Source organism: Phyllobates terribilis, unplaced genomic scaffold (genome assembly GCF_046119375.1).
Source record: "Phyllobates terribilis strain yellow unplaced genomic scaffold, ASM4611937v1 Scaffold_12__6_contigs__length_324123572, whole genome shotgun sequence".
NCBI classification, from domain to species: domain Eukaryota; kingdom Metazoa; phylum Chordata; class Amphibia; order Anura; family Dendrobatidae; genus Phyllobates; species Phyllobates terribilis.
In genome coordinates, this window is record NW_027362772.1 from 250,869,223 (window position 1) to 251,013,401 (window position 144,179).

General features: G+C 48.0%; 1 protein-coding gene and 1 pseudogene across 1 annotated transcript; both read left to right on the forward strand.

The window, feature by feature from the left end:
- The first annotated feature begins 8,339 nt into the window (after window positions 1–8,339).
- On the forward strand, window positions 8,340–75,669 carry CLDN19 (claudin 19). Its single transcript, XM_073656815.1, has 5 exons — window positions 8,340–8,871; window positions 51,413–51,577; window positions 55,879–55,963; window positions 69,778–69,927; window positions 72,980–75,669. The coding sequence occupies exons 1-5, from the start codon at window positions 8,649–8,651 to the stop codon at window positions 73,020–73,022; spliced, it is 666 nt and encodes a 221-aa protein (XP_073512916.1). The 5' UTR covers window positions 8,340–8,648; the 3' UTR covers window positions 73,023–75,669.
- Window positions 75,670–105,958: 30,289 nt separating this feature from the next.
- Window positions 105,959–115,156, forward strand: LOC141171792 (claudin-16-like; annotated as a pseudogene).
- Window positions 115,157–144,179: the final 29,023 nt, after the last annotated feature.

The following is a 144,179-nucleotide window of genomic DNA, read 5'->3' on the forward strand; positions in this document are numbered from 1 at the left end:
AACCGAGGAGTGCCTGGAGGGGCGTAACTAAGTATCAACCCGATCCGACCAAGGTCGCACGGCGGCTTAGTCGATTCCGTGAACCAAGGAGGAACCGAGCAGAGGGACCAGGTGCTACTCCAGGTCAGACCCCGGTCACAGTTGTTGACCCACACCGGGGAATGCAGGAACAGGCAGGTTAGACTGGCATACAGGCAGGTGGGTATTGGCAGGCACGGCTGGTATGCAGACAGGTGGATACTGGCAAGTACGGCTGGTATGCAGACAGGTGGGCACTGGCAAGCACGGCTGGTATGCAGACAGGTGAGCACTGGCAAGCACGGCTGGAGTGCAGACAGGGAGATACTGGCAAGCACGGCTGGAGTGCAGACAGAGAGGTACTAGCAGGTTGGAGCGCAGGCTGGATAGGGTCCAGTACTTACTGGGAGACAGGTACAGAGTCACAGATGCGGTAGACAAGCAGAGTAAAGCGAAACCGCTGGAGCGGAGGACAAGGCAGAGCAGAGAGGAACTGCTGGTGCGGTGAGCAAGCAGAGCGGAGCGAAAACTGCAGGTGCGGTGGGCAAGGCAGAGCAGAGCGGAACCGCCGGAGCGTTGGACAAAGCAGAGCAGAGAGGAACCGCCGGAGCGGTGGACAAGGCAGAGCAGAAAGGAACCGCCGGAGTGGTGGACAAGGCATAGCAGAGCGAAACCACAAGTGCGGTGGATGAGGCAGAGCAGAGCAAAACCGCAGGTGCAGTGGACAAGGCAGAGCAGAACCGCCGGAGCAGTAGACAAGGCAGAGCAGAGCGAAACCGCAGGTGCGGTGGACGAGGCAGAGCAGAGCGAAACCACAGGTGCGGTGGACAAGGCAGAGCAGAGCGAAACCGCAGGTGCGGTGGACAAGGCAGAGCAGAGCGGAACCGCCGGAGCGGTGGGCGAGGCAGAGCGAAACCGCAGGTGCGGTGGACAAGGCAGAGCAGAGCGAAACCGCAGGTGCGGTGGACAAGGCAGAGCAGAGCGAAACCGCCGGAGCGGTTGACAAGGCAGAGCAGAGAGAAGCCGCCGGAGCGGTGGGCAAGTCAGAGCAGAGAGAAACCGCTGGCGCAGTGAGCAAGGCAGAGCAGAGAGAAGCCGCCAGAGCGGTGAGGAAATCAGAGCAGAGAGAAGCCGCCGGAGCGGTGGGTAAGGCAGAGCAGAGGGAAGCCGCCGGAGCGGTGGGCAAGCAGAGTCGAACAGGGCTGAAGGTGCAGGCAAAAAGGACAGGGCTCTGTTCACATGGAACAGACTGGAAAATACAGGAAGATGGCTAGAACACAGGAGGAAGATACGGAGGAAGGGAAAAGGGACAAGCAGAACCAGATACACACAAGGTACTTTACTATGAAGTAGCGAGTGGACACAAAACTCACAAGCAGAAGTACAGAGACAACGAGTTGGAGTTAGATGCAGGTTCAGATACTACAGGAAAAGGGAAGGTACAGACATAGAGACAAACAGGTAACAGGCTAGGATACAGTTCAGACAGGAACTGCTACTGCAATGAGATACAAGAACGAGCCTAGGTATACAGCCCCCAGAATGGAGGAAACAGACTAGAAGTCACAGGTAACAGGCCTGGGTATACAGCCCCCAGAGTGGCGGAAACAGACTAGAAGTCAGAGATAACAGGCCTGGGTATGCAGCCCCCAGGGTAGCAGAAACAGACAAGATACAGGACAAGACCTGGCAATTCAGTTGCAAAGACAAACTGAGTGAAGGTGTTGCTCAGGCACATCCTTCTGGGTGGAGGGGGTTTAAATATCCAGTGACTCACAGCAATAGACTGGGGACGCATTAGGAGCGTGCCCACAGCAGCTATAAGAATCAGGAAGTAACCGGGCTGCCGCCCTAAGCAATCAGACAAGAGACATGCACTCAGCATGAACTGGAGCAAGGTTTGTAGGCTGGACTGATGGGTAAGATTGCGGTCTTGCATAGTGGGAGGTGGTGCACTATGCAAGCACACCGCCAGGGATGTTACAGTGGGGCCTATTATTCCGTATGGAGCATTATGTGGGGCCCATTATTCTGTATGGAGGAGTATGTGGGGCCCATTATTCTGTATGGAGAACTATATTGGGCCCATTATACAGTATGGAGGACTATGTGGTGCCCATTATTCTGTATGGAGGACTATGTGGGGCCTATTATACTTAATGGAGGACTATGTGGGGCCTGTTATTCTGTATGGAAGACTATGTGAGGCCCATTATACTGTATGGAGGACTATATGAGGCTCATTATACTGTATGGAGGACTATGTGAGGCGCATTATACTGTATGGAGGGCTGTGTGGGGCCTATTATACTGTATGGAGGACTGTGTGGAGCCATTATACTGTATACTGGCTGGCCCACGACTTTGTCCAAGATTTAAATTTTGTACATCTGTGTGTTTGAGTTTGACATCTCTGCTCTAAATCGCTAAAGTCATAGAGCTTCTTTCTGCCTGTAAGATAATAAACACTGCAATAATGGAGGGGAAGCTGCCCAAATCAGCAAAATCAACAAGCATTAACTAATGTGGACAGTGTGTGTAGCTTATGATATTGTACTTTATGTCTCACATGGTGACTGTGCAAACCAAGAATGGGTGCTCGGTATGCACAGTAACCGGTTAGACTGTGCCACACTCCTTTTACTTGATTGACAGCTCTAGCTTTACAGGAGCCAAAGGTGGATGGAAATACGGTAAGTGGCCCGACATCCATGTGATTGCACCATATTGGTCTGGTTCGAAACAAAAGCCGTAGACAAAGCTGATTTCAGGGTATTTATCTGCACCATCACAATATAAAAGAAGAATAGACAAATAATGCTGTCTGCATTGCGGACTGCCTGTATGCATGTCATCCCATTAGTACTAAGTGATGGACCAATTATTCCTGGGAATTCTCCGGAACAGGAGAAGCAGGTTGTCATGGCAATTCAGCTCACATGGTCATGTACCATGAAAGATTAGGACTGTCGCGCCAAGTTAAAGATTAATTTCAATTTCAAAGTGGCATCGAAAAAAAAACATGTCGTTCTCATTCCAATTTTAATGTTTAACAGCTTGCAGGAGACGTTCATGGAGATCTGGGAATCTTGTCATTAACAATTTGCACTCTGAATCTAAAAGTAGAATGAAGCTTTCTGATACAGAGCTCCAAATCCTCTACATAAGCAAAACATAAAGAACTTCACTACCGGAAGCCACCACTAGGAGGTGCTAATCACATACAGTTTATACATTGAACTGCGTAATAACACAGTATTCAGCAGACTCCTGAGCTCCCTCTAGTGGTGACACTAGAATGTATGTCTGTACAGTGATGCTATAAATAATATAAAGAAATAGCTATAAGAAAATAGATATAAAATATAGAGAAATATATAGAGAAACTAATCGACAAAAGGATTTGAGCCCCCAAAAAAATCACATAAAAATTTGCTTACAGGACTAAAAATTCTGTAAAAGGCACTACCGTATTTTTAATAGTTCTTTTTTTAGTTGTTGTCCGCTTTGTAGCTATGTTAGGGAACAGCAATGATCAGATAAAAGTTTTATGCATTCTGAAATTCAACTTTTGACTTTTGGGAGACAGTCCTCCCCCCTCTCTTTGCTACCACAGTGCTTAAAGGGGGCTGCATGTCTGGCTCTTTAGCTAAGTCAGTACCCTTCTTCATCACACCGAGAAGGGAGCTGGCTTAGGTAATGAACAGTCCACTACAATACAGAGCGTGGGAGAAAGTTCCCTGTCAGGGGAATGAATGGAATGAATGGAGCTTATTGAAGCTATGGACTGGCACTGAATATTTGGACAGTGGGTCCCGAACTTTATAATGAAATTATATTAGGATTTTATTCATTATCTTTGGAAATAAACTGAAGAACTTTTTTATGTATTTCCTGGACAATCCCTTTAAATTTTATACTGCAGCTCTTCTTTTTCTGACTGGCTCTTATGTATCAGCAGAAGCCCACCAGGGGATCAATGCACGCATAGCTTTTTCTGATGTACTAGAATGAATGTTAATGCCGTTAGTTTATTGGCACTCGCCCATTCATGTCTATGAGTCTGTGAAAAAAATCTTCAAAAAATATTTTCACTTTCATGGACTGACATAATAGCAGAAATTTCTTTTCTTTCTCTCTCCACCTCCGAGAAAATCGGATCTCACTCTGATCACACTCTGATCAAAGTGTGAATAGAGAAAACGGTTGCGTTTTTGACAGTGTTTTTGTGCCGAAAACCAAGTAAAGGGAATGTGATTTCATGAAAGCTCATGCCCATCCAAAGATGCTGTTGACTTTTTTTTTTGGGTGCGTTTTTTTTTTCTCTATAGACCTTTATAAGGATCTTTAAAAACACATGTAAAAAAAAACAGTTTTTTTTAAGTGCAGACTCAAAGCTTTTCTGTACTGAAAAATAAAAAGCATTAAAAACGTTGCTTCAAACGCCAAAATGCATATAAAAAGGAAAATGCATTAAAAAATGCTGCAGAAAATATTTTGTATTTTGGTGCAGACAACTGCAAAGAATATGGGAATGAAAGGCAGCAGAAAAATAATGCATCATTTATGCTACATGTGAACGCGGTCTTACTTACTCGGGACTCGTTGCAGTCAGACGTCAGTCCTATAATACTATTAATCAAACTGGGTTTTCCTGGTATTGAGGACATTAGCGTCACCTTTCTGCTGGCTTCATATTTATAGTTATAAACTCATTGACCATTCGAAACTTGCTTTGTCACAGAGTCAGAGTAAAATGACCCCGGGCTGTGTTAATACCTGACTAGATGCCATTATTATTAGTAAAAACATACCGGAAGGTATCGTGAGAAATAGAGTTGACTTTTCCGTAAAAAATCACTGGGACTTAGGTTTTGACAATGCCGAGATGATCTAATGTGGGGATCGGCATCTTTACAATATTATGCCAAGTTCACATGACCGGAACCTATTGTCAGTCCAACATCTGTCGGTGAAAAAACTGTCAACACTTGGGCCAATGTTATTCAATTGGGCAGTGCAGATGGACGCTTTTTTTTTTTTTTTTCATTTTTTACATTCGGTCACATGCCGACTAGATGGGCATATCCTCACTCAATGCAAGTGAATTGAGCAAGGCCAGCCAAGTCTAGTTGGCATGTGGCCGGAAGTATGCAAATTGCATAATTGCAGTCACATGACTGTTCTCTCCAGGTATCAACACTCTAGAATCCTAACAGAGCGCAGTGCATGCAATGTGAGGATTCACAAGTCTGCAGTCAAATAGAGTGACTGCAGACTTGTAGCTTAAGGACCAACAACCACTTTAACATAGGAATTTTGTTTGCAAATTTTAATAACTGCTGATGTATTAAAACAGATGACAATTGAGATGGGAAAAAACGTCGGCTTTATTCTGGATGAAAATCGGACGATTTTTCTTTTTATGCGCTCGTGTGAACTTAGCCATAAGGTTCATCGTTAGGGAGACTTGTTGAATGAATCAAGCTACATGAATGGTTGAAGGATCCTGACTGGTCAGCCATGTAGCCTCTAGGTAATTATGGTCACTTGAGTTCTTGCTTGACTGGTCCTTTCTCATAATACGGAAGGTGGAATGTAAATGTAGTCATGTTCACCAGCTGGAACCTTGCAAACTGGGATACAAAAACTAGTGAAGCACAAACTGCCCGGTCCCTGCTGGGAACATGTGAGAGTCTGAAGGTCCAACCAGGCTGGGGTTCCCCATGGTGATATTAATCCTGCTGGATGGAAAAGTCACAAGAGCGGAGTATGCAGAGAAAGAAATCCAGTAAAAAGGGATTTTTAGAAAAATAAGTATAATAACCTAAAGGGGTACAGATAAAGGCAGTAAATGAAAAATTCCCTTTGTAATATAAACTTTAGGCTCTGGTCCCATCACGTTAGCGCTCTGTTATAGGTATATATTAGGAGGGTGCTTCGATTTATGGCACACATCCATGATAATATATATATTTTTTTCACCTATATTTTTCTCTACATAAAAGTTTTACCAACATACAATGGTGTTCCCCCTATACATTAGATAAATGCTTAGTTTTGACCATAATGATTGATCGCTGGCTATTTCTCGGTGAGACAGACGATTATTCATTTTGACTGATGCCCGACCGACGAAACTGGTCGGACATGTTGAATTTTTTTTTCAACTAATAATAAGCACTTGCTGAAAAAATCATAACCAATGCTTTCTGAGATGTTTTATTCTTTTATGTCAAATGGCGAACGATCATTTGTCAGCCCATTTTTGTCTAATTTGAATGGCGGTCTTAAGACTACGATGGAGACCAAAAGGATTCGTTTAGGCATCCATTCGGTAAATAGGGGCTTATGGATACGTTTGAGCTTTCCTGGAACTTAGAAAATATATACATGTCATAATTTATATTCTTTTTTCTTTTTTACACTGTTTTCCAAGATATCTGAGTGCAGCTGGTCTTTAGACAAGACCTTCGAAATAGAAGCATCAACCGGAATCAAAATACCAAAGGGACATGTGCCAATTGTGGGGGCTTTGGATAGAGGAGGTGCTGTTTTTGGTTCCATTTATTTCTTGTTGGCACCCAGGACCCTCTGTTGTGAGTGGCAAGAAAAGAAAGGCCAAGTTTAAGCTTTTCTATGGGGTCCCAATTTATAAAAAGAGTAGTAAGCTATGACACCAGAGGCACCTTAGTACAAGTGGAACATGACTTCCAATTGTAACTTTGGAGAATGGTCCAAAAGCTACTATGACTCCTATAGTACCAGCCATGGGACTAGCAGGACAGTGCTGAAGTTGGTATTGTCCTTCAATCATGTAAGGAGGTATATGAAAACCGGCAGGTTCATGCTAACCCTCCCATGGATGGGATGGTAAGGAAAGACAATTTTTCATATACCCCCTTACATGATTGAAGACCAATACCAACTTCAGATCTGTCCTGCTAGTTCCATGGCTGGTACCATAGGAGTCATTGAAGCTTTTGGACCATTCTCCAAAGTTAAAGTTGGAAGTCATGAGGCACTGGTACTAAGGTGGCTCTGGTGTCATAGCTTACTATTCTTTTTGTAAACTGGGACCCCATAGAAAAGCTTAAACTTGACCTCTTCTTGTCACTCACAATAGAGGGTCCTGGGTGCTAGTTCCATGGTTGGTACTATAGAAGTCATAGTAGCTTTTGGTCTCTGCCCGTTTAACAATACAGTTCTCCATAAATAAAGGAATCACTTGAATAGATGGATTTTAGGAATTCATCATCTAAAAAAAATAATCAAAACAACAGATTTTCAGCGAGCGTTACATATAAAACTGAATTAATGGTTTCTCCTTCATGAGGGATCACACAATGGCTCTTATATGTCCTCACTGTCCAAACTTTGTTTCTCGGCAGCACAACTCCACGATTATATGGATGTGATTTCATTCTGCGGCACAAACTTCTTAAATCATTCTCAATGAACAGCTTTGTTGCAAAACCCTGACGTGATTGAGTTTGGACCCACACACATGTTCATTAACCCACTGAACTGAAGAGGGAAGACAATGCTTTCTGTGCTGTAGAAGCTTCAGGGGTCACACTAGCCACATAGCAGTATCAAAGCGAATCCCGTACACTTCTACACACTCACCCACCCTCAGTATCATGCGTCTTATCTAAGTCTACTAATACGCTGCTCTCAACAGCTTACACCTGCTGAGGAACCGTCCTATATACACTACCAACAAATTATCCTTGCATAGTGAAATATCTAGCCCTTAAAGGGATTGTTCCAACATCTAAAGTCATCATTTGTCCATGCGATAGTTGATAATTTTCTGATTTGTGGGGGTCCAACTGCTGGGACTACCACTGACCCGAAGAACAGGTCTCTAAAATGCCCCGGCGGTATACATTCACGGTCATGGCCATCCATGCATGCCATCAAGCCGAGAACAGCGCTTGCTTTTTTATAGCAGTCTCATAGAGAACGTTTGGAGCAGTCCGACCGGGCATCGCTGTGTTCTTTTCTTATTGTTAGGGGTCCCAGTGGTTTTCAGGGTCTCAGCCCCTACTATATACTGCTCTCAGATTAAATAGCAAAAACCTGGTGACAGATTCAGATTTTAGTTTAGAGATAATTGCGCAAATTGTCGGCACTGAGCAATGACGAGAAATGATCGTTCCTACAAACGATCGTTCGGGCGACCAATGCCTCCTGTAAAAGGGGTTTACAAAGTGTTAAATCCTAAATTCCACGAGTTCTGCCTTTTTCCTCTGTGGGTGTTCCTATGAATTCCATTAATGTGAGGACCAGCCTCCTTGCATTCTGTGAGCAGCTTCTAGACATTTTTTTTTTTTCATCTTCTTATTACCACTTTGTCCCCTACGTGTCCTAGAGACTCAGCCAAGTGAAAACATGAAGTTCTGGATACGCGAGTGCCCCATCCACATCTCAGCTTGGGAGGAGAGCGCCATCATGAATTGTTAGTGAACTGTATCATCCTCCTCTTCCTCCAAACTGCAGGCAAAGTGACTATTTTGGAAACTTGTGACTTTAATCCACCATCAACTTTCCGGACCTATAACGGGACGCATTAAAGGGATTCTCTTTCATTTATTCAAAAGTAATTGAACTTTGTTAATTAAGTCATGGCGAATTCAGGGATCCAGCTCCTTGGCTATTTTCTGGCTCTGGGAGGATGGATTGGAATCATCTCAACCACAGCGTTACCTCAATGGAAGCAATCGTCCTATGCCGGAGATGCCATCATCACAGCAGTGGGACTGTATGAAGGACTGTGGATGTCATGTGCTTCCCAAAGTACTGGGCAAGTGCAGTGCAAAGTCTACGACTCCCTCCTCTCCCTGGAAGGTACGTAAAGAGACCATCATGGGGGTCACATATTTATACACTTAATTATATTGATTTATGATGCTTTCACTAATACATAACTTTATTTTTTGGTTTGGAGGAAGGAGTCATGTTGCATATATCCATGGTCCTGGGTGCCAAGGGTGATGCCAACAAGCCACTCAGGGGTAACAGATACATATATATATATGCCCCAAGTGAAGGAAAGCCAACCTAGGACTCTGGCACCCAATGTAATTATATATAGTCACTCGCTGGACAATTACTTGTTTTAAGGGACCTTGATGCTCTATATGAATTATGCGCATACAGCGATTAATATAACTTTATGTGCATACAGTTTTTTTCTTCAAACAGCTTCAAAAAGTTACTCAACTCTTTTTTTTTTCCTTCGCAGAATAACATAAAAGTTGTTTGTATGTCTTGCAATTTTATCCAGCACTTCTAAAGGAAGAAAAAAAAATGCAATAAATAAAGTAATATAAAAATGTGTCACAAGAACATTTCACACAAGTCGACACAGAAGTCACCATCTAACCTGTGTTACGTAATTAATGACATTTATTTTCATTGTGTAGTTATAATATTAATAAATTAAAATATTTGTATTATTATTAATTATTCTATTTAATATTTATTATTCATTATTATATTTTTGTATTAATTCTATTTTATTATTCTATTACTTATCGGAACATTGATCTTTATTTATTAAAATATAATGAGAAAAATGGAAACGGTGACGAGTGCGCTGATAATAATACTATGATAATGATTAGTATTTTATTTTATAACATTTTAATCACATTATATGATGATTATTATGATTATCATGTATTATCTTACAGTTTTCATTTACTTTCTATTATTTTAATTAAGTTTTAGTTGCTAAAAAAGAGTTCAACAAAGTATCAGGTATTTATTATTCATGTGCAATCAGTAATGCGCTGCTCATTGAAAAATCCAAAGACAAAGAAGAGTTTAACATTCCAGCCTAATTAGCCTGTGTGAGATTTATAGGGTACATTGTACACGTCTTAAGAATTTGATAATGCCAATGGCGTGTTACTGTAGCAGTTTATCATTGGTGAATGGCAAGGGCATGTTTACATGGAATCTGCTGCAAAAATCTGCATCCGACCCTCTGATTTCTGTTGCGGATTTGTAGTTGGAGATGCCGAAGATCCACGTGCAGATTTAGCCTCACTTAATGGGGTTTTCCAGTTTCAGAAAAAAATCCCTGTCCTCCAACTGCCATTTGTTTTAAAAACAAAAACTGTGCTCTACTCACCCTCCCTGGATCCGGTAGTGAGTCTCCGCTGCTGCTCCCGGTGTCCGTTACTGTGTGTAGTGCTGACGTCACATTGACAGCGCTGCAGCCAATCGGTGAGCTCAGCAGCTTATGCCGTCAACTCTGGAGTAGCCGCTTAGCTCAGTTATGGCCTGCATTACTATCGATGTGATGTCAGCGCTGCAGACAATAAAATACACCAGGGAATCAGCACTGGACCTGGGGAGGATGAGTAAAGCACATTTTTTTGTTTGCTTTTTTTTAAAAACAAACAATAGCTGAGAGACAGGGGTTTTCTGAAACCGCTAAACCCCTTTAATGCAGCTAGTCCACCTGACGTGGATTCTGCATGGAATCAAAGTTGACGTGCTAATTCTCTCTTATCTGTATTTAAAGGGAATCTGTCAGCAGATTTGCACCCCCTCCCCCACCTCTCTAAACTATTTCTTTGGACATAAAGCACTTTCGAAGACAAGTCCAGCAATATCTTTACATGGCCAGTCCGTTCCTCTGTCGCTGAGAAATCAGCTTTTGAATTGATATGCAAATGAGGCTGAAGAGCTATGGTAGATCTGAAGCCTCTGTCACTCCAGCTCTATTCCCTACCCAGCACCACCTCCTCCTATGTGACTGACAGCCTCTAAGCTGTGTGATTTCAGGCAAAGGAGCCGTCAATCAAGCAGGAGGAGATGGTGCTGGGCGGGGAATAGAGCTGGAGTGACAGAGGCTTCATATCTACCATGGTCATCTGCATATCAATTCAAACACTGATTTCTCAGTAATGGAGAATGGCCATGTAAAGGTATTGTTCAACTAGCTGACAGATTCCCATTAAATCAGCCCATGGAAGATATGATGCAAAATAAACTTGAATTTCATGCAGATTTTTGGAATTTGCGTCATGTAATCATGTCCTAAGAAAAAAACATAATGAAAATTTACTAGTAATAAATATGGGATGATTACTTCCAGAATGTCCGTGATGTAAGTGCTTGGTTTTATCTAATGACGGACATTGGCACAGGACACCTAACAGGCAAATATTCAGTCCTGAATGTGATAGCTTCAAGGGCATCAAATGCTGAGAAATATATTATATGTGTTCAGCAATACTGGGAACATGTCCTATTACAACATATGTACAGAATGTAAAAAGCCCCGTTATCGTTTAAAGGGGTTCTCTGCTTTGGGAAATTTCTACTTAGAAGGGGCACAGTATGGTTAATCACACAGTAACCCTGTGCAGAGACCACCAGTTATGAGTTGTAATCTGTGGAACCTAGCAGTAAAGCCCCCCCCCCCCCACACACAATACATAGCTTAGATCCTTTATCCAACATCTATCTCTCTCGACCCACTAAGGGTATGTGCACACGATGCGAATTTGCTGCGGTTTTGACGCTGCATTTTTATGCAGCATCAAAACCACAGCAGCCAGATGTTACAGCATAGTGGATGGGATTTCTAGAAATCCCACGCCCGCTATGCGTTTTTGTGCAAAACGCTGAAACTGACATGAGATGCGTTTTTCCAGAATGCAGCATGTCTATTTCTCTTGCGGAAACGCATGCGGATTTTCCCATAGACTTTCATTAGGTGAGGAAAATCCACATGCGTAAAAACCGCATGTGTGTTTCAATAGCGTTTCCGCAGCGGAAACGCACACAAAAATGCTACATGATGATCAATAAAGTTTGTTTAAAAAAAAACTATTCTCTAATTTCAACATGAAGACATGAAAAACGCATGCATAAAAAAAAGCATCAAAAAACGCATGCGGCAAAACCGCATGTAAAAACCGCACCAAAAACCACAAGTAACCTAATTTGCATATTAGGTGCGGAAATGGTGCAGAAATTCTGCAGCGTCAAAACCGCAGCACATCCGCACCGTGTGCACATACCCTTAGATTAGGAAAATCCGCATGCGTAAAAAACGCATGTGTGTTTTGTGTGCGTTTACGCAGTGGAAACGCACACAGAAACGCTACATGATGATCAATAAAGTTTGTTTAAAAAAAAATATTCTCTAATTTCAACATGAAGACATGAAAAACGCATGCATAAAAAAACCACATCAAAAAACGCATGCGGCAAAACCTCATGTAAAAAACGCACCAAAAAACGCAAGTAACCTATTTTGCATATTAGGTGCAGAAATGGTGCAGAAAGTCTGCAGCGTCAAAACCGCAGCAAATCCGCACCGTGTGCACATACCCGTATAGTCAGTAATTCGCGACTTGGCTGAGCACTCCTGTGTTACTATAAGAGCACTGCTACCAGACTCTTCTGTCCTCTCAAAACTCTGTTTTCGTCAGACTTCTCTGTCTCTCTGTCCTCTCCAAACTTCTTTGTCCCCTTCAGACTCCTCTGTCCTCTTCAGATACCTGTCACCTACAAACGTCTGTCCCCTCTAGACTCCTCTGTCCCCTCTAGACTCCTCTGTCCCCTCTAGACTCCTCTGTCCCTTTCAGACTCCTCTGTCCTCACACACTCCTTTGTTCCCTTCAAACTCCTCTGTGCTCTCCAGACTCCTCTGTCCTCTCTGGACTTCTCTGCCCCCTCCAGACTCCTCTTTCCTATGTCCTCTCCAGACTCCTCTGTCCCTTTCAGACTCCTCTGTCCCTTTCAGACTCCTCTGTCCCCTCCAGACTCCTCTGTCCCTTTCAGATTCCTCTGTCCTCTCCAGACTCCTCTGTCCTCAACACACTCCTTTGTTCCATCCAGACTCCTCTGTCCTCTCCAGAATTCTCTGCCCCCTCCAGACTTCTCTCTCCTATGTCCTCTCCAGACTCCTCTGTCCCCTCCAAACTCCTCTGTCTTCTCCAGAATTCTCTGCCCCCTCCAGACTTCTCTCTCCTATGTCCTCTCCAGAGTTCTCTGCCCCCTCCAGACTTCTCTCTCCTATGTCCTCTCCAGACTCCTCTGTCCTCTCCAAACTCCTCTGTCTTCTCCAGAATTCTCTGCCCCCTCCAGACTTCTCTCTCCTATGTCCTCTCCAGAGTTCTCTGCCCCCTCCAGACTTCTCTCTCCTATGTCCTCTCCAGAGTTCTCTGCCCCCTCCAGACTTCTCTCTCCTATGTCCTCTCCAGACTCCTCTGTCCTCTCCAAACTCCTCTGTCTTCTCCAGAATTCTCTGCCCCCTCCAGACTTCTCTCTCCTATGTCCTCTCCAGACTCCTCTGTCCTCTCCAGAGTTCTCTGCCCCCTCCAGACTTCTCTCTCCTATGTCCTCTCCAGACTCCTCTGTTCCCTCCAGAATGCCCTGTCAGAGGCTTATCTCTAAGAAAACAAAAGTATCGTCTATCGTAAAGCCAATGTGTCGGATCCTTCTTTCCCTCTCTCCCCCAGCATTATCTGTCAGGGGAGAGTCGGGAGACCACCTAAATACATTACACTTTCTGCCGACCATGTCGATATCAACAGATTCAGGCGACCTTTGTGTGTATGTAACATGGTGCGGGGCGGTAGCCGTGGGCTAGGTACTCATGATTCACGCCCCAGCACGCTACATAAAAATGGGGCACTTGGCTGGGTGTGGACTTTAGCTGTGGGGGTGCTACACCCTTGCAGATAACATGATGCCGTGGACTTCAGCTGACCAGGACCAGACATTGTAGCGTTCAATGAGGGAGACCACCACTCAAAAATAAAGTGTATTTTACTGAAGAATAAAGTGGGAAGTATGTACAGCGGATAGCGGTTGTATAGCTTCCTGAACGTTTCTCTTATTACATAGAGCATCTTCATACATATTCCTGTTCCTTCTTGAGCTCTCTCTGCCTCTGTCCATTAGCCTCTCCTCTAGCTTCGCCACCACCTACTACAGTACTTCGGGAGCTTCCTTAGTCCCTGACAACAGTACCTAACCGGTAAGCGAGAGTCCTATTCTTCAACCCACGTTCCTGCATCCTTTACCCCTTAGGGGGCTACTTATGATTCTATGGCCGTTACTTAGCTTCTCTGCTTGCCGACGCCTTGGAACTACCGCACGGGGCACTCTATCTGTTCAGCAGAAGTAACAGCAAATATCCAGCATCAGATCCTTCTATTAAAAGCCATGTCTTTATTTAGCAAAACCACACAAAAATAGAGAAGTCGCAACTTCACATCCAAAATTCTTTTTAAATTTTATGCAAACGCATTTCAGACGATTGTCTTTAATCTCTTTCCTCCCCCACTAAGACCGATAGTGGCAGACATTGGCAATTTAAGCAAAAAACTTAGCTCTTGGGTAGGTTTACATATGCAACCTCTAGTCTCCAATTTACCAGGGTATATTAGAGACACCAAGCATGTGATTCTATCACTAGATCGCACAATGTGACCTGACATCTTCTTATGTTGGACATGTGATGTCAACGCATTTTACTCATCAATACCACATCATTAAGCTATAGAAGCATTATTATATCATCTTTTAAAACACAGTAATTATTCTAAACAAATATAAGAATTTCTGATCATGTCAGTAGAATTCCTATTGAAACATAACTATTTTTATTTTAATGGACAATTTTTTTCTCCAAAAACAAGGCGCACCAATGGGGGCGGATTTCTCTCCCTCTATTACTTTTCTTCCCATATCAGGTGGTATGGTCGTTATATTGATGACTTGTTCCTGATATGGGATGGACCTAAGGAATTGGCATTACAATTATTATATTACATCAATAAAAATGAGATGAATTGAAAATTTACATGTTGCATTGAAGAAAAAAATATAAACTTTCTAGATATAACATTAATTCAGGATATCTCTGAAGGAGTGACTGTTTCTCCTTACAGGAAAGGCAAGGCTACTAATTCTCCTTTACATGCTACCTCATGTCACTCTAAACATGTTATTAAAAATATCCCGGAGGGTGAACTCTACAGATCAAAGAGAAATTCTGCCCTTAAATCCTGCTACAAACAGGAAACAGAACAGATTAAAAATAAGGCTAGAACAACAAAAATATTCTAAATGGATACCCACAAGAGCTGACAGCATTGTTAACAATAAAAAACGTGATACAATGCTATCTTTTTCAAATTATAAAAGTAAAACAATAGATAATCATAATCAGGTTACTTTCATTAAAACCTATAATCCTCGGTTTGGAGCCATGGGCATCATTATCAAAAAACGCATTCCAATGTTAAATTAGGATAGAAAACTGGGGCAGATTCTCTCTCAACCAGTTAGATTTGTAACGAAAAGGGCACCTACTATAGGAGACATTCTTTCCCCTAGTTTATTTTTAAGTGATGCTTCATCTTTCAAAAAAAAAACATGGCTGTCTACAAAAGGATTGTACAAGTGCGGTCATACAGCGTGCACTTGCCGGAAGCATGTTAAAAATACAAAAACATTCATTTTCTCTGTAACAAAACGTAGCTATGACATTAATTCATATATCAACTGTAATTCAAGAAATGTAATTTACCTCCTTACTTGTATTATGTGTAATCTTCAATATGCTGGGAGCACGAGTGGTCCATTCAAAGTCTCTATAAGAAGGCACCTTTCTGATGCCGTCAGTAAAATATCCGACAAATGTTCAGCAGTGTCTAGACAATTTGCCTAGATGCACAATGGTAATGTGTCCTTCTTTGAAGTAACTGGGATAGAGCGAGTTAAACAACCCATTAGGGGAGGCGATTTCAAACGCAAGCTATTAAATCGTGAGACCTGGTGGATCTACTATAATTACACTGACGAGCAAAAGGGTAACAATGTTTTGAACTTTTGACTTTCAGGCTTCATATCTGACAATCCACTATTGCTTCGAACGTGAGACTACCATCATTTTATAGACAATTATCATGGCTATCTCATACATCAATGTGACTTGCAACTATTTAGCATATGATTAGTTATGCAGATTCTTGTCATGTCACTGCATTTTTTAAATTCACCTTTGGCTTTCAACACTGCCTGAATCCTTCTGGCCATGCTCTCGATCAGATTCAAACATGTCTCGACCAAAATACCAGGTCTCTTCTACACGTTCCCAAAGTTGGTGCATACTGGTCGACTCACTAGGGTATGTATATAGCTTTTTCTTTAACTCTACCCGCAAGTGTTCAATTGGGCCAATCTAGCACCTCTACTTCATTGTCATTGAACCATTTCTTCGGCAATCTTGACGTATGCTTTGGGTCATTGTCCTGCTGGAACACTATGTTGTCCTTTTCATATCTATAGTACTCGAGTGTATAAAGTAACTCGTCTTGTAAGATTCTCACATATAGCTCAGCATTGAGACCACAATTGATCCTGGACAAGTATCCAACGCCTTTGGCTGTGAAACATCCAATATCATCAGGCTTCCTCCATCGAACTTGACAGTTCCTTCAATTTCTCAATCCCTTTTTCTTTTGCTTCTCCCAGACCCATTTGCTCCCATCAGAGCCTAGTCTATTGACTTTTGTCTGATCGCTCCAAATCACCCATTTCCAAACTTCTACTGTCCACTTTTCATACTATTTTGCAAACTCGAGCCAGTACTTCTTATGACGATATTGAATTCGAGACTTCACCTTTTTTCAAGCCACCATTCCAGACTTGTGTAATGTGTGTCATGTCACACAGTGCTTGCATGGAAGTCTGTGATCTTACTATTACAAATCATACATGCCACCTCCACTGCTGTCTTTGTCGCGCCAGAACTGATAGACTTTGTGATGAGCCAACTTGAGGACTCCGATATTTTGCCTTGACGACCACCTCTTGGCTTTTGAATGGATGGATGGACTTCATTTCGTATTCTTTCAAACTGTCATGGCGCTCACATGATGCAGTTTGGCAATTTTCTTGGTCAAGAGACTGCTATCGATGGACTGGATGATGCTGTTTCTCTTTTCTTGGGAAATATTCTCTATGGCGGCTCTTCGATTCGAAACGCTGACCTTTCGCTTGGGAATCAACCTAATAACACACTGAGCTATTAGGTAATGTAAGAACAGGTTGTGTTTTGTAATTTATGTATGAGATAGCCAAGATGATTGTCTATAAAATGATGGTAGTCTCACGTTCGAAGCAGTAGTAGATAGTGAGATATGGAGCCAGAAATTCAAAAAATTGTTACTCTTTTGCTCGTCAGTGTATTAAAGACACTATTATTATATAATAATTTTGTATGCCACTATTAACATCAATGTCATGGTTGATTCTATCATTGATTGGTTTCTTTTAGTCAGGTGTCAATACAGGATATGACATAACACGCCATTCAATCCACATTTTAACACCCAACGATTAAAGACAGTCATCTGAAACGCGTTTGCATACAATTTTATGTTTTTTTGGATGTGAAGTTGCGACTTCTCTATTTTTATGTGGTTTTTGCTAAATAAAGACATGGCTTTTAACAGAAGAATCTGATGCTGGATATTCGCTTTTGCTTCTGCTGATTTTTGCCACACAACTTTCCGTGCACTGGAACTTCTCATGAGTGAGCTGACTTATGCTGTTTTTGTCTGAGCTCTTTCTCTTCATCCTGCTTTCCTTCTCAGCACCACTCCGTCACTTGACTATCTGACAACTCCATACCATCCCACTAGCATACCTGCCCAAGGCCCGTCTATGGAAAATCACTCACTTCTTCTAACACTTTTCCATTGTGTCTACTCTGGGTCACGCTATCTCTTGTCTCGGTCTCCGTTCACTTTGGGAACACCCACTTCATGCGGTTCTGCTTCTTAGTCAGACCGTAAGTCTGCTTTTGCTGCAGGCTAAGTCCTATCTGACCCCTGACAGGAATCTGTCTGCTGTCCTTTAACGTTAGTCCCTCCCACTCTGGGCTAGTCCCAACTATTAACTTCCATTATCCCTGCCAGCTACCAGTGCTGGGTAGAATACACCTTCCTTGCTAACAGTGCAAATCACTACAGATCCTAAACATCATATCACATAACATTGATACACATGACTTCAAGGGGAAACGTGGACAACATGTCAACCTTCTTACAATTACAGGGGCCTTCTATGTTAACTTTCCCTGCAGCACCAGCACAGGGAAAATAAAGGTATTACACAGTGTCCATTCAAATCAATTGGTTGTCTGTGTTATCTAGGACAGGATAGGTCCTTGAGAGCTACAGATGCTCTAGGTCACTGCTCTACTCTGGAGAAGAGATAAGGATCCTAAACAGAAGTCCCCTTATATTAGCTAAGAATTACCTATTAGGGTATATGAAAATGGCAATCCTGGATTTCCCTTTAAATAAACAAGGAAACCCAGGAATCAGACAAACTATGTGTCAAAGCTCCAATTAGCTTTTGGTTGTCCTAATCCACATTACACCACTTCATCAGCCATGATGGACAATTGACAGTGCTCCTCTTATCTTGTTTATTCAGGACTTTCCTGCTACTACACATGAAAGTTTAATGCTGGTACTGGCACTTTAGCTGTAAATGATATTAGTAGCTGTAGTAATTTGTAGACGGCCGGGAGACAATTCTACATCAATAGCAAAACAAGAAACGTGGAAACGTGAACATTTTCCTTAGAGTAAAAGGAAATTATTTTTTGGCAAAAGCTGAACTTTGACTTCTACGTTGACTATATATCAATTAGTGTGGGTTGATTTAAGGGCAAAGGGAAACGTTGACTAACAAAAATGAATAAATTCCAAGAAAATATAACTTTTGTGGAATTTATTGAGTCATCCTCCGAAGGAACAATCAACCAAGTCCAAGTTCTACAATAGGTGGGAAAATTGTATATCATTCCGAGATGATGCAGCAGATATAGCATGACCCAACAGCCTTCACAAATTATGTGTAGGGTCGTAATGCACTCACTCACTTTACTGTGTGCTCCTCTTCAAGTGTAGTTCTACCTCAGTCCGTCAGACCCTATCTACCATTTCACATGTTCTCTAATGGGGCCAGTAATAACTCTATGGGCAATCAAAGGGGTGGGCCGAAATACAAATTAATTTTTATCCTAAATCTCTATTTATTTAACTGAAAAGAAGCAGCATCAGGTGGCAGAGGCTGCAGTCACCGCAGTAGCCTCTGCCCCCTGCCTGAAAGCGTTAGCAGTGACCTTCATTTCAGTGACTAGGCTAGTCCCTGCAAGATTTGCACTGTGCGATGTGCACAATGACAGTGCGCTCTCTCTCCAGCTCAGATCAGTAGTAATGAGCTGGTAACAGAGCGCAATGTCCGTGCTTGATGTAAAAACAAATACCTGGCTTGCAGAGATCAGCATCGCTCCTGCAACTGACGTGACTTGCGGGAGTGGTGCTGGTCTCTGCACGCCGGGTATTCTGACAACTCGCACTAACAATGCACTCTGCTCTGTTTCAGGCTCATTACTACTGAGCCTTCGAGAGAGCGCACTGTCATTGTTCACATATCATATTGCATATCCCGTAAGGACTAGCCCAGCCCCTGAAGCGAAGGTCACTCATGGCGCTTTGTTTGAGTATTCAAGCATACACTGGGATTCTCAAACGAAGTGTCATCAAAAAGGAAGTAGAAAAAGAAAGAAAAGCAGTTAGTGCTTATAGGGAATTTTAATTCAAGCATATTAGAAAATAGTTTAGATTATGGCATTAAATAAATGGGGATTTCGGATGAAAATTACCTTATATTTTGGACCACCCCTTTAAGGTTTCCATACACAGTAGACTAATGTTAACTGAATCCACCAATATCAAAGGGCCCTAGATGCTCTCCAATAGACGATGCTAGCCAAACTATGGGGTACATGTTGGAACTTGGAGCGCTCTCACACCACAAAGGTGTACAGTCCATAGAGGAAGGCCATGCGGCTACTATAGGGCAACAGGATAGAGAAGGGTGAGTTGAAACCAATGCAAGCAATCATTCCTCCAGAACTAACAGAACTGTTATTAGCAAACAAAGGGGTCCTTGTAATGTCTCACTGGAGTGAATAGAGCTGAGAAGCAATACAACTTACAACTTGTAGACAGTCTCGCCCTATTTTAGTCAGTTAATCAGCTGTATTTTTATAATTAAGGAGCACCCAATTTAATCCAAAAAATCATGATAATGTTTAAAATCAACCCCAGGTCGTTCTATCTTAGGTGGTCAGAGGAGCCAGTTTTGGAAGGAGGCCCCATTTTAATCTTTGCTGTGTGCCCCTCTACGTGTGCTATGGGACCAGACCACTAAAACAGTTGCAAAAGCCAAATCCTCTCCCCAACTGGGTAGTAATAATAATAAGCATACATTTAGGATGCTGGTTGGAGGCCACCCCTCAAAATTCAATCTATTTCTAGTAACTACGCTCTTTTTTTTGTACATTGTTTGAAAATGTTTGTTTTCGATTTCTTTTCTCTTTTTTTTTGGACAATTTTGACTGACGCTCCCTAATGAGACACTCGACAATACGGCTTTTATAGGCCAATTACGCCATATTTACTCATTAAATCCCATGTTACTTTCCCATATCCTAAAATCCTTTCATGTCAATCAATCTTCTTTGTTTGCAGCTTTGGACCCCTCTATATTAGATTAACCTCGACTTTCATTCCTTCAAAATCCCAACAAGAAAGCTCATACATCTCTTAATAGGAAATGTAGGAAAACAAAGAGATTATTTCAGATCTGGAATGTATTTTGCAGACCGGTCCTTATTTAATTCTGTGCTGTGATGTTGACAAGTCCCTTATAATTAACCACAATTTAATGCTATCCCATAAAAATTAGCAAATTCTTGGCATATTTTCCCCTGCGGCGATATCGCCCCGAACCCCGGTGATAACTGTAGCATGTGACATTAGATATTACTCATTGATGCAGACTGGAGGTCCTAGCGGGCTTTTGTCCTGTATAATACAGTATTAGTGCTAGGTATTGCTTGTTGCTATATTTATATCAGCAGGGGTCTTGCTAAGTGTTTTCATCATGGTAATAGCATGGTTGTTCCCACCGATGTATTTATTCTCAATTTATGCACTTTCTTAATCTCCACCTTCAGGCACTATTGGCACTGGTAGCATTATAAATATATTACAATACTCATCTTGTATCCTAAATTACAGCCTGTATTGCACTGCAAAGCTGCATTCACCATTTTGCAGGCCTAAGAGCTCAAATCCCTGTGCATTCCTTTCTGGCACATTGTTATCAGATAACTATCTCTGTAATTTGTGTACTAGAAATGGTTCCACTACAATTTAGAAGGTAAGATGTTAGGGACAGGCTTGCTGACTATTTCCAATATCAACAAGTAAAATAGTGAGTGCAGCTCTGGAGTATAATACAGGATTAGTAATGTAATGTATGTATACAGTAGTGACGCCACTAGCAGAATAGTGAGTGCAGCTCTGGAGTATAATACAGGATCAGTAATGTCATGTATGTACACAGTAGTGACTCCACCAGCAGAATAGTGAGTGCAGCTCTGGAGTATAATACAGGATGTAACTCAGGATCAGTACAGGCAGGGCCGGAAACAGGGCTGGCATCAGCACCCGGTGTACCCGGGCAAGTGCCGGGACCCTGGACCAGATGCGGCCCAGGCCCCAACAGCGAGTGGGCCCCCCTGATGGTGCAGGGCCATGTCTGTGACACACCAGCGGCCCTGCACTGCCACATGACTGAGGAGCTGCTGGACTGAAGACAGGCTGGGGACAGGTGAGCGAGGCTTCCCCAATCCCCATATTAAAAATATTTCTAATGCTTGTGTGTGTACATGTATGATGTGGATGTCTGTGTATGTCAGTGTGTATTACTGTGTATATTTATTTATGTCTGTTTTATATGTGTTTTTAAGAATTTGTATTCAAATATGTAAGTATGTCTGTATGTGTATGTATCTGTGTATATGTTTGTGTATGTGCGTGTCTGTGTATTGTATGTGTGCATATCTGTGTACCATGTGCATGTGTGTGTGTGTGCATGCCTGTGTGTGTGCGCATGTCTCTGTACTGCATGTGTGTGTGCATGTCTGCGTACTGTGTGAGTGTGCATGTCTACATACTGTGTGTGGGCGCATGTCTGCATACTGTCTGTGTGTGCATGTCTGCGTTCTGTGTATGCATGTCTGCGTACTGTGTGTGTGCGAGTGTGTGTATGCCTGTGTGTGTGCGCATGTCCGTGTACTGCGTGTGTGTGCATGTCTGCATACCGTGTGTGTATGTTTGCGTACCATGTGTGTATATGTCTGCATACTGTCTGTGTGTGCATGTCTGCGTACTGTGTGTGCGAGTGTGTGTGTATGCCTGTGTGTGTGCGCATGTCTGTGTACTGCGTATGTGTTTGCATGTCTGTGTACTGTGTGAGTGTGCATGTCTGCGTACTGTGTGAGTGTGCATGTCTGTGTACTGCGTGTGTGTGTGAATGTCTGCGTACTGTGTGTGTGCGCATGTCTGGGAACTGCGTGTGTGTGTGCGCATGTCTGCGTACTGTGTGCATGTCTGCATGCATATCTGCGTACCGTGTGTGTGTATGTATGTCTGCGTACCGTGTGTGTGTGTATGTCTGCATACTGTGTGTGTTTGCGTGTCTGCATACTGTGTGTGTGTGCGTGTACACATACTGTGTGTGTGCGAGTGTGTGTGTATGCCTGTGTGTGTATGTCTGTGTACTCTGTGTGTGCATGTCTGCGTACTGTGTGAGTGTGCATGTCTGCGTACTGCGTTTGTGCGCATGTCTGTGTACTGCGTGTGTGTACATGTCTGCGTACTGTGTGCATGTGTGCGTGCATGTCTGTGTACCGTGTGTGTGTATGTCTGCATACTGTGTGTGTGCGTGTCTGCGCACTGTGTGTGTGTGCATGTCTGCGTACTGTGTGTGTGTGAGTGTGCGCATGTTTGCGTACTGTGTGTGCATGTCTGCATATGTGAAGGATGAGGGGGCAGGCTGGGCCCTGTATACTATACCTATATTTCTCCGCCATATCTGTGCATCATGAATGGTGGTAAGTGTTAAAGGGGCCCACTCTTTCGCCCGGGGCCCACGAAAACCTGGAGCAGACCCTGAGTACAGGATGTAACATCCCTGGCGGCGTGCTTGCATGGCTTACCACCTCTCACCATGCAAGACCGCAATCTTACCTATCAGGCCAGGCTGCACACTTTGCTCCAGTACCTGCTGTTTGTATGTCTCTTGTCTGCTGGCTTAGGGCGGCGGCGCTGTTACTTTCTGATTCTTAAAGCTACAGTGTGCGCAGTCCTAATGCGTCCCCAGCCTATTGTTGTGAGTCACTGGATACTTAAACCCCCTCCACCCAGTAGGAGGGGCCTGAGCAACACTTTCCATCTGTGTGTTCCTTGCAACTGAGTTGCCAGGTCCTGTCCTGTATCTAGTCTGTTTCTGCCACCCTGGGGGCTGTATACCCAGGCCGGTTACCTGTACCTGTGACTTCTAGTCAGTTTCCGCCACCCTGGGGGCTGAGTTCCCAGGCTCGTTCCTGTATCTTGTTCCTGGTTCAGATCCTGTCTGAACAGTGTCCTAGTCCGTTACCTATTTGTCTCTATGTCTGTACCTTCCCCTTTTCCTGCAGTATCTGAACCTGCACCTAACTCCAACTCATTGTCTCTGTACTTCTGTTTGTGAGTTTGTGTCCACTCGCTACTTCATTGCAAGTACCTTGTGTGTATCTGGTTCTGCTCATTCTGTTTCCCTGCCTCTGTATCTAACGCCTGTGTTCCAGCTATCTTCTTGTGTTTTCCAGTCTGTTCCATGTGAACAGAGCCCTATCCTGTCTACCGCATCTGCGGGTTTTGCTTTGCTCTGCTTGTTCACCGCACTTGCGGTTTTGCTCTGCTCTGCTTGTTCACCACATCTGCGGGTTTTGCTCTGCTTTGCTTGTTCACTGCATCTGCGGTTTTGCTCTGCTCTGCTTATTCACCGCATCTGTGGGTTTTGCTCTGCTTGTTCACTGCATCTGCGGTTTTGCTCTGCTTGTTCACTGCATCTGCGGGTTTTGCTCTGCTCTGCTTGTTCACCGCATCTGCACCAGCAGAACAGCGAGAGCAGCTCTGGAGTATAATACAGGATGTAACTCAGGATCAGTACAGGATCAGTAATATAATGTATGTGCACAGTGACTCCACCAGCAGAATAGTGAGTGCAGCTCCGGAGTATAATACAGGATGTAACTCAGGATCAGTACAGGATCAGTAATGTAATGTATGTACACAGTGACTGCACCAGCAGAATAGTGAGTGCAGCTCTGGAGTATAATACAGGATCAGTACAGGATAAGTAATGTAATGCATGTACACAGTGACTGCACCAGCAGAACAGCGAGAGCAGCTCTGGAGTATAATACAGGATGTAACTCAGGATCAGTACAGGATCAGTAATATAATGTATGTACACAGTGACTCCACCAGCAGAATAGTGAGTGCAGCTCCGGAGTATAATACAGGATGTAACTCAGGATCAGTAATGTAATGTACTGTATGTACGGTAAGGTAGCGCTATTCATCACGCTGGGGCACTCACTTCGCCAGGTCAATTAAAGCACGCAACGTTTTTCCGGTGATTCAGAGTCCAGCAGTTCATTACATATCATAAACCGCTCATAACATAGTCCATCTCAGTGGCTCGCCGACATGTTACACATGTAATATCCAAAAGCCTTTCCAGTGACAGATATGCCCACTTGGCTCCAGATACAGCCTTCAGCAAGGTAACAATATCAATGTCCACATCAAGCAGCGTTTTTACCTTTGCCGGGTCTTATCTGCTACTATCAGCTCGGTTCAGCCACAGCTGTGGCTTTAAGGCTACGCAGACGTAGTCTCCAAGCCACGTGCCTTCCAAGGCTACTGGTATCTCAAACACAGGGATCCAGCCCCTGCCTTCCCATCTAGTGGAGTCCCACACAGGGACCAGGCCTCCTGCCTTCCAAGGCTACTGGTATCTCAAACACAGGGATCCAGCCCCTGCCTTCCAGGCCTCTCTCTCTCTGTCTCTGTTTCAAGACCACCAGGATTTATATATCCTTCTGTGCACACAGGACCTGTGATGATGTCACAGTCATGTGATCAGTCACCTGAGGGGGAGGTAAATGGTCAGCCAGAACACACCCCCTGGACATTTTAGCAATGCAGCAAGACACTGCATTACAGTACACAGTGACTCCACCAGCAGAATAGTGAGTGCAGCTCTGGAGTATAATACAGGATGTAACTCAGGATCAGTACAGGATCAGTAATGTAATGTATGTACACAGTGACTGCACCAGCAGAATAGTGAGTGCAGCTCTGGAGTATAATACAGGATATAACTCAGGATCAGTACAGGATAAGTAATGTAATGTATGTACACAGTGACTACACCAGCAGAATAGTGAGTGCAGCTCTGGAGTATAATACAGGATGTAACTCAGGATCAGTGCAGGATAAGTAATGTAATGTATGTACACAGTGACTGCACCAGCAGAATAGTGAGTGCAGCTCTGGAGTATAATACAGGATGTAACTCAGGATCAGTAATGTAATGTATGTACACAGTGACTCCACCAGCAGAATAGTGAGTGCAGCTCCAGAGTTTAATACAGGATGTAATTCAGGATCAGTAATGTATGTACACAGTGACACCTCCAGCAGAATAGTGAGTGCCGCTCTGGAGTATAATACAGAATGTAATTCAGGATTAGAAATATAATGTATTTGCACAGTAAAGTTGGATTTACTATGGCCAATTAGCGTGAATGAGCATTGCTAGGAACACTTTTTTCTCAATAATTGCGCAGTTTAATAAGGTTTCCAGTTACCCGACGAATGAGAAAAGCTTTTTTCATTGGATGAATTGATTTTTTAGCAGGCTTTAAAATTATCGTTCTTGACAGCATACCGTCCTTTTTATACTGAATATGTGCTGCCGAGCACAATGACAGCCTATGTGAACAGAACGATTTATTATTGATCATTCTGTGCACACAAGAAAGGTGGTTAATCCATCTAAACAGGGTTTTAAATGACGTTGATCAGCAAAGAAGTAGCTGATTGACAGTGGTTTAACACCGTAAATCGAGTGTTGTGTAAATCTGCCCTAGCTCCGCCAGCAGAAAAGTGAGTGCAGCTCTGGAGTATAATCCAGGCTATACTTCACACCAGTGACAGATAAGAAATGTATTTACAAAGCTGCTCAAAGTTGTGGGCAGATTATATCTTTATATACAATGTAACATTCTGTTCATATTCTATAAACTATAAGTAATTCCAGTATATAGATATTTAAACGACATTTATAACCTATAAACAGGATAATGGATAATTGTCGCGCCCCTGAGGGTTCGACCGCCACAGGGATGCTGCACATCTTTAATGGGGTGTAGTGTTCCTCCTTTGTTGTAAGAACAGTGCGATGGTCAGGACCCCACCTCCACATCCAACACCACACTTCTCCCACCAGAGGGGGCTAGTAGGCACTAGGTGTTGCCCCTACTGGAAGTTGGGAGACTGGGGAACCAAGAGATAGGGGAACCAACTATTGGGTGAGGGTGGAGGATTCACATTTTAGTGACACTTTAAATTTGATATTTAATACACAGCCATCTTGGCTCTGGGTTCTTGGATTGTGATCTCCCTCCCTGAACGTGGATCCTGTGTGGACCTGCAGCGGATGGAGACACGGCCCTCGTACCCTGGCCTTGGGTTGAGGGGCAGGTTGCAGATAATGTATGTCTCAGCCCGGTCAAGGATCATGACCAAGAAGGCCCGGAGCTCAGGAGTGTAGCTCCACCGCAAATGGATCCCAGGGGGATGCAGACGGAGCGGTATACGCCACCTGTCCTCGCTATTCTGATCTAGTCAGAGAGATTCCGGCTGCAAGAGGGGTACCGGCCCCCGACACCTGACCTTGTTACTCTACGTTCTGGTCAGGGAAGCCCGGGAGGCCCAGAGGATCCCACCGGGTAACGGAAGGAGCGGAGCAGCCACCCGTACCCTTTTTCTGAGCGAAGTCCAGAGGGAGACCAGGCCTATCTACACACACACAGACAGGAAAGGACCCAGTCTGAAGTCTAGGAACACTCTGGTGCGGGGTCCTGATTGAACACTTGACTTACTCTGAGGTTGTTGGACCCCCCCCCCCCCCGTCTCTGGTGACCACAGAACTCCGTGAGGAGCAGGGAGGAGCCTTTCAACTGCACTCTCCACCGTGAGTAAAAAAAACCTGGAAGTTAACCCCTATGGCCTCCGGACTCTTTATTCTGCACTACACCGCACTACGCTGCACCAGACCTCCTAGACTACAACCCCCTCCATCCTGTCTCTCTGCCCTGAGGCCCTGCTCCGCCTGTGGGGAGTAGTATCAACGCCGGCTGCCACAACATCCCGCCTCAGAGGACTGCAGCAGCGCTGGTGGCCTTCACCAGGTACCCCTTGTGGCGTAGTTGAGATCAGCCACAGAACCCGGATAAGCCCATACCACCCTTTTTAATGTGACGGCCCTGGGCACGGAGCGGGTCCGGGCCACGGCTGCACCCCATCGACAACATAGGACCCAGCTCCGAGTCCCCCATCTCCCAGGGTATGGTTTCCAGCGTCACACATAATCACTATGGATCTGGCTCCTGAAATCCCCACTGATCCCAAAATCACGTGTCTCGCAGTGAGCATGTGTGACCACTACTTCATTCACATTGGACTCTGGGACCCCCATTTTTGGAATAAGTGTGGGTCCCATTGGTTGGACCCCCAGCCATCATTCATAAGTTATACTTTAGATACAGTAGGTTATATATATTATTTATGGGACCCCAAACACATTGGCGTACAGTTGGCCCATCCCGGTAATTTCAGCAGGATGGGGACTATTGTGTATGGAGGCCTTGTGATTTTCCCCAACTGATGATGTCGAGGAAATTTAGGAAGAGGCAGTCTGAATTCAACTGGTCGATCTTTCCGTTCTCCAAGGATATAAGCCACTCTTCTCTCCCCATAGAGAATACATCAACATTTTGCTGAGCCAAGCATTTATGTGTATGGGAAAGTCAGAAGTGCGATGAATGTTCATTCGGCCAACAACCATCTAAGGTGTGTGGGAACCTTAATATTTTGACACCATCGAAGAAGACTACTTCAGTGTCGGACTGGGGTTCCACTACCATTTTAAATTGCATCATAAAATTCAATATAATTGTAATATTATGTATTCAATAAGATCTAATAAAGTATTTGTGAATCATCCTATAAGAACTAGATCCTAGTGATCATTGATTGTCTTGCAAGTCACCCTCAAAAGCTGGAACTTCGCCTGGTTCCACAGGAGGATACATTAGTACATGTGCACCAAACGGTCCCCGCATTGCTCATATTATTGCTGTATATTCTAAAACTTTCCATGATTACAAAGCTGACGCGTTCACACAACGTCTTCTTATTTCATTCATGTCGAGAAAATTGCCTAAATTCACTCCATACTCCTTCTCAATCCCTGGATGTATGGAGCCCAATTCCTTAAGGTGTTTTTTTTTAGTAAATTAAATAACTTTTATTGTGCATCAATTCCAGTTTGTATCGTCCGTGTTTCCACCTCATAATTCAGGATAATGTAGAAAGTTTCAAAACTTCCTTGCATTCTCTAGCAACAAAAGAAAATAGAAAAAAAGTGTAAACCGTACTGACGACCACATCTCCGAAATAAACCGCAGTTGGTCGTTTGCCAGAAGGGCAGGTCCAGAGTTTTGGTAGCGAGTAACACTTTATAATTACATGAAGTTCCCGAAGTGCCTATTTAATGGGGAATCCCGGTCCTAAAAACAAGTGACCGATCATTACATCAGGCAAATATCTTGGCCATTGTCCGATCATGGACACCTCAGGACCGCACCAAAAGGGTTTGGGTGATGAATAGTTTAAAGGAGCGGTATGTCTTCTTCGGACTGACCATCAGCTACCTTGACCCCAGCACGTCAGCCAGGAGTGCCGACGGCCAGTCTGAGGACCGTAATGCCATCTGACTGCGCCCTAAGACAGGGGCCACACGGCTACCTTGGTCATGGCCAACGTTTCTCAGGTGTCGTTGCTACATTGCAGCTCAGCACAAGGGAATGAGGTCTCATTGCGACTCCTGAGGGTACTGCAACCGCAACAAGAAAGTCACAAAAAAAAAAACAGATGCGGTTGCCATTCTGATGACTCGCTTGTTGGAGGTCGCACTGTGACCCCATGCCCTGGCACTGAGTTGTGATGTTGGAGAGACACATTTGGCCGCACAACATGTTACAGCCAAAGTCACAATGTAGGATGACAAACGCAAATTCTGCCCAACTTTTGGGCCAGTACATCAGCACTTAAACGAAGCCACTTTACGATTTTTTCATTTTTTTGCTCCCCCCATGCAGATGAATATATACCCCATCCTTATTAATGATCGGAGTGGATCTTGCAGGTATCTGACTGCCATATCGAGCCACCCCAGACATTTGGACGTGACCCTAGGCAGTCTACGGCTGGGTCCAGATAGGCATATTTCACAGCCCATATACCTGCCCGGACTGAGTGCAGGTCCCCTGCCCCAAACTTTAATTGAATGTGTCAAAGGCTGTACATTCCGGTTGGGACGCCCAGGGTCAGTCTGGGCATTGCAGTTTGTATACAGATCATGAAGTTAGCCCATCTGAAGCGCGACTAAGGGAATATTAGAGTAGCAGATTTGTTCCAGAAAGCTCTATATCTGTCCCATTTATCGGCAGGTTGGTAGATATATCCGTACGTCCCAACGAGACATCCAATGTAGCACCAAAGAGAAGAAGCATAAGCCACGGGGCAAGTGACCACCATGGGGCTTATTACAAAGGGGCCGTGCAGCGCCTCTCTGATGGGGATGGACAGTTACTGAACCGTGCACAATACTTGCCGGGTGTTGTACAGTTACACACCTGGTGTGCAGCAATGTCTCTGAATGTCAGATCGGGCACTACACAACCCTTTTAATAAAAGGTGATAAGCAAGTAAATAGCCTGTCGAATTCAACAACCCAGTTTTTAGTAGGGCGGCTGTGGCTCATGGCACTACGAGAGGTCACTGTGATAAGAGCACTGTATGTGGACTTGAGATCAGGCACCAACATCACATTCCAACTGTGACTGCCATAGGTCAGAAGAATGAAAAATAGGCTCCCTGCTGTGCCATGGGGTGACCCTTATGAAATTCAAGGCAGCAAGAGAACCAATGGTGATGGAAGCTCTGGTCCACGACAAAAGGCTCTTTGTTCCATTGCGATCTGAAAAATGGAGGTGGAACCAAGGTAGTGTATTTACAACCCCCCCCAAAAGGTGCTAATGAAGAGGAAGGAAGGGGGTGGGAAGAAAAAAAAAAAGAAAATATATAAATTAAATATACACAAGAACCAAGAACTAAATGCACACGGCAAGATCGAATCTCAGAGCATGTAGGGTTTCCTTGTTTAAAGGGTCTCATACAACAAAAAATACATCCGGAAAAGGGGTCGAATTGAGCAAGTAATCTGTTAACTTGGGCAATGAGTTTGAAATAACTGAATAAAGTTGTTGGACAACCTGAAGGCTGTAATATTGGCATAAGATACAGTTTGCTGGGTAGGATCCATGGCTGGCAGGTCAGGACGAGGGGAAGGCCCTTTGGTGTAGACTGTAGGGAGTGTAAGACACCAGCCCCTTTTTAAACATGTTCTGGGCTGCATTGAAAACCCCCACCTTTAACCACAAGAGAAAAAACACAGACAACACCAATGTGGGTTCAATGGTTGGCCACAGCTTTTTATTTAACCAACTTGTAAAGTTACATAGCCAATCTCAGTCCATGCCCATTTGTTCTTTACTTTATCTTGTTCTCCTAGTCCGAATACAAAAGGCCAACCGCTGCTGTACAGCGAGCCTTACAAATAACATATTCAGGCATAGACGAGAACCGCCACGGAGGAAGACAATGTAAACCTACGTTGAATTCCGACCAACCCCACTCAACGACATCAAAGCTTTTACCAAACCATCCTGCAAATATCCGTCCCAATTTCGTTCAAATGAACAGCATAGTTCCGCAGTAGATTGGCGTTATCGCCTTCCAATTCCCTATGCCTTAGGGTATAATCACACTAGACTTTTTTGAGAGTGTCTTTATGTGTTTTTTATGCAAATTTTCAGCTGCGTTTTACAGTACCAGCAAAGTCTATGAGATTTCTGAAATATCATGCCCATACATTGTTTTTTTGTGTCATCAGTCTTTTGTGTTTTGCATGTTTTTTTGCACAATAGAGCATGACACTTCTTTCAGCGTTTTTTCAGCGTTTTTCACCTATTGAAAGTAATGGGTGGTGAAAAAACGCCTAGTGTGAACAGGTTTTGCTGCGTTTTTTAGTGAAGGAAAGCAAGTACAGCAGTATGTGAAACTCATTTATTTTTGTGATTTCGCCTGAGATGGCAGTTAGGATTAGTACAGTGTAATTTAATTAGCGATGCGTATAAAAGTAAACATTGACTGACCAGGTATTGTTCAACCTCACACCTTGGTCAGGCAGTGTTTACTTTGTACGCATCACTAATTTAATTAAACTGTACTGTGGCTGACAAAGGTATGAAATTGAACAATGCTTGAGCAACTCAATGGCAGACCAAAGTATGAAAGTTTAACAGTGTCCTACAAACTCAATGCACTGCCATTGATGACCTGTATTCATGCCTCTGTGGTGAAAGCAAAACTGAACTTTGGGATCCTGAAAAACGCACCAAAAACGCAGCAATAATGCTCCAAAACCTGTGTTTTTGCCGCAGTTTTTTTCCTGCCAAGAGATCAGGTTTTGCTGCAAAAAAAAGCTGAAAAAACGCCTAGTGTTAACATACCCAACTATGCCATCCATGGTCTGAATATGTTTTGATACTTGCACTTTAAGCAATCTTCTTGCCCTTTCCACACTTGAAAGGCTCCTGGCGCCACGCCAATTCTTTCTGGGAACTATCTCTGACCAGACTATGGTGACCTTATTAAAGAACTCATTAAACCTCGAAAGATCTTGTTTCATTAAGGCCAACAAATTTCCAACCTTTACCTTGCATAAATCATTACCTCCCACGTGTATTATGAGTACGTGACCTGCGTATTGCCTGCTGCATTGCACATTCATTGGTAAAATCTATGTCCAACGTACACCTCTTACACCCTTCCAAAAAAATGAAACCTGAGGCATACCCAAAATAAGTCCACCAGGACGAATTCCGGCTCTCCTTTCTACCCAGAAAATGTATGAGTGTCCTATAACAAAAAACGTTCTTGACTGAATAAGGCCTGAAAGAAAAAACATATATGCTTATAACATGAAAAAGAAATTGTCATAACTGTAAAGCTACAAAATTATACGAAAAAAAACTTTAGGGGTGAAAAACTCAAACAACCAGATCAGGGCGGATATATCCCTTATAACATTCAGATTTCCACCTGCCCAAAGCTTTGAACTCCCTCGCTGAAATCCCACATGCATCTGCCGCGGTAGCTGTGTCAATTCGAAACGAGTACGTCCCGAATTCAGAAGGGGAGAGACACAATTCTTTAATACCTGCTCTGAAAACCGCTGAAAATTGATAACGTGTTAACGGTAAATTGTCCATATGCAATAGAAAAACTTTGCCAAAACCTCTCAAACTTATACACTCCTTCCCCAATTATACCGGACATAACTCGAACTATAACTCATTAACCGACAACTATGTACCTTGCCCGAAGATATCAGTCTTCGATCTCCTTAAACAAATCCTTAAACTACTCTCCGAAATTATCACACCCTTAAACAAAAGACTCTTTCTCAAATTATTTGTGGACATAACCAATTCTTCAACCCTTAAAACTCCAAAAAAAAGGCTAGGGAGAAAGCTGTTCTAAATAAATCAACTTCTTCCAAATTCCTACCCACTAATAACAGGATGCGTATTAGATTACCCAATAGTTTCCTTCCGCAAACCCTTCTCAACCTGTTTCACTGCAAAATCCTTTGTCACATCCTTCCTCTCATGTAATTTAAAGAAAAAGGCTACGCCAGTTGAACATTTAGACACTTTACTTGCAGAGGTACCTGCACACCTTAAAGCTGCTAAATAATCAAACGTTACCGATAACAGTGATGATGAATCCTCAGGTACAACACCCTTGGTGCATACCATTCATTCCATCCACGCTTTTCTGTGTCAACGCCATGTTTATGCTGAGACTGACTTGCGCACTAAGTTGAGAAGTTCCTTTCTACTTTGGTCCACAAGAAATTGGGGCATAGCCAACCCGTTGGTTCTGCAGATGGGTGAAGCTCCCTGAAGACTTGTATCTGTGAACGGGATAGTGCATCAGCCACTAAATTTCGTGTGTCCGGCACATGCTTGGCCCTGAACCAAATATTGTGCTGGAGATATCTCAAAACCAGGTGTCTTTAAAAAGCTAAAAGACTATGGTGTCTGTGAATTAACCGCAAAAAACACCGAAATATTGTCTGTCCAGAAACAAATTTTTTTCTTACTTATTTCTTCACCCCACAATTCTACTGCCACTACAATTGGAAAGAGCTCCGTCATACCTTCATATTCTTAATCAAACTAATGTCTGTTCAGTGAGACGGCCACCGCTCCCTGCACCAATAATTCCCGAAAATTGCCGCAAAACCGAAACCTCCCGACGCATCAGTAAACAAGCTAAGATCATCACTTGAAACCTCCTCATCCTGAAACAATATCCCACCATTGAAAGACTGAAGAAATTCCTTCCATATCACAAATCATTTCCCATGTTGCGTGTTACCCTCATGAAATGATGTGTCTGAGAGATACCGCTAGTTGCCAAAGATAGTCTCCAGGAAAAAACTCTGCCCATGGGGATGACCTTACAGGCTAATATCAGTAATTCTAACAAAACCTACATTTGATGTAAAGTCACTTTCTTGGAACTGCTAACTTGAAACCACGCAATGCTGCAATTTTTCCACTTTTTCAATCGGCAACCTAAAAACCATTTGTTCTGAGTCATTTTCTATACCCAAAAAGGTTAGCTACGTACAGGGGTTTTCAGTTTTGGCATCCAACAACGGATCTCCCAATTTCGCCATCAAACTACCAAATGTATATAAAAGATATTGGCAAACATTGGAGTCACCTGGACCTACGAACAAGAAATCATCCAAATAATGGGTTGACGACGATATGCCCATCTCATATCTAAACTTCCACTCTAAAAAACAGCTAAACATTTCAAAATAATAACATGAGATTAAGCATCCCATCAGTAAAAACATCTACAAAATACTCGCCATCGAGATGACAACCCAATAAGTTGAAACACTCCTGGTGTACTGGTAATAACCGAAAAGCTGCTTCTATATCTGATTTTGCCAGGAAAGAATCTCTACCTCCTCCGCGTAACAGAAAAATCGATCTATCGAAAGACGTATATTTTACAATGTACTCGTCTTTAGAGATTTCATCGTTAACCCAAAGATCCCGGTGGGAAGGCAAACAGTGAATAAAGCGGAATTTGCTAAATCCTTCTTTAGTACTAGACCTAATGGTGAAACTCTCAAATTATCAAAAGGTGGCGAACTGAAAGGACCAGTCATCCTACCTAAGGCAACTTCTTTCATCAATTTATTCCTAACCAAAGCTGTCTGATCGCAGACTGATTTTAAATTTGAACAAAAAATAGAAGCCTGCGAAATTTTAAAAGATGTCATAAAACCTTCACAAAACCCCTCCTGAAGAACCTTTGCTTCCTCCCTCTTGGGGCACTTCTCTAGCCAATGCAGCAGTACCTCCTTTTTCACTGGAGTTATTGGAAGTGCCCAGTCTGGGGTTTTGTTTCTGCCTGCGGAAACAGCATAATGCACCCCCCCCTGCAGACCGAACACTCACTTCAGAACTTGCATGTTGCATAGAACCAATAGTGACCTTCATTATTTAACCAGCATGTCCCGTTGGGCTTGGAGACCAACTGGTGGACACGGCACCTCTGAGAAAGGAACGTTGTGAGGGTCTTTGCGTTAGACTTAGCTGTATCTACACATCCGTTGCTTTCGTGACCCAGCCCACAACAGGACAAAGTGCTAAACATCAGTGAAATTCTTCGTCGTATCTCCACCATGCCGCACCACCATGTAGTTTATGGGATCTAAAAATTGTACCAATATAAATCATTAACTTTGGCCTTTTCCAGGTTGTAAGCGACATATTTCATGAGCCTACTCTAGAAAGGCCAATACCGGAAAGTCTCTGCTACTTTGGACTTTCTATCGCTTCTTTCTGGTCCACGGAAACAAAGAACCATATGTCGATATATTCATTGAGTCTGATTTTATCCCTTGTTTCCACACCCAGGTGCGTAACTAAGGGAGCTACTCCACAAAAAACTGAATCTCTAAAAACCAAACCTTTGTGAATGGGCTAGGGAGAAACCTCCCCACCCGTATTAAAAGTGGGTTACTGCTCTCACGATCATGTTCAAAAGCCGATAAGTAGGTTTTAAGTACTGAAACTAAATCTCTGTTTGTATCGTGTGTGTGCAATGATGTGAACCATGCCCGCCGGACGGGACGCTCACCATCCAGACGACTCCCAATCTGCATCCTTGAGGTTGCACTGGCTGCCTCTGAGGGTTGTACTTTTTGCTCGATCCCCTGCATGGTAACTCCACTTGCCGGCCATGCAGAACTTCTTGAGCCATGTGCAGCATAATGAGTTCCCTTCTTTCTGGCAAGGAGACTGAAGTAACAGATTCGGACGATGATTAGCTGTCTGTTGGAGACGACCTTCTCCCGACTCAATGACTTTCGCCAGACCTGTGATGACCTTGTCCGCCACTCCCTCTCCGAGCCTTCTTTCTGCTTCCATTGCCAGAACCTATAACAGAAAATTCCACTTCTTTTAAGATCTGATTGATATGTACAAAGAGTTCCTGATTTAGCGTCGACTGCTCTAGGATGGAGACTGACTATGGTGTGGTGGGGCCCACACAGACCCCGGTCTGTGGAATCTCGGAGCCACTGCTTCGATCCAGGCTACTGTTACTGCTGTTGCTCCCTCAAGGATCTGCCTTGGCCTCCCAAATTCTGGAATATTTGTCTCCAGCTGCTTTGTTTAGTCAGTACGAGCTGGAAGACATCATTGTTTAGCCATCCCTTTCTGCTATAAGGAAACATTTTACCTTTGGCCTCCAGCTGTACCTCGATCCTCTTCTGATAATGAAGGAAGGGTGGGATTTAGGTCCCACAGTAATTAAGTGGGGGAAGAGGGTGACCGTGTGTGGGGGCAGCACTATGATTTACCTGTTGCTTAGTCCAGGTTCCTGCGTCCTCTCGGCTCTGCCTCTGTCTCCCCTTGATAAGGAATAACTTCTCAGTCTCCCAAGGATGGCGACACAACTTCCACCTAGGGATTAAGGAAAGTTTTATTGTAGCCACAAGAGCTCTAATCAACGATAGAACAGAAATGCCTCCATTATGTTGGTTATAGTAAATTACAAAGGGATGTACAAGTAGGAGGGACATAGGGAGATTATTACATAACCACTCACATTACAAGACAAACATTAATCAGCCAATCATTACTAATCCGGTGGATACATAAAATATGCTTACTACTTAAAATGTTAATTACCACCCAGACGAATCCCGATCAGCATCCTCGAGTTTGCACCGGCTGTCTTGACGGTTGTACTTCTTGCTCGATCCTCTGTCTGGTAACTCCACTTGCCGGCCATGCAGAACTTCTTCAGCCATGTGCAGTGTAACGAGCTCTACCGTGATGATGTGAGTCCATGTACTGCGTGGATTCCCTTCTTTCTGGTGAGGAGACCGAAGTGACAGATTCGAACGATGATCTCCTGTCTGCTGGCGACGACCTTCTCCCGACTCAACTTTCGCAAGGCCTGTTAGGACCTCATCCGCCACTCCCTCTCCGAGCCTTCTTTCTTCTTCCATTACCGGAACCTGTAACAGAAAATTCCTCTTCCTTTAAGCTCTGGTTGATGGAAGACTTCATTTTTTCGCCGTCTCTTTTTGCTATCAGAAAACATCTGGCCTTTTGCCTCAGGCTGTATCGAGATCCTCTTCTGATAATGAAGGAAAGGTGGAATTTGGATCCCACAGTAATTACATAACCAATCACATTACAGTACACACATTCATCAGCCAATCATTACTAATCGAGTGGTTACATAAAATATGCTTACTACTTAAAATAATAATTAGGAGATGCTACGTGCTGGGTGGTAGTGTCACAGGTGTGTCAGAAGTGACAGACAGTTGCCCTTCAGTTGGTTGCAGGAGATCCCTATGTTTGGCATTACAGACAACTTCTTAGAAGCTGACTCTCTAGGACCCAGCGGCTACCTTCCCCTGGCTAATTAACACCCTGGCCTGGGTGTATAAATACCTGCTGTGTGCCAAAGGGAGGTGCTGGCGATATTCACATTTACCCCTTGTGAAGGCTCAGAGCAAGTGCATTACTTCTTACTTTCTGGAGCTATCAGGACGGGTGTTCATCTCTCTGAAGTCGACTAAAAGCTACACTATCTTCCCTTGTCTGTTCTCCCTTTGTTGTTGACTCGCCCCCTGGGCCGTGGGGCACTCGGATCCGGGCAGTGGGGGAACGATGGGAGTAGTAGTGGCAACCCGGTTCCGTGGCTCAAGGTGGTCAGGCCAGTGGTAGTCCGTTATGTGCTATTGATAATGTCCGACTACGCCACCCGTGGATTGCGGTTATTAGGAACCGCCGCTGCATGCAGACCGCTGGGGCTGATGAGGTGTGCAGCTAGGGTAGTGTGACTCCCCACGGGAAGAGTGCGGCCCCAGGGCAGTGTAGTGGATGTTGGGAGTGATGGTAGTGAGAGTCCCAGTGCTGATAGTGCTGGAGGAGCAAGGAGCACGCAGACAACAGGTTGCAGTCCAGGGTCTTTACTAGAACAGGTAAATTGACCCACAAACAGTCCCAGCTAGGAGGGGACCTGGATGTCTGAGAGCAACGGGGAAATTGGCCCTGGTCAGGGTGAGGGTGTAGGCCTACCGTGCTTTCTGTGCTCCTTCTGGCTATCTCCTCGTTATAGGGTAACAGCCCACGTTTCCGAGCTTTCCGTGTATTCTCGCCTGTATGACCTGCGACGTGGGTTCCTTTCTGCTCCCAGCCTTGTACGGCTTTGCTGGTCCCTTCTGTTGTGGCAGGGCCTCCAGGCTTCTTAGGCCAAGGAATATACAGTCCCCTGCGGACTGGTTCTCTGCTGGAGGATGTGGAATCCTTCCAGCCTCAGACACCAAAGTCTGGTAAATTAAGTCTTTTATCTGCCAAGACAGGCTCTCTTCGCCTCTTGTCTTTGCCTTGTGGCTCTCCTCCTGCCACACTTCCTCTTAGGTGCAATACAAAACTGTCTGTCACTGCTCTGCTCTGGGACAAGTCTCAGTCCTGAGACAGGCCTTCATGTTCTCTCTAACCCTGCCCCCAGTACCAGCTTTTATAGGGGCAGCCAGCTCCCCCTACTGGCCTGAGACAGGAGGCATTGCATGCTAATGTTCCCCTGACTAGAGAACCTCCCCCTTGCTCTCAGACACAGCTTTAATATACTTGTGGCATCCAGGCCAGGGTGACACATTCCCCCCTAGTAGAATTTAGTACTCCGGGACAAAACAGTAAACAAAGATAATATGCATGACTATAAAACATTAATAGACAAACGACGCAAAGGTTGAGTTCTTAAGGTCACAGTGTGGTCTGTGACCGGGTGTCCATATCACCAATACAACGGGGAGCCTTAACCAGGTGGGGGTCTGTCCTACCCCAAGTCCTTTACAGTCTTAGTTCATTCCTGGGTTAGGCTCCGAACGCAGTCCATACAAGGTCCCGGTTATTAAAAGTCCATAACCTTCGAGTCTGTACGGCAACTGTAAGGAACTGAAACACACAATTACTAATCTCGCATGTAACTTGGCAAACAATTCAACATTTGACAACAGGGTTATTTACAATTTTAGTACACTCTATATTTTCCAGCGAGCGGGTATCTGTCCCTTTGTGCTCCTGGTTGACCTACGTAGCCCACTGTCTGGTGGTGGACTGACCTGGCTTTCCCCACTAGCGTTAGGGGTACAGCTACCAGCTGGGTGTACAGGTAGGGCAGGCAGCTGTCTGCGGGTCCTTTGGCTTACCGCAGGCATGGCAGGCTCACTGTCAGCAGAGGGTTGACTCTCCTGGGCTGCTGGTACAGGCTCTTCTGCCTCTGGAACCGCTTGCTCCTCTTCACCTTCCGGCTCTGGTGTTGGTTGTTGCTGTGCCGGTTGCAGGAAATGCAGGACGGGTACAACTATGGCATCATTTATGCGAGTCCAGGACTGAGGGAACTCTCAGAGAACGGTGCTGATCATTTCTTCCTTGTCCTCTGCGGGTTCAAGGTCACTCTGATCCTCTTCTGCACTACGGAGTTGCTCGGGGCACCTTTTGAGGTGGTCTCTGGAGACGACATTAGTGGTTTCTCCTCCGTCCTTGGTGATTACGCACACCTTTGGATTGTCGTGGTCAGACTGCAGTATGGTGTAGGGTTCCCTTTCCCACTGGTCGTCCAACTTATGTAGCCTTCTCTTCCGCTTCAGGACCTGCTCACCAGGTTCTAGGGGACCAGCAGGGGCGTGTTGGTTGAAGAGTCTTTCTTGCCTCTCTCTCACCTGGGCCAGGCTCTTCTCCACACTCTCCTGTACCTTCTTGTACTGCAGTTGCCTTTCCGTATCCCAGTCCGCATCCGGGGAGGTGTCCTCAGGTGTTAGGACTCCCATCTCCAGGTCTACGAGCAGCTTACCTGGTCTAGCTCGCATCAGGTAAGCCGGGGTGCAGTTTGTAGCATTCACCGGGATATGATTGTATAAGTCTATCAGATCCGGCAGTTTTTCTGGCCACAGGCTGTGTTCCTCCAGGGGCAACGTCTTTAGGAGATCAATGACTATATTGTTCATCTTCTCACACATTCCGTTGGTTTGGGGGAGGTAAGGCGTTGTACGAATCTTCTTACAGCCATAGAGGTTGCAGAACTCCTGGAAGATTTCAGCCTCGAACGCTGGACCCTGGTCTGTCAGGACCTGTTCCGGATACCCGTGTGGACGGCAGAAATATTGCTGGAAGGCTCTGGCCACTGTTTGGGCCGTCAAGTCCTTTACCGGGACCACCACTAGAAAACGGGAATAGTGGTCCACGATTGTCAGGGCATAGATGTATCCAGACTGGCTTGGAGCCAATTTGACGTGGTCCAGAGCTACCAGCTCAAGAGGCTGCGTGGTGACGATGGGCCTCAAGGGTGTCTTCTGGCTGGTGCGGTCCTTCCTCCTCAGGTGACAAGGGCCACAGTCTCTGCACCACTTTTCTACAGCTCCTCTCATGCCGACCCAAAAGAATCTTCCTCTTAGCAGGAACTCCAGTTTCTTCCAACCGAAGTGTCCCGCTCTGTCATGGTAAGCCACCAGGACCATAGCTGCATCCCGCCTTGGGACCACGACTTGCCAGGTCAGCTCGTGTGTCCGGTGGTTGACAATCCTTCTGCACAACTTGACTTCGTAGAGGAACAGCTTGCTCTTCTCCTTCCATAGCTGTCTAGCTTCCTCTGGAGCATCCGGATCCATGCGGGCGTCTTCCTGGGTCAGCAGGTCTTTCACCAGGCGGATGGCAGGGTCACTATCTTGGGTCTCGGCCCAGCTGTGGTGAGGTAGGGGATTGATCATCACGGTTGTTAGATCCTCCTCCTTCACGCGGTGGGAGTGTTGAGCGGCTCCATACCGGTGAAACGCGGGGAGTTCTACCTCCTCCAGCTCTTCTGGGTCTTCGTCACCTTCAGATAAGTGAGGCATTCTTGATAGGGCGTCAGCGTTGGCATTGGTTTTGCCGGCCCAGTACTTGATCACGAAGTCATAGTTGGAGAGACGGGCCATCCACCGCTGTTCTAGGGCACCCAGTCTTGCATTGTCCAGGTGTGTCAACGGGTTGTTGTCCGTGTACACGGTGAACTTTGCGGAGGCCAGGTAATGCTTGAAGCGTTCCGTCACGGCCCACACCACCGCCAAGAATTCTAGCTTGAAGGAGCTGTAATTCTCCGGGTTCCTCTCGGTGGGCCTCAGCTTCCGACTGGCGTATGCGATCACCCGTTCTCTGCCCTGTTGGGTTTGGGACAGTACGGCTCCCAGTCCCACATTACTGGCGTCTGTGTGGAGGATAAAAGGCTGGCCATAGTCAGGGTAGGCCAGGATCTCATCCCCCGTGAGGGCCATCTTCAACTGGCGGAAGGACTCCTCTTCCGGTTTATCCCACTTGAAGGGCGGCTTTTGGCTCCTGGACTTAGACTGCCCGATTAGAAGGTCCTGCATAGGAGCTGCCATCTTAGTGAACCCGGGGATGAACCTTCGGTAGTAGCCTACCAATCCGAGAAACTGTCTCACCTCTTTGATGCTCGAGGGGCTTGGCCAGCTCTTGATTGCCGTGACCTTGTCAGGGTCGGGGGCTACTCCTTCCGCGCTTACCACGTGCCCTAGGTACTGGACCTTTGGTTTCAGCAGGTGACACTTCGATGGTTTCACCTTCAGGCCATAGCCTGCCAGGGCTTCGAAATCCTCGGCCAGGTGCTTTAGATGGTCCTCGTAGGTCTTTGAATAGACGATCACGTCGTCCAGGTAAAGGAGGACCGTCTCGAAGTTTCGGTGCCCTAGACAGCATTCCATCAGCCGCTGGAAGGTCCCTGGTGCGTTGCAGAGCCCGAAGGGCATACAGTTGAACTCACTCAGTCCCATCGGGGTGGTGAAGGCGGTCTTCTCCTTGTCAGCCTCTGCCACAGGAACCTGCCAGTACCCGCTAGTAAGGTCCAAAGTAGAAAAGAAGTTAGCTGATTTTAGTGCGGCTAAAGACTCCTCTATTCTAGGCAGCGGATATGCGTCTTTGTGGGTGATACGGTTGATTTGTCTATAGTCGACGCACATTCTCATGGTGCCGTCTTTCTTTTTCACCAGAACCAAGGGGGCTGCCCAGGGGCTACAGCTGTCTCTAATGACCCCAGCTTCTTTCATCTCTCTTAGCATGCCCTTTGCGTTCTGATAATGTGCAGGGGGTACAGGTCTGTGTCTTTCTTTTATCGGTGGGTGGCTCCCTGTGGGGATGTGGTGTTCTATCCCTTTTACTCGGCCGAAGTCTAGCGGGTGCTTACTAAAGACTCTCTCGTACTCCTGTACCACCCGGTAGACTCCTTGTTTTTGGTGCAGGGGAGTGGAGTCAGCACCCACATGGAGTTTCTGGCACCAGTCCTCCTTTTGTTTCTGGGAGCCATTACCCTCCGCCTGAGGAGATGGAGGCAAGGGTTCCACGGCCCTGATAGCTTTGTGTTCGACCACAAACAGCTTGGCGAGTGTAGCGTACCTGGGTAAGTGTACCTCCCTCTCCCCAATGTTGAGGATGCGGACGGGCACCCTCCCATGACGGACATCAACCACCCCCCGGGCTGTCAAAATGGTGGGCCTGCTGTCTGAGTACACGGGTTCTACCATGGCTTGGTAGTCTCTACCTCTCAACCCGATTGCAGTCCGACACCAGATCATCATTTCACTTTTGGGAGGCATGGAAATGGGGAATGGGTCACTCAGTCTTACGCTACCGATCTCACCACCAGACAGTTCTACCTGCTGCCGTCTCATCAGGGCTTTTATCTCCTTGTTGAGGACTCTCTGTTGGCTGGAACTAGCATTCACCGCCACCTGTTGTAAGATTACAATTACCTCTGAAAGACAATTTTCAATTACGTTAGTACCCACAGTTATTTTAGGGTGACTTTCACGACGGTCAATGTCCACAATAATCCCTCCCTGTGCCGGCAGTTCAACTTTACCAATTTTAATGGTCATCTCCTTGAACCCCATCTGCGGCACGGTTAAGCCATTACTGGCGATGATGCTCAAGTTACTGTCTGGATACCGTGTGATATCAGCATCAGTCCAATACTGCTTAAAAAGTACACAAGGGATAGTGGTTACTTGTTACCCAGTATCCAGCAAGGCGCTCATGGGGATACCGTCCAGCACCACGGGTAAAACCGGGCGCCCCCCAACGTACTTACTACGCCAATTGTAAGGGCCTGGTGATCTTATGCCTGGGGGTTGGCCCTCTGCCCCAGGTTGGACCCGTTTAAATTACAGTACCTGGAAATGTGTCCGGGCTGGTTGCATCGGCGGCAAATGGGCTGTCCATCCTCTGCGTAGCGGTCTGTGGGCCTCTCTCGGAACGACGGGATCCTCCTCTGTCGACGCCACGGGACATCCTCCGGACTTGAAGCCAGCTCGATGGGTCTCGACGGGTCCACTTGCAACGCCTGGACGGTCCTGGTCAACGCCGCGACTCTCCTGGTCAGCTCCTGGACTTGGTGGTGCAGGTCTTTCGACGGGGCTTGGTTCAGGGCCTGTGCATCAGCCCCCACGGGGTCCATAGAGGAGGGCGCCGCCTCCTGGTGGTAGGTGAGAGCAGGGCGCCAGGGGTTTATAGCGCCACTGGTTGCAGATTCACGGAGCACCCTTATGGCCCTGTCCTTAAATTGGGCAAAGGTCAGGTCGGGGTTCTGAAAGAACATGAGGCGCAGCTGGGCCCTGTGGGCGCTGGACAGCAGACCTTCTATGAATTGTTCTGTTAGCAGTTTATCCGTTTCCTGCACACTGCCAGGGTCAGTTTGTTGGATAGCCCTCAAGGCTTCCAGCAAATTTAGGGCATAGTCTCTGATGCTGTCCTGTGCCCGCTGCTTACATCCATAGAACCTCATTTTAATCTCAGCGGAGGTACGTGTGTCAAAGGTACCCCGCAGCCGGGCCAGAATACCCTTCACAGTCCTTTTCTCCTCAGTGGGCCATGATTTTACCTCCCTTTGGGCTGCGCCAGTTAACTGCCCTGTCAATATGCTGACCTTCTGTTCCTCTGTCAGGGGGTAAACCTGGAACAAACTGTACAGCCTTTCCTTAAAGTCAGTTAGGGCATGGGGCTCCCCTGAGTACTACAGGCCGCTCCAGGGATGTAGGGCAGGGAAAAGGGCATCACCACTGCTGCAGCCGCGTTGGTGGCAGTGGGCGCCTCTGTGTCCGACATCTTCCTCCCCCCTAGTTAAGCGTGGCCTACCTTCCGACGATCCTCTTCTGTAGGCCGCGGCTCCGCTGCTGCTGCTATGGACGAGGACCTGGCGTCGCGTCCTGATGACGTCAGCGTCGCTCTCTCCCCCTTCCAGGACCTTGCGCAGCGTCGGTGCGTGGGGCGGAGCTTCGGATCTCGTGCGGTTTTGACGTCCACGCCCCTCTTCTTCCCGCGCGGCGTCCTGAAGATGGCGTCCGATGGCGGGAAACAGCTGCGGATGGTGGGAAGACGGCAGAAGACGGCGGGAAACGGTCCAAGATGGCGTCTGATGGAGGGAATCGGCTCCGGATGGCGGGAAACGACTCCGGACGGCGGGAAACTTCGCCACAGGTAAGTTACAAAAGTCTTTTTCAGGCACGCAGTACCCGGTGGTTGCGGGCACGAAATCCTGCCGACTACGCCAAAGCTGACTCGCCCCCTGGGCCGTGGGGCACTCGGATCCGGGCAGTGGGGGAACGATGGGAGTAGTAGTGGCAACCCGGTTCCGTGGCTCAAGGTGGTCAGGCCAGTGGTAGTCCGTTATGTGCTATTGATAATGTCCGACTACGCCACCCTGTGGATTGCGGTTATTAGGAACCGCCGCTGCATGCAGACCGCTGGGGCTGATGAGGTGTGCAGCTAGGGTAGTGTGACTCCCCACGGGAAGAGTGCGGCCCCAGGGCAGTGTAGTGGATGTTGGGAGTGATGGTAGTGAGAGTCCCAGTGCTGATAGTGCTGGAGGAGCAAGGAGCACGCAGACAACAGGTTGCAGTCCAGGGTCTTTACTAGAACAGGTAAATTTACCCACAAACAGTCCCAGCTAGGAGGGGACCTGAATGTCTGAGAGCAACGGGGAAATTGGCCCTGGTCAGGGTTAGGGTGTAGGCCTACCGTGCTTTCTGTGCTCCTTCTGGCTATCTCCTCGTTATAGGGTAACAGCCCACGTTTCCGAGCTTTCCGTGTATTCTCGCCTGTATGACCTGCGACTAGTGTTGAGCATTCCGATACTGAAATATCGGGTATCGGCCGATATTCGCGGTATCGGAATTCCGATACTTAATTCCGATACTTTTACAATATCGAATACCGGAATCGGAAGTTCCCATAATGCCTGCGCTCTGCAGTGTCTCTGAAGTATGACAAGCTGGATGGCAGCGCTCAGCTGAGATCCAGCCTGTCATCAGAATGCCATCCCAGCGTGGGAGAATTCTCCTGATTGTTTAAAAGCCGGCGGGCGGTAAAAAGCCGCCGGCTTTTAAACAATCACACGGCCCCATACTGCTTCCCGGCAGCCTCCCACCTCGATCCTCCGCTCCTCTCGCCACCTCCAATCCCAATCGTAAGTTAGGACCGGGCGGGGAGCACAGCACCAAGGAGCGGGGAGCGAAGGACCCGGGCGGGGAAGCCGGCAGTGAAAAGACTTCACCGCCGGCTTTCCCGCTCTGTGCTGCGCTTTCCCGCCGGTTATTTCAAATTAACAGCTGAGGTATCAGGTGATGCCGATCAGCTGTTCATTTGAAGTAGCCGCGGTGCCCTCAGAGGGTTCACGTGAGTTCATGCTTGACTGCATTGCATGAACTCACATGAACTTTCCCACGGCCACACAGGTCAGCCTCACCTCCCAGACCATCAGCCCGTCATGATTGGTGTCTGTGCGATGTCTGCGGGTGTGCGCGATGTCTGTGCAATGTGTGCGGGTGTGCGCGGTGTCTGTGCGATGTCTGCGAGTGTGTGCGGGTGTGCGCGGTGTCTGTGCGATGTCTGCGAGTGTGTGCGGGTGTGCGCGTGCAGGCAGACATAGGCCGATGTGACACTACTACTCCCATCGGCCTATGTCTGTCCCCCGTCCACTCGTGCCAGCAGGATCAGCTCGATGGGAGCAGTAGTTCCCATCAGCCTGATCCTGCTATTTAAATTGCCCTACTGTGTCCCCAATAAATGTTAAATACATGTCATTGGTGGCCAGTGGTTACCTACAATAAATTAGTTCATACATTACCTGTCCCCGCCGATCGCCACCTAAAATAAAAAACTACACCTATACTCACCTAGACACCTAATTCCCCGAAGCCATCGATCTCCAGTAATAAAATATAAAATAATAAACCACAACCTTATCCTTACCCCTCCGTAGTAGTCCACGAGTGTCCCACGAAGATCTCCAGTTTAGAGCAGCCACATAGAATGTGACCGCTCTGAACCGCCGTAAAGCAGCCCCGTCATTGCATAAGCGGGTTCACCGGAGTTCAGGCAGCGCTGCTCCGGTCAGCTCCTTTACGGCCCTGCTGTATCGTGAGAAATTCCCACGGTACAGCAGTGCCGTAAAGGAGGTCTCCGGAGCAGCGCTGACTGAATGCACTCCGGTGACCTCAGTGGCTCCCGCTGCCGGGAGCGGACATGTTCCCGGCAGCGTGAGCTTACAGCAGCCATGCACAGCTGTCACCATCTCCAGATCTGACAGCTGTGCATGGGAGATCAGCGCAGGAACGTGGACAGGTAACTATTTTTTTTTTTTAGTAAACTAAGAATTAAATAAAATGGTGTGTTTTATTTCAAATAAATTATTTTTTTCTGGGTGTAGTGTGTGTTTTTTCTTTTTAACACTTTGTAGGTTAGTAATGGGGGTGTCTTATAGACGCCCATCATTACTAACCTGGGCTTCATGGCAGCTGGCGCTGACATGAACCTCAGCCCTATTACCCCCTGCCACCGCACCAGGGCAGCGTGGAAGAGCGAGGCTAAGTGCCAGAGTTGGCGCATCCTATGGATGCGCCATTTCTGGGGCGGCTGACGGCTGGTGTTTCTAGCCTGGGAGGGGGCCAATATTCATGGCACCCTTCCTGGGCTATTAATATCAGCCCCCAGCTGTCTGCCTAGCCTTTGCTAGCTATTAAAATAGGGGGGACCCCACGTCATTTTTTTGGGGGGGTCCCCCATTTTAATAGCTAGTAAAGGCTAGGTATTCAGCTGGGGGCTGATATTAGTAGCCTGGGGAGCTCCGTGGGTATTACCCCCTTCCCAGGCTTCAAACATCTGCCCCAGCTGTCTGCTTAACCTCCGCTAGAGACTAAAATTATGGGGGATCCCACGCCAATTTTTTTTTAAAATAAATCCTTTATTTTAACACTAAATGACATTTGAGGAGTTAATAAAGATGCAGTCCTTAAATTATTATTTATTTTTTAATTAATTTTTCCCAAAAATTTTGACGTTGGCTTTGCTATATTTTTGTATGCCAGCCAGGTACAGCATCCAGCTTCTATGAACGCGCCATTTTCTGGGGTGGCTGCGGACTGCAATTTGCAGCGGGGGGGGGGGGGGGGCAGAAAGCTTGGGCCTCCCTGCGCTGCAGATTCCATCCCCCAGCTGCCTAGTTGTACCTGGCTGGACACAAAAATAGAGAGAAGCCCCACGTATTTTTTGTTTTAATTATTTCATGAAATTCATGAAATAATAAAGAAAAAAAGGGCTTCCCTATATTGTTGTGTCCGGCCAGGTACAAATAGGCAGCTGGTGGTTGGGGGCAGCCCGTTCCTGCCTGCTGTACCTGACTGGACCCAAATATAGTGCGAAGCCCCACGTCAATTTTTTTTTAATTATTTCAGGAAATTCATTAAATAATTAAAAAAAAATTGATGTGGGGCTTCGCCCTATATTTCTGTTGTAAATTGTCGGGTACCGGTGTATGCGCTGATGAATTGCCGGCTTTTCGCATAATACATTCTACATTATTCTTAGTTGTTTTACTTCATGTAGAATTAACCTACAAGGAAAGAAAGGGTTTATTTTCATTCCGATATTAGTGTCCCATTGACTTGCATTGGTTTCCGGTATCGGAATCGGCGATATCCGATACTTTTTGAGTATCGGTCCGATCCAATCCTGATATCGAAAGGTATCGCTCAACACTACCTGCGACGTGGGTTCCTTTCTGCTCCCAGCCTTGTACGGCTTTACTGGTCCCTTCGGTTGTGGCAGGGCCTCCAGGCTTCTTAGGCCAAGGAATATACAGTCCCCTGCGGACTGGTTCTCTGCTGGAGGATGTGGAATCCTTCCAGCCTCAGACACCAAAGTCTGGTAAATTAAATCTTTTATCTGCCAAGACAGGCTCTCTTCGCCTCTTGTCTCTGGCTTGTGGCTCTCCTCCTGCCACACTTCCTCTTAGGTGCAATACAAAACTGTCTGTCCCTGCTCTGCTCTGGGACAAGTCTCAGTCCTGAGACAGGCCTTCAAGTTCTCTCTAACCCTGCCCCCAGTACCAGCTTTTATAGGGGCAGCCAGCTCCCCCTACTGGCCTGAGACAGGAGGCATTGCATGCTAATGTTCCCCTGACTAGAGAACCTCCCCCTTGCTCTCAGACACAGCTTTAATATACTTGTGGCATCCAGGCCAGGGTGACACATTGTCCTTAGCTGTCAGTGTGGATCGCCTAGTGCTCATCCCCTTCCTTCTCTAGCCAGGGCTTAACGCCAGGGAAAGACAGGGTGAGGTTAGCGTGCGGTGACTGGTGAGGAACCAATATAATTAGGGACGTTAGTGGAGACAGGGTGACACTAGACCAGACTAGGAGGTCTCCACTCCCCTCTTTCCCTAGAGTCTGGGCTCCCTTTCCCTCTTTCCTTGGGGTTGCATTAGTCTTTCCCACACCTTGCGTGACAGGTAGTTCAAGGTTCTTTCCTTAGACCACACTGACCTTAAAGGTTAGAGTGACCAAGATAAGTAGCATCTGTAAAAACTGCATCTTTACTTAGTAATTATTACTTATTAATCCCAAAATAATCATGTTGCTGAGTAATATGTTTTTCTGTTCTGATTCTATATTTCTGAAATGAGTTTTAAAGTGATATGAGGTGGATGAATTAAAAGGAGCTATTGATATACAGTGTATTAAATTTCCTATCACCTGAGGCTGTGTCACCGGCCTCTCCTCGTGATGTTCATACTCCTCACACACAGGCCCTGCCGGCCTCCATGGTATTTTTGACAGTATTTTGGCACATAACACCTTAAAATGTTAGCCCATTTTTGTGCAACTCAAAGCTTCACAAAAATTTTGCATCTTTTTGTGTATTTACGACAATCCTGGCCAGCATCGTCCAAGTGAGAGTGGCTTTTCCTGGAATCATAATTGCGCCAGAAATGTTCTCCATTCCCTAACTGGTTAACATTTTTGGCGGAGGTGCACTGTAGTTGTTAGTTGCTCCTAATTCATTTATTAAGAAGCTTGCGCCTATTAACGAATTAGGTGCATCTTACTCCAGCGTTGCCTTTATTGAGACTGGTGTACAAAATGGCAATCTTAATAGTTCAAGCCTGATGATACCCCAGTGAGCCAAACAATTGTACACTCTGAAGATTGGCTGCTTGGCACTCTGCAATAATCTGTACAGCAAATTATAGATAATTTTCCACCCATAACCACTTAAAAACTCTCACAGCGTTTAGTGACAAGTGAAATTATCATGGAAAAAGTTACAAATAAAAATCAGGATTCAAGTAACATATGATTTAAATTAGAAACTGTGCCACAAAATGTGCCTGGTTTGGTGTACTGGATTTCTTGCTGCAGTCTTGATTAAATCACTTCTTTTGCTGCTACAGCTCTGCTAGCATTCTCAGCGATGAGCTTCTGCTCTGAAATCCCCTGTATAACCTCACCCCCCACCCCCCACTGCCAGCTTTCTGTCTATGCACAGTGTTCACAGTGCTGCATATTGGGATAGACAGAGTTCATCACTGAGAGGACTAGCAGAGCTGCAGTAGGTAAAACAGCAATTTTATCAAAAGCAGCACAAAAATCCCAATAAATGATCCAGCTCTAGAATAATTGTCTATGTCCCTATGTTAGGCTGAACTCTCATTGGTGAGCATAAACCTGGTGACAGATTCTCCATTGAAGTGAATGGACCAACCTAGATCCAAAACAATCACCATCTGGTCAAATCAGAGACTAGTTGAATAAAGCATGTGAAAATCCAAGCAAATTTAGATCAAACAAAGTCAGAAAACTTGTATTTATTGTGTCATCTTAGCACTAATTCTGTAAATCCAACAATTTGTTCATTTAAGTAGTCAATAGCCTTAGAAATACATTCTTGGGTTAATCATCTGTAGGTTTGCAGACATCTACTTTATAATCAAAGAAAAAAGAGTATGTCAGGAACAAAATAATAAACAAATAAATATATTAAAAGTAAAATTATATTTAAATATATAATTTAAGAACAATGGGCACATATAGACACTGATTACAGGCAAAATAGAATATATAATGAGCTCACTCACCAAACACCCGACGCGCGTTTCACTAATTCTTCATCAGGGATGGCTGGTGGAGGAGTGAATAGGTATATATAGTACAACTAGCCAATGAATGTAAAGAACTGACCTATTCACATGTGCAAAATATTTATAGACTTACAGCAAAATATTTACAGACTTACAGCAATCTAAAAACTTCACCGCTGCCATTAGTCAATATTAGACGCTAGCGCATGCGCAGTAAAGAGCATATCCTTCTGATTTCCATATCACATGACCCAATGGGTCAGGTGATGACCGCATCATACCCGGTAATATGCGCATGCAAGTGAAATCATATAACGCCCCCATGATGCTGAGGTCACGTGGTGGGGGAGGGTCATGTGACCACAGTATCAGGGATGACGGGGAGAAAGTGCTGTGCATAACCAATAGGATTGCCGAGGCAGTGGTCATGTAACCACTGACTCGGGATTTCAGTACATACTGAGAAGCAGATTCTGGTCTGATTAACCCTAAGTCCAACAGTGGACACTTACAACATACCAAGGAAGATGAAATAAAAATGGGAAAAGAAAGATGGGGAAAGAAAGAAATGGAAAAAGCAAATGGGGGATCTGAAGAAATCATAATAAGTGAAAAATATGCATACGAATATACAAATAATAATAACAACATCGGCTTTAGCATATACCAAAAAGTCTTGCATTTAGGTCACGTTCACACGTTCAGTATTTGGTCAGTATTTTACCTCAGTATTTGTAAGCCAAAACCAGGTGAGGAACAATCAGAGAAAAGGTATAATAGAAACAAGTCACCAATTCTGCATTTATCACCCACTCCTGGTTTTCGCTTACAAATACTGATGTAAAATACTGACCAAATACTGAATGTGTGAACGTGCCCTGGATCTAAAAATTTTACTCTATAAGTTGACGTATATCTTTGTTTTTTGTCCCGCAGTTCACATCCAGGCAACACGAGCTCTCATGGTGGTGGCCATGCTGCTGGGATTCATTGGAATTATTATTAGTGTTGTTGGGATGAAATGTACTAAAGTGGGTGACAATAATCCCGTCACGAAAGACAGAATCGCGGTGGCAGGCGGTATCCTCTTCTTGCTTGCAGGTAACACACCAAACACCTATTAAACTGTGAAAAGGTATGGTATCTCTGAGGAGACCCACAAGTCTGATTCTATAAAACCCAGGCATAAAAATGGTATAAGGGTATGTGCACACGATGCAGAAATGCTCAGGATTTTTTCCTGAGCATTTCTGCATCTCCCTGGCAAGAAAAAACGCATGCGGATTGTACATGCGGATTGTACATGCGTTTTTCCTGCCAGGGACATGCGGATGTGAAGCGTTCTTCACATGCATTTCCGCATGCGGGTTGACAAGCGCTTCCCAAGAGATTTTAGCATCACTTGGAAAGTGCTTGTTAACTTCACACTATATAAATCCATTCAGCCGGCATGGATTTATATAGTGTGTGATGTCAAAAAATAAAAAATAAATATATACTTTACCCTCTGATGGCCCCCGGTGTCCAGCTTCGCTCGGTCCCGGCTACCGGCAGTTAAGACTGAAGGACCTGCCGACGTCAGCGTCACGTGACCCGTCACATGACTCTGACGTCAGCGAAGGTCCTTCTTCATTCAACCGCGAAGTGCGGGGAACCAAGCAGGAGCGCTGCGCGGGACGTCGGAAGGTGAGTATGTATATATGTTTTATTTTATTCTTTTTTTTTTTAAATGGTACCTGGGTCTGGATGAGAGTCCTCTCATCCACACCCGGGTACCATCCGCACATTAGACCGCATGAAAAGCGCATCAACATATACAGTGATGCGGATTCCATGCGGTCTAATGCAAGTTAATGGCGCCAAAAAAGCAGCGCTTCCGCAAAATTAATTGACATGCTGCGGATTTTTGAGCGCAACGTTTACGCTGCGGAAAAATCCGCATCATGGGCACAGCACATGCGGATTTCAATTGGGGAACATTGCTGCCCTTCTACCATGCGTTTTTCATGCGTTTCCGCGGCGTTTACGCAACTGCAAAAACGCCGCGGAAACGCATGAAAAACGCATCGTGTGAACTCAGCCTAAGAGTGCAACATTTGTCAACGCTTGAAGCCAAGTGTCTCACAGTAAGAGAAGTCTTTGCTTGTCCGAACACATCAGGCTTTGATGGTCTTTATTTACCAGTGCAAATTTTAAAAAAATAAAACGCAAAAAAAAAACCTAGGATCAAAAATTTTAGAAGCAAATATTTTTCAGAACTAGCTGAGATGGCCACCAATGAGACCAGACCATCGTAGATATATGGTGGGATGTGTTGACATTATGTTTTATCACTTGTATGCGCGGTAAATTTCCTATGCAAATTGTCTCTTCAGAGAGGAAGAGGACTTGATCTCCAGCGCCACCTAGTGGATGCAGCAATTCTAAAAGTCAATATCGACCCTTTAACAAGCCTTGCCACATGACTTAGGAAAAGAATCCAAGCCAGAAACTCCCTTTGCAGACATGTGTTTTGGGGTGTTTGCTCCTCCTCAGTGCAAAGCAGGAGATCTGATTTGTCTGGGTGAGAGGCTTTGACTGAGGGTCTAAGGTATTACCCAGCCAAATCAGATCTCCTGCTTTGCACTGAGGAGGGGCAAACACCCTGAGACACTTTTCTGGAAATGGAGTATCTGGTTTAGCTTCTTATCCTAAGTCATGTGGCAAGGCTTTTTAAAGGGTTGAATCTGACTTTTAAGACTGCTACTCCCAATGAGGAGCGCTAGGTTCCAGTCCTCTTCCTTTTTGAAGCATTGCACAGCCTATAACTCTCCTAACCTTGGCTTGGCACTCTCCACAAGGAGAAGCGTTCTTCCTTAGACCGGGAAATTTCCTGGCACATGCACTGAACATGTTCATAGAGCCCTCATATGCTAAAACAATGTCCAAGTGCGAGTGGGCATAATTTTTTTACAGAGGTAAATAGCAAAAATTTCTATCAGGTAGTGCCCTTTTTTTTTTTTTACAACGTGCCATACATAGGTTTCTTATGTTGAACATATATACAGTTATATGAAAAAGTTTGGGCACCCCTATTAATCTTAAGCTTATTGTTTTATAAAAATTGGTGTTTTTGCAACAGCTATTTCAGTTTGATATATGTAATAACTGTTGGACACAGTAATGTTTCTGCCTTGAAATGAGGTTTATTGTACTAACAGAAAATGTGCAATCTGCATTGAAACAAAATTTGACAGGTGCATAAGTATGGGCACCTCACCAGAAAAGTGACATTAATATTTAGTAGATCCTCCTTTTGCAAAAATAACAGCCTCTAGTCGTTTCCTGTAGCTTTTAGTGAGTTCCTGGATCCTGGATGAAGGTATTTTTGACCATTCCTCTTTACAAAACAATTCCAGTTCAGTTAAGTTTGATGGTCTCCGAGCATGGACAGCCCTCTTCAAATGATCCCACAGATGTTCAATGATATTCAGGTCTGGGGACTGGGATGGCCATTCCAGAACATTGTAATTGTTCCTCTGTATGAATGCCTGAGTAGATTTAGAGCGGTGTTTTGGATCATTGTCTTGCTGAAAAATCCATTCCCTGCGTAACTTCAACTTTATCACTGATTCTTGAACATTATTGTCAAGAATCTGCTGATACTGAGTGGAATCCATGCGTCCCTCAACTTTAACAAGATTCCCGGTGCCGGCATTGGCCACACAGCCCCAAAGCATGATGGAACCTCCACCAAATTTTACTGTGGGTAGCAAGTGTTTTTCTTGGAATGCTGTGTTTTTTTTTGCCGCCATGCATAACGCCTTTTTGTATGACCAAACAACTCAATCTTGGTTTCATCAGTCCACGGGACCTTCTTCCAAAAAGAAGTTGGCTTCTCTAAATGTGCTTTTGCATACCTCAGCCGACTCTGTTTGTGGCGTGCTTGCAGAAACGGCTTCTTTCGCATCACTCTCCCATACAGCTTCTCCTTGTGCAAAGTGTATAGTTGACCGATGCACAGTGACACCATCTGCAGCAAGTTAATGCTGCAGCTCTCTGGAGGTGGTCTGAGGATTGTCCTTGACTGATCTCACCATTCTACTTCTCTGCCTTTCTGATGTTTTTCTTGGCCTGCCACTTCTGGCCTTAACAAGAACTGTCCCTGTGTTCTTCCATTTCCTTACTATGTTCCTCACAGTGGAAACTGACAGGTTAAATCTCTGAGACAGCTTTTTGTATCCTTCCCCTGAACAACTATGTTGAATAATCTTTGTTTTCAGATCATTTGACAGTTGTTTTGAGGAGCCCATGATGCCACTCTTCAGAGGAGATTCAAACAGGAGAACAACTTGCAAGTGGCCACTTTAAGTAGCTTTTCTCAGGATTGCATACACCTGGCTCTGAAGTTCAAAGCTCAATGAGGTTACAAAACCAAAAAAAGTGCTTTAGTAAGTCAGTAAAAAGTAGGTAGGAGTATTTAAAACAAGAAAATGATAAGGGTGCCCATACTTATGCACCTGTCAAATTTTGGTTGAATGCAGATTGCACATTTTCTGTTAGTACAATAAACCTCATTTCAAGGCAGAAACATTACTGTGTCCAACAGTTATTACATATATCAAACTGAAATAGCTGTTGCAAAAACACCAATTTTTATAAAACATTAAGCTTAAGATTAATAGGGATGCCCAAACTTTTTCATATAACTGTACCAGAAATTACTCCGATGTAAACTTCCAATGAAAAGCTCAAACACAATCTAAACAAAATAAGCGAACTATGGAAATAATGTAAACTTTAGTTTTCATATCACAAGTTGCCATTGGTGATTGAACTTGGGTACTTTAGTGGGCACACTTTTTGAATTGGAGTAGTTGGTTCAGGGTACATGATTTGTACTGAAGTTCATTAATGGAGCCCAAGTACGTCGTTTTCAACTTCAAAACGAAGTTATAATAGCATAGTTGTCAGTTTAACCTATGTTTTTTGCTATATTTGGATGGATATTCCATTAGATGCAGGTGGACCATGCCTAGGGTTGACCTCAGGCGGAGTATAAGGTTGATGGTGGCCGAAGTAGAGTTGAAGTAGTGGGATGTGGTGCAGGTCCCCATTCAATGCTCCTATATACATATGTGGCAACTCTATTATCTGTCCTCTGATAGTGGAACAAATAGTTGTGATACATCAGGCCATCTTTGGTAAATCTTTGGGGCATCCCGAATACGGCCCCATATATACTACATTTACACCGGCTCAATAGCCAGAGAATATTTTGATCCTAGACTCCCGAGATATAAATTCAGTCTTTGAGTTATGTAATCCTTGATGCTATTTTAGTATGACCTACTACTATATAACTTTTTGATTTGGATAGTCATGTGATGTGTCTTGATCTTTCTTTCCATTTTTATTATCAGGTCTGCTGACATTAATAGCTGTGTCCTGGTACGCTACTCAAGTCACTCATGACTTTTTTAACCCCAACACTCCAGTTAATGCACGGTAAGTTGAAATATTGGCACCTCATTATTGAATAAATATTGTAAAAAAAGTGAATGTTTACAAAATTGCTAATCTTTCAGTCCATGTTGGGTAATTATAGCAGTGATCTGATTTTTTGCTCCATTTTTCACCTATATTAATTGTCACAAATGGGGCCAAATGTGGTCTCCAAAGCAACTTTGTGTACACCTACGCTGAGTGGTGACATATATTTCAGACTATACCTCCCAGTTGTCCAAATTTCTGTAGAATTGTCTCACTTTCACAATCGTGATGAAATAGAGGAGAGCAGAGAAAGCTCACTGAGTTACCGATAAGGTTAAAGGGTTTGTACAAGATTGGGATTATAAATCTGCCTTCTTATAGAAACAGCACCACACTTGTACATGGGTTAGTTCTGGTATTGCAGCTCAGCTCAATTAAAGTTAACAAGGCTGAGCAATATCACACACATTCTGTGGACAGGTATAATAGCCACGTTTTTCTAATCACTTTAATATAATCAAGGGCTATAACTAAAGAATGTCACCTTAATACCAGCAGGCAAAGTCACCAACCAACTAAATCAACATAAAAATATCTTGGAAAGGTTCATGAGCCCCGACCTACTACACTGCCTAAAAATATGTCTCTAAATAGACATTTTCAGAAAAATGTGAATAATTTTCCACCATCCTAAAATATGATCAAGCAAGTGGGGGCGCTTACTGTGCCCATGGCAGTGCCTTTTATTTGGTTAAAAAATACATTAACGCCCAAGGGGATGGTGGGGGAAGCATACTAGAAGCTGCTGGCAGATAAACGGGTCCTGTGTGATGCCCCGTAAGTGTGGCGCACAGTGGAATAAGCACCTTCTATAAGGATTTTTAAAAAGGTTACAATGGACTAGTTCTATTAATCGTATGTGCATGTGGACTACTATTCATGAGAATTTAATTTTTTTATATATTTTACATGCCAATGATTCTTTGCTCGTATTACTGATGCTACACTATTTTACTGTACCAATACATGCCTAATTTAGACAGTACTTTGTTCGTATTACTTTCTATTCGTTTTACTGATGCAAGACTGTTTTATTGTACCTATAAATACTTAGTCAGACCAGACAATACTATATATTTTATATTTTATTTTTTATGGTTTCTGCTCTTTTTTCTTCCTACTGCCTTTTATTTGGTGATATTTCCTATAAAAAAAATAAAAAAAATTATTATATGTCCACAAAAAATCAAGGACAAAACAAACGTTTCACAAGTGTAAGTGAAATTTAATATGATGAAAAGCTGATGTGCCTAAATCAATTGTAATATTAGTATATAGAGACTCAATATCAAGCTTCGCAGTTAAAGAAGTGGAAGTAACAATGATCTCATGGGGCATGGTGACAGTGTCCTTGGTGTTTTTCAAGAAGCATAAAAGAATAACAACAAAAGGAGATACTGTAATTTCATAGACATATGTACTAATGCCATAAATCAGGTTGATATTTTCTGACAGAATCGGTCTGCCAGGAATAGGGTGCCGTGCTATGGTAGGATTAGGGTTAACAAGATATTCAAAGTCCCCCTACATAATTAATGCAATCTGTTTATTCCCCATAAAAAGAGTCACCATAATTCACATTAATCTGTGGGATTTTATATATTCCAACCCTTTCACAAACTATACATATATATGATGCCATTGGAATAGAGGAATTTTTACCCTCTTCCTACAAATACTAAGTCATGAGGATCTTTTCCTTTTTCACATGAATTGTGTGGGTGCTAAATATGATTACTTCCTAAAGAAATGTTTCACATTTTTACTTTGAAGGCTTATCTCTAGATCCCTCATCAAACATCATGAGGGTTTGACTGTTTGCTCTTCGCTAATGTCATGAATAAATGTGGACATATCACTGCCAATGTGTAACTTTATTAGACACAGTGCCATTTTTGTTAAAATGGGTTGTCTACTTCTCTGATATTGATGACTTAGATCTAGGACAGGTCATCAGAATCAGATCAATGTACAAAGCTGTGCTAATCCACCCACTCCATACACTGTTTACATCCGGCCTTCGCTGGGGCTAATAACAACTGATCATGGAGGCGTTAGATTGTGGCCCCCCACCAATCTGATATTGATGACCTATTCTGAGGATAGGCCATCAGTCTCAAACTAGTGGAGACCCCCTTTCAATTGTCTGACATTGAAGGTGAGCTCCCTGGCGACTTCTCCCTTTCCACATGTCTTGAGCTCTATCGCCACCTATTGGAAGCAGCGATCCTAAAAGTCAATATCGACCCTTTAACGAGCCTTGCCATATGACTTAGGATGAAAGCCAAACCATAATCTCAATTTGCAGATACGATGTTTCGGGGTGTTTGCCCCTCATCAGTGCAGATTTGGCTAGGTGAGAGGTTTAAGACTGGGATCTAAGGAGTAAGGTTTCTCCTTGTGGACAGTGACAAGCCAAACCTGGCATGTCAGAGTGAGGAGACTTATACACCAAGCTCCCTTCTCCCTATACAAGCACGCATGGAGATACCTATCAATACAGGGGAGTGGGTGAGGAGAAGCAGCCCGGGACCCTCCTGTCCAGTCTTCAAAGTATGTTTTTCTCTGAAATGTTGCACAGTTTCAGAGTGAAACATACCTGGCTGACATCATACAGCCAGTGTAATGTAATTGCTTATTGCTTTTTATCCTTTGGGAAATCTGCCAAAAAATAACCACACTTATTTTTTACAAAGCATTTTATACAAAGTCTTACATCCGTTCACACTTTTAAGAGTTCGTGTCATTCGTAACAATCGACAGCAAATGTGCTGCCAAGTACTGATAGATAGTAAATCTTACACTGTGCTTGGAATGTCTCCATCTTCCAAAACTATAGTTCTGGAAGGAAATAGGATAATAGGATATGGGGGAAAAGTCGTAGGAAAATAGCAAAAATAGAACGGGTTTATTAAAAGTCCCAAATATACTAAAACTGGATTGGCTTATAGGCTATTGTACATATGAGACTTGGGTTGGGTTGGAGAGGGTATCTGCATCCATCTATGTAAAATATGTATTCCTTAGTGACTTGGAAAAGTATTTTCTTTTGAGTCTTCACTATGCGTTAGACTAGGGCAATGATTTTAAACTCAAACACACAGAAGGCCAAAATGAAAAACTTGGACAGAGTCACGGGCCAACCAATATACAGGATAATGGGCCCCACAAAGTTCTCCATACAGAATAATGGGTCCCACATAGTCCTCCATACAGTATAATGGGCCCCACATAGTCCTCCATACAGAATAATGGCCCCAAATAGTCCTCCATATAGTATAAAGGGCCCCACATAGTCCTCCATACAGAATAATGGCCCCACATAGTCCTCCATACAAAATAATGGCCCCACATAGTCCTCCATAAAGAATAATGGGCCCCACATAGTCCTCCATACAGAAAAATAGGCCCCACATAGTCCTCCATACAGCATAATGGGTCCCACATAGTCCTCCATACAGAATAATAGGCCCCACATAGTCCTCCATACAGAATAATGGGCCCCACATAGTCCTCCATACAGTATCATGGGCCCCACATAGTCCTCCACACAGAATAGTAGGCCCCACATAGTCCTCCATACAGAATAATGGGACCCACATAGTCCTCCATACAGAAAAATAGGCCCCACATAGTCCTCCATACAGTATAATGGGTCCCACATAGTCCTCCATACAGAATAATAGGCCCCACATAGTCCTCCATACAGAATAATGGGCCCCACATAGTCCTCCATACAGAATAATGGGCCCCACATAGTCCTCCATACAGTATCATGGGCCCCACATAGTCCTCCACACAGAATAGTAGGCCCCACATAGTCCTCCATACAGAATAATGGGACCCACATAGTCCTCCATACAGAAAAATAGGCCCCACATAGTCCTCCATACAGTATAATGGGTCCCACATAGTCCTCCATACAGAATAATAGGCCCCACATAGTCCTCCATACAGAATAATGGGCCCCACATAGTCCTCCATACAGTATAATGGGCCCCACATAGTCCTCCACACAGAATAGTAGGCCCCACATAGTCCTCCATACAGAATAATGGGACCCACATAGTCCTCCATACAGAATAATAGGCCCCATATAGTCCTCCATACAGAATAGTAGGCCCCACATAGTCCTCCATACAGTATAATGGGTCCCACATAGTCCTCCATACAGATTAATAGGCCCCACATAATCCTCCATACAGAATAATGGGCCCCACATAGTCCTCCATACAGTATAATGGGCCCCACATAGTCCTCCATGCAGACTAAAAGGCCCCACATAGTCCTCCATACAGAATAATGGGCCCCACATAGTCCTCCATACAGAATAATAGGCCCCATATAGTCCTCCATACGGAATAGTAGGGCACATATAGTCCTCTATACAGAATAATGGGCCCCACATAGTCCTTCATACAGAAAAATAGGCCCCACATAGTCCTCCATACAGTATAATGGGTCCAACATAGTCCTCCATACAGTATAATGGGTCCCACATAGTCCTCCATACAGAATAATGGGCCCCACATAGTCCTCCATACAGTATAATGGGCCCCACATAGTCTTCCATACAGAATAATAGGCCCCACATAGTCCTTCATACAGAATAATAGGCCCCACATAGTCCTCCATACAGAATAATGGGCCTCACATAGCCCTCCATACAGAACAATAGGCCCATATAGTCCATCATACAGAATAATGGCCCCAAATAGTCCTCCATACAGTATAATGGGCCCCATATAGTCCTCCATACAGAATAGTAGGCCCCACATAGTCCTCCATACAGAATAATGGGCCTCACATAGCCCTCCATACAGAATAATAGGCCCATATAGTCCTCCATACAGAATAATGGCCCCAAATAGTCCTCTATACAGTATAATGGTCCCAAATAGTCCTCCATACAGTATAATGGGCCCTACATAGTCCTCCACACAGAATAATAGGCCCCACATAGTCCTCCATACAGTATAATGGGCCCTACATAGTCCTCCATACAGAATAGTAGGCCCCACATTGTCCTCCATATAGTATAATGGGCTCACATCGTCCTTCATACAGTATAATGGGCCCCACATAGTCCTCCAAACAGAATAATGGGTCCCACATAGTCCTCCATACAAAATAATGGACCCCACATAGTCCTCCATACAGAATAATGGTCCCAAATAGTCCTCCATACGGAATAGTAGGCCCCACATAGTCCTCCATACAGTATAATGGGCCCCACATAGTCCTCCATACAGAATAATGGGCCTCACATAGTCCTCCCTCCATACAGTATAATGTGCCCCACATAGTTCTCCATACAGAATAATGGGCCTCATATAGCCCTCCATACAGAATAATGGCCCCACATAGTCCTCCATACAGAATAATAGACCCCATATAGTCCTCCATACAGAATAATGGTCCCAAATAGTCCTCCATACAGTATAATGTGCCCTACATAGTCCTCCACACAGAATAATAGGCCCCCCATAGTCCTCCATACAGTATAATGGGCCCTACATAGTCTTCCATACAGAATAGTAGGCCCCACATAGTCCTCCATACAGTATAATGGGCTCACATAGTCCTCCATACAGTATAATGGGCCCCACATAGTCCTCCATACAGAATAATGGTCCCAAATAGTCCTCCATACAGTATAATGGGCCCTACATAGTCCTCCACACAGAATAATAGGCCCCACATAGTCCTCCATATAGTATAATGGGCCCTACATAGTCCTCCATACAGAATAGTAGGCCCCACATTGTCCTCCATATAGTATAATGGGCTCACATAGTCCTCCATACAGTATAATGGGCCCCACATAGTCCTCCAAACAGAATAATGGGTCCCACAAAGTCCTCCATACAAAATAATGGACCCCACATAGTCCTCCATACAGAATAATGGTCCCAAATAGTCCTCCATACGGAATAGTAGGCCCCACATAGTCCTCCATACAGTATAATGGGCTCCACATAGTCCTCCATACAGAATAATGGGCCTCACATAGTCCTCCATACAGTATAATGTGCCCCACATAGTTCTCCATACAGAATAATGGGCCTCATATAGCCCTCCATACAGAATAATGGCCCCACATAGTCCTCCATACAGAATAATAGACCCCATATAGTCCTCCATACAGAATAATGGTCCCAAATAGTCCTCCATACAGTATAATGGGCCCTACATAGTCCTCCACACAGAATAATAGGCCCCCCATAGTCCTCCATACAGTATAATGGGCCCTACATAGTCCTCCATACAGAATAGTAGGCCCCACATAGTCCTCCATACAGTATAATGGGCTCACATAGTCCTCCATACAGTATAATGGGCCCCACATAGTCCTCCATACAGAATAATTGGTCCCACATAGTCCTTCATACAAAATAATGGACCCCACATAGTCCTCCATACAGAACAATGGTCCCAAATAGTCCTCCATACAGTATAATGGGCCCCACATAGTCCTCCGTACAGAATAATAGGCCCCACATAGTCCTCCATACAGAATAATAGGCCCCACATAGTCCTCCGTACAGAATAATAGGCCCCACATAGTCCTCCATACAGAATAATAGGCACCAAATAGTCCTCCATACAGAATAATAGGCCCCACATAGTCCTCCGTACAGAATAATGGCCCCACATAGTCCTCCATACAGTATAATGGCCCCACATAGTCCTCCATACAGAATAATAGGCCCCACATAGTCCTCCGTACAGAATAATAGGCCCCACATAGTCCTCCATACAGAATAATAGGCCCCACATAGTCCTCCATACAGAATAATAGCCCCACATAGGGGTGGTGGTTCTGGTGTCGTGAGCCAAATAAAACCACCCTGTGGGCCAGATTCGGCCCCAAGGGCCAGAGTTTGACACGTATGGGCTAGGGCTACATTGAGATGTCCCTCAGCCACAATTAAAAGTAATTATACCGTATGGGGTGCAGGTGTGGATCTCGGCCAACTGTTGGATCATGGTCTTGCCCAGTTATGGGTCTCAAGGTTACTCCATTCACTATCATCACTTAGTGGGCGCACCACATTGTTATCTTATATTACGCAGTTACAAGTCGTCATGTAGCCCTAGCCCTATTTTAAAATGCAACTTAAAGGGGTTATCCATGTGACTCCCAGCTGCGCTTGGTATCACAGATCCTGGAAGAGTGCATTGATGGATTCCTCCACAAGAGGCCCCCATAAACATTCACACATCTCCACCTTCCACCTCAGACCAGCAGAGGGAGCCCATTAGGGATATAAATAGGGAAGGTGGAGCCAGGCAGTTCAGTCTGGAGTCGACAGAGAGCCAAGTCTAGCCAGAACAGAGTTCTTGCTCACAGTCAGAGAGGGACAGAGTTCTCAGTTCGGTTCCTGCAGAAGTTTGTCTGCAGAGGTAAGCCCAGTCTAGACTCAGTTGTAGCTCAGAATAGGGAGCTTAAGGTGTGCCGGCGCCATAAGATCGGTGAAGCGCGGCAAGCAGCCGTTAGTGTGTATAGCCTAGTGAGGGCCCGAGTAGGCCGAAGATGAGTGGAGAGTTAGTACATAGGGGGCAGAGGAGCTTAACCAGCTCACCCCGAAGAATTTACCGGACACCGGGTCCGAAGCTTACCGGGATCTCTACGACCCAGTAAGGCATAACCGGAATCCCTGAAGAACTACAAGTCCCAGGATTGCTAAAGTGCTGATACGTAACAGAGCCGGGAGACACATAGGCCCCGCAAGCTGAGGAGCGTGTACTCCAAGGAAAGGCCCTACCACAAGGTCAGCCAGCACAGGACAGAGACAAAGTTAGGCCTGGCTCCAGGCAGGTCAGAAACTTACTACGCAGAGGCAAGAAACAGGAGGCCCTACACCCGCTCATTGGGGAGGATCCTGACATGCACCCTTCACCCTACAGTGCTCCGGGACGTGCCTGAATTTCCATCAGTAAAAGGTACTGAAGTGACTATCGTGTCTGTCCCTGTTCTTGCTCAGACTCGGCTGGGTCTCACCTGTCCTGCATTCCCCTTTCCGTACGCTGCCCTGAGGCCCAGCTCCACCTGTGGGGAGCTATACCATCGAGCTGCCTTATCATCGGCCTCAGTGGACTGCGCAGCGCTGGTGATTCTCACCAGAAGCCACAGGTGGCGTCACAAACTTTCATAAAACTAAGAAATCTATTAGCCCCTTTTTAAAGAGCGACCCCAGGGTACGGGTCCGGGAGCCAACCACCGCAACATCCCCAAGGCCAGGCTAAAGGCCCGGATACCCGAGTCATCCCCATCCCCCTGGGCTTGTCATCTCTTGCCTGGCGTCACAAACAGGATCGCGTGCCCGCTGCAACGACGAAGTGTTATGCCCGTTGCCACCGGGTACTGTGCGCCTTTATTGAAGTGAACTGTATATTTGACTGTGGTGAAGATTGCCGCCATTGTTGGGCCGCCGAGCGGGAAGAAGGGCGTAACCGTGGGAAACTGAGGGGCGTACCTGCAAATGCGCGCGAAGCCCGGGACACGCCCCACGCCTCGATGTCAAATCAGGAAGCGCCAGGTCCTGTAACGAGCGTCGCTGAACGCTCTGACGTAGGACGCAAGCGACGCAAGGTCCTGAAGACGACCGTCACCTGTGGAGCTGCGGCCTACCGGAAGAAAAACTAGAAGGTAGGCCATGGTTAGCTAGGGGGGTGCCAGAATGTCCGACGAACAGCACAACGCCGGGATACCGGCCAACGTCCCTGATGTTCAACCCGCGCCCGACGCCGGGCAGGCCGAGGCGGCCGCTCCACCAGCAGCGCCTGTAACTCCTGTCATTCCCATAACTCTACCGTACAATCCTGGAGCAAAGTGGCTCCCCCAGTACAACAGCAAACCAGATACCCTGTCTGGATTCAAACGGAAGATATGCGGTATCTTAGACATGTACTCTATGACAGGCAAACAAAGAGCCGCTGTTGTATTGGGACAACTAACCGGTGTTGCGGAACGGGAAGTGGAAACATGGTCGGCCGCAGACCAGCAGTCAGTGTCTGCAATCTTTCAAAAGCTACAGACTGTCTTTGAGGATCTTACTGAGGCGGATCTCCGGATGAGGTTCTACAACTGTTCTCAACAACCAGAGGACAATGTTCGGGACTACGCCTGGCGTCTACAGGGGGCCCTGCGGGCTCTGAAACAGGTTAGTCCAACCAGCATAGAAAATGAGAATAAAATGCTGAAGGACCAGTTTGTCCGGGGACTGAGGTCTCCAGACGAGAGCAGGACTGTGCGTTGGTGGTCCCTGGATCATCCAGATGCCACTTTTGATAATCTCAAGGACATGGCTATAAAAGGACTGCAGCCCCTGGAAACAAATGCCATCCAATGTTACCAGGGTGGGGCTACCCCAGTACCTGCTACACCTACCTTTTCCCCAGTGGCTGCTGAAGCTAAGGTTCCAGCAATGTCCCCTAGAGAACTGGACAGTCTGCGCTCTGAAGTGCGTCAGTTGAGCAAAACCCTGACCACTGTGCTGAGTGCCCTGCAGCTGCGGACGGAGCCCGAGGAAGGAGGGAAAATCCTGTTAGCCGATAGCCCTGAGGATGTCCCCTGGATGCGAAGGAGGAGGAGGCCAACACAACCCTCAACGAGGATCAGTGACCAGCGCCGTCCACAGAAGGACCCTACCTGCTACCGCTGCCGCAATACAGGACACACCGCCCAGAATTGTCCTTTAAACGAGAAAAGCCTGGGTCCGAGGGCAGACACCCAGGAGTTAACTCACCAGGCCCATCAGACTGGTACAACAGGTTCGTCGGAGGAAGACCTTTCCTGTCCATTGAGTTAGACGCGATCCCGACGCACGCTCTGCTGGGCACAGGATCTCAGGTAACCATCATGCCTGACGTCCTCTACAAGAGTTTCTGGTCCATGGACGACCTACGTCCACCAGCTCCAAATCATTTATTTTTCAACAGGACAATGACCCCAAACACACCTCCAGGTTGTGTAAGGGCTATTTGACCAAGAAGGAGAGTGATGGGGTGCTACGCCAGATGACTTGGCCTCCACAGTCACCAGACCTGAACCCAATCAAGATGGTTTGGGGTGAGCTGGACCGCAGAGTGACGGCAAAAGGGCCAACAAGTGCTAAGCAACTCTGAGAACTCCTTCAAGATTGTTGGAAGACCATTTCCGGTGACTACCTCTTGAAGCTCATCAAGAGAATGCCAAGAGTGTGCAAAGCAGTCATCAAAGCAAAAAGTGGCTACTTTGAAGAACATAGAATATAAGACAAATTTTCAGTTGTTTCACACTTTTTTGTTAAGTATATAATTCCACATGTGTTAATTTATAGTTTTGATGCCTTCAGTGTGAATGTACAGTTTTCATAGTCATGAAAATACAGAAAAATCTTTAAATGAGAAAGTGTGTCCAAACTTTTGGTCTGTACTGTGCGTCAATCCAAAAACCCATGAGATGGTATGGCAGATAGTGTTCCCGAAGACAGACATCCAGATGGTATTAGAAGCTTACCACGATCAGGCGGGGCACTTTGGCTGGAAAAAGCTAGAGACTCTTCTGAAGTGTCGATTCTACTGGGTAGGAATGCGTAGCTCCATTGAGAGGTGGTGCCGGGACTGTGGACCCTGTGGCCTTAGAAGAAAGGACTACAGCAGCCAGAAGGCACCCCTGCAACTCATCAAGACGACTCGACCCCTGGAGATCGTGGCCCTGGACCATGTCAAGCTGTCCCCCAACAGGTCAGGGTACTCTTATGCTCTGACCATGGTGGATCACTACTCATGTTTCCTGGTGGTCGCCCCTGTCAAAGACCTGACTGCAGAGACAGCAGCAAAGACGTTCCAAGCGTATTTCTGTAGACCCCATGGTTACCCTGAGCAGGTGCTGACGGACCAAGGCCCGGCCTTTGAGGCTGAGTTGTTCAAGGAGTTCTGCCATTTGTACGGTTGTAAAAAGATAAGAACTACACCGTACCACCCACAAACCAACGGTCTCTGCGAAAAGATGAACAACATCATCATCGACCTGTTAAAGACCATACCACTTGAGGAGAGAAATCAGTGGCCAGACCTACTACCTGACCTAGTGGATCTGTACAATCATATACCAGTAAGTTCCACCAATTGCACTCCGGCATACCTCATGCGGGCAAGGCCAGGAAAGCTGCCCATGGATCTGGAGCTTGGTGTTGTTGAGCCTGAAGCTGATATGACCACTGAGGACTGGGACATGACCAGACAAGAGCAGAACAGAAGAGTACAAGCCTGTGTCGAGGACAGTCTCACTCAGGTGAGAGAAAAGCAGGAGGCGCACTACAACAAAAACGCGCCCGCAGAACCCTTCACACCTGGTGAAACAGTATTAAAAAGGAAAAGACTAAACCACAAACTTGATGACCAGTGGAAAAAAGAACAGTACACTGTGTTACCATCAAGATTTGATAACAAGAAGACTTGCATAATCAGTCGAGATGGAGGAAGGACGACTGCAACAGTGTCCAGGGACCACCTTAAATTGTGTCCAGATTTACTGAAACCCCAGGAAGAAGTGCCTCTCACAATCCCAGAAGAACCTGAAGAAGCAGTGATACACACTGACCTAGAAGATTTCCCGGCAGATTGGCCTCAAATAGGAGGAGCAGTAATCATTCCAACACTCCAATTCTTCGAACAGCCAGAAAACCCACCACAGCAAGTTGAACCTGTAAGTGCTGCAGAAGAGCCAGCTCAAGAAGTATCCCCGGACGAAGGATCCCCGGTAGGAGCAGAGCAAGAGGGCCCAGCCAATGGTGAACTTGCCAGTCCCAGAGAGAGGTTAAGGCAGTTTTACAACTTAGTCACACGTAGAACTGGTAGGGTAACTGACAATACAGACTCTGTTACCACACAAACCACCGCACTACGCAGATCAACACGTAGCACGAGAGGTAAATCCCCTGTCAGATACACTGAGTAAAATAGCTAAATTCTGACAAGTGTAGATAGTTACCCCTGGGGTATTAAACTGTATTATTGTACTGTATTATTGTGTATTTTCATGCATAATACTTTGTGTTTTACCTAATGATTTCCTTTATTGTTTATCTAAGAACTCTGTGGCTGAGGACTATGTGCAGCCCAAAAACTGCTTTTGTATATAATTGCGCTCCCTGGAGTGCCCCTTCTAGGTAACCTCAGAAGAAAAACCTGTCTGGAGTGGCTCTATGGAGGTCCAACTCGGGATCTTCATGCCCTGCAGCCACCCCAGGGCCTACGTTGAGGGTTTGGGACAGGTCCCTCAAACCACCAAGTACTCTACCCTGTGAGATAGACATCCTGTCTGGGAACCTCACTGCAAGAGACTTGAATTCTGAGGACGCTTTGTATTTGTTTATATTGTTATGCAACGTTTAAGCTTGGTGCCTCCCATAAAGGGAAGATTGTTCATGTTTCCTATTGTTGTTGTTTTAAAATGTACTTCAGCCCGGGACTGCTCAGCTTTGCTAGGGGGCAATGTGACGCCCAGCTGCGCTTGGTATCACAGATCCTGGAAGAGTTCATTGATGGATTCCTCCACAAGAGGCCCCCATAAACATTCACACATCTCCACCTTCCACCTCAGACCAGCAGAGGGAGCCCGTTAGGGATATAAATAGGGAAGGTGGAGCCAGGCAGTTCAGTCTGGAGTCGACAGAGAGCCAAGTCTAGCCAGAACAGAGTTCCTGCTCACAGTCAGAGAGGGACAGGGTTCTCAGTTCGGTTCCTGCAGAAGTTTGTTTGCAGAGGTAAGTCCAGTCTAGACTCAGTTGTAGCTCAGAATAGGGAGCTTAAGGTGTGCCGGCGCCATAAGATCGGTGAAGCGCGGCAAGCTGCCGTTAGTGTGTATAGCCTAGTGAGGGCCCGAGTAGGCCGAAGGCGAGTGGAGAGTTAGTACATAGGGGGCAGAGGAGCTTAACCAGCTCACCTTAAGCATTTACCGGACACCGGGTCCGAAGCTTACCGGGATCTCTACGACCCAGTAAGGCATAACCGGAATCTCTGGAGAACTACAAGTCCCAGGATAGCTAAAGTGCTGATATGTAACAGAGCCGGGAGACACATAGGCCCCGCAAGCTGAGGAGCGTGTACTCCAAGGAAAGGCGCTACCACAAGGTCAGCCAGCGCAGGACAGAGACAAAGTTAGGTGTAGCTCCAGACAGGTCAGAAACTTACTACGCAGAGGCAAGAAACAGCAGGCCCTACACCCGCTCATTGGGGAGGATCCTGACATGCACCCTTCACCCTACAGTGCTCCGGGACGTGCCTGAATTTCCATCAGTTAAAGGTACTGAAGTGATTATCGTGTCTGTCCCTGTTCTTGCTCAGACTCGGCTGGGTCTCACCTGTCCTGCATTCCCCTTTCCGTACGCTGCCCTGAGGCCCAGCTCCACCTGTGGGGAGCTATACCATCGAGCTGCCTTATCATCGGCCTCAGTGGACTGCGCAGCGCTGGTGATTCTCAGTGAAGCCACTTTCATAAAACTAAGAAATCTATTAGCCCCTTTTTAAAGAGTGAACCCAGGGTACGGGCCCGGGAGCCGACCACCGCGACATCCCCAAGGCCAGGCTAAAGGCCTGGTTACCCGAGTCATCCCCATCCCCCTGGGCTTGTCATCCATTTTATCAGCAGTTAGTGGAGTTACATATGGTCAACACTGTTCGGATTTTTAGAAAAGCACCAAATCTTGACCATATTGTCAAAATGAGTTATCGGCACAAGCCTGCAATGTCCTCACTATGAACCAATTCTTGTATTACAGGTATGAGTTTGGCTCAGCGTTGTTCGTGGGGTGGGCAGCGGCCAGTCTCACCATGCTGGGAGGATCCTTCCTTTGCTGTTCATGTCCCAATGAAGATAGAAGAGGACAACAATACTACAGACAATCCCAACCATCAGGAACAACCAGAGAGTATGTGTAATATCCATCCTAGTCAGCGGCGTCTCCAGATGTCCTCATCCCAGCCGTGCACAATGATAGGACATCACTTATTATAGCCCTCATGTTTTATACCTATCATGTTTTTTTTTTGTTTTTTCTTCATTTTAACATTTTGTAAATAAATTTTAACATATTAATCCATTAATTATTATCATCATTAGACACCATCACGTGGCTCTGAAGTAACGTCTGGTATTTTTATGACTTACAACAGAGGAAACATTGAAGAGAATCTGCCACCGAGACATCTTAGAAGCCCTAATGACACTAATGGCTGCATTAATATCGCCAAATAATTTCCCTCTAGCTCTCGATCAGTGGCTGTTACCCTACTGGAAACTGTAAATCAGCAAACTCTTCTCTCCTATTGGTCAGAGAGAATCATCCAACTGACTCCAAAACTCAGTCTTTTACGATAAATCTATATTTTTAACCTGGTGTAAAAGCCGCTGTTCTCCTGCATCCGCTGATGTTCTTCTTTTGTTCCTGCGCCTCTCCGTTCCTGAGATACGGCCTCCTTTTCCCTGTAAATATATCGTATATCTTTTTCACCAATTGAATGTGATCTTCAAGAACACGCCCACAGAGAAAAGTTATAGATCACACCCACTTGGCTAACAAGACTAGATTTCTATACCGGAAAGAGAAGGCCGTATCTCAGGAACGGAGAGGCGCAGGAACAAAAGAAAAACATCGCCGGATTCAGAAGAACAGAGGCATTTACACCAGATAAAAGATGACCTCCTCTTCTCTGTATATCAATTTAGTCTTTGTAGCCAACTGGGTGTGGTCCTTAAGAAAAAAAACACAGAGAAAAGTTATAGATCACACCCACTTGGCTAACAAGACTAGATTTCTATATAGGAAAGAGAAGGTCATATCTCAGGATTGGAGAGGCATAGAAACAAGAGAAAAACATTGCCAGATTCAGAAGAACAGAGGCATTTTTCACCAGATAAAAGATGACCTTCTCTTCTCTATATATCAGTCTAGTCTTTGTAGCCAACTGGGTGTGGTCCTTAAGAAAAAGCCCACAGAGAAAAGTTATAGATCACACCCACTTGGGTAACAAGACCAGATTTCTATACAGGGAAGAGGAGGCCGTATCTCAGGAACGGAGAGGCGCAGGAACAAAAGAAGAGCAACACCGGATTCAGGAGAACAGCGGCATTTACACCAGATAAGAGATGACATGTTCATGTGAAGTGACAGGTCATCTTTAAGAGAAATGGACCAGGTCCAATCAGCCAAGATAGTGACACCATGTCACTTATGGTAGACACTTTCTGTAACTGATTCACTATATGTCCTCAAATGGTCACTCAGATGAGAAGGCAACTTACAAACTAAAGTTGGCTAGACATGTCGGATAGCTTTCAGCCAAATTATCGTTTTGGGTGACTGTTATCTCCCATTGCACTAAGTTTGCATATTTTTGAGAGAATGTGGAGAGCGGAATAAGCTGCTGTCAGACTCCGACATGCTAAATCCTTCTTTCTCCGACCTTTCATGTCATATACACAATAAAAGTTGGGTGATCCCATACAAACCACCAGGATCAGCAGACAGTTATCTAATGTGTATGGGCGCCTTAAGTGGAGTTGCAAAAAGAAAAAAAATATACCAAAAATATTGTAAAGCCCAGATGATCGGTGCTGTGACTGTTTTTCGGAATTGAACATTATATTGTACGTCCTGCAGAATTGTCCCACTTTCCAGTTTATTTATTGTAATAACATGACTAGTTCCATTAAGGTCTAGTGGGTACAGTTTGTCCTTGAGGGTGACAGGAGTACTGAGATGACAGTGACAGGGTCTTCAGCTGGCCCTCAGCTGCCATTGTAACCCATTGGCAGGGAGTTGATGGGAGACTATACATGCGAGTGCCATTTAAAGAGAATCCGTCATCAGGTTTTTGCTATCCCATCTGAGAGCAGCATGTTGTAGGGGCTGAGACCCTGATTCCAGTGATGTGTCACTCAGTTTACTGGATGCAGCAGTTGTGACTGTTTTATCTGCTACAGATCTTGGAATGCTGAGCTCTGTATAACCCCGACCACACCACTGATTGGCAGCTTTCTGTGTACACTTTGCATAGGCAGAAAGATGCCAATCAGTGGTGGGGGTGTGGTTATACAGAACAGGAGGACTAGAAGGCACGAGATACCCAGTCCTGTAGTGATAACCCCTGCTGATAAAACACTGACTTTATTGAAAGGACAACACCCAGCCTAGTAAGTGACACATCGCTGGAATCAGGGTCTCAGCCACTACAATATGCTGCCCTCAGATTACATAACAAAAAACTGCTGATATATTCTCTTTAAATGCCGCTGTTAGAGATGGTTAACAGCCACAACCGGAGTTCAGCTCCACATGTGGAGGAAGATCAGCTCCTCAGCCCTTTTGCACACATGCAGACTTCTTCTTAGGACCCTAATTTACGTCCTAATGTGGGAATTGATTAATAATCATCACATTACTATACGAACAGTGAGGTTATAGTACTGCTACAGCATGTTCTAATGGTCGCTTCACTTAAAAAAATTCAAGGAGGGCCTGAAAAATATAATATTACAGGTTAAAGGTATTAGATTCTGTGATGGGACGTTGATCCAGGGAACTAACCTAATCGAGAAGGAATTTTTTCCCCTAATTTGAAGCAATTGGCATCTGCCTCATGAGATTTTTTCTTCCTCTGAATCAATATTTTAGGTTATAGGTTGAACATGAAGGACATGTGTCTTCTTTCAACCTTAAAACTGTGAAACTTTATCAAGACATCATATAAATGGTACATAGTAGGTGGTGGTGGGGAGCTGTTATAAATTTTGCATCATGAGACCGAAGGAGTCCATGTTACTGCTCAGCTGGTTCATAATAGTAGGCTGAAAGCATAAAACATCAATTTATAACGTTAAAACTGACAGGACAAAATAAAATACAGAAAATACAATCTATTTTTGTGAGGTTATAAATCAACAGTAATTTTGTTTTGTAATTCAATCATTCTTTTATCTAGAATTACAAAAGGTCCGATAAAGAAAAAAGAAGAGACAAGTTAATGTGACAGCCCACCATGAAATCCATGTTGAATATGTTTTGGAAAGAAAACAATGGAAAATCCTGGAAACGGATAAGGATTATTTCCTCCTAGAAAAAGACTGATGATTTATTGGAGAGACTTCGGATTTAAAGAAATTATGGCAAATTATTTGTAATTGTAAGGAGTCCAAAGTGGAAGGAACGTATACAGTTAATTCTGTAGGGTGTTCTATAAACACTATTCCTCACTTTTGTCCTCTAAAACTTAGTTCAATGTGGTGTACCCTCAAGTAGTGTTTTAACAATGATCCCACTAGTGTCGTATAAATTCCATTCAGCTATGGTGCACTGTAAACCCTTTCCACCATGTCTTCTAGAATCTGCTTTCCAGTAGTGTCCCATAAATCCCACTTCTTTCTATAAACCTCAATCCCTGGTTGTGTCCTACTCCTTACCAATGTTCTACAAACCCAACTTCTCATCAATGTCTTCTAAACTCTTATGTACCATAGTGTTGTAGGAACTGCAATGCCTGGTTATGTCCTTCTCCTTACCAATGTTCTACAAACTCAACTTCTCATCAATGTCTTCTAAACTCTTATGTACCATAGTGTTGTAGGAACTGCAATGCCTGGTTATGTCCTTCTCCTTACCAATGTTCTACAAACTCAACTTCTCATCAATGTCTTCTAAACTCTTATGTACCATAGTGTTGTAGGAACTGCAATGCCTGGTTATGTCCTTCTCCTTACCAATGTTCTACAAACTCAACTTCTCATCAATGTCTTCTAAACTCTTATGTACCATAGTGTTGTAGGAACTGCAATGCCTGGTTATGTCCTACTCCTTACCAATGTTCTACAAACAATACTTCCCACCAGTGTTTACTAAACACTGCTTTACAATAGTGTACCATATATCTTATGATCTAGTGATGTCCTATGAGCCTCAATTCCTGGTTGTGTCCTACTTATTACAAAAGCTCTTCAAACCCTCTTTCTCACCAATGAATTCTAAACTCGAGTTCATGGGAGTGTCCCTTACACCCCACTTCCTAGCGTTTTTCTATAAGCTCAAATCCCAGGTTGTGTCTTACGCCTTAACAATGTTCTACAAACCCTACTTCTCACCGGTGTCTTCTAAACTGTATAGTAGTGTTCAATACATTTTACTTTCTAGTGATGTCCTATGAACCCCAATTCCTTGTTGTGTAATATTTTTTTACCAATGTCCTACAAGCCCTCTTTCTCACCAATGACCTCTAAACTCGAGTCCATGGTAGTGTCCCATACACTCCACTTCCTAGCAGGTGTTCTATAAACCCCAATCCCTGTTTTTTTTCCGACTTCTTACCAATGTTCTACAAACTCTACTTCCCACCAGTATCTTCTAAACTATAGTGTCCTTTACATCTTACTCTCTAGAGATGTCCTATGAGCCACAATTCCTGGATGTGACCTACTTCTTACCAATGTTCTACAAACCCGACTTCCCACCAGTATCTTCTAAACTATAGTGTCCTTTACATCTTACTCTCTAGAGATGTTCTATAAGCCACAATTCCTGAATGTGTCCTACTTCTTACCAATGTCCTACAAACCCTACTTCCCACCAGTATCTTCTAAACTATAGTGTCCTTTACATCTTACTCTCTAGAGATGTTCTACGAGCCACAATTCCTGGATGTGTCCTACTTCTTACCAATGTCCTACAAACCCTACTTCTCATGAATGTCTTCTAAAGCCTACAGAAATGTCCCATGCATCTTACTCTCCACTGGTATCTCAAGGACCCGAGTCTATTGTGTCCAACTTCTAACCAATGTCCTTTAAACCCTACTTCTTATCATTGTTTTCATGTAAACCCCTCTTTACAGCGTTTTTCAATACACTTTACTATCCTTTTGTATCCTATGAACACTACTACCCAGTGGTGTCTTATAAACCTCAGTCACTGGTTGTGCCTAGAAGTCTTTCTCTACACCAATATTACAGGAACCCTCCTTGTCTCTGATAATTTATAATCCTTACTATATAACAGTGTCTTATAAATTCTACTGAATAGTGGTAGGAATCTTATGAACCCTTCTCTGCTACAGTGTCCTTAAAATCCCCAGTGAAGAGCAATGAACTTTACTACCTGGTGGTGTATTAGAAATCCTTTTCCATATCGATTGCCAAAACTTCTGCTCCCCGGTAATGTCCTATAGACCCAGTACCGGGGTGATATCCCATAAATGGGCCATATTGAATATTGCAAATGGTGTCCGCAGACATTTGAAACAATAACTTCACCAGCCATATATTTGTTGTATTACCTAAAAAATAACCAGCACTGCCTACTTTTTTAAATATTTTGTTATTCTCAAGGGAGTTAGTTTTTGGATTGAAAGGTAAAGTCCCACAAAATGTTCTTTTTGTGAGTTCGGCTATTCCTCATTTGCCACTGTCTTATTAACAAACTAAACCAGGAATGTGTTACGGTATTTTCCAGCAACGAGTCGGAGGACAAGGTCGTGATTTATAAAATAACAGTTTAACCTTCAGATATTTTTTTCATATGGAACTGTACATATTGGAGATACCATGAATCTTGAAGAACACTTATAACGTCTTGCTGTGAATGTAACTTTTTGTCAACTAATAAATAAAATATAGGTAATGAGTTCTTATAGTTCAGAATGTCACATCTTATGCTAAACTAACAGGAAATATTCATAATATACAGTACATAACAACTGTGGTAGATCGGCTTACTCCTCTGCACATAGAGGTAGACACAGGAATGCTGTCTCTTTAAATCTTCCACTGGTTTATTAAAGATACTCCATAAACCAGTGCAGGGTTAGCAAAATAAACACGGCCTTAAGGAGAAATCAAAACATAAGGTATAGCACAGTCCGTGTTGCTGCGAGGATCCGCCCGCTCAGGAACTAACATATAAAGGTTCAGCTTTCCTTAACACAAACATCCAGCTCTGGAGCTCCCAACTCCAGACACACCCAACAATGAATGAGCCAGAAGGCTGTGCATTTATCCTCTGGACTCCACCCTGGGGTTGAGATATGGTGAACAACCTCCCACCCACTCTACAGCTGTTCAATCAACCTAGCCTCAAACATGGCCGATTAACCCCTCTCAGCACTTTGTGTGCTGGAGAATTTTTCCAGGTTCATATCACTGAAGCTAACAACGTCAGTAGTGATACATATCTCCCCTCCAGTACTTTGCCAGTGACTTTGTCACATAGTCTATACATAAGGAGGTAACGGGGGTCTTACAAAGTAGAACACCAATTTTTTTGCAGAAAAAGCCCAGTTCAATGAAAGTATTTACAGGGAGGCTTAAAATTGTAAAGGATTTTTTTTCTTTAATTTGAAGGTAATCGGAAACATTTTCATGTTGTACTTGAACTGGTGCAAAATGATTCCTTCTGGGACCACTGTAGCCCATCACACGTTGTCCTGCAGTAACCACAACATTAGAGATGCTCACACATGATTTCCTGGATACTGCACACAATTTCCACCCCATTACCATGCTAATTGCTGCAGAAATCACATTGGAGAATGCAAAGCACATCTGACATGACATGGAAAGACTTAAAATAGTTTAACCAGAGTTTTGACTCCCCCCCCCCCCCCCCTCTCCCAATCCGACACTTTCTCCTTTTTTCCAATGTTGGACCCAAGGCCAACCTCTCCAGACCATTCAACTTCATACTTGGCTAGTTTAACTTTTTTGAAACAAACTCCATTATTACGGTCTGTAACTCCTGAAGGGGTTAAAAGAATTAGACTTCCCACCTGCATGGAACAACAGCCATGAGTCCTGTGAGCTGAAAGTGGAGGTAACCTTACACAACCCTTTTTATTTCATGGAAAACTAATGCAAAATGTGAATAACAGGTAAAAAACAGAAAATGAAAAAGCTATTAATATGAAAAACTTTTTGATATGTTACATATTTTTCTTTCTTTCATCTATCATCTGTTATCTATCTATCTTTCTATTTATTACATATTTTCTGTCTTTCTATCTATAGTACAAAAAAGCAGTACTCCATATTAGCGTATACAGGGAAAAGAATGTGGATGCTTATTTAGTTGGAAGATGCAATGGTTTGGTGTTATATAACGTATATAAGGAGCCTTTTTCAAAAGCTGAAATATTGCATCTGTGCACTAAACATCTGCACTAATTTCAGTGAACCTTTGACAATAGATAGATATAGATAGATATTAATGGATTGATAGATAGATAGAAATATAGATAGATAGATACGGTAGATAATAGATACATAGATAGAATAATATTTATAGATAGAAGGATATTAAAAGATAGATATGAGATAGATGGATAATGATAGATAGATTGATAAATAGAGATAGATAGATAGATAGATAGATAGATAGATAGATAGATAGATAGATAGATGGATAGATATGTGACACCCCAGGGGTCTGGTTTTCCACAGTAATGTAATGTTATGTCTGAGAGCAGGTGGGAGGTCCTTTGGTCAGGGATCCTGTGCATGCCACACCTCCTGCCCAGTCTTGGGAGGGGAAGAACTTCCCCTGTAAGAACCCGGGGCTGAGGCAGGGTGAGTCAGACAAGGAGAGTGGAGACAAGAAGCAGCATAGGAAACAGGAGAGTTACAAGGAGTCAGGGGCTGGCAGCTACAGAGCTCGCCCTGACTAAGAAGATTCTTTACCGGACCCGGAGTCCGAGGCTGTGGGGACTAACTCCTACCCAGCAGCAGAATCCGTCGGGCAGGGGATTTCAGGTCCTCTGGCCCAGAAGCCCGAAGGCACGGTCACACGCGTGGGACCAGCACCGCCATCGTGGAGCGGAAGCCATTAGAAGGCCCCGAGTCACCGGCCATACGGGTGAGCACCACACGGTACACTCAGGGACGTGGGCTACTTACATCAGCTTCTAGCAAGGTAGCCAGAAGAGTACAGTCAGTTTGGGAGGCCTACAACTACGCCTGGCCAGGGGAGATCCCATCTGCTCAAAGACTGACCAGGCCCCGTTTGCTAGCAAGTACTCCGGGAGGGTCTGTCGTTGTTACCAGTAAAGACCCTGAGCTACACCGTACCGTCTCTGAGTGGTTCCTGCTACCCCCATCATCCACGTCGGCTGCCCTGAGGCCATACCCCTCCCGTTGGGGGTTATACTATCACGCTGCACAATCCTACCACCGGCCTCAGCGGTCTGCCCTGCAGCAGCAGCTTCCTGGCTGCACTCAACGGGTGGCGTAGTCATCAACTATTTACTACTAATAGACTGCCGTCTAGTTTGACTCCCTGGGCACGGACCGGGTCACCGCCACGAGACTACAACCCTCCACTGATCCGGCTCCGGGTAGGCTCCCGCGTGCGCAACGCAGCGCGACACAGGCCCAGGGGCGCGTCAGATAGATAGATAGATAGATAGATATAGATAGATAGATAGATAGATATATAGATATATATGAGATAGATAGATAGATAATAGATAGATAGAGGGATAGATAGATAGATAGATTATATTGTGAAAGTTCTTTTGTAAGACAACTCTAGATATGCATAAACCATCTATAGGGATCTGTGATGCTTTCAATTTTTGGATATCTATCTATCGACACTGGTGCTTGAAAATCTGTGAACTCTTCGGAATGTTCGATATTTCTGCATAAATTTGACCTAAAACTATATAAGATTTTCACACAAGTCCTACAAGTAGATAAAGGGAAACAGATCAAACAATTGAGACACAATTTTAGAATTTGTCATTTTTTTAAATATGGAAAATGATCCAATATCACATGTTTGTGAGCGGCAGAACTATGTGAGCCTTTGCTTCAGTATCTTGTGAGGCAATAACTGCATTTAAACGTTTCTGGTAATCGTTGATTAGTCCTGTACATCAGCTTGGAGGAATTGTACTGCACCTCTGTTATGTTGGTGGTTTTCTCCCATGAACTGCTCACTTCAGGTCCTTCCACAACACGTCTATAGGATTTATGTCAGGACTTTGATATGGCCATTCCCCACAGGTGGAGCTAGGCCTCAGGGCAGTGTATGAAGGGGGATGCAGGACAGGCGAGACCCAGCCGGGTCAGAGCAAGAACAGGGACAGACACGATAGTTACTTCAGTACCTTTTACTGATGGAAATTCAGGCACATCCCGGAGCACTGTAGGGTGAAGGGTGCATGTCAGGATCCTCCCCAATGAGCGGGTTTAGGGCCTCCTGTTACTTGCCTCTGAATAGTAAGTTTCTGACCTGCCTGGAACTAGGCCTAACTTTGTCTCTGTCCTGCGCTGGCTGACCTGGTGGTAGGGCCTTCTCTTGGAGTACACGCTCCTCAGCTTGCGGGGCCTATGTGTCTCCCGGCTCTGTTACGTATCAGCACTTTAGCAATCCTGGGACTTGTAGTTCTCCAGGGATTCCGGTTATACCTTACTGGGTCATAGAGATTCCGGTAAGCTTCGGACCCGGTGTCCGGTAAATTCTTCGGGGTGAGCTAGTTAAGCTCCTCTGCCCCCTATGTACTAACTCTCCACTCGCCTTCGGCCTACTCGGGCCCTCACTAGGCTACTCACACTAACGGCAGCTTGCCGCGCTTCACCAATCTTATGGCGCCTGCACACCTAAAGCTCACTTCCCTGAGCTACACTGAGTCTTGGTCTGGATAAGCTCCACTGCAATTTGCAGGAGCTGGAACAGGCTTTTGTCCTCTGAGGTAACTCTTCTCAGACTGTACTGGACTCCCTGCTAAACCAGAATAGACTGACTGCTGCCTGGCTCCACCTTCCCTATTTATCTATCCCTAACGGGCTCCCTCTGGTGGTCTGAGGTGGAAGGTGGAGATGTGTGAATGGTTATGGGGGCCTCTTGTGGAGGAATCCATCAATGCACTCTTCCAGGATCTGTGATACCAAGCGCAGCTGGGCATCACAATACACTTCTACATACATTACAAACGTGTGGTGAAGATCAGACTTTGACAGATCCCAGGTCTTAAAATAAACTAATTTCACCTTCAAATGATCTGCAAATCCTAAAGGTTCACATACTTTTGCCACTCAAAGACGTGTGATCATTTTCTTCAATAAAAAAAAATGAAAAGGTGTAATCTTTTTGACTCGTTTCTTTGATTTGATTCTGTGTATTTACTTTTAGGACTTGAGTAAAAATTTGAAGGTGAGCAGAAATGGTGAGACATTTCACATGCAGGAGGCAAGCAAGTGTCAGGACTATGGCTGCCGCACCTCAATAGATAGAGCATCAGCAAGAGGAAGCAATGCAGGAGGAAATGCAAGAAAAGTGAGGGGTCTCACTCAGGGGCGGACACAGACTGTAGTGGACCCCTGTGCAAGAAATGTTTTGCCCCCCCCTGCCCTTCATAGGGCAACAAAGTTATGTAAACATAACCCCACCATGTGCAGCTCTCACCCCCCCATGTGCAGCTCTCATCCCCCCCGTGCATCTCTCATCCCCCCATGTGCAGCTCTCATCCCCCATGTGCAGCTCTCATCCCCACCGTGCATCTCATCCCCCCATCCGTGCATCTCATCCCCCCCGTGCATTTCATCCCCCTCCGTGCATCTCTCATCCCCCCCATGTGCATCTCATCCCCCCCCGTGCATCTCTCATCCCCCCGTGCATCTCTGATTCCCCCCACTCCTAGTTAATTAATTGTATTTAAAAAAAATAAAACTTGTTATACTTACCCCCGTGCGATCCCTGCAGAATCCTGGCGCTCGTCCACGTCGCTGCCACCAGGTTCTCCTGACTTCCGGCTATGTGACGGCGCCATCACATGACCGGAAGTCAGGGGAATCATGAAGGCGCTGCCGCAGCAGCGCTGCGCTGCTACACAAAGGAAAGCAGCGCTGAGATGTCCCGGCGCTTAGCGCTCAGCATGGGGCCCAGGGTCGGCTCCAGGTTTTTGTGGGCCCCGGGCGAAAGAGTCTCAGTGGGTCCCTTTAACACATACCACGATTCATGATGCACAGATACCGAAGAGAAATATATATATAGTACAATGCAAAGATTTCACTTCTTACATTACATGAGTGATATCTATTGTAAATTCCATAATAGCTCAGAAACCAGCGAAGCGCTCCACACAGTATACTGGCCCCCATAAAATGCTCCATACAGGAGACTGGCCCCCATAAAATGCTCCATACAGAATACTGGCCCCCATAAAATGCTCCATACAGGATACTGGTCCCCACATAAAGCTCCATACAGGATACTGGCCCCCTTATAACACTCCATACAGAATACTGGCTCCCATATAATGCTCCATACAGGATACTGGCACCCATATGATGCTCCATACAGAATACTGGCCCCCATATAACGCTCCATACAGAATACTGGCCCCCATATAACGCTCCATACAGGATACTGGCCCCCATATAACACTCCATACAGGATACTGGCCCCCATATAACGCTCCATACAGAATACTGGCCCCCATATAACGCTCCATGCAGGATACTGGCCCCCATATAACACTCCATGCAGGATACTGGCCCCCATATAATGCTCCAAACAGAATACTGGCCCCCATATAACGCTCCATGCAGACTGTTCCCCCCACATAATGCCCCATGCAGGCTGTTCCCCCCACATAATGCCCCACGCAGGCTGTTCCCCCCACATAATGCCCCACGCAGGCTGTTCCCCCCACATAATTCCCCATGCAGGCTGTTCCCCCCATATAGGATGTCACCCCCCCTTATAATGCCCCACGCAGGATGACCCCCCCTTCCTTATAATGCCCCATGCAGGATGTCACACCCCCCCTCCCTTATAATGCCCCATACAGGATGTCACACACCCCCTCCCTTATAATGCCCCATGCAGGATGTCACCCCCCCTATAATGCCCTATGCAGTGTAACGGGTCTGGGAGGCGGAACCTCTGAGCAACTTATACAAGGGGGCGGTCCTTGTAAGGAAGCGGGTGGCGACCAGGGAAGACAGGCAGGTAGTCAGAGCAGGTGACCGGGACAGTCTCTGGGTAAACGGGCAGGAGGTCACAGCAAGTGACCGGGGCAGTCTCTGGGTGAACGGGCAGGAGGTCACGGCAAGTGACCGGGACAGTCTCTGGGTGAACGGGCAGGAGGTCACGACAAGTGACCGGGACAGTCTCTGGGTAAAGGGTAGGTACGACCTGTGACGGCTGAGCCTCCAGGTAGGCTAGCAGGCAGATGGCAGATGTGTGCTCCCAGGTGAGCAGGCGAGAGTCTCTGGATAAGCAGGTGGTCACAGCATGTGACGGCGGAGCCTCCAGGTAGGCTAACAGGCAGGTAGCAGATGAGCGCTCCCAGGTGAGCGGGCAAGAGTCTCTGGACTGGCAGGTGGTCACAGCACGTGACGGCGGAGCCTCCAGGTAGGCTAGCAGACAGGTAGCAGATGAGCGCTCCCAGGTGAGCGGGCAAGAGTCTCTGGACTGGCAGGTGGTCACAGCACGTGATGGCGGGGCCTCCAGGTAGGCTAGCAGACAGGTAGCAGATGAGCGCTCCCAGGTGAGCAGGCAAGAGTCTCTGGACTGGCAGGTGGTCACAGCACGTGACGGCGGAACCTCCAGGTAGACTAGCAGGCAGGTAGCAGGTGGGCGCTCCCAGGTGAGCGGGCAAGCTGGTCCATAGACAGACTGACAGGTGTCGGAAGGCAGACCGTCGGACCTCAGGCTAGCAAGCAGGTAAGCGGATAACAGGCTGGAATCAGACAGCAATCTGGCAGGAAACTGGCAGGTAACTGGCAGGTAACTGGAAACGGGACCTGAGGGCTGAAGCAGAGTAGTGAACAGTGCTACAACATTGCTCGGGCACCTCCATTTTGGAGGAGGTGCCTTATATATGGTGAAGTCCTCCGGCCATTGGCCGGGGACTCCTTAGGACGGCGCGCGCAGCCCCTTTAAGAGGGGGGAGCGCGGGGGAGCGCGCGCGTGCGCGCCCTAAGCACCGTGGCCGGGAAGGAGCGCGCGCTGCCAGCAGAGCGGGAGGAGGACGCCGGGCTCGGAGCGGAGAGGTGAGGGGAACAGCGTCCCTGCCTAGCAGAGGGCAGGGACGCCGATGCTACAGTTCCCCCCCCTTTAGGCCCCCCCTTTTTTAGGCCAGACAGAAATTTAGCAAGGATGAGAGGGGCATGGATGTTCTCCCGGGGCTCCCACGTTCTCTCTTCAGGACCAAACCCCTTCCAATCTACTAGAAAAAAGGTCTTTCCTCTTACCCTTTTTGTGGCCAGAATGTTCTCTACCTCAAACTCGTTTTCAGCGGAAACCGGAGCAGGAGGCGTACCTGTAGACTTGGAAAAAGAGTTAAGTACCACGGGTTTGAGGAGAGATACATGGAAGGAGTTAGGGATCCGCAAGTTGGCCGGGAGTTTCAATTTATAGGCCACCGGGTTGATCTGACTGATGACCTCCAGAGGACCGATGAACCGAGGCCCTAACTTATAGGAAGGAATCTTGAGCCGGACATACTTGGACGAGAGCCAGTCCTTATCCCCTGGACGGAATTGAGGAGGATCCAGATGTTTTTTGTCAGCATGTCTTTTCATACGCTCGGACGACTGAAGGAGTGCGGACCGGGTACTCTCCCACATGGAGGAAAATTTGTTAACAAGAGATTCCGCAGCCGGATTATCCACCGAGGTGGAGACGGGAAATGGGATCCGAGGATGCTGACCGAAGACTACAAAAAACGGGGATTTGGAGGAAGATTCGCTCTCGTGATTGTTGTAAGAGAATTCGGCCCATGGCAGGAGATCCACCCAGTCAGAATGGTGGGCATTAACGAAGTGCCGGAGGTAATTGGTCAGGATCTGATTGATCCGCTCCACTTGACCATTAGACTGTGGGTGGTAAGCGGAGGAGAAGTCCAGGGTGACGTCTAGCAATTTACAAGTGGCTCTCCAGAAACGTGAGGTGAACTGAACCCCACGATCCGACACGATGTGGAGGGGCAGGCCATGGAGACGGAAGATGTGGCGGATAAAGTCTTTAGCCAGCTCGGGTGCAGACGGGAGGCCTGGCAGGGGAATAAAGTGAGCCATCTTGGAAAAGCGGTCAGCGACCACCCAAATGACCGTACAACCGGCAGAGACGGGGAGATCAGTTATGAAGTCCATAGCAATGTGCTGCCAGGGGGCAGCAGGCACAGGAAGCGGAAGGAGGCGACCGGCTGGCAGGTGTCTCGGGACTTTGTTGCGGGCGCAGGACACACAGGCAGAAACAAAGTCTATTACGTCCTTGTGCAGGGTAGGCCACCAGTAGTGCCGGGTAATAAGCTGGAGGGTCTTTTTCTGACCGGCGTGGCCAGCTAGTTTAGACGAATGGCCCCAGTGTAGGATCTTCTCCCGATCAGGTACTGAAACGAACGTCTTACCGGGAGGGAGACGATTTAGACTCACGGGAGCCACTTGCATTACTCTGGCGGGATCGATGATATGTTTGGGTTCTTCCTCGAGATCGGACACCAGAAAGGATCGGGACAAGGCGTCTGCTTTGATGTTTTTGTCAGCCGGGCGAAAATGAAGAACAAAATCAAAGCGAGCAAAAAACAAGGACCACCGGGCTTGGCGCGGGTTAAGTCTCTGGGCATGCTGGAGGTAAGCCAAGTTCTTGTGGTCAGTGTAAATTATTACCGGGTGAAGAGCCCCCTCGAGTAGGTAACGCCACTCCTCCAATGCCAGCTTGATGGCCAATAACTCACGGTCTCCTATGGAATAGTTGCGCTCAGAAGAGGAGAAGAGTTTGGAGAAGAAGCCACAAGTTACCATTCTCCCGGAAGACGATTTTTGGGTAAGTACCGCTCCGGCTCCAGAGGAGGAGACGTCAACTTCCAGGAAGAACTGCTTGTTGCCGTCCGGGCGATGCAGCACCAGGGCGGAAGAGAAGGCCTGTTTTAAGGAAAGAAAGGCCTCCTCTGCTTCGGGCGGCCACTCTCTGGGATTAGTGCCCTTACGGGTGAGCGCGGAAATTGGGGCAGTCCGGGAAGAGAAGTGCGGTATGAAGAGGCGGTAGTAGTTGGCGAAGCCCAGGAACCGCTGAATAGCCTTCAACCCCTCCGGTCGAGGCCATTTCTCGATGGCAGACAGTTTCTCTGGATCCATTCGGAGGCCGGTCTGAGAAATAATGTAGCCCAAAAACGGAAGCGAGGTCTGCTCAAAGAGGCACTTCTCATATTTAGCGAAGAGGTGATTCTGCCTGAGCCTGAGCAGGACCTGACGAACATCCCTACGGTGAGTCTGGAGATCCGGAGAGAAGACCAAGATGTCGTCCAGGTACACCACTACGCAGGAGTAGAGAAGGTCCCGGAAGATGTCATTGACCAACTCTTGAAAGACGGCAGGAGCATTACAGAGACCAAAGGGCATTACCAGATATTCATAGTGGCCGTCCCGGGTGTTGAATGCAGTCTTCCATTCATCCCCCTGACGGATACGGACCAGGTTGTACGCCCCACGGAGGTCCAGTTTGGTTAAGATTCTAGCCCCCCTCAGACGATCAAATAACTCCGGAATGAGCGGAAGGGGGTACTTATTCTTCACCGTGATCTGTTTAAGGCCTCTATAGTCTATACAGGGACGGAGAGAGCCGTCCTTCTTTTTAACGAAAAAGAAGCCTGCTCCCGCCGGGGAGGTAGATTTCCGGATGAATCCCCGGGCCAGATTCTCCTCAATATATTCGGACATCGACCGGGTCTCAGCAGCGGACAATGGGTAAATACGCCCACGGGGAGGCGTAGCACCGGGTAACAGGTCGATAGGACAGTCGTATGGTCTATGAGGGGGTAATGTCTCTGCCTCCTTTTTATTAAAGACATCAGCAAATGACCAATAAGGAATCGGAAGTCCAGGTAGATTAGTTGGGGTAGGAGAAGGACGGACGGGATGAACGGGAACCAAACAAGTCTTATGGCAGTCCTGTCCCCAACGAAGGACTTCTCCGGTCTTCCAGTCAAGCACGGGTGCATGTCTCTGGAGCCAAGGTAGGCCTAGTAAGAGGGCGTGAGAGAGTCCAGGCAGAACATGAAAAGAGATGCTCTCAGAATGCAGCATTCCCACCTGCAGAGTAATGGATTCGGTGATGAGTTGGATGGGACGTGGTAAGAGGCCCCCATCCACGGCAGCGACAGATAAGGGTACAGCCAGAGGTTTGGTGGGAATACGGTGTTTTTCTACCAGGGACTGTGAAATAAGATTCCCGGCTGCTCCAGAGTCAAGTTGGGCTAGTTCGAAAAAACGGTTCTCCCCGCAGATAATTGAGACTGACAGCAGCAGAGATGGAGAGGATTTATTCTTGTCTAGGTCGACCTCTCTGAGCGAACCTAGACATAGGCGTTTCCCGACCTCTCCGGGCAGGTACGGATCCGGTGCTCCTTGCTGCCACAGTAGAAGCAGCTCCCCTCGGCACGGCGTAAGTCCTGACGGGTTTTGACCATCTTGGTCTGGTCGACCTGCATAGGCTCAGGAGAGTGTACCTGGGGAGAAACGGAGGGAGTGACGGGTTTCTGGAAGGTAGAAGCTAGACGTGGAAACCTCCTCTCACGGGTGACCTCTTTGGCACGCTCCTGGAACCATAGGTCAATCCGGGTGGCAAGAGTTATTAAGTCATCGAGAGTGGTAGGAATGTCCTGACCGGCGAGTTCATCTTTAATACGGCCGGACAGACCCTCCCAGAAGACAGACACCAGAGCGTCGCTATCCCAGGCCAGCTCCGAGGCAAGGGTACAGAACCGTATGGCATATTGGCCCACGGTGAGACTTCCCTGACGGAGGCGTAGCAGAGACGATGCGGATGAGGTCTTCCGTCCGGGTTCGTCGAAGACTTTCCGGAAAGCCATGAGAAAGGCAGGCAAGTCGGACACCAGGGGGTCTCCTCTCTCCCATAGAGGATTTAGCCAAGCCAGTGCCTCCCCGTGAGATGGGACATGATGAAGGCTACTTTGGCCCGGTCGGAGTTAAACTGGTGGGACAGGAGTTCAAAGTGCAGGGTGCACTGGTTTATGAAGCCCCGAGCCAGAGCGGAGTCGCCTCCGAAGCGAGGAGGTGCAGAAAGCCGGGGTCCGGAGCAGGATACCATGGTATTGGTGGGCAGCGGAGCTGCCGGGTTGCGAGTCAAGACACTAGCGGTGGTTGCTGGTGGAGCAGTCAGAGTGTCCAGGCGAGAATTGACATTCCGCAGGTGACTCAGCATGGACTCCTGTTGGGACCTCTGACGGGACAGTTCATGACAAAGGTCCGAGAGCGAGGGAGCTTGGGTGCCACCGGGTTCCATGGCCCGAGCAAACTGTAACGGGTCTGGGAGGTGGAACCTCTGAGCAACTTATACAAGGGGGCGGTCCTTGTAAGGAAGCGGGTGGCGACCAGGGAAGACAGGCAGGTAGTCACAGCAGGTGACCGGGACAGTCTCTGGGTAAACGGGCAGGAGGTCACAGCAAGTGACCGGGGCAGTCTCTGGGTGAACGGGCAGGAGGTCACGGCAAGTGACCGGGACAGTCTCTGGGTGAACGGGCAGGAGGTCACGGTAAGTGACCGGGACAGTCTCTGGGTAAAGGGTAGGTACGACCTGTGACGGCTGAGCCTCCAGGTAGGCTAGCAGGCAGATGGCAGATGTGTGCTCCCAGGTGAGCAGGCGAGAGTCTCTGGATAAGCAGGTGGTCACAGCATGTGACGGCGGAGCCTCCAGGTAGGCTAACAGGCAGGTAGCAGATGAGCGCTCCCAGGTGAGCGGGCAAGAGTCTCTGGACTGGCAGGTGGTCACAGCACGTGACGGCGGAGCCTCCAGGTAGGCTAGCAGACAGGTAGCAGATGAGCGCTCCCAGGTGAGCGGGCAAGAGTCTCTGGACTGGCAGGTGGTCACAGCACGTGACGGCGGGGCCTCCAGGTAGGCTAGCAGACAGGTAGCAGATGAGCGCTCCCAGGTGAGCGGGCAAGAGTCTCTGGACTGGCAGGTGGTCACAGCACGTGACGGCGGAACCTCCAGGTAGGCTAGCAGGCAGGTAGCAGGTGGGCGCTCCCAGGTGAGCGGGCAAGCTGGTCCATAGACAGACTGACAGGTGTCGGAAGGCAGACCGTCGGACCTCAGGCTAGCAAGCAGGTAAGCGGATAACAGGCAGGAATCAGACAGCAAACTGGCAGGAAACTGGCAGGTAACTGGCAGGTAACTGGAAACGGGACCTGAGGGCTGAAGCAGAGTAGAGAACAGTGCAACAACATTGCTCGGGCACCTCCATTTTGGAGGAGGTGCCTTATATATGGTGAAGTCCTCCGGCCATTGGCCGGGGACTCCTTAGGACGGCGCGCGGCCCCTTTAAGAGGGGGGGAGCGCGCGCGCGCGCGCCCTGAGCACCGTGGCCGGGAAGGAGCGAGCTCTGCCAGCAGAGCGGGAGGAGGACGCCGGGCTCGGAGCGGAGAGGTGAGGGGAACAGCGTCCCTGCCTAGCAGAGGGCAGGGACGCCGACGCTACATGCAGGATGTCACCCCCCCCTTATAATGCCCCATGCAGGATGTCACCCCCCCCTTATAATGCCCCATGCAGGATGTCACACATCACCCCCCTCCCTTATACTGCCACAGGCCCCAATACAAAAAAAAAAAAGTCAAATACTCACCTCACGTCTCACCTGCTGCCGCTGCCCCGGACTCCAGCGTCGCCAGCCTCATCCCGCTTTGCGCTGTGACTGCTCAGGAGAGAGCGCGGTGTAAAGACGTCACCGCGCCCTCTGACCTGAGACGTCACAGTGCAGCAGCCGTGGAGGATGCAGGAGCTGCTGCGGAGGCACGGGGAGGGGTAAGTATTGTGCCGGGTGACAGGGCCCTGAGCAAGCGGGGGGGAGCGGGGGCGCTGACACCGCTCTCCTCCGCTCATGGGTCCCATAGCGCGCGGGGTGCCCGAAGGTGAGGCCCCCCCGCCTGCTTAGGGCCCCGGCATTTGCCCGGGTGCGCTGGGTGCTGATGCCGGCCCTGGCGCACACACACAGTACGTAGACATGCACACACACAGTACGCAGACATGCACACACAGTACGCAGACATGCACACACACAGTATGCAGACATGCACACACATACAGTATGCAGACATGCACACACATACAGTATGCAGACATGCACACACACACAGTACGCAGACACAGACATGCACACACACAGTATGCAGACATGCACACACACACAGTATGCAGAATTGCACACACACACAGTACGCAGACATGCACACACACAGTATGCAGACATGCACACACACAGTATGCAGATATGCGTACACACACAGTACGCAGACATGCACACAGACACAGTACGCAGACAAGCGCACACACAATACGCAGACAAGCACACACACAGTACACAGACATGCACACACACACAGTATGCAGACATGCAAACACACAGTATGCAGACATGTGACTCGCCCCCTGGGCCGTGGGGCACTCGGATCCGGGCAATAGGGGAACGATGGGGGTAGTAGTGGTGACCCGGTCCGTGGCTCAGGGTGGTCAGACCAGTGGTAGTCCCTTTATAAGTTTTAAGTGATGTCCGACTACGCCACCCGTGGATTTGCGGTCATTAGGAACCGCCGCTGCAGGGCAGACCGCTGGGGCTGATGGTGGGTGCAGCTGGGGTGGTGTGACTCCCCATGGGAAGAGTGCGGCCCCAGGGCAGTGTAGTGAATGGTGGGAGTGATGGTGGTGAGAGTACCAGTACCGGTAGTGCTGGAGGCGCGAAGGAGCACACAGACAACAAGTTACAGTCCAGGGTCTTTACTCACAGTTCATTTGTTCCGGGTCACTTCTGTCAGCAGTGACCGCCCGTGCCGTGCTGCGTCCACCAGGTGTGGGGCTCGGTCAACTCCCAGGCAGCTCAGAAGTATGGCTCAGGACCCCCTTCAATCCTTCCTCTGGCCTGCCTCACCAGTGACCCACTTTTGTCCAGCTGCCGCGGATCTGCGCGGGTAAACGTGGGCCCCTTTCCCCGCTGTCCTTTATGGTGCCTTCCTAGCAGGTTTGATGAGGTGCTGCACCAATAAATGGTCACAGCCTCCGGTCTTTGGCTGAGGGTTGTTTCTCCTCCACCAACTTGGGATCCGGTACCCTTAATCTGCCTGACCCTTCACCCGGTATTCTTGTGGGTTCTTAGGGTCCCTTCCACCTTCTTGTTCCTGAGCCCCTCTGTTCCTCTGTCTCTTCTTCTCCTCTTTTCTGTTCCTCCTTCTTCTCCCTTCTCGTGGAGCTGGACTGAGAAGGAACCACAGCTCCCCTTCACCTCCTCTCTCTCTCCACTCTCCTCCTCGGCCTTTCTCTAGGCCCACTCTGGAGTAGAGCTCCTACAGAGCCTCTACTCCCTGTCTTCTCCTCTCACTGAACAGACTGACTCTGCTCCCTGTCCTAAGATGGTGCCCACCTTTTATTCCTCCCTCTAGCCATGAGCCCAGGTGACCAGCAACCAATGGGCTCCTACCTACGCTCAGGAACCAACCCCTATCTGCTCCTACATCACTGGATTTTCCTCCCCCCTCCCCACTCCAGCCAGGGACATGGTCTGTCGTACCTGCATTTCTGTCTAATGGGAGTACCGTTGAGCTGTCCCTCGGAAATGGGTTGAGTGTGCTGTATGCAGCTAACTGAGCCCTGGTCCATACTCCATCCTTACCTGGGAGTGGAATACCACACCTCTGGCAGAGGTGCAATACCCCTGTAGCGGCCGAACCCTCGGGGCGCTACATTCCCCCCTGGTAAACCACAGCACGTCCTCGGGCTGGAAAAGAGCAAAAACAGTTAAATACAGGACATGCAAACTTTTTCAATAACCTTTTACATTTAGAAACGGACGACACAGATGAATTCCCTTTATGGGACACACTTTTCTTTCACTAGGCATTATAAAATATTTTCAACACTACTGGAACTCTTTTGTCACTAGTCATATAAAACGGTTTCAAGGTCATGTAAAACATTTTCTAGCAGCATATTAAACTCTTCATATAAAACATTTTTAGGCAAAACACATTCTTGTATTCTTGGATCATGGCCGCGGTGCAACTGGCGACCAGGTGTTCATCCTTCTTCTAAGTGCAAAAACTTCAGTAAACTTTTAAACATGAGGGACTCTCTGTCCCGAGGTAGACGTGGTAGTCTTTTTATAAAACCAGTAGGGGGCGCTTTAGGAAGCGCAACTATTTACAGGGGATTGGCCGTTCCCAGTCCTCGGCCGGTTGGAAAGGGGATGGCTGCTCTCAGTCCTCAGCCAGGCAGGGGGATGTAGGGGGTAACGTTCACATGGGAAACAGTTTCACAAAAGTCCTTTGTACCCCGACGGGTAACTATTTACACATATGCTTTTGCTACTTACTAGTAGCGGTGTCCTCCATATGCTCCTTCCTCCTCATCTGTTCTTCAGACCCGTCCGGGTCCTCTTGGCTTTCCTCATAGCCATAGTGCTGCAGCTCTTCCTCTGTAAGCCGATGGACATGTAGGGCATACGGTCCTTTTGCGCCCTCGTGTCGGGTGAAGGTGACGACGTCACCAGGGTAGAGGTCACGGCCACGGTCTCCCTCCGGTAGGTGGCTTTCAACGTCTCTGCGGGTTACAAAGACGTCGCCTGCCGTTTCCGGGTCCCTGATGAAGCCCCAACCGTTCTCCATATGGAATTTAATTATGGTCCCGGTGATTCGGGGACCGTGGGCGGCCCGGGGGTCCTGACGGGCCTTGCGTTTTTGCTCCACGCTTCGGGCCTGGAGCCGCTCCTCCCTGACGTGCCTCTCCCGCCGTTCCCGTTCGAAGGTCGCCAGTTGCTGCTGACAAGCCTCCAGACGACGGACCGCGTCCGCCCGGGTCTCCTGAGTGAACCCCATCAAGTTCTTGCCGGGGGGTCCCACTCAAATTGGGCGTCTTCTAATGGGGGCGGGGTAACCTCTACGGGCTCCGGAGCTGGTATCAGAGGCTCGCGCGGGGGCTGGGTTTTCCATGGCTGACCGCTGGTCAGTTCAGCCGGCCACTCCAGCGGCAGTCCATCCGGACCGGTATGATGGGCAAACAGGTCCACGCCCAGCAGTGGTATAGTGGGGGGACCCGGTTTGGGAGCAGCGCCCGGGAGTCTTCTGGTCACGTCTGGTGGCGGCCCAGCCCGGGAAGGGGGCGCTGGTTGGGTAACGGCGCCCGGGTTAACTAGGCCTTGCGACCAGGCCGGTGATGCTTCCCTCTTTACGGCATCCGGGGTCAAGGGGCGTGGCGCCGTGCGGGGCGTGACCGCAGCGCTCACCGGTTGAGGCCTAGCTGGGAGCAGTGGCGGCGCGGCAACAGGCGCGGTGAGTGGGGCTTCGGGTTCTGCGATGGGAGGCTGGGGCAGGCTTGCGGTTGTTGGGCCTGGGGTGGTGACGTCCCCTGTACCTGCCTCAGTCCTCACGGCTCCCTCCGCGGCGTCGCCTCCGGTCCTCTCTCCTCCTGCGCCGTCCTCAGAGGCAGGCAGACTCCGGGGTGCGGTTGAGGCCTGTCGCTGGTGGGTTTCGGCCTGCCGGGCCAGTTCCTCCCTCCACATAACGAGCGCACCCCGCTGCGCTCGGACCATCCTCTGCTCCAGGTCCTCCAGTGCAGCTTGCGCACGCTCCGGGTCTCTCGGGAGCTGCGCCAGGATCTCTGCCAGGCTGCAGGGTGGTTCGGCTTGCAGCAGGCTCCAGGCCAACAGGTTGGTGCTGTGGAATGCGTCCATTCCCGGGTGCGGTCTGTGTAGACTGATCCAGACCACGCCCTGCCCCACAGTTTTCTTCTCTTCCCACCCCCATTGGGGGTGGTCCCGGGGCAACTTGGTGACAATCGCTTTCAGGGCCCCCACCTTGATGGACATCTCCACAGCCGCTCTCATGGCTGTTGGGGGTGGGCTCCTTCTTTGGCGCCATTCTGGTACCCGGCCCACGATGGGAGGCGGCCTCCGGTGGTCTTTTGGCGCGCACATTATGGCGCTCGTTCTTCTGGGGGGGGCGCCATTTTCAACACGGTCAATCTCAATAAAACAGTCTCTTTCTCTTCAGGCGCGCAGTACCCGTTGTTAGCGGGCACGAAATCCTGCCGACTACGCCAAAGCTGACTCGCCCCCTGGGCCGTGGGGCACTCGGATCCGGGCCATAGGGGAACAATGGGGGTAGTAGTGGCAACCCGGTCCGTGGCTCAGGGTGGTCAGACCAGTGGTAGTCCCTTTATAAGTTTTAAGTGATGTCCGACTACGCCACCCGTGGATTTGCGGTCATTAGGAACAGCCGCTGCAGGGCAGACCGCTGGGGCTGATGGTGGGTGCAGCTGGGGTGGTGTGACTCCCCACGGGAAGAGTGCAGCCCCAGGGCAGTGTAGTGAATGGTGGGAGTGATGGTGGTGAGAGTCCCAGTACCGGTAGTGCTGGAGGCGCGAAGGAGCACACAGACAACAAGTTACAGTCCAGGGTCTTTACTCACAGTTCATTTGTTCCGGGTCACTTCTGTCAGCAGTGACCGCCCGTGCCGTGCTGCGTCCACCAGGTGTGGGGCTCGGTCAACTCCCAGGCAGCTCAGAAGTATGGCTCAGGACCCCCTTCAATCCTTCCTCTGGCCTGCCTCACCAGTGACCCACTTTTGTCCAGCTGCCGCGGATCTGCGCGGGTAAACGTGGGCCCCGTTCCCCGCTGTCCTTTATGGTGCCTTCCTAGCAGGTTTGATGAGGTGCTGCACCAATAAATGGTCACAGCCTCCGGTCTTTGGCTGAGGGTTGTTTCTCCTCCACCAACTTGGGATCCGGTACCCTTTGTAGCGTCGGCGTCCCTGCCTCCTGCTAGACAGGGACGCTGTTCCCCTCACCTCTCCGCTCCGTGCCCGGCGTCCTCCTCCCGCTCTGCTGGCAGCGCGCGCTGCTTCCCGGCCACTGTGCTTAGGGCGTGCGCTCCCCCTCTCTTAAAGGGGCCGCGCGCGCCGTCCTAAGGAGTCCCCGGCAATGTTGTTGCATAGCCTATCACTCTGCTTCAGCCCTCAGGTCCCGTTACCAGATACCTGCCAGTTACCTGCCAGTTACCTGCCAGATTCCTGCTTGATACCTGCCTGATACTTGTCTATCTACTTGCATTCCTGCGGTCTGACAGTCTGCCTACCAGCCCTGCCAGTCTGTCTATGGATCTGATTGCCCGCTCACCTGGGAGCGCTCATCTACTACCTGCCTGCTAGCCTACCTGGAGGCTCTGCCGTCTCGTGCTGTGACCACCTGCCTGTCCAGAGACTCTTACCCGCTCACCTGGGAGCGCTCATCTGCTACCTGCCTGTCCAGAGACTCTTACCCGCTCACCTGGGAGCGTCCGCCTGCTACCTGCCTGCTAGCTTACCTGGAGGCTCTGCCGTCACCTGCTGTGACCACCTGCCTGTCCAGAGACTCTTGCCCGCTCACCTGGGAGCGTCCACCTGCTACCCGCCTGCTAGCCTATCTGGAGGCTTAGCCGTCACTTGCCGTGACCACCCGCCTGTCAAGAGACTGTTCCCGTCACTTGCCGTGACCTCCTGCCCTTCTACCCAGAGACTGTCCCCGTCACTTGCCGTGACCTCCTGCCCTTCTACCCAGAGACTGTCCCCGTCACATGCCGTGATCTCCTGCCCTTCTACCCAGAGACTGTCCCCGTCACTTGCCGTGACCTCCTGCCCTTCTACCTAGAGACTGTCCCCGTCACTTGCCGTGACTACCTGTCCGCCTACCCTGGGAGCCACCCGCTTCCTTACAAGGACTGCCCCTTTGTATCGTTGCTCAGAGGTTCCACCTCCCAGACCCGTTACACCCTTAATCTGCCTGACCCTTCACCCGGTATTCTCGTGGGTTCTTAGGGTCCCTTCCACCTTCTTGTTCCTGATCCCCTCTGTTCCTCTGTCTCTTCTTCTCCTCTTTTCTGTTCCTCCTTCTTCTCCCTTCTCGTGGAGCTGGGCTGAGAAGGAACCACAGCTCCCTTTCATCCCCTCTCTCTCTCCACTCTCCTCCTCGGCCTTTCTCTAGGCCCACTCTGGAGTAGAGCTCCTACAGAGCCTCTACTCCCTGTCTTCTCCTCTCACTGAACAGACTGACTCTGCTCCCTGTCCTAAGATGGTGCCCACCTTTTATACCTCCCTCTAGCCATGAGCCCAGGTGACCAGCAACCAATGGGCTCCTACCTACGCTCAGGAACCAACCCCTATCTGCTCCTACATCACTGGGTTTTCCTCCCCCCTCCCCACTCCAGCCAGGGACATGGTCTGTCTTACCTGCATTTCTGTCTAATGGGAGTACCGTTGAGCTGTCCCTCGGAAATGGGGTGAGTGTGCTGTATGCAGCTAACTGAGCCCTGGTCCATACTCCATCCTTACCTGGGAGCGGAATACCACACCTCTGGCAGAGGTGCAATACCCCTGTAGCGGCCGAACCCTCGGGGCGCTACACATGCACACACACAGTATGCAGAAATGCGCATGCACACAGTATGCAGACATGCACATGCACACAGTACGCAGACAACCATGCACAAATGGTACGCAGACATGCGCACACACACAGTATGCAGACATGCGCACACATGCAGACATGCGCACACATGCAAATGTAGCGCCCCGAGGGTTCGGTCGCTACAGAAGTATTGCATCTCACCCAGAGGTGTGATAACTCACTTCCAGGTAAGGATGGAGTGTGGCTCAGGACCCTAACACCCACATGCACTACACCACATTTCCGGGGGACAGGGCGACAATGCTCCCAAGAGTGAGCACAACTGTCCCTGTACCTGGCTGGAGTGGGGGGAGGGAACACCTAGAGAGGGGGAACCCGGTAGTGTGTGGGTGGGGAGAGTAGATCCCGGGTGCACTGTATAGAGGAGTATATATGGTGAGCACCATCTTAGAGTCAGTAGTAGGAGAAAGTAGAAAGAAAGGAGAAGAGAGCAGGAGGCTGGGAGCAGAGGCTCTGAATGGGCTCTACTCCGCAGGCAGGCCAAGTATTAAGGCCTGAGCCTGGAGGGAGGAAACAGAAGGAGAAGGAAGGAAGGAAGAAGAATGGAGGAAGCTCAAAGAGAAGACTGAAGGGACCCCAGGGGTGCGGACCGGCCAGCCGCCACCGCACGCCCGCCGCTACGAGAGTAGGGGGGTCAACCAAGAAAAGGGAACCGGATCTCTCATCTAGTGGAGGAGAGCAACTACCCTCAGCTAGTAACCAGAGGCCGTGGCATTGTACATGCACGGCCCCTCACTACACCCGTTAGGAAGGCACCATATAGGGCCCAGGGAAACGGAACATATGACGCGCCCCTGGGCCTGCTGTGTCGCGCAGCGTCTCGCGCACGGGGGCTTACCCGGAACCGGATCAGATGAGGGTTGTAGTCTCCGAGTGGCGGGGACCCGGTCCGTGCCCAGGGAGTCAAACTCAGTGTGTGGCAGTCTTGATAGGTGTTATTTGAGTGTCGACTACGCCACCCGTTGATTTGCAGCTATGGGGCTGCCGCTGCAGGGCAGACCGCTGAGGCCGGTGTAGAATTGTGCAGCGTGATAGTATAACCCCCAACGGGAGGGGTATGGCCTCAGGGCAGCCGACGTGGAAGATGGGGGTAGCAGGAACCACTCAGAGACGGTGCGGTGTAATTCAGGGTCTTTACTGGTAACAACGATAGACCCTCCCGGAGTACTTGCTAGCGAACGGGGCCTGGTCAGTCCTTGAGCAGATGGGATCTCCCCTGGCCAGGCGGAGTTGTAGGCCTCCCAAACTGACTGTACTCTTCTGGCTACCTTGCTAGAAGCGGATATAAGTAGCCCACGTCCCTGAGTGTGCCGTGTGGTGCTCACCCGTATGGCCGGTGACTCGGGGCCTTCTAATGGCTTCCGCTCCACGATGGCGGTGCTGGTCCCACGCGTGTGACCTTGCCTTCGGGTTTCTGGGCCTGAGGACCTGAAATCCCCTGCCGGTCGGCTTCTGCTGCTGGGTAAGAGTTAGTCCCCACAGCCTCGGACGCCGGGTCCGGTAAGAAAGCTTCTCAGTCAGGGCGAGCTCTGCAGCTGCCAGCCCCTGACTCGTAGTAGTATTGCTCCCACTGAGCTTCTGCTGTTTCTTCCTATGACTGTTTCTCGTCTCTACTCTCCTTGACTCCTAACCCTGCCTCAGCCCCGGGTTTATATAGGGGAAGTTCTTCCCCTCCCAAGACTGGGCAGGAGGTGTGGCATGCACAGGATCCCTGACCAAAGGACCTCCCACCTGCTCTCAGACATAACATTACATTACTGTGGGAAACCAGACCCCTGGGGTGCCACACATACGTTTGCCCGCCAAGGCCCGAGGCAGCTGGACAGAAACGTGGTCACTTGTGGGGTACGACAGGCCAGAGAAAGGACACACGAAGGGGGTCTTGAAATGCGCTCCAAAGGTACCTGGGAGTTGACTGAGCCCCTCACCTGGTGAGCACAGTACGACGTGGGCAGCCATTACCTGCGCAGAAGTGGCTTGGAGTGTAAAACTGTGAGTAAAGACCCTGGACTGCATCACTGGACTCTGAGTCATTACTGCTGCTCCCACGCACCATCACCCCCACCATCTGCACTCACTGCCCTGAGGCTATACTCATACACACTGACATATAGTACAGAGATATTCACATCATACATGCACATACACACGCACAGACGACACATTAGAAATATTTTTAACATGGAGATTAGGGAAACTGGCGACAAGCCTCGAACACCTGCCCCCGGCCTGTCTCCAGTCCTGCTCCTCAGATATGTGGCTGTGCAGGGCCGCCGGCGTATGTTTGCAGTCATAGACATGGCCCTGGACCATCAGAGGGGCCCACTCGCTGTCGGGGCTCGGGCCCCTCCCCCAACATCTGTGCAGGACCTCTGGCGATGCTTGAGTGCTGGTGACTCGCCCCCTGGGCCATGGGGCACTCGGATCCGGGCAGTAGGGGAACGATGGGAGTAGTAGTGGCAACCCGGTTCCGTGGCTCAGGGTGGTCAGGCCAGTGGTAGTCCGTTATGTGCTGTTGATTATGTCCGACTATGCCACCCGTGGATTTACGGTCATTAGGAACCGCCGCTGCAAGGCAGACCACTGGGGCTGATGATGTATGCAGCTGGGATGGTGTGACTCCCCACGGGAAGAGTGCGGCCCCAGGGCAGTGTAGTGGATGGTGGGAGTGATGGTGGTGAGAGTCCCAGTACCGGTAGTGCCGGAGGGGCGAAAAAGCACACAGACAACGTACTGCAGTCCAGGGTCTTTACTCACGGTTAATATCCAAGTCACTTCTGCAGGGAATGACTGCTCGAGCCGTGCGGCGTCCACCAGGTGAGGGGCTCGGTCAACTCCCAGGCAGCTCAGGAGTATGGCTCAAGACCCCCTTTTGTCCTTTCTCTGGCCTGCCTCACCAGTGACCCACTTTTGTCCAGCTGCCGCGGACTTGTGCGGTTAAACGTGGGCCCCGTTCTCCGCTGTCCTATATGGTGCCTTCCTAGCAGGTTTGATGAGGTGTCGCACCAATAAATGATCACGACGTCCGGTCTTTGGCTGAGGGTAGTTTCTCCTCCACCAACTTGGGATCCAGCACCCTTAATCTGCCTGACCCTTCACCCTGGATTCTCGTGGGTTCTTAGGGTCCCTTCCACCTTCTTGTTCCTGAGCCCTTCTGTTTCTCTCTCTTCTCCTTCTTTCCCATTCTGTCTTCTCCTCCTTCCCTTGGCCTCTTCTTCAGGCCCACTTCTCCTTCTCCTCTCTGGCTCTGGCCTTTTCTCTAGGCCTGTCTCTGAGCAGAGCTCCTACAGAGCCTCTGCTCCCTGTCTTCTCTGACTGGACTTCTCTTCTTCTACTCTCAGAACTAAGATGGTGCCCACCTTATATACCTCCCTCTGACCATGAGCCCAGGTGACCAGCAACCAATTGGCTCCTACCTACACTCAGGAACCAACCCCTATCTGCCCCTACAGCACTGGGTGTTCCACCCCCCTCCCCACTCCAGACAGGGACATAGTCGGTCGTGCCTGCACTTCTGTCTAGTGGGAGCACCGTTGAGCTGTCCCTCGGAAATGGGGTGTGTGTGCTGTATGCAGCTAACTGAGCCCTGGTCCATACTCCATCCTTACCCGGGAGTGGAATACCACACCTCTGGCAGAGGTGCAATACCCCTGTAGCGGCCGAACCCTCGGGGCGCTACATTCCCCCCTGGTAAAGCACAGCACATCCTCGGGCTGGAAAAGAGCAAAAACAATTAAATACAGGACATGCAAACTTTTTCAAAACTTTTCACATCAGAAAACAGGCAATACGGTTCAATTCCCTTTATGGGACACACTTTTCTTTTCTTGTCACACTATTATAAAACACATACTAATACTTCTGGAACTCTTTTGACATATAAACATTATAGAAAACATTCACATTACTATTTAGCAGCATATAAAACGTATTCATATAAAACATTTGCAAGAAAACACTTTTACAACACATTCTTGGATCCTGGCGGCGGTGCAACTTGCGACCAGGTGTGCACTCTTCTTGTAAGTGCAGGAACTTTGGCAACCTTGTAAACATGAGGGACTTGCTGTCCCGAGGTAGACGTGGTAGTCTTTTTATAAAACCAGTAGGGGGCGCTTTAGGAAGCGCAACTATTTACAGGGGATTGGCCGCTCTCAGTCCTCGGCCAGTTTTGGGAAGGGGAATGGCTGCTCACAGTCCTCAGCCTGGTAGGGGATGAGGGGAACACAGGTAACAGTCTCTTAACAGTAATCAGTTCTCTGTACCCTGACGGGTAACTATTTACACAGGTACATGGCTACTTGCTAGTAGCGGTGTCCTCCATATGCTCCTTCTTCCTCCTCATATGGTTCTTCAGACCCGTCCGGGTCCTCCTGGCTCTCCTCATAGCCGCGGTGTTGTAGTTCCTCCTCAGTGAGCCGATGAACATGTAGGGCGTACGGTCCTTTTGCGCCTACGTGGCGGGTGAAGGTGACCACATCACCAGGGTACAAGTCACGGCCACGGTGTCCCTCAGGTAGATGACTCTCAACGTCCCTGTGGGTCACAAAGACGTCGCCTGCTGTTTCTGGGCCCCTGATGAAACCCCAGCCGTTTTCCATGTGGAATTTGACTATGGTCCCGGTGATTTGATTCGGGGACCACGGGCTGCTCGGGGGTCTTGGCGGACCTTGCGTTTCTGTTCGGCACTCTGGGCCTGCAGCCGCTCCTCTCTGACGCGCCTCTCTCGTCGTTCCCGCTCAAAGGTCGCCAGTTGTTGATGACAGGCCTCCAGACGACGGACCGCGTCTGCCCGGGTCTCTTGAGTGAACCCCATCAAGTTCTCGCCGGCGGGGTCCCACTCAAATTGGACGTCCTCCAGTGGGGGTAGGGTGACCTCTACGGGTTCTGGAGCCGGTATCAGAGGCTCGCGCGGGGGCTGGGTTTTCCATGGCTGACTGCTGGTCACTTCAGCCGGCCACTCCAGCGGCAGTCCATCCGGACCGGAATGATGTGCAATCAGGTCCACACCCAGCCGTGGTATAGTAGAGGGACCTGATCTGGGAGCAGCGCCCGGGGGCACTCGGCCTTGCGTCCAGGCCGGGGGTCTCTTGGCTGCGCTAGGTGGCAGTCCCGTCCGGGACAGGAGCGCAGGCTGAGAAATGGCGCCCGGGTCATCCAGGCCTTGCGACCGGGCCGATGACGCTTCTCGCTTTACGGCGCCCGGGGTCAAGGGGCGTGGTGCCGGGCAGGGCGTGGCCGCGGCGCTCGCCGCTTGAGGCCTACCTGGGAGCAGTGGCGGCGCGGCAACAGATGCGGTGAGTGGGGCTTCGGGTGCCGCGACGGGAGGCCGGGGCAGGCTTGAGGTTGCTGGGCCTGGGGTGGTGACGTCCCCTTCACTTGCCTCAGTCCTCGTGGCTCCCTCCGCGGCGTCGCCTCCGGTCCTCTCTCCTCCTGCGCCGTCCTCAGAGGCAGGCAAACTCCGGGGTGCGGTTGAGGCTTGTCGCTGGTGGATTCTAGCCTGCCGGGCCAGTTCTTCTCTCCACTCGCTGAGCGCACCCCGCTGCGCTTGGACCATCCTCCTCTCCAGATCCTCCAGTGCAGCTTGCGCACGCTCCGGTTCTCGGGGGAGCTGCGCTAAGACCTCTGCTAAGCTGCAGGGCGGTTCGGCCCGCAGCAGGCTTCGGGCCAGGAGGCTGGTGCTGCTGAAGGCGTCCATTCCCGGGTGCGGTCTGTCTGGACTGATCCAGACCACCCCCTGCCCCGCAGTTTTCTTCTCTTTCCGCCCCCATGGGGGGTGGTCCTGGGGCATTCTGCTGACAATCACTCTCAGGGGCAGCCCCCCCACGTTGACGGACATTTCTACAGCCGTGCTCATGGTTGTTGGGGGCGGGCTTCCTCTTTGGCGCCATTCTGGGACCCGGCCCACGATGGGAGGTGGCCTCCTCTGGTCTTTTGGCGCGCACATTATGCCGCTCGTTCTTCTGGGGCGGGCGCCATCTTTAGTACAATGAAACAGTCTCTTTTCAGGCGCACAGTACCCGTTGTTAGCGGGCACGAAATCCTGCCGACTACGCCAAAGCTGACTCGCCCCCTGGGCCGTGGGGCACTCGGATCCGGGCAGTAGGGGAACGATGGGAGTAGTAGTGGCAACCCGGTTCCGTGGCTCAGGGTGGTCAGGCCAGTGGTAGTCCGTTATGTGCTGTTGATTATGTCCGACTACGCCACCCGTGGATTTGCGGTCATTAGGAACTGCCGCTGCAAGGCAGACCGCTGGGGCTGATGATGTATGCAGCTGGGATGGTGTGACTCCCCACGGGAAGAGTGCGGCCCCAGGGCAGTGTAGTGGATGGTGGGAGTGATGGTGGTGAGAGTCCCAGTACCGGTAGTGCCGGAGGGGCGAAAAAGCACACAGACAACGTACTGCAGTCCAGGGTCTTTACTCACGGTTAATATCCAAGTCACTTCTGCAGGGAATGACTGCTCGAGCCGTGCGGCGTCCACCAGGTGAGGGGCTCGGTCAACTCCCAGGCAGCTCAGGAGTATGGCTCAAGACCCCCTTTTGTCCTTTCTCTGGCCTGCCTCACCAGTGACCCACTTTTGTCCAGCTGCCGCGGACTTGTGCGGTTAAACGTGGGCCCCGTCCTCCCCTGTCCTATATGGTGCCTTCCTAGCAGGTTTGATGAGGTGTCGCACCAATAAATGATCACGACGTCCGGTCTTTGGCTGAGGGTAGTTTCTCCTCCACCAACTTGGGATCCGGCACCCTTAATCTGCCTGACCCTTCACCCTGGATTCTCGTGGGTTCTTAGGGTCACTTCCACCTTCTTGTTCCTGAGCCCTTCTGTTTCTCTCTCTTCTCCTTCTTTCCCATTCTGTCTTCTCCTCCTTCCCTTGGCCTCTTCTTCAGGCCCACTTCTCCTTCTCCTCTCAGGCTCTGGCCTTTTCTCTAGGCCTGCCTCTGAGCAGAGCACCTACAGAGCCTCTGCTCCCTGTCTTCTCTGACTGGACTTCTCTTCTTCTACTCTCAGAACTAAGATGGTGCCCACCTTATATACCTCCCTCTGACCATGAGCCCAGGTGACCAGCAACCAATGGGTTCCTACCTACGCTCAGGAACCAACCCCTATCTGCCCCTACAGCACTGGGTGTTCCACCCCCCTCCCCACTCCAGACAGGGACATAGTCGGTCGTGCCTGCACTTCTGTCTAGTGGGAGCACCGTTGAGCTGTCCCTCGGAAATGGGGTGTGTGTGCTGTATGCAGCTAACTGAGCCCTGGTCCATACTCCATCCTTACCCGGGAGTGGAATACCACACCTCTAGCAGAGGTGCAATACCCCTGTAGCGGCCGAACCCTCGGGGCGCTACACTGGCACTTCACCAGACATGGCTGCGTGCAGTGCGCTGAACGGCTGTGTCTGTTAGTAATGACGGCAGGGGCAACACACAAGCACAATTAAAGGTGCAGTGCCGACCCTGTCGTGTCATTACTTCCAGACACAGCCGCACAGCGCACTGCGCTCGGCCATGTCTGGTGAAGTGCCGGCAATCAGTGCCAGAGGTCCTGCACAGATGCTGGGGGAGCGGCCCGTGCCTCAACAGCGAGTGGGCCCCTCTGATGGTCCAGGGCCCTGGCTCCTATATGTTACAATGCACTGTAGTATTCCCTATAGGTAGTGTTATATCTGAGACAACTTAATTCTCTTTTAAGTGCAGCCTATGGCTCTTACCAATATAAATGTATACATAATATACTGTATATAATAGTTGAAAAACAGTATTTCATATATTTAAAAACATATATTTTCATTAAATACGAATCAGGGCAGATACTTATTTAGAAGCGGATAAATTCAGTGCTCGAGAACATCAAATATTTTTGCAACTGAGAATAAGCATTAGGGTGCGATTTATAGAAAATGATTTGGGGGCTAATTAGCATGAGAGTGCGGTAGAAGAGCTAAAATATGCAAATTGGAAAAGTTACCTTGGGATTTTAGCTCATTTCCATTCTTTTGTTTCTTTGTGAGGAAAAATGTCTCTGAATATTAATCATTACAGTAATTAAAATCTGTCTCCGGAGGAAAAGACGACACTTGGAATCCAAACATTCAAGACTTACATTTGTTATCTTTCTTATCCTTTGACTTTTTACAATTCTCAGTTGATAATTTATTATCATTATTATTTTGGATTTATTAGTTGATGATTTCTTAGAAACATTTATGAGCCTTTTCTTCTATATTGCCCCATACAGAACAGATAACTGTTAGCTGAGCGTTTCGCCGGTAGCTATCTCCTCCACATACAAGAACGTTCGCTCTGCTGAGTGCTCCTGTGCTCCCTATGAGAGAGCCATTGCCAGACTCAGCTTAAGTCGCCGAGAACAAAAATGATCGTCAGTCCGAAATTGGACAGGCAAGATCCTTCTCTCCCTCAACATCACCTTTCAGGGGAAAGTCGGGTAGCCACCACAAATATTAGATGATCGGCTGAGCCTACCAATATAAACGGGTTTTGAGCCTTAAAGGGAATCTGTCATCAAGTTTTTGCTGCTGCATCTGAGAGCAGCATAATATAGTGGCTGAGATCCTGATTCCAGCGATGTATCACTTACTGGGTTGCTTGCTGCAGTTTTGATAAAATCACTGGTTTCTCTGCTGGAGATCTACCAGGTCCCTGAATGCTGAGCTCTGTATAACCCCGCCCACACCACTGATTGGCCACTTTGTGTGTACACTGTGCATAGGCAGAAAGCAGCCAATCAGTGATGGGTTATACAGAGTTCATAGAAATTGAGGACTACCTGGCAGCAGGTTTACTAGTCCTCTAGTGATAATCTCCTGCTGATAAAGCAGTGATTTTATCAAAACTACAACAAGCATCCCAATAAGTGACACATCGCTGGAATCAGGGTCTCTGCCTCTACATTATGATGTATTCAGATTAGGTTGCAAAAACTTGGTAACAGATTCCCTTTAAATGATTCACTCACTCTACCAATGAGAGCAATGATGGTGATAGGAGAGGAAATGCGAAAATCTGGATGCTGTCGGCAGCAGACAAACATCATAAGCCTCAGTGTCAGTGTCGAGGGGTTGGCATAATGTGATGGTGGCTATCATGATGACCATTTCCCTCATAGAGCTCATTGTGATACCCATCTCCCTTTTTTTATGATTATGCCTCATTTTTCAATTCTGAGCCTCCATGAACTTGAAGTTCTTATACAGCGTTACAGAATATGTTGGCTGCAAAAGGACAATACCAATATTCATAGACACAGTCTAATTATGTACTTCATCTAGACATCTATCTCCTTGTCAGGGAGTGAAAATTAAATTACACCTGAACAAATGATCCTCTCAGTAAAACACCAACTACGGAACAATATGGTCTTTTTTCTGCCTTTATCTATTGTGAATGATAACATTCAAATCTTCAAAAAGAGACATTTATCGGCCTCCTGGGAAGTTTTCATTTTGTTAGTGAAGTGAATTTTTGGCCTTTATTTCTTGGTCGTTCGTGAGGGATGAGTCTCATAGTTTTGGGTTATTAATAGAGAAAGTTCTTAGATTCATTGAAAGGACAAATATAGAGATTCTGGGTCTTTAATGAAAACATGTTATTTCTGGGGAAAATTAGATATGGGTCATTAGTGAGGACAGTTCTAGGAGTCTCAAGTCCAAAATGATGACAGTTCTAGGAGTCTCAAGTCCAAAATGATGACAATTCTAGGAGTCTCAAGTCCAAAATGATGACAGTTCTAGGAGTCTCAAGTCCAAAATGATGACAGTTCTAGGAGTCTCAAGTCCAAAATGATGACAGTTCTAGGAGTCTCAAGTCCAAAATGATGACAGTTCTAGGAGTCTCAAGTCCAAAATGATGACAGTTCTAAGAGTCTCAAGTCCAAAGTGATGACAGTTTTAGGAGTCTAAAGTCTAAAATGATGACAGTTCTAGGAGTCTCAAGTCCAAAATGATGACAGTTTTAGGAGTCTCAAGTCCAAAATGATGACAGTTCTAGGAGTCTCAAGTCCAAAATGATGACAGTTCTAGGAGTCCAAGTTCCTTGTGAGAAACGTTCTTGGAGTCTTGGGTAACTATGGCTGTTTTTAGGACTTTCGGCCATTATTGAGGTTTGACTTGCCAATTGTATAGTGCCAATGAAGCACCATATTTTTTAAGGGATGTGGTCTTGGCCCTAATTAGATGACAACTTGCCACTAAAATCTTACCTCTCTGATCGGCCTGAAATACACAACTGGTAATTGAGAACCTACAAGCCTATGTAAAAAGTTGAGTGGTTCCATGAATTCATAGATCATATTATTTACGCCATGTTAATTGTACATGTCAAAAGTGACCAGGACCAGACTAGTTTCCAGAATGAGCAGATTCTGAAGTTTCATCCATCTTTCAAAAACTAGGAATTGAAGCAACGTGGACATCCCTTCATACAAATGTGACCCTTTCGACATGCCTAATAGAGTACATGGTGGTTAACCAGATGAGTCATTTCTGGAGTATCTCACATATGTCTCACATATCTAACATGAGTCATATGATATAAAAAAAATATTTGTAAATGGTCATTTGGACATTGTGCTAACCATGTAGATATAAAATGTACAATTTTTGATTTTTTTTCCCTTGATATATAAAGAGTTGTTTGTGTTGAGGTTGATTGTGGTGCTACAATTCATGGCTCTGTGTCTGGCTCTTCTGTCTACCATGTTTTTGGTTGTGGCCCCCTTGGACCGACTGCTGGATGATGAATGCAGATGACAGTTTGGAGGTGAGTAACCATTAAAATATCTCCCTTTAAGGAAAAGTAAAAGATATAGACCTTTTAGGCATCGTATGGGTACAAACTGGACATACCAGATATTTGTGAATCAACTGGAAAAAGAGATACACCCTAGAAGATGGTGGGTTGTCTTCTTCTACTACGATGTGGACAGTGGAGTGATGGCTGTACATGTTTCTGTTTAGATGTTGGGTGCCCAAGGAGCCATTTTGCTTTGGCTAGGGTATGTCATGTCTAGGACACCAAACAGAACCACAGGTGAAAGAAAGCATAGCTATGACTTTATCTGCTGGAACCATTATATCAAAGCCTGGGACCACCAAAGATCTTCCAGTACTATGGTGGACTAGCCCAACCCTAGAGTCCTATGACTTTTACAATGGAAATTTCTGATTTTAGGAGGAAGATATGTTGACTAAAATACAATAAATAGAGCTGAAAAATGAACATGTCTTAGTAGTCATCGATAACCTTTCAGGATTGATGTATAAGCAGTTACTTTTCATAGCATGGTCCTCATTTCTATCACAAGCAATAAAAATGACTTCAATATTCCTGGCAGTGCCCTCAAAGGAGAATGGCACATTGAGGACAAGTAGTGTAATGATGTTCTTTCTTGGCAGCATTTCTTACGACGGCATAAATCACAGCTCGTAGCTCTCGCTCTCTGTACTATAGTTTACCAGACTTCAGATAAAATTCAGATAGTTCCGTCTATTGGAAATACTCATTATCTGCCACAATTCCATTAGGCGGCATTCTACGCGACAAGCATCCCATTTCCTGTACACTTGCAATTGTTCTCTTAAATTACTATGGGACTGATTGATGTCTTGGAGGATATTTTTCTTTTCAGATTTAAGCCGGAGGATACTAAATAGCAATCTAAGTACACAAAAGAGAAAGTTAGTAGAAATAAAAATAAAATTAAATAAAAGTAGAAAATTAAAAAGTCTTATCATATCTTAAATCAGAGATTGACAGTGGGATTTAACTGGTTAACAGCCGCAAGTGGAGCCCGCATCAAAGTCAGGGACTTGACATATGACGTAAATATACGTCATATGTCGTGAAGGGGTTTTAATAATATATGATGCATATTACGAAAATACATAACATTAAGTTTTAAAGTGATTTAAAGAAAAACTTAGTTCCAAACAACCCCTTTTAATTAAAGGTAACCTGCCCTGGTGACGGACTCCCTTTATTAAATTCAATAAGATTGATAAACAGGAGAAAAACAAAGATATAGGATTAGCTGAGAAAACAAGAGCAGAGGGGTCTATAAAATGGAGGAGTCTTTTTGCCCATCTCCATTTGTGAAATATCTGCCATCTATGGTATATCTGCCCGCATCATTGACATATGTGCATTCTTCTGCATGATTACCCATTTAGGTTGATCTCAATCAGATTACTAGACAGGACATCTGGTGTGAGTAGGAAAATATATTCCCAATGTTAACAAACCTCAATTTTTTTGTTACACTAAAAGGTCAAAAAAACAACTAAAAATATGTAAATGTATCAATAGCACATGACCCTACAACCCTTTTAGTTTTGTAGGTCGGAGGATAAACATATTTGGATGTTGTGTGCGGATTGGTCAAAATTCGAATTTATCTGTTTGATCAGATTTTACGGGGAATTTTGAGAAGTTATTCTCCATGAATTTAATGTCCCCTATTATACTCTGAGGTCTGAAGAGACATAAGATGTAAAAAATCTAAAAAAGATCCTTATACTCACCTTACTACTGTTCCCTCTGGAATTGTTTTCACTTGTGTGTCACTCTTTCCATGTGTGTCTTTGTCATGGTTCCCTTATGGGTTCCCTCCTGATCGGTCTGGAGGGGGAATGTGTGACCACCCTCCCTGAAAACCCCTGGCTCTATTCTCTCGGGAGGGAAGGTGAACTAGATGGCTCCTAGTTCTGCTTGGGTGGCAACCCGGGCGGACAATGGGAGAAAGATTGGGTCTCTCTTGGCTTTTGGTAGGGGAGGCTACTAGTCCCTGACCCTTGCTGTGGCCTTCTGGCTTGGAGGGATGGGGATCGGTTATTGGGGGCCTTTCTCATGTTGTAGAGGGCTGTGACTGACTGCATCCTAATACATTTTTTTGTGACACTTTCGTCACTTTTTTAGCAGACTTGGGAATAGAGCATAGTTTTCGGACTCTGAAAAAGAAAACCTCTTCAGCCCCTCTGCTCCTCATGGTAATCCATCCGGTCCTTGCTGCATCTTCTAGCCACCGCCGCTTATGCTAAAATTCCAAAAAGGTCATGTGCAAGCATGTGGCAGGTCACAAAATCATGACATCACAAACTTATCCAGGCACACACAGAAACATCCCAGGCTTCTCACACAAAGTCGGGATTTACGACTCTCATAAGGTTCTGCACATGCTCATGTTACCTGACAGAACTGGGGATTTCAGCACGAGCAGCGGTGATCAAAAGATGCAGCAAGAACCTGAGGGGTGACAGCGAGGAGCAGAAGGACCGAAATGGTGAGCGGTGTGAGTCAGGTGAGTATTAGGATTTTTTTTTAACCTTTTGATGGTCCTTTACGATTCAAAATAATGGCAGATATTCTATTAAATCCATGCGGAAGCAGATTACAAGAAATCCGCATTTTGGAGAATGCAGATTTTAGTAACAGTTGAGTAGAATTCAATGCCACTCGAATATATTCGGTCATCTCTAGTGTTAGGGTTCCAAGATGAGAAAACAGGTTCTAGCATAAGTTTAAATGTTTTATTTGTCTAGGTTTTTGTGTCTGTCACATAATAAGTGTTTATAATAAATATTTATAATGTTTAAATTTAGAGGAAGTGCAACTGATAATTTCTATGTGTCTTTTTTTTTTATTCCACACATATTTTGGTTAGCACACCATTGACATACAGGTGGTGCCTGCTCCATTGTTACTTGTAGGGTTTGAAGATGATGCACCACGTCACAATTCTCTCAAGGCCAAATTTAGTTTTCCCTATAAAGTTGTATTCATTAAGAAACCAAAATTTTGGGTTGAAGATTTTACATGGCAAATTAATTTTTTTTATTTTCTCAGGTCAATCAAAAATGCAGAGGATTGTGATGGGAATGTGTGACCAATACTCAGGATGGAATCAAAACATGCGACCAATATGACTCAATACGGGCTGAACATCCGCGTGAGTAATATTTTTTGTTAATGGAACATGTGGCATTAAAGATAGTCACTAAAATGTATAAGTGGGCACATATGTGACTGCAACAGACTAGAGATCAAAAGTCCATGTTGTACATACATGACAATAACCCCATTCCAAAGGGACGCCATTCCTATTGATGGATCCCACAAACCACCCTTCTACCCAAAAGAGATCCTGTTGTCTCTCTGATCTCAATCCGTGTAGATCAGGTCCACATGACTTTTAGGTCATACATACTGTATGAGGCCAATGTGAACTGGATCTCCAACATTAGGTTGTTATAGAGAAAAATTAAAATCCATAAAGACATCTCCAGAGTAGGGAGAATACCTGACACTTCACCTCCATTGAAGTATGACTTCACATTGAACATCTGGAAACTAATTATAGCTGGGGAAGAGAGGAACTAATTATAACTGGTGAAGTGAGATAAAGAACTAACATTTCAACCTCCATTGAATAGGGAGCTCCTACAGTGACCAGGTAATTACAGCAGATAAATGCTCTGGGGAAAAAGACACAAAGTCTGAGATCTGTAAACTCAAGAGGCAGAGAAGTGAAAATCGAACACCTTCAGATGTAACTCTTGTCTTCTTCAAAGAAAAACTGGTCAATTGTAGTTAGACACTCTGTCTCCCGTGTCCAGATATGAATATTGGGGTTTGTATCGATCCGATATTTCTAGGATATATATTTTCGGCGTCGTAGCGAAGGGATGAACATAACGTATTGACTCACATCAATGTAAGGCTGGTAGAACCCCTCCAACTTAATATTGGTCCAATAGAAGGTGCTATCTATGACATGTTTCATCTCTATGAAAAAATGCAATAAAAAACATGATGACATATCTACAGCCTGGGGACTCTGGGGGCAAATATATCCTGTAAATTGCTAATCTCATAAAATTCTGAAGGAACTAGAATGTCCCACAACCAGCCCCATGAGAGCTCATCAAGGGGAGGTATGTAGGTGTAACTTTGATCTAATAAAAAGCAAAGTTTGGGTTTGGTCATTCGTCAGTCCTGGAAGATACAGCTTGATGTGGGTTCTGTTCATTTTCCTAAGCAGTACCTCCCTCCGCTAAGCTCTGAGCCATTTCCGTGAGATCAGGTTTAGTAATTTTCTTTCATTATTCCTTTTTCTTTTATGTATTTGTACTGTATATATCGTATTGTTTTGTTCCCATTTTGTGTCATTTTTGTATATTTGACACTGCCTGCCCTTCTGGATTACACATATAAAATTTAATAGCTTTGTTCCTCTTGCTCTGTAAATGCACCCCAGAAGCCATACGCAACCTGTAACGGGTGTCCAATCGGCCTGTATAAACCACTGATGTTGGCAGCTAGTAGTTATTTTGTTATTGTGGAGTTGCCAGTGACTTACTGGGATATATACACTGCTCAAAAAAAATAAAAGGAACACTCAAATAACACATCCTAGATCTGAATGAATGAAATATTCTCATTGAATACTTTGTTCTGTACAAAGTTGGATGTGCTGACAACAAAGTCACACAAAAATCATCAATGGAAATCAAATTTATTAACCAATGGAGGCCTGGATTTGGAGTCACCCCCAAAAATTAAAGTGGAAAAACACACTACAGGCTGATCCAACTTTGATGTAATGTCCTTAAAACAAGCCAAAATGAGGCTCAGTATTGTGTGTGGCCTCCACGTGCCTGCATGACCTCCCTACAACGCCTGGGCATGCTCCTGATGAGGTTGCGGATGGTCCCCTGTGGGATCTCCTCCCAGACTTGGACTAAAGCATTCGCCAACTCCTGGACAGTCTGTGGTGCAACGTGACATTGGTGGATGGAGCGAGACATGATGTCCCAAATGTGTTCAATCGGATTCAGATCTGAGGAACGGGCGGCCAGTCCATAGCTTCAATGCCTTCATCTTGCAGGAACTGCTGACACACTCCAGCCACATGAGGTCAGGCATTGTCCTGCATTAGGAGGAACCCAGGGCCAACCGCACCAGCATATGGTCTCACAAGGGGTCTGAGGATCTCATTTCGGTACCTAATGGCAGTCAGGCTACCTCTGGCAAGCACATGGAGGGCTGTGCGGCCCTCCAAAGAAATGCCACCCCACACCATTACTGACCCACAGCCAAACCGGTCATGCTGAAGGATGTTGCAGGCAGCAGATCACTCTCCATGACGTCTCCAGACTCTGTCACGTCTGTCACATGTGCTCAGTGTGAACCTGCTTTCATCTGTGAAGAGCACAGGGCGCCAGTGGCGACTTTGCCAATCCTGGTGTTCTGTGGCAAATGCCAAGCGTCCTGCACGGTGTTGGGCTGTTAGCACAACCCCAATCTGTGGACGTTGGGCCCTCATACCACCCTCATGGAGTCGGTTTCTAACCGTTTGTGCAGACACATGCACATTTGTGGCCTGCTGGAGGTCATTTTGCAGGGCTCTGGCAGTGCTCTTCCTGTTCCTCCTTGCACAAAGGTGGAGGTAGCTGTCCTGCTGCTTGGTTGTTGCTCTCCTACAGCCTCCTCCACGTCTCCTGGTGTACTGGCCTGTCTCCTGGTAGCACCTCCAGCCTCTGGACACTACGCTGACAGACACAGCAAACCTTCTTGCCACAGCTCGCATTGATGGATGAGCTGCGCTACCTGAGCAACTTCTGTGGGTTGTAGAGTCCGTCTCATGCTACCACGAGTGTGAAAGCACAACCAACATTCAAAAGTGATCAAAACATCAGCCAGAAATCATTGGTACTGAGATGTGGTCTGTGGTCCCCACCTGCAGAACCACTCCTTTATTGAGGGTGTCTTGATAATTGCCAATAATTTCCATCTATTGTCTATTCCATTTGCACAACAGCATGTGAAATTGATTGTCAATCAGTGTTGCTTACTAAGTGGACAGTTTGATTTCACAGAAGTTTCATTTACTTGGAGTTATATTCTGTTGTTTAAGTGTTCCCTTTATTTATTTGAGCAGTGTATATTCCATGCGTTTGTATTGGAGGTGTATATACCATACGCTCACTGTGAGTTCCCCAATAACCGATCTAGTGGAATAGTGGAAGTAGCCGCGGTCTCGTACATCACTCGTCAGTCAATTGCGTAATTGTCCTGACAATTGGAGGCAGCGGTGTTGCATTCCTTGACAAACTGGTGACAACAGTGGGATCTGTGGGATCTCTCTGGTTTCATCCGTGACATATTGGTGGCAATGGTGGGATTTGTGTGATCCCCCTGCTACGTATCCTTGACAAAGTTCTAGATGGTATGTATTATTATGGTAATCCTCAATATTTATAGAATAAAGTCATATTATAGCAGTCAAGACAGTCAAAAGGAAAGCTCACGTGATGGAAATGGTGATACAATGAGAAAGATTTTCCCCAAACATCATAAAGTTCCAAATATAAAATGCTATCACTCATTTTTCACCACCACCAACTCTTCATTGGCAAACATATGAGCATTACCACATTACCATATCCATTGATATAATATTAATACAATGCTAATTTATTCTGCAGTGAAAATAGTCCTTACCCGAGCAGCTGATATTTTGGCCAGTTTTGCACTAATTATATGGTCCTTGGAATGGATACTGTGAAGTTCCTGAAGGAAGAACCTCTCATTCAGTTACGTATGTGTTACATGGCTGGATTTATATTTGGAATTGAAGGTATGATTTGTCTATGGGAACCACTGTATAAAATGCATATTGACTCCATGTAAAAGATCTAAATTCAATATTTTTTGTATGTTCCCACCAAGTGAAAACCCTTTACAATTCCCTCTACAAGATCACACTGTTGTGCTTTCAAGTTTCTCAGTGGTGTCTTCATGGTCTCCATGATTGTCTTCATCCATATTGATAGTGATCATCCTCTCTGTATTATTTGCATTAAAGAAGACCTATCACTTGCTATAAATGTCATTTTGTTTAACTGGTGTCAATGCCGCTGTTCTCCTGAATCCGGCGTTGTTCTTCTTTTGTTCCTGTGCCTCTCCGTTCTTGAGATATGGACTCCTCTTCCCTGTATATAAATATAGTCTTTGTAGCCAACTGTGAGTGGTCCACCACAAGAGGACATCCACAAAGAAGAGTTGAGGGCAACGTCTACTTGGCTAAAAATACTAAATTTACTTACAGGGAAGAGGAGGCCATATCTCAGGAATGGAGAGGAGCAGGAACAAAAGAAAAATCACCAGATTCAGGAGAACACCATGTAAAATATGACATATTAGTGGCAAGTGATAGGTCCTCTTTAGGTAGGGCCTTCTCATAATAAATGTAGAATAACAAAGAGCTTGGTGTACGACAAACGTATGCATAACTTTGGTTTGACCCTTTTGTTCTCCACACTCTTCTCAAAATTCCAGTTCACAAATCTCTATGGGGTAATAGTTTTTTCTGCTCAGAAAATTCCATGGTCCATACCATGTTCATTATGGTCTTCATAGACTTAACATATTTGAAGATCTTTCCTCGGTCTTTCATTCTTGCTCTACTCACGTAAATTCCTTTGCATGTTGTCTCTGACAGGCATCCCAGGAACGATTGGCTCAGTGTGGTACGCAGTGGATGTCCATGTAGAGATAACCTCAATGGTGTTACAGAACGTCTTCTTGGGAATCCATTATGAATTTGGATGGTTAAGTTGGTTGGGGATGGCCGGATCCACTGGCTGCTTTCTGGCATCCATAGTCCTCACCTGCTGTCTTTACATTTTCAGAGGGTGATATTTTTTATAATTTGAATTTTTAATGACATTTCTAAAATATTACATTTGGGAAGGGACACCTTCACTATTCTGTAATGCTGAAATATAACACAGTAATTCACTTTTATTGGGTTATAGAATATTAAAAAGCAATGTTTCATAAGAAAACAAACATTTTTTACTCTAAATAATTCCACGTTTCTATATTTTTTAAGTGAAAATCCATATAACAAATTCTGATTCCAGTAGAACACACACTAGACTGATGGCTCCAGATTTCTGTTGCTCACTTTTCAGCTTTGCTGTGTAGACTGGGACAGAGTTCGCAAAGTCATCACATTAGCATTAGAGAATTTTTGATTGGTGACTGATCTAATGGAGACATAGCTAAGGAATAAAAACAACATTGTACATTAAAGGGAATCTGTCAGCGGGTTTTTGCTATGTAATCTGACAGCGGCATGATGTAGGGGAAGATATTCTGATACCAGTGATGTGTCACTTCATTTACTGGAAGCAGCAGTTGTGATAGTCAGTTTTTTCTGCTGCAGAGCTAGCAGAGCTGTGAGTGCAGAACCCTGTATAACTCCGCCCACAACACTGATTGGCAGCTTTCTGTGTACAATAAATATTGACATAAAGCTGCCAATCAGTGATAGGAGCGGGGTTGGACCAGGAGGCATGAGACTCCTAGTCATGTAGTGATAATCTTTTGCTGATAAAACACTGATTTTATTGGATCAGCAAAACACAGTCTAGTAAGTGAGACATCGCTGGAATCAGGGTCTTTGCTCTCAGATTACAGACTGTGCATTGCAAACCGATCTCTGAATGTACCCTTAGAGCCATTCTCATATGTTCTTATGCTCAATTTTTCATTTCTCCAGATATGGGGTCATGCTCTAGGAAACAAACATCTGTATAGAAATATGGAAGAACTGCCATCGGGAAGATGTACGCCATTGACTCCAGAGTGTGACTTATCACTGAGGTCCCGCTGCATACAGGTGGACTGGGTAAATAGCTCATATTTTGTCTTTTATAGAGACCCATCAGGAATAGAATTCATTGCACCCTGTGAGATGTAGACGTCTTGAAAAATTAGTTTTGTGTACTGTACTCACTGTGCCCAAGATGGACGTAGCAGATATTAGAGGACATTTGTAAAATATTCTTTGGGTGGTATAAGGCATATGTGCACACTGAGTCTTTTTGCTGAGTTTTTTTGAGATTTGGAAAGTTTCTGCTCAGTTTCCGCAACGAAAACTCCTAAAAAACCCTCAGTTTAAAACTTTTTTGAGGTGTCCAAAAACAACAATTTTTCTTTTTGAAACTACTTCAAGAAATGCTCCTTCTTTGGGGACTTTTTGGAGGAGACTTTCATTTCCTATGTCCGCACTAAGTGCTTTTGCTGAGTTTTTGGAATAGAAACTGCGCAGAATCTCCAGGTTTTTGAGGAGGATTTGGAGTTTCTTCTCAGTTTCTGTTAAAAAAAAAATGCTTGAAAAACTCTGTGTGTACATAGTCCCTCAAGGGTTTTGAGTTTTGAGAGGTTTTTGAAGAGTTTTGGAAGAGTTTACTTTTTACCTGAAGCATTTTTTGCAGCCATTTGATTAGACAGTGCCTAGTTCCCAGCAGATTTTATCAGGAGCTGCTTGAAAGAAGTGAATTGCATTTTCTTTAGTTCCACCAAATGCTTTTCAAAACTTGAAGCGAGAAAATAAACGCCAAAAAGACTGACTATCTAAACAGCAAAGAAGTTTTACAATAGAAATTAATAAGAAAAGTATTTTAAGAATTTTTAAATTGACTTTACAAGGGTTTTTGGCGCTGACCCACTACAAAAAAAAAAACCTTCAGAAACTCCATGTGCACATACCCTAAAGATATTCATCATGTCAATTTCTTGTCAGTCTTGACCCCCTCTTATTGGCTGATACAGTCTGAGATGTGTTTTGGGCCATTGGTGACCTTCATCAGTCCATTTGCATTAACTCTAGGGCTACACTGAAAGATACAACACTAAAATCGCATTACAACATCGCATCTAATGATTTTCTATGGTTTCTCTTTGCAACATGCAACCTCCTGTGGCACAGAGTCGCAAATATTTCCAAATATGTTGGATTTTCTGTTGCTGGTCGCAAAACGCGCGGGTCACTTGCCATAAGCTTTGACAGAAGTCACATGTAACTGCGACTGACGTCTGACTTGTTCGTGACGTCGCCATTGTTTTTACATGAACATCGCATCTCTAAAATAGTCGTGCACATATTTTTTTGTTGCGCAACTTTTCTGAGAAATGCTGTCGCATGACACATCACCATGTAGCTCCAGCCAACTTTCCAGGAGGAATAATAGAGGAACAGCAAAGACTCTTAAGCTCTTCTTAGCTGTCCTAGATATTACCGCTACACTTCTGGAACATCTTTTCATCTTTTTCGCCTCTTTCTATTGTATGAAAAAAAAGGACTTCTTGATGGTCAATGTCCTATAAAGTCTCAGGCCGGTTTCACATGTCCGACATTCATGGACTGAGTAAGGACTGCGATGTCTGGATCGGACACAGGTCTCCTGGCCAAACTCCATAGAATATACAAGACTGCTGAGTTCATGTCAGGAGACCTACGGCTGGTCTGGATATTGCAGTCAGTACTCGGACCGTAAATGAGGAAATCTGTCCAGTCAGACTATGAAGGACACACCCTAAGGGGCATTAAAACACCCACTTATAAACTTATTCATATATTTCCAGGAGGAATAATAAAGGAAAGGCCTAATTTCTTTTTTTTTCCCTTAGTATTCTGCACATATTTTCCCTCACGTGTGACCATTTCTCCCTGTGCGTCATAAACCAGAATAGACCCTGATGAAAAGCTTCATGTTTTATCACCTCAGGAATAAAAAATATAAATAAATCATGCGATTCTACTGATCAAATGAGTTTGTCCTCACGCAGGCCGCATGTTTGTGTCACCATAATCACTGTAACAATACTCTCACTTCTAATCAGAAGCCGCATCAGAAACAGGAACGTCCATGTGACGAGTCTTCCTCAGGAGGCCGACGGCGCGAGTGTCTTCATGGCACTAATTAGTAAATATGAGCCTTAGACGATAATTACATCATCTAGAGATCCATCCGAATGTCTTCCTGGAGCTCAGTCGTTTCCTGACAGGAAGACGATCCATTATCTATACACAGAGGTTCACTATTGAGTGCTAGGCCCAAACCATCAAAGCCTCCCACCGCGGCCCGCGAGAGAGGACTAGTAACAGCATGGTCTTTTAGTAAATTGCACGGTGGGAGCCTGTCACAAACACTTTCCTTCTGGGGGCACTAAAAAGAAGCGGCTTCTTAATGAGCTCTGAAATTATTCCACAGCAATCCTATAACTATTCCAATCATTACTACTCTTACATGACTGAACATGTAAAACCTAAGACAGAAACAAAATGAACATATACCCTGCAGTAAGTATTAACTAAAAGCAATAGCGCAAATAAATAACATTGGTTATTTATATGCACTATTGCTTTTACTTATTTACTTACAGTACTGTATATAACTCGCCCCCTGGGCCGTGGGGCACCCGGGACCGGGCTTCTGTACGATGCTGGGGGTAGTAGTGGCAACCCGGTCCCGTGGCTTAGGGTGGTCAGACCAAAGTTGTGGCAGTCTATTTATCAGTGTTTTGGAATGTCCGACTACGCCACCCTAGGATTGCGGTCAGGGATGACCGCCGCTGTAAGGCAGACCGCTGAGGCTGGTGTTGGTGAGCAGCACAGAGGTAGGATAACTCCCCACGGGAAGAGTGTAGCCTCAGGGCAATGTAGGTGGATGCTGGGAGTGATGGTGCAGTCGCAGCATAAATCACACAGAGTCCAATGGTGCAGTTCAGGCCTTTTACTCACAGTTGATATCCAAGTCACTTCTGTCAGCAATGACTGCCCAAGCCGTGCTGCGTCCACCAGGTGAGGGGCTCGGTCAACCCCCAGGCAACTCAGGAGTGTGGCACAGGACCCCCTTCTATCCTTTCTCTGGCCTCTCGTGCCCCACCAGTGACCACGCTTCTGTCCGGTTGCCTCGGGCCTTCTCTGGTAAAACTTGGCGCCAGTTTCCCTGACCCTATGTGGTGCCTTCCTAGCGGGTGTAGCAAGGGGTCGCACCAATAAATGATCACGACCTTCGGATCTTGGCTGAGGGATGATTTACCTCCACCAACTTGGGAATCCGGTACCCTTCCACGGCCTGACCCTTCACCCGATATAACGCGGGCTTGCAACGGTTGCTGTCCGTTCTGCTCTCTTAGGGTCTCTTCTGCCTTCTTGTTTCAGAAGCCTTTCTACTCCTCTGTCTCTCCTCTTTCCTTCCTTCTCCTCTTCTCCTCTCTGGCCCTGGCCTTCTCTCCAGGCCTGCCTCGTGGAGCTGAGCTCAGGCTGAGCCACAGCTCCCTGTCAGCTCTGACTGAGCTGCTACTCTGCTCTGCACTGCTCTGAACTGACTGAACTTCTAAGATGGCTCCCACCTTTTATCTACCTCTCAATGTCTGAGCTCAGGTGACCTGCACCCAATGAGCTCCTTCCTATGCTCCAGAAACCGTCCCCTACTGCTCCTACATCACTGGGTTCTCTCCCTCCTCCCCACTCCAGCCAGGAACATAGTCAGTTGTGCCTGCAATTATATGGGAGCACCGTCGAGCTGTCCCCCGGAAATGGGGTGAGTGTGTATGTGTGTGTGCAGCTAACTGAGCCCTGGTCCACACTTCATCCTTACCTGAGAATGGAATATCACACCTCTGGTTGAGGTGCAATACCCCTGTGGCAACCGAACCCTCGGGGCGCCACATATACGTATGTTCATTTTGTTTCTGTCTTAGGTTTTGTCTGTTTAAAGGCCAGTGTGAACATGCTCCTATTTTGCATGCATACCAACTTATACTCCAGTTAATTTTTTTCGGCTAAATGACTGCAACGCGATTTCCACAGTACATATGCACATATATACAGTACAGACCAAAAGTTTGGACACACCTTCTCATTTAAAGATTTTTCTGTATTTTCATGACTATGAAAATTGTACATTCACACTGAAGGCATCAAAACTATGAATTAACACATGTGGAATTATATACTTAACAAAAAAGTGTGAAACAACTGAAAATATGTCTTATATTCTAGGTTCTTCAAAGTAGCCACCTTTTGCTTTGATGACTGCTTTGCACACTCTTGGCATTCTCTTGATGAGCTTCAAGAGGTAGTCACCGGAAATGGTCTTCCAACAATCTTGAAGGAGTTCCCAGAGATGCTTAGCACTTGTTGGCCCTTTTGCCTTCATTCTGTGGTCCAGCTCACCCCAAACCATCTCGATTGGGTTCAGGTCTGGTGACTGTGGAGGCCAGGTCATCTGGCGTAGCACCCCATCACTCTCCTTCTTGGTCAAATAGCCCTTACACAGCCTGGAGGTGTGTTTCGGGTCATTGTCCTGTTGAAAAATAAATGATGGTCCAACTAAACGCAAACCGGATGGAATAGCATGCCGCTGCAAGATGCTGTGGTAGCCATGCTGGTTCAGTATGCCTTCAATTTTGAATAAATCCCCAACAGTGTCACCAGCAAAGCACCCCCACACCATCACACCTCCTCATCCATGCTTCACGGTGGGAACCAGGCATGTAGAGTCCATCCGTTCACCTTTTCTGCGTCGCACAAAGACACGGTGGTTGGAACCAAAGATCTCAAATTTGGACTCATCAGACCAAAGCAGAGATTTCCACTGGTCTAATGTCAATTCCTTGTGTTCTTTAGCCCAAACAAGTCTCTTCTGCTTGTTGCCTGTCCTTAGCAGTGGTTTCCTAGCAGCTATTTTACCATGAAGGCATGCTGCACAAAGTCTCCTCTTAACAGTTGTTGTAGAGATGTGTCTGCTGCTAGAACTCTGTGTGGCATTGACCTGGTCTCTAATCTGAGCTGCTGTTAACCTGCGATTTCTGAGGCTGGTGACTCGGATAAACATCCTCAGAAGCAGAGGTGACTCTTGGTCTTCCTTTCCTGGGGCGGTCCTCATGTGAGCCAGTTTCTTTGCAGCGCTTGATGGTTTTTGCAACTGCACTTGGGGACACTTTCAAAGTTTGCCCAATTTTTCGGACTGACTGACCTTCATTTCTTAAAGTAATGATGGTCACTCGTTTTTCTTTACTTAGCTGCTTTCTTTCTTGCCATAATGCAAATTCTAACAGTCTATTCAGTAGGACTATCAGCTGTGTATCCACCTGACTTCTGCACAACACAACTGATGGTCCCAACCCCATTTATAAGGCAAGAAATCCCACGTATTAAACCTGACAGGGCACACCTGTGAAGTGGAAACCATTTCCGGTGACTACCTCTTGAAGCTTATCAAGAGAATGCCAAGAGTGTGCAAAGCAGTCATCAAAGCAAAAGGTGGCTACTTTGAAGAACCTAGAATATAAGACATATTTTCAGTTGTTTCACACTTTTTTGTTAAGTATATAATTTCACATGTGTTAATTCATAGTTTTGATGCCTTCAGTGTGAATGTACAATTTTCATAGTCATGAAAATACAGAAAAATCTTTAAATGAGAAGGTGTGTCCAAACTTTTGGTCTGTACTGTATATATGAATATACAGTGGGGAAAATAAGTATTTGATATGTAAGGTGCCCCAGCGAGGTAGTCGTGGGCGAACTGTAGCCCCCTCTCGCTCTGGCACCCTACAGACAATTCGTGTCCTCCCTCTGATGTGTGGCTGTGTATGTGGGACTCTCCACTTACTTCAAACCATCCGATCACGGCTGTCTCCAGGCATTTCTCTTCTGGGACCAAGGCAGCAATAAATTCAGAGGACACGAGGTTCTTAACCAGAACTTGAACTTTACTTGGGGAAGAGGAATATGTACAATATTTACAGGCAGATACAATGGATAAGGCCCGACAGGTTATCATCTCTCTCACAGGCGCTGGCAACTCCTTGAGCCCTGGTTCCCTCTTTAAGTGAAGCATCTCTGTGACTCTAATCTCTGGCCCAAGAGACTCTTCTGCAATACCAACAGTGATCTGGATCTGATATCTCTCCCCCACGTCTTAGCCTGGAGTCCTATTTATCTTCCTCTGCTTCCTGCAGACTAGAAGTGCCCCAGGTCCTCACTACCTTTGATGAGTTTCTCCGGCCGGCTAACAGGACTCTTCCTCTTGCGTAGGGAGACTTTCACACTGGTGATCCCACTGTCTGAGGGTATGGAGCTCCCGTCTACCCTAGCAGCCAATATATATTCAGGCTGCCTGTATGGTTCTCTGTCTTATCTCTTACTGAAGAATCACTTCCTGATTCTGGAAACTAAACAGAGATTTTCCTAATGTGCCCACCCTCAGTGAGCTGTCATCACACAGCATTAACTCATCACTGTCTGTAACACTGCTAGCAGACTCAACCTGACATCTGCACCCAGGACAGTAGCATCTTATGGTTGTTTACAGGTACTGCAGCCCACAAGGAATTATGCCAGGAACAAGCTCTATATCACTCAAGGCTTCATCAGGGCACTAAATTCCCCCTCTACTCTACTGACTGGACCACTAAAGCTAACCCCTTAGCTTGGTCTACCAACAGTTCAGAGAGGTCTGACTTCAGGAACACTTCCTTTAACTATCTCAGTGCCAAGGGAAGGCTACGCCCTTTCCCACTATTACATTCCCCGACACTTTAATGTTGGTTGTCCCCGACCACACTAAACAATCAACACAGATCAGCAGCTATGACATTATGTGATATTACTAAATTTACTAAAACATTTTAGTATACGACTGGTCCTGAAAAACGTCTTCTTGAATGGGAGGCCGGCCCTTCTCGGTTAAGGGCCCCAGAACAGCCACTCAGGACAGTCCATTATCAACTTTTCAGAACTTTCTCAGGAGTACCGGTCCTTCTTGGTAAGGACCCTGGAAACACAGTGTCCATGTCCATATTTTTAAGACAGGCCAACACCTCAATAGCCCCCAATCTCCTTCAAGGGCTGCATTCTGAGGCACACAGTCACAGGTAACACCCCGTGAGTCTCTTTCTTCTTGGCCCTAGCGGGGGTCACTGGTTCTTCCCGCTAGGCCGCAAGTCTCTTAGATTTGGAGGATATCCATCCTCAAGGTGTGCCTCAGCGTTTTAAATTCCAGCAGAAAAAGGCGCAACAAGCGCAACAAAAATAAAAAGTAAAAACAAACAGAGCAGCTCTCCTGGGAACACAACTTTAGTGCTGCTTAAGGCCTTCCTGGTCTGGTTGGTAGGGGAACAGTCCTCCATTTTTCTCTCCAACTTAATTCAACATGGGGCACTCTGCCCCCATTGGGAAACAGTACCAGAAACAGGACCACCGCTGGTGGGTCCTTATAAAGGAAGAGGTGAAAGGTCAACAGACCTTTTAGCCAGCTAGCTCACTTCTTCCGGGCTTCCCGTCGCTCCTTCATGAAGGCGGCCCATGCTGCAGACGAAGGTGGCTTCCTCCATTTCCACGGCTGATCGGGGTATCTGCTAGGCCCGGGGTCCTCGTCCGAGGACGTAGCACTGCCACAGCCGACCTGGGTAGGGCTATAGCTGGTTACAGTAAAATGATGGACCTCATGACTGGCACCAGCCTGAGTCTCTCCGGCAGCCCCTTGCTCAACTGCCTCAGCCCCTCCTGGGTGTTTGGCTGCTGAGTCGACATCAGGCTCCTCACTGGGAGAGTCGGCCCTGCTGCAGCTAGGGAGGACCTCCTCCTCTTCATCCTCAATGTCTCCCCACTGCCGCTTCCTGGGTTCCTCCTCTTGTGGGTCACCAGCCTTGGGAGGGGGGAGGAATCCTTTAGGGGCTTCCCTAGCCCAGTGCTGCAGAGCCTCTCTCTTGGCCCTTCGTTTGAAGACTTCCTTGTCCTTCTCAAGGACATCTTCCCACTTGTATGGACGGGTGAGCGCAGCCGCGTACCACCCCCCTGGAACATTCGCATTTAGCGAAGTGGACTATGTCCCCCACGCGTGGGTTGTGGAGACGGTCGAGCAGGTAGTCGCGTCTGATAACCTCCCGAGTAACGGACACCTCGTGCCCGGTCCACTCTTCCTCCAGGAATCAATACCCCTCACGGATGTGAAACTCAAGGACTCGTCCCCGAGTCTGGGAGTCCTCCACCGACTCTCTCCGTGCCGCGTTGGACCCTTCCAGCCAGCCTCTGAGGAAGGTGTCGGTCCATCGCCGTTGCTCTCGTGGCGTCATCGGGGGGTTGCGGGTAGTCCACTTCAGACTCCCGAGCTCGGCGTAACGCTTCGCCGAAGGGGTGTTGATGGCCTCCACCGCCAGCTGCCAAAAACTCTCTTGCGGGGCCCTCTTCCTGGGAGGCCTCGCCTCCGCCTCCGCACCACCCCCTTCAGGCCTAGGGGCCCCTGTCGCCGTGGAAGCTGTCGTGGCAGGCGCCGCAGGCAAAACCGGCCGCTGGGGTATAGGCTGCTCACCTCCGTCAGGCTCCGCTGCAGCTGTTGCTCCGGCCCCACCAGAATGTTCTCCACCCTCGGCCGAGGGGGACCGGTCTTCCGGCATCCGGCTCCAGCACCACATGCGGAACTCATGGATAAGCAGGCCCAGCTCCGGATCGGGCCTAGTGGATCACTGGACAGCCACTGGGGGTAAAGACTCACGGGCGGCATCCGCGAGCGAGCGACTCTCGCTTGCAGCCCCTGGGGTACTCAGCTCTAGCATCTTTTCCTCGGTGCGCATTCCGGACAGGTCATTCGATCCTCTGGTTGCCATCTTCGCGGAGCATCCACCGCAGCACCTCCTTCCTCTCGTGTGCTGGACAGAAAATGGCGCTGGTCGCATACCAGTGACGCGCGTCCTGCGCATCCAACTCCTCCTCTTCCTGGGCCGGCTTTCTGACGCGACCGCCACGTCACTCGTCACTCTCGGCAGCTCCGCCTTCAGCCGCGCCCCTTCTCTGTGCGCGCTGATACTCACGGGGCCGGACTTCACTTTACGCCGCGCCCTCTTCCTCACTGGACGTCCCATCCTGGGACGCATCTTCACTGCTGGGCCCATCCTTCTTTGGGCCGGAACTCGTAGGGGCTGGACATCTTTTAGCGCTCTCAGGCGCCGTCCACTCCCATGATAGGCGGTTCTTCTCCCAGACTTTACCGCCATTGTCACCATCTTGGAATCCATGCTTCGGGCCGCCATCTTGGGCCGCATGCCTTCCAACACTCTCTCCTCAGTGTTTTGCGTCGGCTCTTCCCCGCTTTCTTCATGCGAGGAGCTCGCATCCTGCCGACTACGCCAAATGTAAGGTGCCCCAGCGAGGTAGTCGTGTGCGAGCTGTAGCCCCCTCTCACTCTGGCACCCTACAGACAATTCGTGTCCTCCCTCTGATGTGTGGCTGTGTATGTGGGACTCTCCACTTACTTCAAACCATCCGATCGCGGCTGTCTCCAGGCATTTCTCTTCTGGGACCAGGGCAGCAATAAATTCAGAGGACACGAGGTTCTTAACCAGAACTTGAACTTTACTTGGGGAAGAGGAATATGTACAATATTTGCAGGCAGATATAACGGATAAGGCCCAACAGGTTATCATCTCTCTCACAGGCGCTGGCAACTCCTTCAGCCCTGGTTCCCTCTTTAAGTGAAGCATCTCTGTGACTCTAATCTCTGGCCCAAGAGACTCTTCTGCAATACCAACAGTGATCTGGATCCGATATCTCTCCCCCACGTCTTAGCCTGGAGTCCTATATATCTTCCTCTGCTTCCTGCAGACTAGAAGTGCCCCAGGTCCTCACTACCTTTGATGAGTTTCTCCGGCCGGCTAACAGGACTCTTGCTCTTGCGTAGGGAGACTTTCACACTGGTTATCCCACTGTCTGAGGGTATGGAGCTCCCGTCTACCCTAGCAGCCAATATATATTCAGGCTGCCTGTATGGTTCTCTGTCCTATCTCTTACTGAAGAATCACTTCCTGATTCTGAAAACTAAACAGAGATTTTCCTAATGTGCCCACCCTCAGTGAGCTGTCATCACACAGCATTAACTCATCACTGTCTGTAACACTGCTAGCAGACTCAACCTGACATCTGCACCCAGGACAGTGGCATCTTGTGGCTGTTTACAGGTACTGCAGCCCACAAGGAATTATGCCAGGAACAAGCTCTATATCACTCAAGGCTTGATCAGGGCACTAAGTTCCCCCTCTACTCTACTGACTGGACCACTAAAGCTAACCCCTTAGCTTGGTCTACCAACAGTTCAGAGAGGTCTGACTTCAGGAACACTTCCTTTAACTATCTCAGTGCCAAGGGAAGGCTACGCCCTTCCCCACTATTACAGATACACTGCCAAATTTGCACGTTTTCCCACCTACAAAGAATGGAGAGGTCTATAATTTTTATCGTAGGTACACTTCATATGTGAGAGGCAGAATCTAAAAATAAAGACCAGATAATCACATTGTATGATTCTTACATAATTAATTTACATTTTATTGCATGAAATAAGTATTTGATATAATAGAAAAGCAGAACTTAATATTTGGTACAGAAACCTTTGTTTGGAATTACAGAGGTCAGACGTTTTCACACACTGCAGCAGGGATTTTGGCCCACTCCTCCATACAGATCTTCTCCAGATCGTTCAGGTTTCGGGGATGTCACTGGGCATCATTCAGTCTCAGCTCCCTCAAAAGATTTTCTATTGGGTTCACGCCTGGAGACTGGCTAGGCCACTCCAGGACCTTGAAATGCTTCTTACGGAGCCACTCCTTAGTTGCGCTGGCTGTGTGTTTCGGGACATTGTCATGCTGGTGACGCACCCCCTGGGCCATGTTCAGGGAATACCCGGAGCCGGATCTGGATAGGGGTAGTAGTCCTTGTGACGGTGACCCAGTCCGTGCCCAGGGTGTCAAACTAAGTGGCAGTCTATGGCAGTAGATGTTAACTTGGATGTCGACTACGCCACCCGTTGAGTACGGCTTTGCAGCCGCCGCTGCAGAACAGTCCGCTGAGGCCGGTGGTATGGGTGCAGCGATGATGGTATAACCCCCAACGGGAGGGGTATGGCCTCAGGGCAGCAGGTGAAGATGATGGGGGTTGTGACGGTCAGTAAGAAGAGTCAGAGTCAGGAGATGCAGTTTCAGGGGTTTTACTCACAAGTATTCTCTCAGTCACTCTGGCCTTGAGTGACCACCCGAGCCGTGCTGCGTCCACCAGGTCCTGGACTCGGCTAACCCCCAGGCAGTTCTGAAGCGTGGTCCTGAGCTCCCTTCTCTCTCTCTGTCTCTGGCCGTTCCCACCAGGGATCCACCTTTGGCCGGCTCCCTCGGGTCTCTTAGTGGTCAAACCTCCTCTGGGTTCCCTGACCCTATGCTTGGTGTGCCTTTCTGGTGGATTTGGTGAGGGTCGTGGCAAATCTTGACCACGACCTCCGGTTCCTGGCTGAGGATAAGTGGCCTCCACCAGTTCGGGTTCCGGTACCCGTGTCCGCCAACCCTTCACCCTTTCTGGTCTGTTTCTGGGTTCTTGGGGTTCCCTCTGTCTTTCTCTCTGGGTCCTTCTTTCTCCTCTCTCCTCTGCAGGCTTAGCTCTGGAGCTGGGCCCAGCCAGAGCCACAGCTTCCTGTCAGCCCTCCTGGCTGAACTCCTCTGCTCTGCTCCTCAGGCTAAAAAGACCCTGTCCTAAGATGGTGCCCACCATATATACTCCCTCTATGTGTGAGCCCAGGTGACTAGCACCCAATGAGCTCCTAGCTTTACCCAGACTACTCCCCCTATCTGCCCCTACACTACTGGGATGTTCCACCCCCCCTCCCACTCCAGCCAGGGACAGACGCTGTCGTACCTGCACATATACTGGTGGGAGTACCGTAGTTCTGTCCCCCGGAAATGGGATGTATGTAGTGCATGCAGCCTACTGAGCTCAGTTCCACACTCCATCCTTACCCGGGAGTGGAATACCACACCTCTGGCTTGAGGTGTAATACCCCTGTAGCAGCCGAATCCTCAGGGTGCTACACTGGCAGACACAGCCACAACCTATCTTCAATGCTCTTACTGAAGGAAGGAGGTTGTTGGCCAAAATCTTACGATACATGACCCCATCCATCCTCTCTTCAATACGGTGCAGTCATCCTGTCCCCTTTGCAGAAGAGCACTCCCAAAGTACAATATTTCCCTCACCATGCGTCACGGTTGGGACGGTGTTCTTGGGGTTGTACTCATCCTTCTTCTTCCTCCAAACACGGCGAGTGGAGTTGATACCAAAGTTCTATTTTGGTTTCATCTGACCACTTGACCTTCTCCAATGCCTCCTCTGGATCATCCAGATGGTCATTGGCGAACTTCAAATGGGCCTGGACATGTGCTGGTGTGAGCAGGGGGACTTTGCGTGCCCTGCAGGATTTTAATCCATGACTGTGTGGCGCCCTGCTGTGCACTGGTGCCACAGAACCCAGAAGAGTGCATGGATGGACTTCTCCACCAGAGGCCCTCACACATTCACACACCTCCACCCTACCACCTCAGACCACCAGAGGGAGCCCGTTAGGGATATATATAGTGAGGGTGGAGCCAGGCACTTCAGTTAGTTAGTCTCTCAGACACAGAGAGGGACAGAGCTCTGAGAGAGCGTGCTGATGCTCAGAGAGCAGCGAAGAGACACAAGCTGGCTGCAGTGCTTAGGCGAGCCGAGGCCTACAGCACGTGTAAAGGCCTAGTGAGAGCCCTGAGTGGCCGAATGCGAGAGGAGAAGGAAGAAGCAGCGAGGGGGCAGAGGAGCATACCAGGCTCTCCCCGATATATATACCGGACACTGGGTCCGCGCCTACAGGGACCCTTTACACCCAGTAGGAATCACCGGAACCACTGGAGGACTACAGGTCCCAGGTTCGCCAAACGCTGATTACAGTACCAGGGCTAGGAGTCACGGAGGCCCCAGCATCCAGGGAGAGTGATCTCCAAGAGAAAGCCCTACCACCAGGTCAGCAGGTGCAAAGAGAGACAGTAACCAAGCTAGGCCTAGCTCCAGGCAGGTCAGAAGCTTAGCGAGGAAAGCCACGGATCAGGAGGCCCTATACCCGCTCACTGGGGAGAGTCCAAAAGTGCACCCATCGTCCGGAGTACCCTGGACTGTGGCGCCCTGCTGCGCATTGGTGCCACAGATCCTAGAGGGGTGCATGGACGGATTCCTCCACAAGAGACCCTTGTAGCATTCACACACCTCCACCTTCCACCTCAGACCACCAGAGGGAGCCCGGATAGGGATATAAAAAGGGAAGGTGGAGCTAGGCAGTTCAGTCTGTGGGAAAGTTAGCCTGCTGCAGCCAGAGAGGTGGCAAGGTCAGTCCAGACTCAGGGAGCTCAGGTTATGAGCCCAAGGCGTGCCGACGCCATAAGAGCGGTGAAGAGTAGCGAGGCCTACTGCCAGTGTGAAGCCTAGTGAGGTCCCCGAGCGCGGCCGAAGGCAAGTGGAGTAAGCGAGCTACATAGGGGGCAGAGGAGCTTAACCAGCTCACCCACAAGCATTTACTGGACACCGGGTCCGTGTCTGCAGGGATCTCTAGGACCAGCAGAAACAACCGGAACCCCTGGCGAACTACATGTCCCAGGAACACCAAAAGCCGACCGTTATACCAGGGTCAGGAGTCACTGAGGCCCAAGAGACCAAGGAGTGTGATCTCCAACAGAAGCCCCTACCACTATGTCAGCCGGTGCAAGACAGAAACCAAGTTAGGCCTAGCTCCAGGCAGGTCATAAACTTGTCAGGAAAAGGCAAGAAACAGGAGGCCCCACACCCGCTCATTGGGGAGAGTCCTGAAATACACCCTTCACCCTACAGTGCCCTGGATCGTGCCTGAAACACCACCAGTAAAGGTGCTGAAGTGAACTTTGTGAGTGTGCCTATTCTTCCTTTGACCCGACTGGGTCCCCCTCTGTCCTGCATCCCCTCTCCTACGCTACCCTGAGGCCCTGCTCCACCTGTGGGGAGCCGAACCAACTAAGCTGCCTGACCACCGGCCTCAGAGGACTGTAGCAGCGCTGGTGATCCTCACCAGACACCACAGGTGGCGTCACAAACTTTCCCTATCCCATACACCTTTCCCCCACCATTCCTTGCTTTTTAAGAGTGACCCCAGGGTACGGCTCCGGGAGCCGGCCACCGCGGTATCCCCCAAAACCAACAACAAGGCCCGGGCGCCGAGTCGTCCCCATCCCCTGGGCGTGTCATCTCTTCCTGGGGTCACGAACAGGATTCTGTGCCCGCTGCAACGACGGAGTGTTGTGCCCGTTGCCACCGGGTACTGTGCGCCTTTAATCAAAAACTGTGCATTTAACTGTGGCGAAGATTGCTGCCATTGTTGTGCCGCCGAGCGGGAAGAAGGGCGTAACCGCAGGAAACTGAGAGGTGTACCTGCTGAAGCGCGCGAAGCCCCGTGCACGCCCCACGCCTCGATGTCAAACCAGGAAGCGCCAGGTCCTGGAAGGAGCGCCGGTGAGTGCTCTGACGTAGGACGCAAGCGACGCAAGGTCCTGAAGAAGACCGTCACCTGCGGAGCTGCAGCCTACCGGAAGAAAAGAAAATAAGGTAGGCCACGGTTCGCTAGGGGGGCGCTAGAATGCCTAAAGAACAGCACAATGCCGGAGTACCGGTTAACTGCTCTGATGTTCAACCCCCGCTCGGCGCCGAGCAGGCCGGAGCAGCCGCTCCACCAGCAGGGCCTGTAACCCCTGTCATACCCATGGCCCTACCGTACATCCCTGGAGCGAAGTGGCTCCCCCAGTACAGCGGCAAACCAGATACCCTGTCTGGATTTAAGCGGAAAATATGCGGTATACTGGACATGTACTCTATGACAGGCAAGCAAAGAGCCGCTGTTGTATTGGGACAATTGACTGGTGCTGCGGAGCAAGAAGTAGAAACCTGGTCGGCCGTAGACCAGGAGTCAGTGTCCGCAATCTTTAAAAAGTTACAGTTTTTGAGAACCGTACTGAGACAGACCTCCGGATGAGGTTCTACAACTGCTCCCAGCAACCGGAGGACGGTGTTCGGGACTATGCCTGGCGTTTACAAGGGGCCCTGCGGGCTCTGAAACAGGTTAGTCCAACCAGCATCAATGATGAAAATAAAATGCTGAAAGAACAGTTTATCCGGGGACTGAGGTCTCAAGAGGAGAGCAGGACTGTGCGTTGGTGGTCCCTGGATCATCCAGATGCCACCTTTGACACCCTTAAGTACATGGCTATAAAAGGACTGCAGCCCCTGGAAACAACTGCTATCCAATGTTACCAGGGTGGGGCCACCCCAGTGCCTGCAGCGTCCACCTTTTCCCCGGTGGCTGCTGAAGCCAAGGTTCCAGCAACATCCCCTAGTGAGCTGGACAGCCTGCGCTCTGAAGTGCGTCAGCTGAGCAAAACCCTGACCACTGAACTGAGTGCCCTGCAGCTGCAGACGGAGCCCGAGGAGGAAGGAAGGATCCTGCTAGCCGACTGCCCCGAGGATGTCCCCTGGATGAGAAGGAGCAAGAGGACAATGCCACCCCCTGGGAGGACCAGCGACCAACGCCGCCCGCCGAGGGACCCTGTCTACCACAGCTGCCACAAGAAAGGTCACGCCGTCCAGAGCTGTCCTTTAAACAAGAAAACCCTGGGGCCGAGGGCCGACACCCAGGAGTAGACCCCCCAGGCCCATCTGACTGGTACCGCAGGTTTGTGGGAGGAAGACCTTTCCTGTCCATTGTGCTGGACGGCATCGCGACACCCGCTCTGCTGGACACTGGATCTCAGATAACCATCATACCTGATGTCCTCTACAAAAGGTTCTGGTCCATAGACGAACTTCACCCGCCAGATCCCAATCTTTCTGTGTATGCCTCAAACGGCCTTCCCCTTAACCTAGTCGGGGCTAAGGATGTGGCAGTAAAGGTGGGAAGAGTGGAACTGAAGGACCAGGGACTAATTGTAGTAGAGACTAATCCTGATGATACCAACTTGTATATGGTACTTGGCACTAATATTGTTAGTAACTGTTTGGGAGAAGTGTTATTCTTGCTCCAACAGATAGCTGACACTGCCAGACCAGGGCAGAGAAGGGCGCTGCAGAAAGAGATCCGAGCCCTTATGTACCAGCAACAGGTAAAGCTAACAGGCGGTGAAATTGGTAATGTACGGGTGACAGAGTGAAATGCTGATTTGGTGTAGAGCAGCAATAGGTCTCAAAGGACGGAGCTACCAGGCGGTAGTAGAGCCCCTTAGCTCGGAACATAGGCGTACACTCTTCACTGCCAGAGGGGTAGTGGATGTACGCAATGGGAGGGTGCCCGTACGCCTCCTAAACTATGGGGAGGACGAGGTTAGATTACCACGCTATGCCACTGTTGCCAAACTGTACACAGTAAATAACAACTCCATACACACGGCGGAGTCCTTAGCCTCACCAGATGAAGTGGAGGATAATGACCCGGCAACCCAGGTGGAGTATTGGTGTCAACAGCTCCATGTTGGGACAGACACCACTCCTGCCCATCAGAAGCAGGGTGTACACCGGGTGGTTCAGGAATACGAGCAGGTATTCAGTAAGCACCCACTTGACTTTGGGAGGATTAGGGGGGTTCAACACCATATCTCCACAGGTGACCATCCACCCATCAAAGAACGTTACAGGCCTATACCACCAGCACACTACCAGAAGGTGAAGGAGATGTTGCATGACATGAAGAAGGCAGGGGTAGTAAGGGATAGTTGTAGTCCCTGGGCAGCTCCCCTAGTTTTAGTCAGGAAAAAGGACGGAAGCATGAGAATGTGTGTAGATTACAGACAAGTAAATCGCATTACACATAAAGATGCATACCCTTTACCACGTATAGAGGAATCCCTGGCAGCCTTAAAGTCTGCAAATTACTTCTCCACCCTTGACCTCACTAGTGGGTACTGGCAAGTAGCTGTTGCTGAGGAGGATCGGGAGAAGATGGCCTTCACCACCCCGATGGGACTCTGCGAGTTCAATAGTATGCCGTTTGGACTCTGCAACGCCCCCGGAACATTCCAGAGATTGATGGAGTGCGGCCTGGGACACCGCAACTTCGGGACTGTACTACTATACCTGGACGACGTGATAGTGTACTCCAAAACATATGAGGACCACTTGTCTGTAAAGACGGAGGAATAACGACTGCAACGGTATCTAGAGACCATCTGAAGTTGTGTCCAGACCTGCTAAAGCCCCAAGAAGAAGTGCCTCTCACGGTACCGGAGGAGCCTAAAGAAGCAGTACTCCATACTGACTTAGGAGATTTCCCGGCAGATTGGCCTCAACCAGGAGGAGCAGTAATAATACCTGTGATCCACTTCTTTCAACAGCCAGAAGACCCTCCACAGTAAGTAGAACCTGTAAGTGCTTCAGAAGAGCCTGCCCAAGAAGAATCCCCGGAAGAAGGATCCCTGATTGGAGCAGAGCAAGAAGGCCCAGCCAATGGTATACTTGCCAGTCCTGTAGAGAGGCTAAGGCAACCCTGCAGTTCCCCAACACTTAGAACTGACAGAATGGGAGGTAGTGCAAATACTAGTGCCTCACGTATCCCAGTACTACGTAGGTCGACATGTAGCACACGAGGTCAGACCCCTGTCAGATACAGAGAGTAAAGAAGGAAACTCTGACAGTGTAAATAGTTGCCCCTGGGGTATTATGTTGTGTATTTTCATGTATGTATTTATTAACTTGTGTTTTGCCTTACAATGGACACTTTAAGTGAAATGGACACTTTTCTTGTTTGCCTCTAACTACCCGTCAGGGTACATACAGAACTTAGTGGCTGAGGACTATGTGCAGCCCAAAAACTGCTTCTTGTAAATAATTGCACTCCCTGGAGTTCCCCTTTAGGTGACCTCAGAAGAAAAACCTGTCTGGTGTGGCACTAATGGAGGTCCAACTCATGATCTCCCTGCCCTGCAGCCACCCCAGGGCCTACTTGGAGGGTTTGGGACAGGTCCCTTAAGCTACCAAGTACTCTGCCCTGTGAGATGTACATCCTGTCGGGGAACCTCACCAGAAGAGACTTGAATTCTGAGGTTTGTAGCATCGGCGTCTCTGCCCCCTGCCAGGCAGAGACGCCGTCCCTCTCACCTCCCCGCTCCCCGCGCGGCGTCCTCCTGCGCTCCTCTTCCTGCTGCTGCCGGCGCGCGCAGCTTAGGGCTCGCGCGCGCTCCCCTTCTCTTGAAGGGGCCGCGCGCGACGTCCTAAGGAGTCCCCGGCCAATAGCCGGAGGACCTCCCATATATAAGGCACCTCCTCCAAAATGGAGGTGCCCGAGCAAAAGTTGATGAACAGCATACTTACCTCTGCTTCAGCCCTCAGGTCCAGTTGCCAGCCTGACTACTGTTCCAGTCCGCCAGTCTGACTACTCTCCAGCCCGACAGTCTGCCTTCCGTTCTACCCGCAAGTCTGTCTATGGGCAAGTCCGCCTGCTTACCAGGAAGCACCTGCCAGTTACCTGCCTGCTACCTGCCGTGCCTGCTAGCCCGCTCACCTGGGAGCACTCGCCTGTTACCTGCCTGTCACCTGCTAGCCTACCCGGAGGCTCTACCGTCACTTATCGTGACTACCTGTCTGTTAACCTAGAGATTTCAGCCTGCTCTGCCGTCACGTGCCGTGACCACCTGCCTGCTAATCTAGAGACTTCAGCCTGCTTTGCCGTCACATGCCGTGACCACCCGCCTGCTAACCTAGAGACTTCAGCCTGCTCTGCCGTCACATGCCGTGACCACCCGCCTGCTAACCTAGAGACTTCAGCCTGCTTTGCCGTCACGTGCCGTGACCACCCGCCTGCTAGCCTAGAGACTTCAGCCTGCTTGGCCGTTACTTGCCATGATCACCTGATAGCCTACCTGGAGGCTCCTGCTGTCACTTGCCGTGACTACCCGTCTGCTAACCTAGAGACTTCTGCCTGCTTGCTGTGTCCATCCGCTATACCGGTCAGTCCCAGTCTGCTGACCCGTGGGAGCCACCTGCTCTCTTACAACGTCGTCCCCAGAGTAGCACCTGGTCCCTCTGCTCGGTCTCTCCCTGGTCATGAAGTCATTAGCCGCCGTATGACCAGGGTCGGTCTGAGTTGATACTTAGTTACGCCCCTCTGGGTCCCTCCTTGCACCGCGGCACAGAGGTTCCACCACCCGGACCCAAAACAGTTTGCACGGGCCATGGAACCCGGTGGCCCCCAGACCCCCGCAATCTCCGACCTGCACCAGGAGGTCTTACGTCAGAGGGCTCAACAGGAGTCGGTCCTGTCCTACCTGCGGTCTGTTAACTCTCGCCTAGGTGCATTGTCCGATCCGTCTGTGTCCTTCTCTTGTCAGGCAGCGCCTACTTCCGCGGCACCACAACCTAGTCCTATTATGGCGTCCGGCTATGAACCCCGGCTCTCGGCACCTCCACGTTTTGCTGGCAACCCCGCCTTAGCTCGGGGTTTCATAAACCAGTGCACCCTGCACTTTGAACTCTTGGCTCACAAGTTCATCTCCGACCGGGCCAAGGTGGCATTTATCATGTCCCATCTCACTGGGGAAGCACTGGCATGGCTAAATCCCCTGTGGGAGAGAGGGAATCCCCTGGTGTCCGACCTATCGTCTTTCCTCGCTGCTTTCCGGAAAGTCTTCGATGAACCAGGACGAAAATCCTCTTCAGCCACCTCTCTGCTACATCTCCGCCAAGAGAGTCTCACCGTGGGCCAATATGCCATACGGTTCCATATCCTCGCTTCTGAGCTTGCCTGGGATAACGAGGCTCTGGTGTCCGTCTTCTGGGAGGGTCTTTCCGGCCAGATTAAGGATGAGCTAGCCGGTCGGGACATTCCTACCACCCTGGATGACCTGGTGTCACTCGCTACCCGGATTGACATCCGGTTCCAAGAACGCACCAAAGAAACTACCCGGGAGAGAAAGTTCCTCCGCCTTGCTCCTACTCTCCAGAGACCTGCCTCTCAACCAGTCACTCCCCGGGCGCACCCGCCCGAACCCATGCAGATCGACCAGACCAAGATGGTCAAATCTCGCCAAGAGTCACGTCGAGCCGAGGGGAGCTGTTTCTATTGTGGCAGTAAAGAGCACCTGATCCGTTCCTGCCCGGAGAGGTCGGGAAGCTTCAGTGTCTAGGACCGCTCAGAGAGGTCGTCCTAGGCAAAAGTAAGCCCTCTCCATCCCTGACTTTGTCTGTCTCTATCTCCTGGGGAGAGAACCGTCTCTTTGAAATTGCTCATCTGGATTCTAGAGCTGCTGGAAACCTCATTACCCAGTCCCTGGTAGAGAGATACCGAATTCCCACCAAACCTCTAGCTGAATCATTGTCTGTCGCCTCTGTGGATGGAAGACTCCTTCCGGTGACCATCCTGCTCGTCACTGAGCCCCTAACCCTGCAGGTGGGAATGCTGCACTCGGAGAAAATCTCCTTCCATGTGCTGTCCGGACTCTCTCACTCCTTATTGCTAGGTCTACCCTGGCTCCAGATACATGAACCCGTGCTGAACTGGCAATCCAGTGAAGTACTCCGGTGGGGGCAAGACTGCCATAGGACCTGCCTGATTCCGGTTCGCCCGACTCGTCCACCACCTACCCCAGCTAATTTACCCGGTCTACCGGCTCCTTACTGGTCCTACGCGGATGTCTTCGGTAAAAAGGAAGCAGAGACACTGCCACCTCATAGGCCATATGATTGCCCGATCGACCTGGTACCTGGCGCCACTCAACCCCGTGGGCGTATTTACCTGTTGTCGGCGGCCGAAACCTGGGCCATGTCTGAGTACATTGAGGAGAATCTGGCTAGGGGATTCATCCGGAAATCTACCTCCCCGGCTGGAGCCGGATTCTTCTTTGTCAAGAAGAAGGATGGCTCGTTACGCCCCTGTATTGATTATAGAGGACTCAATCAGATCACGGTAAAAAACAAATATCCCCTGCCGCTCATCTCCGAGTTGTTTGATTGCCTTAAGGGCGCCAGAATCTTTTCCAAGCTGGATCTACGTGGAGCGTACAACCTGGTCCGAATCCATCAAGGAGATGAGTTGAAGACGGCATTCAATACCCGGGACGGTCACTATGAATACCGTGTGATGCCCTTCGGTCTCTGCAATGCTCCCGCTGTCTTCCAAGAATTGGTCAACGACATCTTCCGTGATCTTCTTTACTCCTGCGTGGTGGTATACCTGGACGATATCTTGGTCTTCTCTCCGAATCTTCCCACACACCGTAGGGATGTTCGTCAGGTCCTGCTTAGGCTCAGGCAGAACCACCTCTATGCAAAATATGAGAAGTGCCTCTTCGAGCAGTCCTCTCTTCCATTCCTGGGCTACATTATCTCCCAGACAGGCTTACGAATGGATCCCGAGAAACTCTCTGCTGTCCTTAAGTGGCCCCGTCCGGAGGGGTTGAAGGCGATTCAGCGGTTCCTGGGCTTTGCCAACTACTATCATCTCTTCATTCCGCACTTCTCTTCCCGGACTGCTCCCATATCTGCGCTCACCCGTAAAGGAGCAAATCCTAAGGTATGGTCGCCCGAAGCTGAGGAGGCCTTCCTCTCCTTAAAGCAAGCCTTCTCCTCTGCCCCAGTACTGCACCGTCCAGACTGAAACAAACAATTCTACCTGGAGGTTGATGCTTCCTCCTCTGGAGCCGGAGCAGTGCTCACCCAAAAGTCTTCATCCGGGAGAATGGTAACCTGCGGCTTCTTCTCCAAACTCTTCTGCTCATCTGAGCGCAACTACTCCATTGGAGACCGAGAATTGTTAGCTGTTAAATTGGCGCTGGAGGAGTGGCGCTACCTGCTTGAGGGGGCTCTATACCCGGTGATCATCTATACGGATCACAAAAATCTGGCATATCTCCAAAATGCCCAAAGACTCAATCCGCGTCAGGCCCGGTGGTCTTTGTTCTTCGCCCACTTCGACTTCGTCCTACATTTCCGCCCGGTGGACAAGAATGTCAAAGCCGACGCCTTGTCCCGATCCTTCCTGTCCTCCGATCAAGAGGAGGAGCCTATGCACATCATCGACCCCTCCAAAGTAATGAATGTGGCCCCCTTGGATCTGACTCATCTTCCACCCGGTAAGACGTTTGTAGCAGTACCAGATCATGAGAAGGTTCTTCGCTGGGGTAATTCTTCTAAACTAGCCGGCCATGCTGGCCAAAAGAAGACCTTCCTGCTCATCACCCAGCATTACTGGTGGCCTACCCTGCGCAAGGATGTGGTAGACTTCGTCTCAGCCTGTTCGTCCTGTGCCCGCAACAAAGTTCCCAGACACCTACCAGCCAGTCATCTCCTGCCTCTTCCCGTACCTGATGCCCCGTGGCAACACATTGCTATGGACTTTATTACAGATCTCCCTGTCTCTGCCGGTTGTACAGTCATTTGGGTGTTCGCCGACTGCTTCTCTAAAATGGCCCACTTCATCCCTCTGCATGGTCTCCCATCTGCATCAGAGCTAGCTAAGGACTTCTTCCTTCACATCTTCCGTCTCCATGGCCTACCCCTCCACATCGTGTCAGATCGAGGGGTTCAGTTCACCTCACGTTTCTGGAGAGCTACGTGTAAGCTGCTGGATGTCACCCTGGATTTCTCCTCCGTTTACCATCCACAGTCCAGTGGTCAAGTGGAGCGGATCAACCAGATCCTTACCAGCTACCTCCGGCACTTTGTTAACGCTCACCATTCTGATTGGGTGGATCTCCTGCCATGGGCCGAATTCTCCTACAACAACCATGAGAGCGAATCGTCTTCCAAGTCTCCGTTCTTCATAGTCTATGGTCAACATCCCCGGATTCCGTTTCCCGTCTCCGCTTCTGTGGACAACCCTGCCGCAGAGTCTCTGGTCAGTGAATTTTCCACCATTTGGGAGAATACTAGGTCCGCACTTCTTCAGTCCTCCGAGCGGATGAAGAGACATGCTGACAAGAGACGTCTGGATCCGCCTCAATTCCGTCCGGGAGACAGGGTTTGGCTCTCCTCCAAACATGTTCGGCTCAAAATACCCTCCTACAAGTTGGGTCCTCGGTTCATCGGTCCATTTGAAGTCCTTAAACAAATCAATCCAGTGGCCTACAAGTTAAGACTCCCAGCCACCTTATGGATTCCCAACTCCTTCCACGTATCTCTCCTCAAACCAGTTGTCTTTAATTCTTTTTCCAACAATCCAGGTTCTTCCCCTGCTCCGGTTTCACCTGAGGACGTTTTTGAGGTAGAGAATATTCTGGCCACCAAAAGGGTAAGAGGAAAAACCTGTTTTCTGGTGGATTGGAAGGGGTTTGGCCCAGAGGAGAGAACTTGGGAACCCAGGGAGAACATCCATGCACCGCTTCTCCTTGAAAAATTTCTTTCTGGCCTAAAAAAGAGGGGGCGTAAAGGGGGGGGTACTGTAGCATCGGCGTCTCTGCCCCTGCCAGGCAGAGACGCCGTCCCTCTCACCTCCCCGCTCCCCGCGTGGCGTCCTCCTGCGCTCCTCTTCCTGCTGCTGCCGGAAGCGCAGCTTCCCGGGCACTGTGCTTAGGGTGCGCGCGTGCTCCCCCTCTCTTAAAGGGGCCGCGCCGTCCTAAGGAGTCCCCGGCCAATAGCCGGAGGACCTCCCATATATAAGGCACCTCCTCCAAAATGGAGGTGCCCGAGCAAAAGTTGATGCACAGCATACTTACCTCTGCTTCAGCCCTCAGGTCCAGTTGCCAGCCTGACTACTGTTCCAGTCCGCCAGTCTGACTACTCTCCAGCCCGACAGTCTGCCTTCCATTCTACCCGCAAGTCTGTCTATGGGCAAGTCCGCCTGCTTACCAGGAAGCACCTGCCAGTTACCTGCCTGCTACCTGCCGTGCCTGCTAGCCCGCTCACCTGGGAGCACTCGCCTGTTACCTGCCTGTCACCTGCTAGCCTACCCGGAGGCTCTACCGTCACTTGCCGTGACTACCTGTCTGTTAACCTAGAGACTTCAGCCTGCTCTGCCGTCACGTGCCGTGACCACCTGCCTGCTAACCTAGAAACTTCAGCCCGCTCTGCCGTCACGTGCCGTGACCACCCGCCTGCTAACCTAGAGACTTCAGCCTGCTTTGCCGTCACGTGCCGTGACCACCCGCCTGCTAACCTAGAGACTTCTGCCTGCTTTGCCATCACGTGCCGTGACCACCCGCCTGCTAACCTAGAGACTTCAGCCTGCTTGGCCATCACTTGCCATGACCACCTGATAGCCTACCTGGAGGCTCCTGCTGTCACTTGCCGTGACTACCCGTCTGCTAACCTAGAGACTTCTGCCTGCTTGCTGTGTCCATCCGCTATACCAGTCAGTCCCAGTCTGCTGACCCGTGGGAGCCACCTGCTCTCTTACAACGTCGTCCCCAGAGTAGCACCTGGTCCCTCTGCTCGCTCCCTCCCTGGTCACGGAGTCGTTAGTCGCCGTATGACCAGGGTTGGTCTGAGTTGATACTTAGTTACGCCCCTCTGGGTCCCTCCTTGCACCGCGGCACAGAGGTTCCACCACCCGGACCCGTAACAAGGTTGCTTATTGTATATATGTATATATTTGTTATTTAGAATGTTTTGTATGTAACGTTCAAGCTAAGTGCCTCCCATAAAGGGAAGAGTTATTGTATTGTTGTTATAAAAAGTACTTCAGTCCGGGAGTACTTAGCTTTGCTAGGGGGGAATGTGGCGCCCTGCTGCGCATTGGTGCCACAGATCCTAGAGGGGTGCATGGACGGATTCCTCCACAAGAGGCCCTCGTAGCATTCACACACCTCCACCTTTCACCTCAGACCACCAGAGGGAGCCCGGATAGGGATATAAAAAGGGTAGGTGGAGCTAGGCAGTTCAGTCTGTGAGAAAGTTAGCCTGCTGCAGCCAGAGAGGTGGCAAGGTCAGTCCAGACTCAGGGAGCTCAGGTTAGTGAGCCCAAGGTGTGCCGACCCATAAGAGCGGTGAAGAGTAGTGAGGCCTACTGCCAGTGTGAAGCCTAGTGAGGGCCCCTAGCGCGGCCGAAGGCAAGTGGAGTAAGCAAGCTACATAGGGGGCAGAGGAGCTTAACCAGCTCACCCCACAAGCATTTACCGGACAACGGGTCCGCGTCTGCAGGGATCTCTAGGACCAGCAGAAACAACCGGAACCCCTGGCGAACTACATGTCCCAGGAACACCAAAAGCCGACTGTTATACCAGGGTCAGGAGTCACTGGGCCCAAGAGACCAGGGAGTGTGATCTCCAAGACAGAGACCAAGTTAGGCCTAGCTCCAGGCAGGTCATAAACTTATCAGGAAAAGGCAAGAAACAGGAGGCCCCACACCCGCTCATTGGGGAGAGTCCTGAAATGCACCCTTCACCCTACAGTGCCCTGGATCGTGCCTGAAACACCACCAGTAAAGGTACTAAAGTGAACTTTGTGAGTGTGCCTATTCTTCCTTTGACCCGGCTGGGTCCCCCTCTGTCCTGCGTCCCCTCTCCTACGCTGCCCTGAGGCCCTGCTCCACCTGTGGGGAGCTGAACCAACTAAGCTGCCTGACCACTGGCCTCAGAGGGCTGTAACAGCGCTGGTGATCCTCACCAGACACCACAGGTGGCGTCACGAACTTTCCCTATACCATACACCTTTCCCCCACCATTCCTTGCTTTTTAAGAGTGACCCCAGGGTACGGCCCCAGGAGCCGGCCACCGCGGTATCCCCCAAAACCAACAACAAGGCCCGGGCGCCGAGTCGTCCCCATCCCCTGGGCGCGTCAGGACTGTGCCTGCACCATCACCAGTAAAGGTACTGAAGCTTACCCCCGTGTGAGTGTCCGTCTTTCCTCCGGGACCACCCTCCTGCCGTCTCTCCCCCTGCAACACCATCCATTACACCCCACGCTGCCCTGGAGCTAGCTCTACCTGTGGAGAGCCACGCCATCCCTGCTGCCGTAACACCAGCTCCAGAGGACTGCTTCGCAGCGGCAGCAACCCTTAGCCGCATTCCACAGGTGGCGTCACGAACACTTTAAATCCCTTATAAATATTCCCCCCTTTTTACTGACCGCCCTGGGTCCCGGACCGGGCCAGCTACCGTCATATCCCCCAGCAACCAGAGGCCTGGCTGCCGAGTACCCCACGGCCCAGGGGGCGCGTCAGCTTTGGCGTCACGAACAGGATTTCGTTCCCGTTGCCACCGGGTACTGTGCGCCTTAAGAGACTGTAACACTCACTGTGGTGAAGTTTTCCCGCCATTCCCGAGAATTCCCCCCATTGTCTGCCATCTTCCTGTCGCCGCGCGGGAAAAAGAGGGGTGTAACCGCGGGAATCTTAGAGGTGTAACCACTGGAAGCGTGCGAAGCCCAGAATACGCCCCGTCCCTGACGTCGAACCAGGAAGCGTCAGGTCCTGGAAGGAGCCCAGAGGACGCTCTGACGTCAGACGCGAGCGACGCAAGGTCCTGGAAGAAGACCGTCGCCCGCGGAGCTGCGGCCTACCTGAAAAAGAAAGTGAAGAAGGTAGGCTCCGGTTCACTAGGGGGGGCGCAACAATGGCCGACGACCAGCAAGCCGCCGGGGCACTGGTTAACGGTCCAGATGCCCAACCTGCGCCCGGCGCTGCACAGGCCTGAGCGGCCGCTCCACCAGCAGGGGTCGTGACTGCGTTGATACCCATGGCCCTGCCGTATATCCCTGGAGCCAAATGGCTTCCCCAGTATAATGGCAAACCAGACACCCTGTCTGGATTCAAGAGAAAAATATGCGGTGTGCTAGACATGTATTCTATGACCGGTAAACAGAGAGCCGCTGTTGTACTGGGACAATTGACTGGTGGCGCAGAGCGGGAAGTTGAAAATTGGCCAGACGCAGACCATGAATCAATATCCATCATCTTTAAGAGACTGCAAACTGTGTTTGAAAACCGCACTGAGACAGATCTCCGGATGAGGTTCTACCACTGTGTCCAGAAACCTGAGGACAGTGTCCGGGACTACGCCTGGCGTTTACAGGAAGCCCTTCGGGCCCTGAAACAGGTTAGTCCAGCCAGCATACAAAGTGAAAATAAAATGCTGATGGAACAGTTCATCCAGGGGTTGAGGTCCCAGGAAGAGAGCAGGACTGTACGGTGGTGGGCCTTAGACCATCCAGATGCCACCTTTGACACCCTTAAGGACATGGCTATAAAGGGTCTGCAGCCCCTGGAAACATCAGATACTGCTATCCAGCGTTACCAGGGTGGGGCCACCCCAGTGCCCGCAGCACCCACTGCTCCTTCACTAACGGCGGAAACAAAGATGCAAACAGTGCCCCCTAGCGAGCTGGACAGCCTGCACTCTGAAGTGCGCCAGTTAAGTAAAACCCTGGCCACTGTCCTGAGCACTCTGCAGCTACAGGAGGAGCCCGAACCGGAAGGAAGGATACTACTCGCCGACAGCCCTGAGTATGTCCCCTGGATGAGAAGAAGAAGGAGGACAACGCCACCCCGTAGGAGGACAACGCCACCCCGTGGGAGGATCAACAACCAACGTCGCCCTCCAGAAGAATTCATCTGCTACCGCTGCCAGAAGGCAGGCCGCACAGCGCGGAACTGTCCTTTAAACAAGCAAACCCTGGGGCCGAGGGCCGACACCCAGGAGTAAATCAAGCAGGCCCATCAAGCTGGTACCATAGGTTTGTGGGAGGAAGGCCTTTCCTGTCCATTGTGCTGGATGGCATCGCGACACCTGCCCTGCTGGACACTGGATCGCAGGTAACCATCATACCTGATGTCCTCTACAAAAGGTACTGGTCTGTAGATGAATTCCGGCCGCCAGCCTCGAACCTCTCTGTGTATGCCTCTAACGGCCTTCCTCTTAACCTAGTAGGGGTTAAGGATGTGACAGTGAAGGTGGGGAGAGCGGAACTAAAGGACCAAGGACTGATTGTAGTGGAGTCTACCCTGGTGATACAGACTTGTACATGATACTTGGTACAAATATTGTCGGTAACTGTTTGGGAGAAGTGTTGTTTTTGCTCCAACAGATTGCTGACACCGCCAAACCAGGGCAGAGGAAGGTGCTCCAGAGAAAGATACAAGCCCTCCTGTACCAGCAACAGGTAAAGCTAACAGGTGGTGAAATTGGTAATGTACGGGTGACAGACCCGATACCCATTGTGATTCCCCCGATGAGTGAAATGCTGATTTGGTGTAGAGCAGCAATAGGTCTCAAGGGACAGAATTACCAGGCGGTAGTGGAGCCCATTAGCTCAGAGCACAGACCTACACTCTTAACTGCCAGGGGGGTGGTTGATGTACGCAATGGGAGGGTACCCGTACGTCTCCTAAAATATGGGGAGGATGAAGTTAAATTACCAAGATACGCCACTGTTGCCAGGTTGTATACTGTGAATGATGAGGCCATACACACAGTGGAATCCTTGAACCCACCAGATACAGTGGAGGACAATGACTCCGAAGCTCAGTTGGAGGATTGGTGTCAACAGCTCCATGTTGGGACTGACGCCACTCCTGTCCATCAAAAACAAGGTGTATACAGGATGGTCCAGGAATACGAACAGGTATTCAGCAAACACCCACTTGATTTTGGGAGGATTAAAGGGGTACAACACTATATACCCACAGGTGACCATCCACCCATCAAAGAACGTTACAGGCCAATCCCACCAGCACACTACCAGAAAACGAAGGAAATGTTGCATGACATGAAGAAAGCAGGGGTAATAAGAGATAGCTGTAGCCCCTGGGCAGCTCCCCTGGTCCTGGTCAGGAAAAAGGATGGAAGCATGAGGATGTGTGTAGATTACAGACAGGTAAACCGTATAACACATAAAGATGCATACCCTTTGCCCCGTATAGAGGAATCCCTGGCTGCACTAAAGTCTGCAAATTACTTCTCTACCCTTGACCTCACTAGTGGGTACTGGCAAGTAGCAGTTGCTGAGGAGGATAGGGAGAAGACGGCCTTCACTACCCCGATGGGACTCTGCGAGCTCAATAGTATGCCGTTCGGACTCTGCAACGCCCCTGGAACGTT

What these genes read in the sequence shown, in the direction of transcription:
- CLDN19 (XM_073656815.1), top strand. Translation starts at nt 8,649, where the DNA reads ATGGCGAATTCAGGGATCCAGCTCCTTGGCTATTTTCTGGCTCTGGGA. An exon ending in TATCCTCTTCTTGCTTGCAG is followed by an intron (nt 51,578 to 55,878) that starts GTAACACACCAA and finishes TTTTATTATCAG; the next exon opens with GTCTGCTGACATTAATAGCT. An exon ending in AACACTCCAGTTAATGCACG is followed by an intron (nt 55,964 to 69,777) that starts GTAAGTTGAAAT and finishes CTTGTATTACAG; the next exon opens with GTATGAGTTTGGCTCAGCGT.